Raw genomic sequence first — 144,179 nt, forward strand, 5'->3', positions numbered from 1 at the left:
GCTTCTACGTAAAGACTCTCGACTGGCGAGGTCCGGAATGCTCCAAGTACCAGGCGCAGTCCCAGGTGATGTACAGGGTCCAACATTTTCAGAGTAGAAGGCCGTGCTGACCCATACACCACACAACCGTAATCAAGTTTTGAAAGGACAGTGGAGACATAGATCCGGTGTAATGTATCGCGATCTGCGCCCCATGATCGGTGTGAGAGTACCTTTAAAATGTTCAAAGACTTCATGCATTTTTTCTTGAGAGTTTTCAGGTGAGCCGAGAAAGACAGTTTTTCGTCGAAAATAAGACCGAGGAATTTGTGTTCAGGTTTCACGCTTATACTTATACTTTGGTTGCACATAGAAAGGGTGGGCTCTGGGAACATTCCCCGAACCTTCGAGAAACGAACACAAACTGTCTTGTCGGGAGAGAATTTGAAGCCATTTTCCTGAGACTATCTAACCAGCTTATTTATTGTTAGCTGTAGCTCACGTTCGCACACCGATAGGTTAGAGGAGCAATAAGAAATCTGAACATCGTCGACGTACAATGAATACTTGATTGTTGTAGGGATAACACTTGCTATAGAGTTCACTTTTACGATGAAAAGGGTCACGCTAAGTACGGACCCCTGCGGAACACCATTCTCCTGGATGAATGGACGAGATAGTGTTGTCCCAACTTGTACCCTGAAAGTTCTCCCCTGTAGGAAATTGGTAATACATTTGAACATTCTGCCACGTATACCAAGTGCATGCAAGTCTCGAAGGATACCATATCGCCATGCTGTATCGTATGCCTTCTCTAGATCGAAGAAAACAGACATACAGTGCTGTTTCCTGACGAAGGCTTCTCTAATGGTAGTCTCCAAACGCAAAAGTTGGTCGACTGTTGAGCACGCAGCTCTAAGGTCACACTGATATTTATCTAAACAATTATTTTCTTCTAGAAAATACATAAGACGGTTATTGACCATGCGCTCAAAGGTCTTCCCCAGACAACTTGTCAGCGCTATGGGTCGGTAACCGCATGGGTGCGAGGGATCTTTCCCTGGCTTCAGCAGTGGAACTATGGTTGCCTCCTTCCAGCCAGAAGGGAGAACACCTTCTCGCCAGATAAAATTAAAGAAATCCAGGAGAGACTTTAATGAAGTTAAAGACAGATGTTTAAGCATGGAGTACACTATGCGATCAGGTCCAGGTGCCGAGTTTTTAGGGGATGACAGAGCCCTTTGTAGCTCCGCCATTGAAAAAGGTGAGTTGTAACCACACTTCTCATCTGACCCACTGTCAATTGCTTGCCTTTCAGCAGATGATTTAATTTTTAGGAAATCTCTGCTGTAATGCGATGAACTTGACACTTGTTGGAAATGTTCCCCGAGGGCATTGGCCTGCTCCTCTATACTTTGACACACTGTACCATTTATTTCTAACAATGGTACACAGAAGCTTGTATAGTCGCCCTTTATTTTCTTTAGTCTGTCCCATATTATTTTTGATGGAGTTGTAGCATTTAAGGATGATACGAAGTTTCTCCAAGATTCTTTCTTTGCTTGCTTTCGCGTCCAACGTGCTTTTGCTCTAGCTCTCCTGAAAGCAATTAGGTTTGTTGTAGTGGGGTGCCGTCGAAAGTCACCCCACGCCCGGTTTTGTTCTTTGCGTGTGCTTCCACAATCGCTCGTCCACCAAGGCTTGGAGCGCTTGGGAAGTCGGCCAGATGTTTGTGGAATGGACTGTTCAGCGGCATTTATAATTGTATGAGTGATCAACTTATTTGCCTCCTCAACATTTAAACCCTGAAAAGCAGAAGATGGGAAACTGGCTTCTCTTTCAAATATTTCCCAATTTGCCTCTTGTAATTTCTACCGTGGTGGACGTGTTCTTATGTTGTTAGTGTGACCACGAAATTTAATAATGAGCGGAAAATGGTCGCTACCTCGGGGATTCTGTTCGACTGTCCAGTCAAGAAACTGGAAAATAGATGGGCTGCATAGTGAAATGTCTATGCAAGAAAAATTTTGTGTTGAAGAGTTCACATATGTAGGTAGCCCAGTATTCAGAAGACAGAGTGACCCCGAAAGGAGGACCCTCTCCAACATTTTCCCCCGTGCATCTAGTTTTGAACTTCCCCACAAAGGATTGTGGGCATTCAGGTCGCCTAAAATCATAAACGGCTGGGGGAGTTGATTGCATAAGTCTTCGAAATCTCTTTGCTCTATTACCACTGATGGGGGCAGGTACAGTGAACAAACCGTGAAAGTCCTGTCGAGGCATACTTCGACTGCTACTGCCTCCAAGTCTGTAACGAGTGGAAAATGTTTTGCAGGTATGCACTGTGGAAGGACTACAGCCACACCACCAGATGCACGTGCGCTGTCTGTGCGGTCCTTCCTGAAAATATTATGTCAGCGGAAAGGGTTTAGGTTTTCTTCGTGTAGGTATGTCTCTTGTAGGCAGAAACAGACGGCTGTGTACTTTTCAAAAAGATCGTGTACATCATCAATGTTGCTGTAGAGGCCTCGACAGTTCCACTGAAGGAAAACCTGTCCCATAATTAGAATGGAAATAAGGAAGAGCAAAGGGACTCTGCACATTGTGTGTTAAGGGGGTATGACCCTTGGCGGGGGAAGCCTCTGTTTCTCCTTCGACTTGCCTCTACCGCGACCTCCGTGCTTTTCTCTTTGCTCCTTCCCTTGAGAAGGAGCTCTCTGGTCTAGAGTACTTGGAAAACTTAACGACGATTTCTGCGACATGCAGTCATCGTCGTCAAGCTCCATTGAGTGTGTGGCAGTCTGGGATGAGCTCCCAGTGAGCCCATCCCAAACTGAAAACGCACCATCAACCTCCGTAGAGATTGTGGCGGGAGCCGGCGGAGGCGAACTCTCCGCAGACTTTTCTTGTGTTTGGGGAGTGTGGAGTGGAGGCCCACAAGTTTGGGTCCCCACGGATACTCTGAGCGATGCCACTCCCCGGCGCACCGCTTCAGAGAAAGATCCTTTTTTCTGAAACTCCAGTTGCGGTTTCGCTGCTTTGTAGGTGAGCTGCTGTACAGTCTTAATTTTCAAGATTTCTTTTTCATCGCTAAAACGTGGGCAGCTTCTTGAATAGGATGGGTGGTTGCCTTCGCAGTTGACACAACGAAAAGTGTTCTTACATGACTCTGGAGTATGGTCATTGCCGTCACCTGCGCACTTGGGGCATATCAGGCGTCCACGGCACACTTGGGAATGGTGGCCAAATCTCTGGCACTTGAAACATCGACGTGGGTTGGGTATGTAAGGTCGGACGTGACAGTTTACATACCCAGCCTTTATTTCTGTGGGGAGTGTGTGCAACTGGAAAGATAATATGACGTGCCTGGTAGGTATTTCCTTGTTGTCCCTGCGGTGCGCAGTCACTAAGACTGGAATATCACCAATTTGCTTTAGCGACAACAGTGCTGAGCTCTGTTGCCGGTTCTGTACCTCAATGTGGATGTCACCAGTTCTCAATTTTTTTGCATGCTTTACCAATGACTTGTTCAAGAGTTTTAGCAACGAGGAACGGAGATATACTAGCTAGTGCTTTTGACTGATCCTCAGCCTGAAGGATGAGAATCTTCGGGAACCATGGTTCTGCAGTGGAGTTGAAGAACTGCAACGTTTGAACTTCGGTGCGGTGCCTTTTGTGGCGCCGATCAGGGTTTTTTGAGTGAGTGCTATCCATAAAGTGGAGGAAGTGATTCGGTGCAGAAGTGTGTCACCCACCATGGAGCCCAACGAGGGAACGTGTCCCACACGTTAACACTGCCTCTGCACTATACCCGAGGAAAGTAAGGAAAGTAAGGAAGGACTAAAGGAAGAAGTACTGCCCAAGGTTGACCCTTGCCGCCAAAGAAGGTGAAAAAGGAAAGAGAGGGGTTGAAGAAGTAGAGAAAGAGAAAGCAATGAAAAGGGGGATGGCGATTAGCTGAATAGTCCTGGCCGGGCCTTCCAGGATCACCCGTCTATGGGAAGCAGGGGCCAAAGCGGTGTGTTGCTTTCCCGGAGGGGCCCCGAAGGGTCCTAAACAACCTCCGGGTCCACTCAACCGCCAGGATCCTCCTTTCCCCAGACACGGGAAAGCCATAAGTGCCACAGCTATACGTGGGGGTCTCCCTCCTGCGGCGACCCAACCGTGAGTGCAGGAGGGGGCTACTGCGGCTGCTGCCGGGCGATGGGGGCGCCAAGTTCCCGACGCCGGGCCATTATTTTTCCTTTCTCATTCCTATTAGTTACAAAATACAAATTTAATCTAATGACATATAGTTTAATGAGTGAGTGAGTGAGTGATTAAGGTTTTTCTGGCGCATGAGCAACTACGGCTATTATGCGCCAAGACAATGATAAAACGTTATCTATTTAAAAAGGGAAATAATTCAATTAAAATGTAGTTTAAAGGTATTTGATGCAACCGACATCGTTTAAAAAATTGTATACACAATTAAAAGTAACCAGGGGCTCATCACCCAGCAAAAGTGCGGGATGGAAGGGAATGTTATATTTATAAAAGACGGGAAAGTGGCGGCGACGGTGAGCTTCGTGCAGTGGGCATATTACCAGAATATGCAGAACAAAAAGCGGTTCCCTGCAAGGCACACACTGGGGTGGATCCTCCTCCCGTAAAAGGAATCCGTGTGTCAGGTAGGTGTGGCCAATACGCAACCGAGCTGACAGAATTTCGTGAAGCCGGTTACTGAAAGCATGTGTGGGCTTGCCTATGTCATGTTTGATTAGATGGAGTTTATTAGTGTTCTGTGTGTTCCATTGTTTTTGCCATTTCTCATTAATCGTCTTTTGTATGACTGAGCGCAAGTCTTCAGCTGCCACTTCTGTAAATGCGAGGTCGCCGGACAGTGCCTCGACAGCGGCCTTGTCGGCTTGCTCGTTGCCACGTATACCTACGTGACTTGGCACCCAGCAGAATGTTAGAGAGAAACCTTTGTTTGTAATTCGGCTGAATAAATGCTGGGCCTGTTGCACAAACGGGTTCTTTTGTTTCCGTAAGCTACATATAGCTTGTAGACAGCTCAGGGAATCAATGTACACAACTGACGTATCAATGTGAGAGTGTAACACATGATTAAAAGCAAGGATCACAGCATATACCTCTGCACTGAAAATGGAAAAAGTGTTTGGCAGACGGCGAGACACAACAGACGTGCCTGTGACCATTGCACAGGAAACCTTTGAGCCCGCTTTAGAGCCATCCGTGTAAAGGGCGACATGGTCTCCAAAACTGTCCTTTAATGATAAGAACTCCTGCTGGAGCACAACTGTAGAAGTTTCTTGCTTTTTATATTTTAATAACGATGTGTTGTGTGTTGGTGGTGGTTGCCATGGGGGAAGCCTCCCACCACTTGCTACTAGAGTCACCCTGCCCTGGTCAGGGAAGCCGTAAGCTTCCATTTCCAGGGACAGTCGCATATTAAAAGGAGGAATGACAGAAGGTCTGTTCAAAAACAGCTGCTGGAAACGGGTTTCTGTGGCACAGGCTAGGCCAGGGTGCTGCGGGTAAGATCTCACCTTCATTGCATATGTAAAGGCAAGATAAAATCTCCGTTTTTCCAGCGACCATTCATTGCACTCTGCATACAAGCTTTCAACTGGTGATGTTCGAAAAGCTCCTAACACCAGACGGAGACCCTGGTGGTGAACTGGGTCTAAAATCGCCAGGGCAGACCTCCGTGCAGAGCCATAAACCAAAGACCCGTAGTCAAGCTTTGAGCGAATGACGGAAATATAAATATGACGCAGGACTTCGCGGTCTGCACCCCAAGACCTGTGCGACAAGATCTTGAGTATATTTAAGGCCTTCATTGACTTGACTCTGAGATTTTTTATGTGAGACACGAAATTGAGCTTTTGGTCAAAGATGACACCAAGGAATTTGTGTTCATGCATGACAGTAATATCCTGGCCATTCATTTTGAGTGTGGGCTCAGGAAACACACCCCTCACTCTTGAGAATGGGACACAAACAGTTTTCTCAGGAGAAAACTTGAAACCGTTTTTGGTGGACCAGTCTGAAAGTTTGTTTATGGTGAGCTGGAGCTGTCTCTCACACCTAGAAACGCTTGTGGAAGAACAGGATATTTGAATGTCATCCACATATAAGGAGTACGTTACAGACGGTGGAATTGCATGGACGGCAGAGTTCATCTTTACAATAAAGAGTGTTACGCTTAGAACAGACCCCTGCGGGACTCCATTCTCTTGTGTGAACAGGCGGGACTGTACAGTTCCCAGCTGCACCCTAAATGTTCTCCCCTGAAGAAAGTTTGCAATGCAACGGAAGAGCCGACCACGTATCCCAAAAGAGTGTAGGTCACGAAGGATGCCATACCGCCAGGCGGTATCGTACGCCTTTTCGAGGTCGAAAAAGATGGATACACAATGCTGCCGTCTGACAAAGGCCTCCCTAATAACAGTCTCCAAACGTAATAGCTGGTCTGTTGTTGAGCATGCAGTTCTAAAGCCACACTGATATCGGTCTAGGCATTCATTTTCTTCAAGGTAGTACATAAGCCTGCAGTTCACCATACGTTCAAAAGTTTTTCCTAAGCAACTGGTAAGGGCAATAGGCCTGTAACTGCTTGGATTGGAAGGACTTTTCCCTGGTTTTAGCAGTGGAATGATGATCGCCTCCTTCCAGCGGGACGGGAGGCAGCCCTCATTCCAGAGAGAGTTAAAGAATCATAGAAGGGTTTCTAGCGATGAAGGTGTTAAATGCTGCAGCATAGAGTACGTGATGCGATCTGGCCCTGGAGCTGTCTGTTTTGAAACGCTCAGTGCTCTTAAAAGTTCTGTTATGGTAAAAGGCCTATTGTAAGAGTAGTTGTCGCCAGTACCACATGACAGGGTGCACTTCTCGGCAGAATCCTTGATCTTCAAGAACTCCCGTGTGTAATGAGTAGAAGAGGAAATGTTTTGGAAATGTTCACCTAAGGCGTCAGCCTGGTCTTCGATGCTCTGACACGTGCTTCCATTTATTTGCAGAAGTGGAACAGAGAAGCTCCTGTAGTCGCCTCTGATTTTTTTCAGTCTGTCCCATACAAACTTGGATGGAGTGCTACTATTTAGGGTGGATACGAAATTTTCCCAAGATTGCCGTTTCGCTTGTTGCCGTGTCCACCTTGCTTTCGCACGGGCTCTTTTAAAAGCGAGTAAGTTTGCTGGGGTTGGGTATCGTCCAAACTTACCCCATGCACGGTTCTGCTCCCGTCTGGTGTTCGCACAATCACTCGTCCACCAGGGCTTGCAGCGTCTAGGAAGACGACCTGAAGATTGCGGAATGGATTTAGTGGCTGCGTCAATAATAATGTCTGTAATAATGTCATTTGCTTCATTAATGCCGAGTCCATGAAGTGATTCTGCTGACAGAATGGCTTCTTGTTTAAAGGAGCCCCAATCGGCAAATTGTGTTTTCCAACGGGGTGGTCGGGTAGTGAGGGTAGCTGCCAGTTGATTGAGTTTTAATACAAGAGGGAAGTGGTCGCTACTGTAAGGACTGTCGGCAACTGTCCATGAAATGTCTTGGAATAGAGATGGACTACATAGTGAAATGTCAATAGCTTAGAAAGTCTGTGAAGCCGAATTGACATGTGTTGCACTCCCTGTGTTGAGAAGGCAGATTGGCAAAGATGTTAGCATTTTCTCTAACATCCTACCTCGTGTGTCAACTTTTGAGCAACCCCACAGAGGATGGTGTGCATTAAAATCTCCAAGCAGAAGAAAAGGCTGTGGCAGCTGTCTGAGAAGGTCTTGAAGTTGCTTTTCTTCAACCTTAGCTGATGGCGGCAGGTACAGAGAACACACCGTCATCACACGGTCAGTGCAAATCTGCACTGCAACAGCCTCAAGATTTGTAGAAAGTTGGACATCTCTCGTGGGAAGTGTTCTGGCCGTGAGAATGGCCACACCTCCGGAAGCACGTGCCGTGTCTGTTCGGTCCTTACGGTAAACGTTCCACCGTCGTAGGTGGAAAGGGATGTCTGGAACCAAATTTGTTTCTTGGAGACAGAAACAGACAGCATGATGTTTGTCTGCCAAATCATGGACATCATCAAGATTTTTCAGCAAACCCCGGCAGTTCCACTGAATAATGCTCTGAGAACCCATAAGAAATGCACAGAAGAGGAAAAAGAATATGGACTGAACGACTACTCTAAGGCGTAAAGACCTTGTGGAACAACTGTCCATGAATGCGGAGGGATTAAGGAGCTTGTATTCTCGGTGGAGGAACCCTTTGTTGTTGTTCCTTGGCTTTTCCTCCTCGTCCTCGGCCAGCTTTTTTCCCTCTCTGTTCCTTGCCCATGGAAAGACTTGGTAGACTCGAAGACGACTTCTGAGAGCAGCAGTCGTCGTCATCGAGATCCATGCTCTGACTCGTGTTTTGGGACAGGCCCATGGCAATCCCGTCCCAAACGGAAGGGGATGCAACAACCTCCTCTGAGGTTAACATTGCATCTCCCTGGCTGTTCGTCTGAGAGGCCACTGGAGCAGAACCCTCAGTGTCCCTCTCTTTGTGTTGGGGAGTGTGGAGGGGAGCCCCAGAGGTCTGGGTCTCCACCGATACTCTGAGTGGTGCCACTCCCCTGCGTACCACATCAGAGAAGGTTCCTTTCTTCTGGAACGCCAATTGTGCCTTTGCTGCACTGTATGTAATATTTTGCTCAGTTTTCAGCTTGAGGATCTGTTTCTCCTCCTTCCAACAAGGACATGATCTGGAGTAAACAGGGTGGTTACCCTTGCAATTGGCACACTGAAAATCATTGCTGCACGACTCTGACGAATGGTCTTTGCCGGAGCACTTAGCACAGACGGGCTGCCCACGGCATACCTGAGAACCGTGGCCAAACCGCTGGCACTTGTAACAGCGACTCGGATTGGGGATGTAAGCCCTAACATTGCAACTGAGGTAACCGGCCTTGATTGTGTCTGGCAGCTTGTGGAGCTTGAAAGAAAGGATTATGTGCTTTGTTGGGATTTCTTTCCCATCCCTACGCATGACTATTCGCTTTACAGCTACCACACCGTGCTGTTGTAAGCCTTCTTGAAGTTCCAATTCCGAACAGTCAAGAAGGTCGCTCTCAGAAATTACTCCTTTAACAATGTTGAGACTCCGGTGTGAACTTACTGTGACAGATATCCCATTGACGCTTGTCAGTGAAAGAAGTGCACTGCTTTGCTCTCGCTTTTCAACGTGGACTTGGATATCTCCAGAGCCGAGTTTCTTGGCATTGTATTCTTTACCTATCAGCTGTTCAAGTGCTTTCGCTATTACAAAAGGAGATACCTTTTTTTGGTTTTGTGTCGTCATTCGAATGGACAACCAGAAACTTTGCAAACCATGGTTCGGGTGTTGACGTATTTAGATCAATTTGCTGGTACTCGGTGCGGAACCGTTTCCGATTCCGATCTCGGGGTTTTAAGGAAGAGGAAGCCATAAAGGTGACAATACAATTCGATGCAAGGGTCCTGCCGCCCACCACGGAGCCCAACCAGGGGACCGCGTTTGACGCAGTAGCAGGTACGCCTACACTATACCCAAGTGCAGCTTCTGGAGAGTGAAAGACTGCCCAAGGTTGACCCTTGCCGCCAAAGAAGGTGAAAAGAGGAAAAGGAGAGAAAGAAGGAGACCAAGGAAGAGAAAGTGATGAAAAGGGAGATGGCGACTAGCTGAATAATCCTGGCCGGGCCTTCCAGGACCACCCGACTATGGGAAGCAGGGGCCAAAGCGGTGTGTTGTTTTCCCGGAGGAGCCCCGAAGGGTCCAAACCAACCTCCGAGTCCACTCAACCGCCAGGATCCCCGTTTCCCCAGACACGGGAAAGCCACGCACAGCTATACGTGGGGGTCTCCCTCCTGCGGCGACCCAACCGTCAGTGCAGGAGGGGGCTACTGCGGCTGCTGCCGGGCGGTGGGGGCGCCATGTTCCCGACGCCGGGATATAGTTGATGATGATGATGATTGGGAGTTTAATGGCGCATTGACAACAAAGATCATAATGCGCCATAAACTGAGGTATGATTGAGACAGTGGTGATGTTATGATTATTTAAGAGTAAACACGATGACTAATAAAAGATGAGTGTATACGTGTAAGACTACAGAAGGCTAATAACGCCAACGTCTCTCAGGAAATCAAAGACGCTTCTAAAAGGGACGAGAGCCTCGTCACCAAGCAATAGGGCTGGGTGAAGAGGTAAGAAGTATTTATAAAATTCTCTGAAGTGATATTTGCGATGGATTTCATGATGTGTGCATGTGATGAGTATGTGCACAACAGACAGGAGCTGACCACAGTGCGCACATTCAGGTGGCTCCTCTCCCCGAAGTAAGAACCCGTGTGTAAGGTAAGTGTGACCTATACGCAACCTCGCTCGTAAAGTGCACAACAGGCGGTTTTCCAGCCGGTCTCCTGTATCCTGAATTTGAGGTTTAATTAAGTGGAGCTTGTTATTTGTTTGTGTGTTCCAAAATGCTTGCCACATTCTGTGCAGTGATTTCTTGAGTGTCAATCTCATATCTTGCACGGACATATCAAAAGGTGTGATGTCATTTTGGAGAGCAGCTGCAGCTGCTTGATCTGCCAACTCATTTTCTTTGATGCCTACATGGCTGGGCACCCAGCATAGGATGAGAGAGTAGCCCTTTGTTCTTATCGAACTGGCTAAGGATCTTGCTCGCTGCACAAGAAAGTTTTTTGTTATGTGCTGATTACAGATTGCATTAATGGAGCTCAAGGAGTCTGTATATACAACCGAAGACTTTATGGAATCTTGAAAGATGTAGTTGAGCGCGAAGATGATGGCGTAAACCTCGGCAGTGAAAATCGATGCAGAGGTTTTTATACGATGAGACCTTGTGTGCGTGCCACAAATCATGGCACAACTCACACCTGCACTAGACTTGGACCCGTCTGTGTAAATCTCAGTATGGTTATCAAAACTGTCTTTCAAGTGTGCAAACTCTTCTTGAAGTACTGATGAAGCAGTGTCTTGTTTCTTGTATTTTGCCAAGGAAGTGTCATATCTTGGAGGTGGTTCCCAGGGTGGGATCTTCCTGCTACACTCTACAACTTGTAGGTCACAGGATGAGAAACCATGACAATCAAACTCTGATGCAATTCGTAAAGAGAATGGAGGGACAACAGAGGGCTTGTTAATAAACAGCTGTTTAAAACGTGTGTGCTTGACGCAAGTTGAGGCAGGATTTTGGGGTAGGCTACATATTCTAAGTGCGTACGACGTACCGAGGTAAGAACGCCGTCTTTGCAAGGAGCATTCATTCGATTCAACATACAGACTCTGTACTGGGGACGTTCGGAAGGCGCCAAGCACAAGCCTGAGCCCCTGGTGATGGACAGGGTCCAGGGCTTTCAACACCGACTCGCGAGCAGAGCCGTAGACAAATGACCCATAATCAAGTTTTGAGCGAATACATGCAGTATACACTTTGTGCAGTGTTTCCTGGTCTGCACCCCAAGATCTGTGAGAAATGATTTTTAGAATGTTTAGTGACTTGACACACTTTATCTTTAGGTTTTGGACATGAGCCTTGAAGGTCAGCTTTGAGTCAAAAGTGATGCCAAGAAATTTGGCTTCTGGTTGAACAAGGATATCTTGTCGGTTAAGCTGGAGTGTAGGTTGTGAAAACAGTCCTCTAATCCTAGAGAAATGGACACACACAGTTTTCTCAGCTGAAAATTTAAATCCATTTGATGAAGACCACTTGGCCATATTGTTGATGGCCACCTGCATCTGTCGTTCGCATATTGACAGGTTCGTGGAGCAACAAGATATTTGAATGTCATCCACGTACAAGGAGAAAGATATGGAGGGTGGGATGACATTGGTCACTGAGTTAATTTTCACAATAAATAAGACAACACTGAGAACGGATCCCTGCGGGACACCATTCTCTTGTACGAAGGGGCGGGATAGAGTGGTTCCCAGTCGCACTCTGAACGATCTGTGCTGGAGGAAGTTTGAAATGCATTTAAGGAGTCTGCCCTTCACGCCAAAAGAGTAAAGATCCTGCAGAATACCGTGTCGCCACGCGGTGTCATACGCTTTCTCTAAATCAAAGAAAACGGATAAGCAATGTTGTCTTCTGACGAAGGCTTCACGGATAGTGGTTTCTAGCCGAACAAGGTGATCCATAGTGGAGCACCCCGTTCGAAAACCACATTGAAATTCAGAAAGGCAATTATTTTCTTCCAGATGATGAACCAGCCGGTTATTGACCATTCGTTCAAACGTCTTCCCAATACAACTCGTAAGGGCGATAGGTCTGTAACTGGCTGGATTGGATGCTTCCTTTTTTGGCTTGAGAAGGGGAATGACAGTCGCAGTCTTCCATAATAATGGTAGTGTTCCCTCTGCCCAAATGCGGTTAAAGAAAAGGAGCAACATTTTTTTAGAGTCATCAGACAGGTGGCACAGCATGGAGTAGGTTACTCTGTCTGGGCCCGGGGCAGTGGCTTTAGCAGCGAATAGAGATCGCTGAAGCTCCACCATCGTGAACGGCTGATTGTATACGTACTCATCGCCACCACTCATTGGAATTTTTGGTTTCTCAGCGTTTGTTTTTACTCTAAGAAATTCGGGACTGTAATGGGATGAATCAGACATGCGTTCAAAATGTTGTCCGAGCGCATCCGCCTGTTCTTGTAGGCTTCCGCACACCTGCCCATTGACTTCTAAAAGAGGGATTGTATAACTGCGGTGTTCTCCTCTGATTTTGCCAAGTCTGTCCCACACCACTTTGGATGGGGTACTGTGAGATAGGGAAGACACGAAGTTGTGCCAAGATGACCGCTTTGCTTGTTTCCGCGTCCATCTGGCCTTGGCTCTCGCCTTTTTAAACAAAAGAAGATTTTGTGATGTGGGGTACCTCCGAAATGTACCCCACGCACGATTTTGAAGTTTACGAGTTTCCTTGCACTCGCTGTTCCACCATGGCTTCGGTCGTTTCGGTTGACGACCGGAAGTCTGGGGGATGGATTGTGTTGCTGCATCGAGGATGACGTTGGTAATTACATTGTTGGCCTCTTCAATCGTCATCCTCTCCACAGGGATTAACGACAGGTCACATTTTTTGGAGAAAGCATTCCAGTCGGCATGTTGGAACTTCCATCTAGGGGGGCATGCTGTTAGACTATTGACTGCACACATATATTTCAGAACCACTGGAAAGTGATCACTACCAAGTGGGTTTTCTTCCACGCTCCATTCTAAATCTTGATATAGAGATGGACTGCAAAGAGATAAATCTAAGACCGAGAAAGACTGACTTGAACAGTGGACGTACGTCGGTGCTCCTGTATTTAAAAGACAGATGGAGGTTGATAACAAGACCCTTTCCAACATTTTCCCTCGGCTGTCGCTTCTTGCACTGCCCCAAAGCAGATTGTGGGCATTAAAGTCGCCTAGGAGTATGAATGGAGTTGGAAGTTGGCTGATTAAGTGTTCTATATCCCTCTGTGCAAAACTTCCTGATGGTGGCAAATAGACCGAGCAGATGGTGACAATTCTGTCCAGACACATCTGCACAGCTACGGCTTCCAAATCTGTAACCAAGTGGACCTCTTTGGACGGAACAGTTCCTCGTGTGACGATAGCCACACCGCCAGATGCGCGAGTGGCGTCTCTTCGATCTCTTCGAAATAGATTGTGTCTACGAATTGGATTTGGTGTGTGTGTGTTTAAACATGTTTCTTGGAGGCAGAAACATGCTGCATTGTACTTGTCGAAGAGATCGTTAATGTCGTCTAAGTTAGAAAGTAAACCACGGCAGTTCCACTGGAGAAAGTGGTTCATAACGGTCACACTAAAAAGGAGGAAAAGAAAGCGCAGCACTTGGTGAAACCGACTAGAAAAGACTTGTACCATTTAGGGGGGTTGGACCCTTCGCGGGGGTTGTTTCTGTTGTTCATTCCCTTTGAAACCCCTTCCTCGTCCTTTTTCTCGTTTTTCCTTCCCTTGTGAAGGAATGCTGGGAAGGCTCGACGATGACTTCTGCGACATGCAGTCGTCATCGTCGACCTCCATACTTTGGGTGCCTTTTTGGGAAGGGGCTTTTACGACCCCGTCCCAAACTGACGGTGTGCCATCGACCTTAGAGGAGGCCGTGGACACCTCTTCCTGACCAGTTGGCACATTGGTCAGGGAGGAGGAACGCGACACTTGCGCATCCTCATGTTTTTTTTGGGGAGTGTGGGGTGGAGGCCCCAGAGTCTGGGTCCCCACGGATACACTGAGCGGTGCCACTCCCCTTTGCACCGACTCAGCGAAACTTTTTCCTTTTTTTCGGAAGTCCAACTGTGCTCTAGCTGCCTTGTAGCTCACATTTTGTTCTGTTTTTATTTGCAAGATTTCCTTTTCGTCCTGGAATTTTGGGCAACTTCTTGAGTAGGCCGGGTGATTGCCGTGGCAGTTAGAACAACAAAAACTGTTTTTGCAAGATTCTGGTGTGTGTTCCTTCCCGTCGCCAGCACACTTTGGGCAGACTAGGTGCCCACGACACACTTGCGAATGGTGCCCAAAACGCTGGCACTTGAAACATCTGCGTGGGTTGGGTATGTAGTGGCGCACAGGGCAGTTTACATAGCCTGCTTTCAACTCGGAGGGAAGACTGTGAAGTTGGAATGAAAGAACAAGATGTCTGGTGGGGATCTCTTTGTTGTCCCTACGAATAACAATCCGCTTTGCGCTCACGACACCCTGATCTCTCAAACCCTCTTCGATCTCCGATTCGGAGCACAAAAGTAGCTCATCACAGGAGATTACCCCCTTTACTGTATTCAAAGTGCGGTGTGCTGTCACTGAGATCGGGATCTCACCAACCAGCCTCATCGACAACAAACCCGAACTCTGCTGACTGGTCTCAACCTCGATCTGGATCTCTCCACTTCTCAACTTTTTGGCCTTGTATGTTTTTCCAATCACGTGTTCAAGAGATTTAGCGACGATGAAGGGAGATAGCTTATCAAGTGACTTTGTTTCATCATCAGACTTCATTATCAGGATTTTCGGGTACCATGGTTCTCTGTTTTTCTCAAAGAGATGCATGGCTCGAACGTCCTTGCGGCCCCTCTTTCGAGGCCGATTATGTCTTAAGGGGGGAACTGATTAGAATCCATGAAGGTTGTTGTACATTCAGTGCAGATGGTGTGCCAGCCACCATCGACCCCAACAAGGGAACATGCTACGCATGCTAGCACTTGCCACTGCACGATACCCAAGTGCAGTTTCTAGGAAATAGAAAGAACTGCCCAAGGTTGACCCTAGCCGCCAAAGAAGGTGAAGGGAGGAAATGGAGAGCGAGAAGGAGAGAAAGGGAAGGTGATGAAAAGAGAGATGGCGACTAGCTGAATAATCCTGGCCGGGCCTTCCAGGACCACACGAGTATGGGAAGCAGGGGCCAAAGCGGTGTGTTGCTTTCCCGGAGGGGCCCGAAGGGTCCTAAACAACCTCTGGGTCCACTCAACCGCCAGGATACCCCTTTCCCCAGACACGGGAAAGCCACGCACAGCTATACATGGGGGTCTCCCTCCTGCGGCGACCCAACCGTGAGTGCAGGAGGGGGCTACTGCGGCTGCTGCCGGGCGATGGGGGCGCCAAGTTCCCGACGCCGGGACTCGGATCTGGTAGGCGCACTCATGAAAAGGAGGCACAAGTCATGCAGTAGTGTCAAGCTCTCTGCAGATTGTGGAGCTTAGAATGAATGTGTTTTATTGGCTCTTTTAAAATGCTTGCAGAACTGATATTGATGACTCCTAATGCACCTTGCAGGTCGCTGCATTCTCGTTTCTTGGAGGCAACCAACTGAGGCAAAAGGTAACAGTCATGATGAGGCGCCTTCTATCAGACAGTCTAGGCCAGCAGTACAGTTGCTTTGGTGCGAAAGGCAAAAGACCCTTCTGTAGTCTCAACATCTGTGGTGTTCTCAAAGGTTAGTCTCAGATCGTTACAATAGTATTTCTTGTATGATGAAATTAGTTGTGCCGCTGTATCTTCGTAGTATCTGAATCTTGACATGGTTTACTATTCAACTGTTTATTATGTGGTGTTATGGGTATGTATCTGACGGCATGTGTGCTGCAGAATGTATTTTTTAAAAACACTGCTGCTGTCTTGCTGGTTCATGTTTATAAAAAATCAGTGAAAACGGAGCAAGTAACCTACTGGGCCCGTTCTGTTAATGCTGTCTTCTATGATGCCTGCTAAATTCTTGTTACGTGTAAAAATGATGCTGTGGCTCCTTTCAAATTTTGTTGAGCTAGTTGAAAGAGCTTTGGAAAGAGCAAGATGGAATGAGGTCAGGTATGTTAAGATGTCCGTCCATGCCACGACCTGGGCCAGAGGTGAAATGGGTTGAATCTTGGCACTGGCTGCGCTGTCAGGCTTTCCTAGGGTTTTCCTCCTGTTCCTTGCTTCTTCATGCTGTTCCCTCTCTACATCTCTAAATGAAATGTTCATGTTGCTGTATTGCCACTTGGAGTCTGAGTTTCATGAGCAAAAGGAATTACTGGTACCTCTTTGCTGACAAATATTGGAAAGGAGCAGTAAACTACCATACAGACCCCCAAAATATGTTCTTGCAAAAAGTCCAATATAACTGGGTTTCTTTTGCCAGGTAGGCCCTCAGAGATGGGAATCTTTGTACCTTTCTTCAGCTCTACAGCTGTCACAGCTTCCTTGTAGCCGTTAACTACAGATTTTAATCAGCGACTAAGTACTGATAACAATCAAGACATGATGAGTGGACGTAACCTCTTCCAGATGCCATTCGACGGAACAGGGGCACTGCACATGCCACCGACAGAGAAATTGAGTCTTGTATCCGAACCTGGCTCAAGAACTGCGTAACACGTATCAGCCTGAGACAGAAAGAGTAAGTATGTTTACCCTGTTCTCATCCTTTGGCAATCTTCATGATACTACTGTCAAGCCTTGTTACAGTAAAGCTACCACCAAAATCCCTGTGACATGCATGTGTGGTAACTGTATGGTCAGCAGTATTATTTGCTATGCCATTCTTGTTACATTTCAGCTACAGGTCATGCAGTCCATCAGCTCTGCATTTTCTCGTGTATTTATAGTCACTGTACGCCTTACATAGCTGTAAATGTTCTGACGTGTTGACACAGGTTCATTTTGAAATGCCACAATGGAAATTTTCCACAAGTGAACTATGGTGTAATGTGCTTGCATGGTGGTTTCAAGCATATAAAAAAACTTTGTTGTGCTCTTTTGAGGGCCTCTCATATTCCTATTTCATGTCATCGTATGCTAATCAAGTGATATACTGTTTACAGTGGTTCTGAAAACCATGCGCCTTCTACACTGAACAGCACCACAGACCACCGACTTGGAACACACCAGCAGCAGAGGAGCTAGACTCTTCAGTCAAGAAACCAAGGAAACAGTCAAGAAACCAATTAAAACAGTGTGTATAACTTACGTATACGAGAGATGTATTTTCTTTGATGATCAAGCACGCAGTGTTCAACAGGACAGTAGGCAGATCATGGTCATCTGCACGCATGTAATATGGGAACTGCAGAGGGAAAGAGGGGCAAAAAACACGAATGATGCCTCCTGCATGGGTATTTAGAGAAGACAGAAGTGAAGAATCAATACGGCATGCAGGAGGCATCATTCCTGTTTTTTGCCCCTCTTTCCCTCTGCAGTTCCCATATTACATGGGTGCAGGTGACCATGATCTGCCTACTGTCCTGTTGAACACTGCGTGCTTGATCATCAAAGAAAATACATCTCTCGTATACGTAAGCTATACACACTGTTTTCCTTGGTGGTTGAAGTTGTGATATCCTGAAATGGTAGAGGCTCCGACAAAACGATCTTTGTGTTGGCGGCAGTAGGTGTTATGCATTAACATTTTTTAAGAGTGTAGCTTAGTGGCATATAAAGGCTATTAACGTTGCCGCTACAACACTTTGCAGCATTTTTAATACAGCTTTTTTTAAAGGATTTATACTGTGGATGTTAGGGTTTTCGGGAGCCTTGTGTGTGTTGGCAGCAGTGTTATATAGATACTTTTCTTTTTTTCTCTGCAGACTGCAGTGTTGTGGTATAAAGTTGAGCTAAAACTTTTGAATACTGCATTTCCCAACAGATTTTTGTAGTGAAATCTTTCAACATTTTTAAAAGGTCTTTTAATAATGGAGACATTAGATTCGGGGGGAACCTTGTGTACACTGACAGCAGTTTGTGCTATGTGTAAGCTGGTTGTTCCACTGCAGGTTTGGCAGCTTAGGGTGTACCATTTAGCCATTACCTTTTGAATATAACACCCCAGTTTTTGTACTCACATGTTTGCAAGCATTTTGAGATTTAGTACTGTGGAAGTTGGGTTTGGGGGAGCCTTTCTGTGCTGACAGCAGTATGAGCTGTGTAAAAACCAGCTTTTTTTTTAATTCCACATTTTACTTTTGAATACAATGCTTCCCAGCATATTTTTGTAGCACCATAACATTTGTATATATTGTTTGTTTTTAACAGTGAACAATACAGGTATTGACAAATTTTCAGAACTTGCGAGCAGTGTTTTCTCTGTCCGACGCCTTAGCAGCAAGCATAAGTGGGCTTGTTCACTCATTATAGAGGTGGAGGAGTGTGCTGGCAGGGAGACCAATTCCGACCACCTTTCGAGAAAATGCAAGCACACCGAAATTGCAGCGTGTTGCAATCAGCTCACACTCACCTCCCTCTGAACGAGTAAATGAGCCCATTTCCGCTCGCCGGTAGGGCGTCGTACCAGGGACGAGTGAGTGAGTGATTAAGGTTTTTCTGGCGCATGAGCGACTACGGCTATTATGCGCCAAGACAAATACCAGGGACGAAGTACACCGCTGGCATGCTCTGTAAATATTTGTTTGGACCTGCCAAGTGTTGCTTGACATATTTGTGCATATGTATGAAAAAGCAAGGAGGACTACATGTCATCCTGGTGTGATCTCAGTGACTACATAAATCCTACTCTGTGAAGCCACAGACAGTGCATATACTATTTTTGTTTTTGTAGAGCTATGCACAGGTGCATCACTTCCTGAGAACTAACTTCAGAAACAATGTTCATGTCAAGTTCGTGTTTGGCGCAGATACAGAAGACTGCATATGTGTGATTTGGAAATATCAATCCCGAAAAATAAAGCACCTTGTGCAACAGAAAGAGCCAACGCTTCCGCGTTTTATTTACTTCACTGGATGCGAACGAAAATCCAGAACCGCCAAAGCGGGGAGAGAACAGAGGGGAAAGGGAATGAGACCCCTCGGCAGCGTCGCTTTACGTCACGCGTCACCCATGGAGACAAAATAAAACAAAGCAGAAAACTACTCTACCGAGGCCCAACGATTGGCCCGACGTCTGAGGTCACGTGAGTTTTTCCCGACAATAGAAATATACTACACGTTCATTCCCCTGATACATACTTTAAATTCAATTTCTGCGATAATTGTGACTCTGTGGTGTGAATTACTTCTCATGGTGCATCTTACTGGCCTACTTAACAGTTTTATAGGAAGAAAACAGGGTGTTAAGAAATGACTTCTGTGCTACTTGAAGGGAATTGCATCGGGACGAGAGCTGCCGGTATTTTGAACAGAGATTGTTCTTCTTCTGAGATTGTTCTGCTTCTGCCCAGAAGAAGAACAGCCCCTGTTCGAAATATCAGCGGCTCTCGTCCTGAGGCAATTCCCCTTGTACTTCCTTACTGGTTCACTGGATTTCTTCCAATCGTTTTGGTTTGTTCTTTGAAGTGACAATGGCAACGAGCGACTCCATTCGTGTCAAGCAGGAACTCGTTGATAGCAGCTTCTGTGCGCCAGTGGGAAAACGTGGAGAACCCGACGAGTGGATAACTAGTGACTGTCCAGGTGAGACACCTATGGGCTTTATACACCAGAGCAACTCTACCCAGAAATTGAGGCACTAGAAACGACGGAAATGGGTAGATAATCAGGGCCCTCAAAAATAGCAAAGTAGGCAGTAAAATACAAAAATAGCCCCAAACAGCCGAGTAGCAGACGACAGTTAAGAAGCAGACGACATTTCTCTGAACCAATCAGCGAGTGCGGACTCTGTCGCGGGCAGATCACAGGCTGGTATTGCTCTCCACAACCGTTGCACACGGTCGCTTTTTGCAGCTTTTTAAATTCAATTTGTGCGACAATTATAACTGTGGTGTGAATTACTTCTTATGGTGCATTTTACTGCCCTATTTAACGGTTTTACAGGAAGAAGACAGGGTGTTAAAAATGAATTCTGCGCTCCTTTAAGGCTGTGCTCTGATCGGTGTAAAACCTTGCTGTAGAGAATGATGCTTTTGCCTTTCTCCAGAGAGGGAATTTCAGCATACTCTCAACATCTGACGTATAACCCTGCCCGGCTGGATGAAGCCTTCTTTTTGTGGGCTTGGACTTAACTCTGGTTTGACATTATGTTCCTGGGCCCGTACATTGCCGGGACTTAGTCAGGATCGAGCTTGTGTTACCCCACCGTTGGTTAACCACGGCCAACTTTTAGAGCCCCATGAAATCACAAGCACTAATAGAACTTAATAGTTAGAACCTAACACTATAATAGTTAGAAATACTTAGGCTATGTTATCGATACATGAGGAGGGGGATCCAGGCTGGACTTACTCCGGGGGCCTGTAATTTCTCTCGACACCCCTGCTTACCAGGTTACCTCTCCCCTTTATCTGAAAAGGTGCCTTGGGCACACAACTGGGAAGGCAAATATTGGTCCAATGCTATATCTGCACACAGGTCGTGGTTGTAAGATGTGCTGCGTCATGAAATACGCTCCAAGGCACTGTCGTCTGCGTTCATACAGTGCCTGAGTAAAGCAGCATAGTATTTTCCATCTTCTCCTTAGAAGAAGAAGAAACAATGGCAGCAAGGAGTGTTTCCATCAGTATCAAGGAAGAACCTCGGGACACCACATTTAGCATTCTACCAGGAAGCCAGGACAGCAACAACGGCTCAGGTAGAGCATTCTCACCTTGTTCTGCGTCATCAACCCACCGTACGAGCCTTTTATTACGCACAACACACCAGAGGCAGTGACGGGCTGCACGAGCATCCTTCCCTCTTTCTACCTCACAGGGGTGATAGGGTGTGGCTCGAAACCCTCGCTCAGAGCAGCTCCTGCGGTGTCATTGATTACGCAACGCCACCGCACAAAGCATGCTGATGGGCACTATCAGCTTCATCAGCCTATCAGTCGACGTGTTTTCCCCGCTTCTCGCCCACCACAGCAAAATATAACCTAGAACCGGTCTTCTCGAGACAAACGTTAGCCAGTTCCACTTGAAGTTGGCCCAGGAGGCATACTAACCCCCCCCTCCCTCCCCCCACGTCCGAACGCTGCTCACAGCTACAGTTGGTTCGCGGTGATAACTACATAAACATTCTGGGCATCCGGAAGTGGGAGACCCAGAGTGCACCGAGAAGCTGGTAATGGCGTTTATGAGCGGGGGAATTATGCCTCACAAGTTTGCCTCACAGGTAGGCGTCTACAGATGCTGAATGCCTACATTATAATTTTGTACACATGATGATGACGGACAGTTTTTTACTTCATTTCATTTATTTCACCCTAAATGCCCTTGCGGGCTTTACATAAGGGAGTGGAGTAAACTGACAAAATACATAATATGAACATTTACAAACGTGAAGCAAAACCTGAGGTTACGAGAAAAAGAAAAATAATAATTGAAAATAAAGGAGACCCACAAAAAAGTTAGACACTGTACATAATAAGTTATTAATGCAAAAAAATATGAATACAGAAGTGAACCTTGTAGTAAAAACACATTAGCAAAGGAGATACGTTGACAAACGGGAACAAAATGAAGCACTGTCCGGTATATTTATTAGCCTGCCTTATGCCTGCAAAATAAATGTAGCCCTTGTTGACCACTGACGACTCATCCCGTCTCGAGTTTCATATATCTAGATCTCCCGCTACCCAGACTTTTTTGCTGGGAATGGCAACTGACGGACTAACGGGGATTCAACTCTATTCGGGATCACAACCTACTAGATTACGTATAGCGACCATGTCATAATCGGCAGCCCCCATGGAGAGCCCGTCCGCACGATCCGCTAGGGGCGCTACTCATCGGCCCACGAGATCTGCATCATGATTGGACAATGAAAATTTGAATTTTGAACGTGCAGAAGCAGACATACAACTATCGTATGGTAACTACCGCAGCAGACGACAGCAACAGCTCTTACGAAAATGCGTAGAATGATGATGATGATAATAAACTTTAAAAAGAAGCTTCTCCCGTGGGAAATTCACTGCTTGTACAAGAATACTAAGGTAAGCTGAAGTACAAACTGACAAGATGGCGTGTATGCTGGCAAGCTGGTGGAAGAACTCCATTATGTAAAAAGCCTGAGTCTGGGCACACAGTACAAAGTACAGTAGAAGTTGAGGAAGCAATAATCGGGGCGATGAGTAGCGCCACCGCTAGCTTCCAAATGCGGCACTGGGAAGGGGTGACTATGACATGGCTGCTGTAATCTGATACGTTGTGTTCGGGATACAACTAGCAACTAGAGGGCATATGTTCGATATCTTTCTTGACTTTTTTTTTTTTCTGAGAATGACTGTAATTTGTGGGAAAATAGCCCCCTGGTGCTTTATTTTCTTTCTTTTTTCGAAATGTTTTCGGGATACGCCAAAGACGGAAACCCCATCCACGAACCGTTCTTTCAGATGGCAAGATGTCTGCCACAAGTGCTCAGTCATGCGACTCACCCTCGGCGGCGCAGACGTCGCAGCGTAAGGTTCGAAAGTGTTTTCGTATCAACGAAGACGTGCGCCTGCTTCAAGAAGTCGTGTCGTCACGTCCGTTTGAGCGCCCGGACAAGTGGGACGTCGTTTTGAGGAACGTTGAACGTGCCGTAAAGCGCAAGTTGACGATGAGGGGGATCAAGGATCGCGTTGACCTCCTCATCGGTTACTTTCGACAGCAGGACGGGGTGACCCTAAGGAAGTAAGTCGTGTTGCTTACGTTTATGTGATGCATCGTGTCAAAAATCGTGTACGGTCAACCCCCGATTTGAGAATATCTCAGGTTTCTCGAGAAACTCTTCAGAAAGATAAATAAGATAAGATTAATTTAATTTATAATATATATATATATATATACTTGGTGAATGGGGTTCGGACGACCGCGAATATATGTAGCTGAAATGAAAATTGAAACACAGACTACGAAGGTACGGGAAGTAAGAAAAAAGGGATAATTTATTTACATTTAAGATACTTGGAATGCTAAAAGGGTTGTCGACGTTTCGACAGTGCCACTGTCGAAACGTCGACAACCCTTTTAGCATTCCAAGTATCTTAAATGTAAATAAATTATCCCTTTTTTCTTACTTCCCGTACCTTCGTAGTCTGTGTTTCAATTTTCATTTCAGCTATATATATACATATATATATATACATTTTTTTTAAAAGTGACATTGGGACTGAAAGGGCAAACCTTGCAACACAGTCCTGCAAATAAATACACACGTGAAAAAAAAAATGAAAAAAAAAATATATATACAGGTCGAGGGAAGTACAGAAGTCAAACGGCCACGAAGTTTTACAGTTGTGGAAGGTAAAAAACGCGGACAACAGATTTTAGGGAAGTTAGAAACACTAGTTCACTTCTTCAGTCTTTGTCAGGACAAAAAAAGTCCTGACGAAGTCCCAGTTTTTGTCCTGACGAAGACAGTGCCACTGTCGAAACGTCGACCCCGTTTCTCATTCAACTTTTAATTTCTGCCCATTAAATTAACTAGTGTTTATAATTTCTGCGTATATATACATATATAGATAGATAGATAGATAGATAATAAGAAATCGAGGGATTTATAGGAAATCCGTTGCCACATGGGATTATGTATATTTATGATCTGACTTTTTTTGGTTAAATGCCTTTACCGGATTTGGGATGGAAAGATCCGGTGCTGTTTTTAAATACTATGTAATTCGGGGTGAAATGGGGTGTTGCTGATACGCTGGGGTGTTATCGGGTTGTAATATTTTGCTTTCTGTCCAGCAAGCTGCCTGCAGTTGAACTGCATATGTTGGTCAAACATAGCTACCTCATGAGGGACCAACACCACAGCGTATATTATTATTCTTATTGGCGCACTCAAACGAAACTGACATCACACATTCGTATAATGTACTTGTAAATGGTTACAGCCTGACTCTTTAAGGTTATGCCCCATTATGTCCAATATTTACCTTGCAATTCAAATCTGAAAAAAATATATAACCCAAACCACTGAAGCAAACTATAACCCAATATTTACCCCCGATTTTGTTGGAATTCAAAACTTTGGTTTCGTTTTGAAGCTACAATCAGAATTATAATGGACTCTTTGTTGTTTCGGCGCCAAGCAGTGAACGATGCTTTAGCTCATGCATCGGTGTGTTTAGTCGAAGATGCGCGTGCACACGCATGCCATGGAGCAGTCCCAGTTAAAAACATAGTGCGTGTTGCAAAGCGGAGTGGCGTCACTGTCCGAAGCACGTAAAGATAAACGTTGTCAGTGGAATGTGCGTGATAACTTTTGTGGGCTACAGTTCAGTGAATCAGTATTGAAAAATGCAGCAGTGTGCATCATGCTGCCTGTCTCAACCATACCTCAGTTTATGGCGCATTATGATCTTTGTTGTCAATGCGCCATTAAACTCCCAATCATCATCATCAGCAGCAGCATCATGATGATGATGATGATTCGTGTTTTAATGGCGCAGCGGTAACTACGACCATAATGCGCCAAGACCATGATAAAAAGCATTAACAGTTTAAGAGATAATGTTCTACTGATTAACTAAAAGGTATAAGGATTTGGTTAAAACTAACGGATTACCAATCAAATGGTATAAGAGAAAGCTGTAAAACTAGAGAGCATTTAAAAGACCAATATTTTGGAAGAATTTAAGAACCTGTTCAAATGGCACGAAAGCTTCATCCCCTAGTAAAAGGGAAGGATGGAGAGGTAAATTGTATATGTAAAAGTCGTGGAAATGACGATGTCGGTGGGTTTCATACAATGGACATGTGATGAGAAAGTGAAGGACGGAACTGTATACGCCACACCGTGTGCAGAACGGGGGATCCTCCCTACGGAGGAGGTGACCGTGCGTCAAATGGGTGTGGCCAATCCGGAGCCTGGTGGAAACAACTTCATGGAGGCGATTGCTCAAAACAGGGGTTGGTTTCCCTACGGCTGGTTTAACTAGATGGAGTTTGTTGTCATGTTGTGTATCCCAATGCTGCTGCCACTTGCTGTTTATGCTTCTGAGAAGTGCTGGGCGGAGGTCTTGGGAGGGTACATCAAAATGGCTGATTTCTAACGAAAGGGCAGCTGTGGCAGCAGTGTCAGCGAGTTCGTTCCCGGGTATACCAACATGACTGGGTACCCAGCAGAAGGTTAAAGAAAGGCCCTTTTTCGTTACTCTACTGGCAAGGCACTGTGCCCTGCGCACAAGCTGATTTTTTGACATCCCCATGTTGCCTATTGCTTTCAGACAACTTAGAGAATCCGTGTAGATGACTGATGACTTGATATGATATTGTACGATGTAGTTCAATGCAGTTATGATACCATATACCTCAGCACTAAAAATGGAGAGTACGTGAGGTAGACGATTTGAAAGTGTACATCCGTCGGTTATCATTGCACATGATACGGCGGTGTCTGTTTTTGAGCCATCTGTATAAAAAGCACGGTGTTTGCCAAGACTTTCCTTTAGGGACTCGAACTCCTGCTGGAGTACGACGGGTGGGGTGTCCTGCTTCTTCCACTTCGTCAAGGTATAATTAAAACACGGAGGAGACTGCCATGGTGGAATACGCGAGGTAGCCCGTACTACCGTGGAATCACAATGGGGGAAGTTATAACCCTCACACCCTTGAAGGACCCTCATGCTGAATGGAGGGACAACGGTGTGCTTATTAAGAAACAGCTGTTTATAGCATGTGTCTTCAACACAGGCAATGGCTGGGTTATAGGCATATCCTTTTACCCTAAAAAAGTATTGAACGGACAGGTAAAACCGCCTCCTTTCTAGCGACCATTCGTTGCTCTCAACATAAAGGCTTTCCACTGGTGATGTGCGGAAAGCTCCAAGTGTCAGACGCAAGCCTAAATGATGCACTGGATCTAGGACCTTAAGCACGGATTGCCGGGCTGAACCATAAACCACACACCCGTAATCAAGTTTGGACCGTATTGTTGAGGTATAAACTCTGTAAAGGGTCTGACGGTCCGCACCCCATGATCTATGGGACAAAATTTTTAAGAGGTTCATAGATTTTGTGCATTTGACTTTTAAGTGTTTGATGTGGGTAAGAAATGTAAGCTTCGTGTCAAAGATGACTCCCAGGAACTTGTGCTGGTCTTTTACCTGGAGGTCACACCCATTTAACTTAAGTGAGAGTGAGGGAAATAATCCTCGAACCCTTGAAAAAAGAACGGAGATAGTTTTCTCGGTTGAGAAGCTGAACCCATTTTGAGTTGCCCATCTACTCAGCTTGTTTATAGCGACCTGCAGCTGCCTCTCACACACTGTTAAATTCGTCGAGGAGCAACACATTTGAATGTCGTCTACGTATAAAGAGTATGTTATGGAAGGTGGGATAACTTGTGCGACAGAATTGATTTTTGCAAGGAACAGGGTGACACTCAGAACGGAGCCCTGTGGGACTCCATTTTCTTGCATAAATGGACGAGAGAGAAGTTCGCCAAGGCGGACTCTAAACGATCTATCCTGCAGAAAGTTAGCGATACATCTCAGAAGGCGCCCACGTATTCCAAGGGAATAGAGATCTTGCAGGATACCATACCGCCACGTGGTATCATAAGCTTTTTCAAGATCAAAGAAAACTGATGCGCAGTGGCGCCTTCTGACAAAAGCTTCCCGAATGGTTGTTTCCAAACGAATGAGATGATCGGTTGTTGAGCATCCCATTCGAAACCCACACTGAAATTGCGACAAGCAGTTATTCTCCTCCAGATAGTGCACAAGACGGTTGTTAACAATTCGTTCAAATGTCTTTCCAATGCAGCTCGTGAGGGCGATCGGCCTGTAACTACTTGGCGTTGAGGAATCCTTTCCAGGTTTCAGGATTGGGATGATGGTAGCAGTCTTCCAAGCAGATGGCATTGTGCTCTTGGACCAAACTTTGTTAAAGAACTCTAGTAGAGAAATTTTAGACTGTTCTGATAAGTGTTGTAGCATTGAGTAGGTGACCCTGTCTGGTCCTGGGGATGTGACGTTTCGAAATGATAAAGATCTTAGAAGCTCCATCATTGTAAAGGGCTGGTTATACAAAAGCTCTTCACCACCATTCATTGGAATTACTCGTTTTTCTGCGTTGGATTTTATTGTTCTGAATTCCCTGGAATAATGTGATGAGCTTGAGACATTTTCAAAGTGTTCTCCGAGAGCATTGGCCTGTTCTTCTAGGTTGTTGTTTGATTGGCCATTAATACATAAAAGAGGGATGCTGTAACCGATATGCTGTCCCTTGATCTTTCGGATCCTATCCCAAACAATTTTGGATGGGGTATGACCGGCTAAAGATGACACGAAACCGCGCCAAGATGACCGTTTTGCTTGTTTGCGTGTCCATCTTGCTTTGGCCCTCGCTTTTTTAAAAAGCAAGAGGTTATTTGCGGTTGGATATCTTCGGAATACCCCCCAAGCACGGTTTTGAAGTTTGCGTGTCTCCTCACATTCGGCCGTCCACCAAGGCTTTGGGCGCTTGGGCAGGCGGCCAGAAGACTGTGGAATACTTTCAGTTGCTGCTTGTATGATAACATTTGTGATGAGGTCGTTAGCATTATCAATTGCTACATGATTCAATGGGATCAGACTGAGGTCGCACTTCTCACTAAAACAACTCCAGTCAGCGTCCTGGAGTCTCCATCTCGGAGGACGTGTTGTGAGTGTATTAGCTACTGGAAGATATTTCAAGATCACTGGGAAGTGGTCGCTTCCAAAGGGGTTTGCCTCAACTGTCCATTCTACATCCTGGAAAAGTGATGGGCTGCAGAAGGACAGGTCTAAAACAGAGAAAGTCTGAGTTGGAGTATGTAAATAAGTTGGTGATCCTGTGTTTAAGAGGCAGATCATAGATGATGAGAGGACTGCTTCCAGCATCTGTCCCCTGCAGTCAACCCTTATGCTACCCCAAAGAGGATTATGGGCATTAAAATCACCCAAAAGTAGAAAAGGCTGTGGCAACTGACTATATAAACTTTCTATGTCTGTTTGTGTGACAGTTGCTGCTGGTGGCAAGTAAACTGAGCAGACTGTCACAACTTTATCGAGACAGATCTGCACAGCCACAGCCTCCAACTGTGTCACTAATTGTACTTGCTTAGTTGGAAAGGATCCTCGTGTGACAATCGCTACGCCGCCAGATGCACGTGCTGCGTCTGTTCGATCTTTTCTGAAGACGTTATGTCTGCGAAGTGGATTCAAAGTGTTCGTGTTTAGATAAGTCTCCTGTAGACAGAAACATGCCGCATTGTATCGGTCGAAAAGATCATTGACGTCATCCAGATTTGACAGCATTCCACGGCAGTTCCATTGAATGAAACTTCCCATCATAATAAATGAAATAAAGATGGCGAGCGCAGTACAAAGAAAGATAAAGACATTAAAACCTCTACTGTGCAGCTTGGGAACCAAGAATTGCATTTAGGGGGCTTGAACTCTCCGCAGTTGTTGTTTCTGCTGTTCGTTTGCTTTTGCGCCCCTGCCTCTACCGGTTGTCCTCTCGCGTTTCTCTTTCGCTTGGGAGAAGGTGCTTGGAAGACTCGATGACGACTTCTGCGATGCGCGGTCGTCATCATCGACCTCCATGTTTAGTGTGCTTGTCTGGGAGGAATCCTTGGTAACCCCATCCCAAACTGAAAGGGAGCCACCAGCCTCTGAAGAGGTTGTGGCTGCATCATGAGGGCTGGCTTTTAGGCCAACCGAAGCAATCAGAGAGGACACTTGTGTCTCTCTCTGTTCTGGTTGGGGAGTGTGGAGTGGAGGCCCAGGAGTCTGGGTCTCCACGGATACTCTGAGTGGTGCCACTCCCCTACGCACCACCTCAGAAAACATTCCTTTCTTTTGAAAGTCCAGCTGTGCTTTCGCTGCCTTATATGTCAGTTTTTGTTCGGTCCTGATTCTGAGTATGTCTTTTTCGTCTTTCCAGCGTGGGCATGACCTCGAATATGTTGGATGGCCTCCTTGACAATTTACGCAGTGAAATTCTTTGCTACATGACTCCGGTGGGTGGTCGTTACCGGCACACTTTGGGCAAACTTGTTGTCCACGACACATCTGGGAGCTATGGCCGAAACGTTGGCATTTAAAGCATCGTCTGGGGTTTGGAATGAATGGTCGTATGTGACAGTTAATGTAGCCAGCCTTGATCTCTGACGGGAGTGTGTGTAACTGAAAGGAGAGTATTACATGCTTTGTTTGGACTTCCTTACCATCCCTTCTCATCACAATACGCTTTGCACATACGACCCCTTGATCCTTCAATCCTTCCTCGATCTCTGCTTCCGAACAAGAAAGGAGTTCATCCTCGGAGATCACGCCTTTCACTATGTTTAAGGTGCGGTGTGTTGTGACCGTAACTTTGATGTCACCAACCTGTTTCACTGCTTGGAGTGCGGTACTCTGTTGTTTTGTGTGGACTTCAACCTGAAGATCCCCAGTGTTTAGCTTTTTAGCATTGTAAGACTTGCCTAGAAGTTTCTCTAGTTCCTTTGCTACTAGAAATGGTGATACTTTAGCGAGGGGTTTGGATTCATTGTCAGATTTTATCACAAGTACTTTGGGGAACCAGGGTTCCGGGTTTAAACCTACGACATCTAGTCTAACTCTATCGGTGCGACCCCTTTTCAAGGGTCGATCATGATTTTTTTTGCTAGCTGAATCCATAAAGATATGCTTGTAATTCAGTGCAGTGGGGTGCCGCCCACCACCGAGCCCAACCAGGGGAACGTACGGTCTGCACGTTAACACTTCCCCTGCACTATACCCTAGTGCAGCTTCTGGAGAGTGAAAGACTGCCCAAGGTTGACCCTTGCCGCCAAAGAAGGTGAAAAGAGGAAAAGGAGAGAGAGGGAAGGAGACCAAGGAAGAGAAAGTAATGAAAAGGGAGATGGCGACTAGCTGAATAATCCTGGCCGGGCCTTCCAGGACCACCCGACTATGGGAAGCAGGGGCCAAAGCGGTGTATTGCTTTCCCGGAGGGGCCCCGAAGGGTCCGAAACAACCTCCGGGTCCACTCAACCGCCAGGATCCCCTTTTCCCCAGACACGGGGAATCCACGCACAGCTATACGTGGGGGTCTCCCTCCTGCGGCGACCCAACCGTTGGTGCAGGAGGGGGCTACTGCGGCTGCTGCCGGGCGATGGGGGCGCCAAGTTCCCGACGCCGGGAGTAAAATATTAGGTAAATAATAAATGTGTTTACTACTCGTCTTGTGGTTTCACCTGCTTTCCTGAAAGGTTTTTCGCCTGAAACGGTTATCTCACACCGTTCTTTAACAACCGTGTACAGTGAGCGTAAGCTCGCTTTCATGTAGCAAAATTACTGCCCATGAACGGGTTAAACCGGGACCGAAAAAAATAACGGTTCCAATCCCTGTAAATGTTCCGACCGCTGACCGATTTTGTGGGGCCACGGACACCGTCTGTAAACTGCTCACTCGATGAACTGGAAGATGAAGTCGGGGAGTCAAAGGCATCTTCCGGTTCCTTTTTTATGTGAAGCACGCCTGGAGCTCGCATCACATCTGGAACGAAACAAGAAGTGGGTGGTACACACTGACACTTCACTGGCGCAGATGGATAACAAGCAACGTGTCGATGACGGCACCATCATGGTTAAGAGTTCTCTGATTCATCAAAAGGAGCATGGGGAAGTGCACAATAGCATACAGCAGGTGCAGCCCTTGCGCAAAATACACAATACCTCAATCGAATGGAAAAGTTTAAGCCCTAGTTCGGTTGTCACAGATGTCTGCTTTGAAGTGACTGTTGTCTTACTGACTCGAGGAGTAAGAACTGTCCCGTCTATGCGGCAGGTCGATGATAAACCAATGCAGACAAGTACTGTATTCGCAAGCTACCTTATTTACGTTGTCTGCTCAAAAGTGCAGGGAGCAGTGCTGGAGGAGGTGCAGCGTTCCTTGGAACTTCCACTGCACTCCATGGTGTCTTTTCAATCTAATGGCTTATGTGCCAAAGGCTGCATCTTGGGAACTTGCACAGCGTGCGTCAGTTTACAAAGTGCAGCTCAGCTCAAGTGAAGTCAGCTAATGTGTCACGATGAGTCTGCTGTGTCTCATCATGCTCTTAATTTAGTTCAGTAGAAGTGTGCACATTGCAGAGCCTGGTGCGCATTTTTGGCCTGGCGTAGAAAAAAGGTAACAGACAGTTCTTGGCAGTTCATATTGTACAAGGACGAAATTAAAATGGGTAATCTTCTCTTCATGAAACTCCCAATAAATATGGCATGTTTCGTCAGTTTTCATATTGAGCAAAAATTGGCTGTAACCTGTTTCGATCACCTACATATGATGTCTTTTTCTGTCTGTTCTTTCCCTAGTGCCCCGAGCTGCATCTCTCCACCTCCACAGCAAAACATGTACCATGCAGATTTTTTGTTCCACTGTGGCTAAACATGGGAAACAGGGCAGAAAACACGGCCTAGATCCCTCACCTGAGCAGTCATCTGTGATAACCTCCTCGATTCCGGGTACATCCGAGAGCAGATAAGAACATGTGCCTTCAGGTTCTTCTTTGACGGAGACAGAAGCACTTCCAGCTATAGTTGCTGCTGTGACACATGATGAAGACAACACTCGTTAACGCTAGTGATAATTTTTAAGAAATAGCATCAACTACAATGTCTTCTTGGACGGGATTGGGGTGGTCCAGGGCATGGCATCCACGCCAAAAGAGTCGACTGCATTAAAGCACAAATCAACATAACAACAGAAAACTGTGGCCTTCAAATTCCCTGACTTTTCCGCATTTTCACTGACTATTTCGAGCAAATTCCCTGACGAAAACAAAAGGAATCTCCTACGTTTTGGTGCCAAACACTCATAGAAGAGATCATTTGTGTAATAATCGAATATACGGATGGTTTATTGAACTCAAATTCAAACAAACAGAATACAAAGAGAGGATAGAGAGGTAGCAACCAAGCTGGTGGTATAGATCCATAATTTCAAAACCGGAGAGTGGGGGTGAAGAAATGACGACATAGACAAGGTCTATGTAGTCGTTTTTTCTCCCCGCTCTCGGGTTTTAAAGTTATGGGTGTGAGAATACCAAGACATGTTTCTGCTTACTGTTTCGGATTTGACCCGTTGTTTTGTTGCTGCAGGAAAGAGACCTCGTACTGTGCCTCATTTTGTGACACTTGTCCTTTTTTTTTGTTGAAGGTCAATTATTATAGTGTGTTCTTAAAAAAATTTGGGAATTCATTACCTTTATGGCCCCTGAAATGACAATGATGTCTACGTATCTTTACACGGCCTGTGGCAGGATATTGATCTCCTCAAGTCTCCCTTCCAGCCACTTATCTACTTGAGTCACGTAAATGTCGCTTAGTGTCGGTGAGAGCCGATAACCTGTTCAGACTGCTACATTTTTCCAAAATACTTTCCCTTCATGTCATGGGCGTTCACAGCATTTTTCCAAGGGAGAGCAACGTGCACCCAGGAGGGCAAGCGCCTCTCTCCTTATGATTTCTATGCTCCAACCTCGATGAGGTCCAGCCCCTTACTGATCATGACTAAGGCTGGGTACTGCCATGCTTCCCAAGTTTAACCCGCAAAAACGTCCCGCGAGTTTGTCAGCTTTTGTACGCAGTGTTGTTCGGCTCATTCTATGATTGGAGCTCCGTAGCATGTTCTTGCCACAACTGCGGTTCATATTCGAGGTGCGGATATGCCGTTTCTCTCAGTCTCTTCGGATTCGGTGCGAATCTACTCGCCTTCTTCTGGACCGTCTCTTTGGCTCCTACGGTTGTTATTTGAGATTCCGTGTGTGATTGCTACCGCACTTTTTTTCTTCGCGCCTGCTTCCTCTTCAATGAGATCAAGATTTTCCCTCAGTAACGGGGATTTATATTTGCTGCACGATGACACGTTGCAGTACCTGTGGATGCTGTCAGCTTCTGCATGTAAACTTCGTCGAGCTACACATCCCTCGGTAATGTACATATACACCACACACACATCAAAGTGATGTGTCAGTCATGAATGATCCGTTCAGTGTGACTGAACGAGTCACACATGTGAACTGGATGTAGGAATTCAGCAACGACCAAAGGCAACACGCTCCACGATGACGGTTCGTCCCTATTCGTTACCTTTTTGCACCATTTCTCCAATCCACCGTCCTGTGCTGTATATAACAAAAGGGGAGTTCGTCCATAGTGGGACATGCCCATACCTTGTGCTCCAACCACTTTTCGACCACGAGCCAAAATACAGTTTATTAATCCCAGGGTATCCACGCTATATTTCACCTGTATTCACTGGGTTCCATAATTTTTGGTAAACTGGATTCGATTGGATTGGATTGAATAGTATATGAACTAGCGACCTACCCACGACCTACTACTATACTAGAGACCTGGCCATCCGCAAAGCTCCCAGCACCGCGGTAGCAGTTCTGACAATCGCCGCTTGGCTATGGGATTTGGCGCTAGCTCGCACTATTCGTTACCACGTGACTAGCCGAAACCGCGGCAATACATGGTAGGCTGTGTTGACGACGACGAAGCAATAAGTGCAGCGCGTGCTTAGCAACAGCCTGTGTAGCATGAAAGACGGTGGCAAGAGTGACAGCGTCATTTCCTCTCCCCAATAGTGCTATGTGGCGCTTGCAGTGGCCACTTCCGTAACTATCCCATGACTCGGCTCTCCCATAGGCGATCTCCAGTTGTCCAAGTCCAGTAGGTCGTGGACCTACCAATGTAATTGTTTCTGTGACCACACTGCCAGCCTTTTCCCCTAATCACCGCGATGGTTATAGACTGAATCCACCCATGTGACTGTGATCCGCCACATACCTTATATTTATTTATTTGGTTACCTCTTGTACAGGTCATTGTCCATGTCCATTTATCTGTACACACAGTATAGTTTCTGTACTGTCCAGGATCGTCTGCACAGGTAACCTCACGCGAGTTTACATAAAACAGACCTCTACCTGTTTGTAAACAAATGACGTCATACTGTTCAAGAGCGCCACGAGTTTGGTAGAGTCGAACAACGTTCGATGCTAGTGGCGAACAAGGTCGCGCCCGAAAGCCACGGTCTTGAGGGGATTACGATGGTCTCTGAAGAGGACGCTACCTTTGGTCCTACTTTTCTTTCAATAGGAGGCAGGGAATAATTGCCCATTCGTGGAACCCAGCTCTCCCCTTCCGATCTGTTTTGGTTTCGGTGTGTCTACCAACGTCATGATGACGTTTCTCGGGTAGAGGTTTATTGCATTTGTCGCACAGCGTTAACACAGCGGGCCAGTTTGGTGTGGAAGGGAAACGGCGGCGGTGTCTGGTTACGTGAGGCGAAGCCAGGTCAAAATAAAGCAGTTGGCAGTCCTCTGAAACTTGTTTTTCTACTGCTCTATGCGGCCACATTTATTGGCGCCATCTGGAGGGAGGGGGGCTTCCATTTCCCTTCATTTTCTTGCGATCACTGTCTTTACTAGGCCTAATGAAACATTCTCTTCGCGTAAACATTGATACTGGAGCGCAATTTAAAGGTGATTCCTCAGATAATTATGAAAGAATGTATAGTTGCAAAATAATTTTGTAGCATTCACGTGGACTAACACATTTTGGGACATTTTGATGTCATGGCGTCCCATAGAAAAACAGCAGCCACTGAAAAACACTCAAGTTTGATTGACAGGTTGAGCGTCTTTTTCAGTCTCCTCCTAATCGTCAGACGCCCTTGTAACAAGACCAAAGAACTCACGAAAAATGGTGCTTACGCCAGGATTCGAAACTGGGCCTTCTGACTGATATACGGCATTGTCTCTCTGAGCACATGCGCAGGAGAGCCAGCCGATGTGGTGTCACCAATACCGAGAAGAAGCGAGGAGGAGGAGGAGGAGGAGAACAGTGTGAATTGAATGACAGACTGAATGATCTGATTCTGGGACGTCATTCACGTGATCGGTGAATGAGAGGTTCCAAACCGTTTGCAGCGAGCGAAACCGTTCACTTCGAACGACTCTCTTGCAGTGCTGATCTAAATGAAGGTGTCAGCATCACGAACAAATCATGGCTGGCCCTCGTGTTGCCCAACCGCCCGTATTCACGTCTGCTCGTATTTGCGTCTGGCGGATGTCGGCCAACTCTCGCATAAGGTGGTCTTTCAGTCTGTCGATTCTCCAATTTGTGATTTTGTAGCTGCCTCGCAAATGTTTGTCTGGAGTACCAGTGCAGCCATGACCATGTAAAAAGATGCTGAACTGAAAATGTCACATGACTTGCACAGCTAACATATGTCGGAAATAGCTGATGCAACAGTGTCAGTTGGGCAATAGAAGGGCCACCCTTTCACACCCGTGTTGGGTTCTGCTCCGTTCAGTGGCGCAGCCAGGGGATGGGGGTCCTAGGGGTTTCAACCCCCTCTGACACTCTACCTTTGGTAGTGCATTTCAGAGAGAGTATCGAGGATGAAGCCCTCCTCCCACATGTAAAGTTCCCGTAGCACTTCTGCCAAAGTATTTTTCCGCTGCTTCCGTCGATTATTACGAGACTATACACTAAAATGTATTAAGGAACAAGGAGAAAGCAGAACTAGCGAACAACACAATGCTTTCCCCATTTAAGCATCTTCATTAACGTAATTTTATATGCTTAATACAGCTACCGTTTGATGTGAACTATGTACTATATGAGTCTGTGTCTAAATGTCTATCATGTATAATGTAACCTAAGTCAGGCACCCCATGCCTCTAATGACGTCTTAAAGGAAACAAACAAAATAGCGTGCAACGTGCATGAAAGCCACAGACTATAATCCTGTAGTCGATTTTACTCGGACAAATAGATACACTATAATTTATCGCGCCATAATCATTGAAATGTAGATTTCTGAACTGTGACAATACAGATATAATGATGTGATGATGGACACATACATGAAATACATGTACAATACAATATATTAAATGCAGAAAAATGCAATACTGATGTGGCAAAATAAACTGAGAAGTGATAACAAAATGTTCACTGCAACGAGAATGGCAATAATGATACACGTAATGCTATGAAATACGCACACAAGGAGACACTGATGTGATGGGAAAAGTCAGAAATTGAAATGTTTGCTGAAAAATTAACAATATTAAATAGGCGAAGGGGAAAATAGAACAGCAAATTTATGACTGAAGCACTGAACGCTCTGTATTGTATGGATCAATCCAATAAGCTTTTCCGATCCTAGAAATTTACATCAAAAACACAATTTAAAGGAACTGTAAAGTGAAATATCCCCACAATGTTTCAGGACACCATCACATGGAACTTCGTTGTGTGATCACACATACGGGGCGCCACCTTTCATTTCTTCATACTTTTTGAACTAAATTAATTTTGAACACTTCTAGAAACTGAAAGGTGGTGACTCATGATGTTCAGCGAAGAGAAAGTGCGAACCAGCCCCGGATTGGTGGACAGATATCACATGATATTGAGGCACTACATAACGCATTGGTTACTAATTATTAGACCTGTTTTGAAGGACAGCAACTCTTGAGATGTTCAGATGTTAACTAACGGTTGTAACCTGTGAGCTCTGTGCCTGTGAGAAATATCTTTATGATCTGCGCCATCTGTTGGTCTTCCTCACAAACTGTGTCTCTCTGTCGTCTGCTCGCAGTAGACCTTGCATCCAGGCAATTTATACGGATGTCTGATTTACATTATTGCGTTCCAGGGTATACAAACGCACACCTTTGGTGATGAAATGAGCACCCATTTGCTTGCATTTTCATTAGATGGCCCTCGAGTCATGCTCAGGGGTCGTGCGTCTCAGAGCTCGCTAGCGTTGCGCAAACTTAAAATTTGATTGCTTAAAAAAATGCACTGTCCACAGCAGAGGTATTATGACAGACTGAAGTATTTGGAAACCTTTTTTTTTTTTTTCAAAATTCAGGGGTAAAGATCAGTGAAACGAGCTTGTGTTCTAAATTACGTGAATTTGGGTGAAAAAATCTAATCTGCTAAGTTTGGGAAGAATCCGGGCCCTATTACTTTAACGAACTGTACGGTGATACAAATGTGTTCGCTGCCAAACAGGCTAGTGTGCATTGCTACAGACGTTTCAGTGAGGGCAATTTGCTGGGTAAAAATTCGGTTTCACCCTAAAGAGGCCACCTTCAATTCGGGGTGCAAATTTGGGGAAGCATTGGGTTAAACCCCCAAAACTTCAGGCTCTAGCGCTTACGTATCCGAAGAGTCCAAGTTACAAGCTTTCAGAAAACCACAGAGTTTATACAGGTTTGCCATTCACTTTACGGTTCCTTTAAAAACGTGCGAAAACGGCGTCAACTTTTGCAACTGAAAACTGTGTCGCGATCACATGTTTGCGTTCAGAAACATCAGGGTTCGCACATTCTTCCCCGACAGTCTGTTCCGTGCTTCGGTGGCCACCTGGCCGGCTTTGGAGAACATACGTTCGCACGGCACAGATGTGGCAGGTATGCACATCCTACTCTTCATTGTTTCGTGTACGCGTGGATAGAGTTGCTTTCGATCCCTCCACCAACTCAGGGGGTCCTGTGTCCTGGGGAGCAGCGGCTCCTTCAGGTACCTCTCCAGCTCCACCATTCCCGCTGCTGTTGGGCTTTGATTCCTCAGGTGGGAGACCCGGAGCTCAAAGGTCTCCCAGAGCGACGACCCTGGCGTTGGTTCCTCCGGCGCCGGTTCTTGCTGCTCGGAGTCGGGGCACTGCGGCACGTGCACCTTGGTGACGTGCTGGCACAGGGAGCGGTACGCTGCATCGTAGGAAGCGTGCTTCGTAAACCCGTACTGCTTAAATCGAGGGTCCAACACCGTAGATTCGGCAAGGATGTCATTGTCTTCGACGTCAACGTATCTTCGCTTGAGCTGGCTCATCATCGCACCTGCCATCAGTCTGCACGCCTCGGGGAGGTCTTCGTTTTCGGTACATTCAACGTGCTGCATCAGCGCGTTCGACAACAAGATAACTTTCGACAGAGTAACGTGCTTTTCGCTGCCCATCTCCTCCGTGACCTCCTTGAAGGGCTTTAATATTTTACAGGCGTTTTCTAAGACGGTCCATTCCAGGGGTGTCAAGGGCTGCAGATCCGCTTTCAGAACCGCAACTGCGGACGGGACCGCATCCTTTAAATATACCATTCTAGAAAACATCTCGTACGTGGAGTGCCACCTGGTGGCTACGTCCTGCTTAAGTTTCACGGGATCCAGACCCATCTGCTGCTGTATCGCCTGCAGCTTCGCCGTCCCCTGTGAGCTGTGCTTGAAAGATGTGACGATGGCCTTTACTTTACTGCGTACGTCACTTAGCTCGCGCATTCCCGCCTGAACCGCAAGGTTGAGCACGTGAGCGAAGCACGGGATGTGCCTCCACCCAAGCGAGCCGACTGAGGCCTTGATATCTTCAGCATCGTCGCTCACGACAGCACAGATCTTGTCTTCGAGCCCCCACTTGGCCACGATACGACTGAGCTCTGCGGAGATGTTATCGGCTCTGTGGGGATCCTGCCACACGAAACAGTCAAGCAGACGTGATGTCAGCACGTGGTTCTCATCGATGAAGTGAGCCGTCACGCCAACGTAGCTCTCATTCGACGATGGCGACGTCCAAGTTTCGGTTGTTAGGCAGACGGAAGAGCAGCCCTGAAGTTCACTTCTGACTTGCTGAGATATCTTCGCATACATCTGAGGCATGTACACAGTCGACAGAGTCTTCCTACTGGGCAGCTGGTAGGAGGGATTGAGCATGGACACAAACTGCTTGAACTCCTTATCCTCTAGAAAGGACAGCGGGTGATAGTCTTTCGCTACCATCCTCAATAGCTGCTTGTTCTGGCGTATGACTTTTGCCAGTGTCAGTGGTCTGCCCATGTATGAGGTTATTTGGCTCTGGCCCGTTCGACACGGTTGGGCCGATGTCGATGTCGTCGGGTGGTCGTGGGATGCCAGAGGATTGGCGCTGCGAATCATAAATGGTACCCATAAGAGACATGCAGGGGGTGTTAATGAGGTGTTAAACGGGCACTGAAATGCAAAAACGACTTGCTCTCAAATGAAAGTCTGCGTTTCGATTGGTAGAATGCAACAAAATTAGTTCACACAGTGGTACAGTATAGGAGAAAACGCAATGAAAACAGAGCCGTCTCTGTCGGCAACGAATGGGGTCCCTAGGAGGCAAAGAGTGGCGGCATCCAATCAGACAGCAGAGAAGTGCACACATACCTACTGTGGGCATGTGGATTTGGAGCAGGTGCGATCGAAGTGTTCCGTAAATGCGCAGCATGATGGCTGACTGCTCCATTTTTCAATACCGATTCCCTGAACTGTACCCCATAACAGTTCTCCCGAATGTTCCACTGACGACATTTACCTTCACCTCCTTCAGACAGCGCCACCAGTCTGCTTTGCAACGCGCACTATGTTTTTCACCAGGACCGCTCCATGACGTGGCTCGCGCGTGCACGTGCAGCATGGACTAAAAACACCGATGCACAAGCTGGAACTATGTTCAGTGCTTAGCGCCGAAGCAAGAAAGAGTCCGGAATAATTTAGATTGTAGCTCCGTAATGAAACCAAAGTTTTGAGAAATGATAAGTACGAAATCAACATGGCGTCTAACGTAATTTCAGGTGAACTTGTTTTTTTGCATTTTAGTGCCCCTTTAAGATGATAATTTTAGCCACAAGTGCACGTACAGCATATTTCTGTTATGTACTGTCTGTATTTATGTATAAAGTAGCCGACCAACTTTACGGATCGACGGCGACCTTAAAAAAGTCAGAATAACGCATCAGTCCAAAAAACCCAACAATCACTAAATTCCACATTATTTCACCACAGCTGCACCAAAGAAGTATATAACTGTTTCCTGTCGTGTCAGGCACCTGCGTTATCGCGATGGCCGCTTGCATTTGCGCAGGCGTCATAGGTTCGTCGCACAACACGTTAATAATGCCTGCGGTCGACAGTTGTGGACGGTCGGGCGATCGTCTGCAGAGTCTGACTCACTTTCCGGCTGCACAATTTACGAAACAGATGTGTCCCCTGCATCGAAAGTTGGTGAACAGTGACAGTGTGCACAAACAGGAACTCGGGAGAGCGTCCCCGATTCCCGAAGGTGCCAGCGTCACCTAGAGGTATGGTTCAGAAGTTTTAGAGAGGTCTCGCCTAGGATTCCAATTACCAATTCAATTCAAGTGCACAATGCAAAATGACTATTTCGAAGTTGCCACCGCAGTGCCGCAATTAGTGGTGTTGGTGCGTCTCCGCAAGCGTTTTAGTCCAGAAAATCGAGCATTCGGACTTCGCTCTGTCCGGAAAAACAGTCGCAAAATGCATTAATACTATGGCAAAGGTCACCGTTCCCCGTGGGAGTCAGAATAATCAGGATCTGAAAAAAATCGGTTGGCTACTGTACAAGGTGTTTTTTTTTTTTTTTTCATATTGATTTGTTACACCTTTTTTTATTTTTAAGTAAAAGAAAAGCTATGACAGCTGCAGAGATGCCATTTTTGCAGCTGCGTTATACGGCATATGTTATATCGCATTTTGGCGCTCAAACTAGAGGCAACAAAACCAACAAAACAAGAGGCACAGCCAGTGGCATAGCCACGGGGGGCTAGGGGGGGCTCGAGCCCCCCCTACCTGCCACGGACCGACCCGACCGGAAATCGTGCAAATTCGAGGAGAAAATAATATATGGGGGGGATACGTCCAAATCAATTATTTTCGTTCTGTTTTTTTAACCCCATTTTGCGGTGTGCACGAGTATGCGTATGTTGTTGCGCCCCGGATCAGCGGCGGGGGGGGGGGGGGGGAGAGTAGGGCGAGTTTTCGTATAGAGCCCCCCCTACCTTGGAGGTCTGGCTACGCCACTGGGCACAGCCAAGGACTCATTCTCATAGATTTTCGGTAAATTTATTTCAACAACTGTCGTTGTGTTACAGGTGCTAAACTGAGTGAAATGACCACGAGGAACCCCTTTCCACAAAGAAAACGTTAGGTTGACTTGGAAAATTTCAGAGTTCTATTCAAGAAATTAATGTCCATGAAATGAAACGAAATAAAATTGTTACCATATGTGGCAAATGTTCCTGGCAGAATAAAAAATCCCTTGACTGCGTGTCTCTCCGTTGCCTACGTTATTTACTATGAATATCTATCATGGGTGGTGGACCACCCTGTATATATACTACATCACTTAATTTTGCAACAAAAATAAGCCGAAACCAAAACTGTGCTTGTGAAAAAAAAAAAAAACAAGGAAAAGACACCCTGTGTACCGGATGATTTGCTAAATGCTATTTACATTACAATCCGCATTTTGCTGTTGGCAGATCTCTATTTATGCATACTCTCTATCCACTCCCCAAACCTTACGTCCTGAATCCGCCCATGGAGATCTTTCCAGACAGCACACATAGGAAACAAAGCAAAAGAGAAAAAGAAAGCAGTACACCATTTAAAGGGGCACAGAAATGCCCACACTAGTTCATTCCATATTACATTACACGCTATGTTAATGTCTCACTTGTTTGTCTTAATTCAAAGCTTGAGTTCCATTATGAAGCTACAAGCAGAATTATACCGGACTCTTTCCTGCCTCGGCACTGAGCATTGAGCGTCGCTTCGGCTCGTGCATAGGTGCTTTTAGTCCATGCTCCGCGTGCATGCACATGCACATGCCATGGAGCAGTTCCGGCAAAACAGGTAGTGCGACTTACAAAGCAGACTGCTGTCCAAAGGACGTGAATATAACTGTTGTCACAAGAAAATCTGCCATTACTGTTGTGGGCTACAATTCAATAAACTGGTACTGAAAAATGCAGCAATGAGTGCCATACTGTGCAACTGCTGCTCACGGGCATCATAAAAATACCAATAAAATAAATAAATACCGCTCATGTGCAGAGTATTACAACAGGACCCGTTCTAAATCCACACACACACACGATAGGCATGCGCACACTTCTCCCGCTGTCTGATTGGACGCCGCCAATTTTTGCTTCCTGAGGATTCCAGTGGTTGCCGCCAAAGTGGCTCTGTTTTCATTGCGTGTTTTCTTCTAAACATTAGTGCCTGTGTGAACTAATTTTAATGAAGAAAGAAGGAAGTCAATGAAAAGGTTAGCCAGCTGTAGAACTCGAACCCACATCTTCTGGATTGCTGGTCCAGGGCTCCAGCAATAGAAGAGTTCAGTAAATCCCAAAATGCTTAGCGCCGCTTTGAACTGTGGGAGTTTGGTAATACGAAAGAGACAGGTGGTCTCCAAACTGTTCAGATTTCTCCCCTACCGGTCCATCGTCCACGACACGTCAAAGTCAGCGAAAGCGAAATGTGAAGGATCATTCTTCGTTCCCCCACTCAACAAGCGCGCAGAATGCTATGTGTGCGCAAAGAGCACTGGAATTTTCTGAAGTTGTCCATTGAGCTAAGCTAACAAGACTCTCCAATGACTTCCAAGGTTGCGTCATCTGAAAGAACAAACTACGCCCACTCACTCCTTGTGTGTTTGTTCTTTCTTCTGTGTTCCAGCCTCAGAACATCAATTTCCATCGTGTTCAGCAGACGCCACTTGTATCGCCCCATCGTATGAATGTGTGTGTGAGTGAGAAAACTTTTAAGAGTGAAAGTGGAATGAGAGCGTGAGTGGGTGTCGTTTGTCCCTACAAAGGACGCAACCTTGGAAGGTACTGGGGAGGTGTGTTAGCTTAGCTCGATTGGTAGAGCCCTGGACAGGCAGTCCAGAAGATATGGGTTCGAGTCCTACAGCTGGCTAACCTTTTCAGTAACTTTCTTCATTCATTGTTCTTAGGCACTCGATGCTTGTGTGTTGTTCGTCCTTTCTTCTGTGTTCCAGCCTCAGAACATCAATTTCCACCGTGAACTAATTTTGTTTGCATTGTGATGATTGAAACACAGACTTTCATTTGAGAACAAGTTGTTTTTGCATTTTAGTGCCTCTCTAAATGAAAGTATAGCTCGGCTTACATTGTGCTTCCAGAAGCTCCAACAGGATCATCAGCAGCTCCTGGAGCCGCATCAGGAAGCTGGAGTTGCACCAGTTGCTCATTCTGTGGTGGGAGTGATTGGGGCTCGTCGAAATCCACACTTGCGATGGCTCCTTTATGGAACATGTAAGTGCTGTCGATGTCAACACCGACGTGCTTTCCTCTGACGTGGCGCCGAAGGTTTCCCGTGGTGCCGTTCTTGTAAGAGATGACGACGTGACAAAGGTTGCACCTCGCTTTCGCATCCGTACTTGGCGTAAAGAGAGTCCATATTGCGCTTCTTTTTCCCAGGAGGGAGCCTTGTGCAGATATTCGAGTGCTGTCCTCACTTTCTAGCGGGGATACAAAGCGGGGCGGCAAAGATTAACGTGAGCGAGACTAGCTGTAAGTTGAAAACAAGATTCCATGGTTCCCACTGAATTTTGAAACAAAAATTCCAGGGTCTTTCAACGACCTTTTGTGGCTCAGCTGTCGTTTCACCTGGGACATAAAACGCAGTTTTATGACCAGCGCTTCAACGTATATAAAAAAATAAAAATAAAAACTTTATCGGCTACAGGTACCACACGAGAAAATATGTGGGGACTGCACAGTAGTGATCCGTCCACAAACGTGACTAAAAACTCCTGAATGTTAAATATAAGAGAAAGGAAAGAAAGGAAGGTTGATCAATACAATGCAGGACGCCATGCACTTCTTGCACTTCTGGTTTGCACTGCTGATTCCTACTGCAATTAGTGCAAACACCTGTGACTTCAAAATTGCAGTTCTGGCTCCGGATAAGCAGATTTTGCACTCGCAGCTCCACGGGAATAAGGAAATGATGCAAAATCGAGGGTTTTTAAGGACTGTGGGGAAATTTCATGTTTTTCCAGACCTTGAAAATGGCATTTTGAAATTCCAGGGTATTCGAGGGTTTCAAGGACCAGTGGGAACCATGAGATTCATGGCATCACAACTCAGCTTAAAGTGCCACTACAGACCCGGAAAACAGCGTTTATTTTATTTAGTCCATGAAAAGAGGTGCCTCAAGGATTCTATATCAATCCTGTTTACAAACGCTGTGCATTTCTGTCAATTTTTGAAGATCTGCTGAGCCTCCACAAGTTTCGATGACGCACTGAGCGAGTGACGTAATCGCAAGCCCACAAATTGCAATGATGTCGTGTTCTGGAGAGGGCACCCGTCTCCTAGCAACGACGCGGGCATCCAGGGAGGGTCACGAGGTGGAGAAGTCAATTGAGGCTGATCGAAAGAGGGGAAAATGGGAGAGATGTCTCCTCCCTCCTTTGTGTATTCTCCAAGGTTGGAGCGGTCTGATGGTATGTCATGATGGTATGGGGCTCCGCTAACGGAGTGCAAAAAGTGAGCCCCCGGGAAGACGCAAAGGGCAACGATGTTGCCAGATGAGAGGCGGGCGCTCCGCCGGATCATAATATGATGTCGCAGTTCCCAAAAATAAAAGTTAATTTTCTCTATCTTTCCCGACACGTAGAGCCAAAATATTCAGCAGGAATGTAAAATGAGACAAGATTATTTCAGTAACAAAACCTTGGTAGGATTCTGAAAGCACGAGATTTAGTCTGTAGTGGCACTTTAAGCTGAAAAATGAAATTGCGCACAATAGGTAAGGAGGGAAAAAGGGTGAAAAGGGTGGATACAGAAGTGGAAGGCGACTAACAAGCCACCCAACCAGTGAGTTGTCCTTGGAGAGTCCGGCAAAGGGGACGGTTAAGGTAACGTCGGTGCACTGGGTCACATGGTTCCCACTGAATCTTTGAACAAAAATTCAATGGTCTCTTAAGGACCTTTTCAGGCTCAGCCGTCATTTTGTCTGGGACATAAAACACATTAACGAATTCAAACAGTTCAGGGAAAAGACGTGCTGACTCCAGGAATTGAACCTGGACCTTCTGATCTCTGAACCGGAAGACACCTGACTTCCGGAAGGAACTGGAGGAAGTGAACACAGGAACAGGAACTGAACACAGGTTCAGTTCCTGGCGTCGGCACCTTTTCCCCCAAGCTGTTTCAATTCGTTAATTTCTGGGCGTTTGAGGCTTACATGTCTGTGTCGTCCCTAATTGTGGTCTGCATCGGACAATTCGTGTTGTTTAAGTAAAACACAGTTGATGACCACGGCCTCAATGTAGCATAAAAATATTTATCATGTACAGGTATCACATGAGAGAATGAGTGAGGACTGCGTAACAGTGATCCGTTTGCAAATGTGACTGACAACTCCTGAGTGTTAACGATCATAGGTTAGAAACGAAAACCGATGGATACGACAGGGTGCCGTTTATGTCTCTCACTCCTCATTTCCCCTGCTAACTCACATGGATTCAAAACTGTAGTCCTTACCCTGGAAGGGCAGAATTTGCACTAGCAGCTCCACGAGAAACCGGAAATTATGCAAAATGAAGGGTCCTCAAGGACAGTGGAAAATTCCAGGGTTTTCCAGACCTTGAAAATGGCATTTTGAAATTCCAGGGTATTCAAGGGTTTAGAGCACCAATGGGAACCATGGGTCTCTCGATTTCCCTGGCACGATGTTCCTTGCGTCGGGCTACTCTACTGACATTTATTACAAGATAAATGAAAAACTGCTTTCACACTCCTCAACACAGAACTCCAAATGCAGCTGCACTGAGCTGTTTAGCGACCTGGAGCAGTCATGGAGGCAATCATCAGCCAGTCTGGCCAAGAAAAGTTGGCACCATAGAACAAGAATGTATACAACAATTTAGCTGTGCAGGATATGGTGATGCGTTAGACGATGTTTTCTGCTCTCATAATAAAACCCTGTATGTCTCAGTTCTTCCACACACTTTTCTTTCCTTTGGCCCGCATGGCCAATGGTATGCCGCACTGTTCCTTTTTTTTCCTTCACCTGTTGCATGGAGTAAAATCCAAATTTGTTGCCGGATTCAAACTGGCAGTCGTCGAAAAAGCCTGACAGCGACGAGAATCAAACCACGCACTTTACATCATGTTGCAGTCTGAAACGCGCCCTCATTCTGTGTATTTCGTCTCCAGGTGCACTGAGTATGACTACAAAGGGCTTCCTTCAGGGGAAAAGAAATTCAGTACGCACTCACTTAATGCCAAACGTAAGTAAAAAGTTTAGCTACAACACGCTGCCTGCCTGTCTCACTGTTTTGTTTTTAAGCAGCTCCACTCCAGGTGATAAAACTGAAAACAGTACTAAGTAACTCGGGGATGAGGTGCTGACACCATGAATCGAACCTAAGGCTTTTGATTTCCGGTCAGGTATGCATATTCCTGGCGTCAGCACCTTTGCCCCGAGCTTCTTTGAATTTGTCAACTTCTGGGTGTTCTGATGCTCTGTGTCATCCATGGTTGTGGCCTGACTCAGCTAATAGACCTCTACCCGAGAAACGTCATTGTGACGTTGGTATGTATGTATGTAGTTAGAGGTTTTCTGGCGCAAGGGCTACTTAGGCCAAGTGACGATGGTAGATAGACTGAAACCGAAACAAATCCAAAGGGGAGGGCTTGGTTTCACTAATGGGCACTTTTTTCGCTGCCCCCTATTGAAAGAAAAGTAGGACTGAAAACGGCATCCTTTCCAGGAACCATCGTAATCCCCTCAGGACCGTGGCTTTCGAGTGCAACCTTGTTCGCCCCAATAGCTTCGAGCGTAGTTCAACTCTACCAAATTAGTGGCACTGTCGAACACTATGACGTCATTTGTTTACAAACAGGGAGAGATCTATTCCTGTTGTTCACGCTGAAAACAGTCGTTCGCTGGGTTTCAAAAATTGAATGAGGTCATTACAGAACAAGATCGTAATGTGAGTGTTCACCCAGACATCAAAAAGGTCAGGCCATAAATCACAGAAGCACAAGCATCTTGCAGGCACCAGACCGTATCATTCCACATGGAACTGGAATGATAGGAACTCCCTCCAAGCACAATGCGTCCACCCGTCTGCAAAGCTCTGCAGGAGCGAGGAGGAGAACAAACGGAATGGAGTGACTGACCGAATGGCCTGCCTCTGCGAGATCATTCACAAGTACCATAGTACGGTATGTAGATGCGCTAGCTTGTCCCCTCTGCTCTGTTGTCTGTGTCGTTTTGTGTTGATGATGATTAGGGTTCTTGTGGCGCATCGACAACTATGGCCATGTGTGTCGGTTTGTGTGTTTCCCCTCTTCTACGTAGAGATCATTCGTTCGTTTATGAACGAGATGCTCCAAACCGCCCGCTCTCAACGGTCTGTTAGCCTGTTAAACGACTCTTTCAAAAAGCAGTACTGAATGCAACGTCGGCTCCGCCATTCCAGCGGAAGATTTGTGTACTTCTAGCAAGTCCCAGGAAGCAGTCATGGAGGAACGACTCGGTCTCATCTTTCTGGTAGCACCAAATTCTAGGGTTGGAGGCGTCGATGTGAATAGCTATCACACCGTTCACACGGCTCTTCGCATTTCCATTTTTCTCACGTTTTATTCTTCAACTTTATTATTAACTTAGCCTTCAACGGGTCTGAGAAATTCACCAAACGTAGCAAAGGCAGCCGTTTGATGAGGTAACATATCACACATGGATATTCGTGTTGACAATCACAACAGTGTCAGTAACAAGGATTACGTGCAAACTAACAGCCCCCGAAGCAAGTGGTGCCCGCAAATCATGCATCATTTGCCTGCAACCAATCAACCACGGTATTTCTGTCACTTACGTAGCCACCATTTAAACTTTTTTGCGCTTAAAAAATTGGGGGGGGGGGGGGAACTTGAAAGGAAAACTGGTTAGAAACACATAAGAATTTATTACAAAAAAGACTTTTGTAATAAATCCACCGGATATATGGGTAAACGTTTAAATAATTGAGATTTATTATTAAAAGCAAAATTCTTTGAACAAAACTCTTGACAACATATTCCACCAATGAGAAGCCGGATCGACTTAACACACACATCAGTGTGTTAAGTCGATCCCAGTGAACAACAGTTCACTAAGGTGAACTGAGATCATTCTTCTGATGACAACCTTCATGGCTCATTCTTCCCGCATCAATTGAAAAAATTGAAGATTTGACATTCTACTTGCAACAACCACATTATTTTATGATTGCTGTTCTTCGCAGTGTCCACTAAAGTTACATCCAAAAGTAAGAACGTAAAATTACGTGAATGCTACACAGCTCAGGGTACTACTCGTGATGTCATGAAATGAACGACTCACTAAGGTGAACGGAACTGAACGAATCAGTTCACCAAAGTGAACTGTTTCGCCCATAGCTACTTCAACACATGCCGCCACACGAAAGTTGCATTTTGTGAGAGTGAATGTGACGTAGTAGTCACACACAGAGCCGTGCGCGGCCATTCATTCACATGGCGTGTAATTTACAGGAGCGTCAAAAGGTGGCGCGATCAATAAATGCTACTCTGGTAGCGCCGAGGCTGCTTTCTGCCGGAATGAAAAATTTTAATCAACAGGCTTTCCCAATGCACTGAAAATATAGCGGGTCAGCCAAAATTTTGAAATTAGTTTCAATTAAGCAAAAATATTAATTATAGGGGTCTGAATTAACGCGAGTCTACCGTATTTGCAAGATACCAAGTTACTCGCAAAACTATTTAATAGAAATGGGACAGATCCAAAATTTTTTGAAGCAGAATCAGAGTCAGAATCCAGGGAAGGTTCTACGAATCCACGAATCTTACGAATTTCGAATCATTTCTTTAAAAAGAGTTTATAAAGCCAAGAAAAAAAAAGCACTTCTAGTAAAAACTGTTTCGAAGCAGAATATGATGCCTTTGTTTAACGAAAAACAAATTAAATAATGCTTCAGTTTCAGGAGAAAATATACCCGTATAGTTCCTCCTAAACATAATTTATTGAACAAGTTATTAATCGACCGCAAGAAATGCATAAATTCTCGAATTTTCTGAATTAATTCCATAAAACTAAGCAACAATCACGAGCAGAATCAGGTTACTTTTTTAAACTTGTAATGTAACTGTTCTTGCCTGAACTCTTTCAGTCCAGAGCAATGTAAACATAGAAACCAGAAAAAACATGTCGGTCAATGAGGCTTTCGACGGACCCCGGAGGCGCCAATTTGAAAAAGGAAGGAACAAACGTGGTTGGCGGATTCGAAAGAAGAAATTCGCCGTTTTGGGCACTAGGGTTTGGATTCCCGAATCTCGAATCCCTTTATAGGATTCGAGGATTCGTGGATTCGCGGAATTGGTTGGCTCATCCCTACTATTTAAGGTACTGCATTTTCTCTAACCTTAGACGACCCCTTCCCCCCGAGCTGAGGGTATACGAATTCGGAAGAAAAAAAAAGTAAACAGGGGGATATGCTTCCTACTGAGAGAAAAAAAAAAAGGGGAAAGGTTAGCCACGATGTAGGCTTGCTATTCCCAAAAAACTAGGGGTGCGCGAATCCGAATATTTTATATCCGAATCGAATATCGAATCGAATATCAAATGGAATGGGGGAAAAAATTCCGAATACCAAACCGAATATCGAATATTCGTGCAACAGTTTCAGCCTGAAGCAGATGAAGCGCACGACAAAAATCCCGGTGTTTAGCTGGGTGAATTCCTAAAGCAAAAGTGTGCTTCCTTTGTTGCCTTTCCCGCGCTTAAAATTAACAAAAGGCGTTTGTCGTATTTTCTCACCATAACTTTGTGAGCGCAACAAGCAAGCTTTTAGTAATTGCACTTGTGGAATGGTCAGCTTGCCGTTAATAATTTCAGCAGGCTAATTCAGACTTACTTTAGAATCTGTTAAAATCTCATCTACGGTCCCTGGAAAAAAGTCAACGAGAGAGAGAGAGAGAGAGAGAGAGGGGGGGGTGAAATATGGCCCTTGGAACTGTAAAGGTTCCCGACCTGTGGTCTAGGCAGTACATTAATGCAAACAACACGCGTTAAACATTCAGCATCGATAATACTACGCACACACTTATAAAGAAATATTAGATCGCGTTTTCTAAGTCTAGCATCCCATAATTCCATTTGACAGCGTTCAATAATTCTTTCATATTCACAATAAAAACGTCTACCTAATTACGTGTCGCAATAAAAATTTGTACAAATCCACGTTGTACATCCATCCCCAATTTATGAAGCGAGCGTCACACCAGTATTACACCATTTATTATACCAGTATTATACCATTTATTCATCACCGCATTCTTTGCAGTTACCTGCCCACAGCTGATTGTGCTCCATTCCGTATGGAACGTTCGACAGACCTTACTTCTTTAAAAGCGTGCACGACAATGTAGTCAGGCACATCGCACCAGGCATCCAAAATCTACTGCGCTGCCGCAATTCTTGATCTCTCCTCTTGCTTCAGTCATCTTCTAACATACATTTGCTTCGGATATAGTAAAACCTCCAAAGTCGGACACCTCCCTACCTCGCACAACTCCCCATGTCGGACAAGATTTCATTGCACGGGCAGGCTCCCATTGAAACTACATGGGGATGAAATTCTCTATGTCGGACACCTCCCTATCCCGGAAGAAGAACAGGGTTTTCCCCGCTAAGTCGGGAAAAAACCCTGGCCAAATTACCTCAATCTCGGCCCATCTTTGCACCAAAAAGACCCAAAGTGAGCCAGTGTCCTTGACTTCCACCCTTTTTTTCCCTGTATACTGCTCTCAGTATTTTGTTGTTCTCGTTGTTCAAGTCCAAAAACGGGCGTTGTCAGTCTACATTGTAACTATTCTTTGTGTGAGCACTTGTCTTCGGTTTGTCTAGAGCATTCGAACGTGCACAGCACCCAGGCAATGAAAAGTGGGCTGATGCTTCAGAGACAAGTCGCTGAGCTTAATTCCGAGTCTGTTTAAATTATCGAGCAAGCAGCACGCTGCTCGAAAAGCTCCAAACGTAATGCCATCGAGTGGAGCCTACCAAAATCAGTAATGATTATCAGTGAAGGGTTGGTTAGGGGTACCACTAATGAACATGAATTGAAGAAGAGGGACATCTCTGGCAACACAGCTGTGATCTTTTTAAATTTTTTGTTTCCTTCGTATTCTGTAACCTCCCTAGGTAGGACATACTTTGGCTGCACCGCGGGTGTCCAAGATAGCGAGGTTTCACTGTACTTGAAACCACCTTTCCTGCTGTCTTCTCCCTTGCTCCTCCACCTCAGAGGGGAACGATCTCATTGGGTCCCTCTCCCATTCTACACCTTTAACATTCTCCTCTCTCACCGATGAGCGAGGAACCATGTGGGGACGGTATTTCGTGGAGATTTCGAGATAACCGAACGTCCTCCACAAAACCCTTTGAGACAAGCGGTGAAAAATACATGGCGTTCGTTTCGCAATGCCAGAAACTTTCGATAAATACAGAGTTTTCAAGATATGCAAGTTCGTGTTAATGAGGTATTACTGTACTGAATTTTGAAGATCATAGCATAGAAAGAAAAAAAAGTATTAATAGAACAGAGTGTGCAGTTCATTTCTTGCTGGTTCATTTCTTACTACTTGCTGGTGATTCCTATTGCAAGAAACAGTGCTAAGTACTCCAAGCTACAGTTCTGACTCCGGGAAAGTGTAATTTGCATAAGCAGCCCCACGAGAACAAGAAAAAGATGCAAAAGCAAGGGTTTTCAAGGAGTGCAATAAAAAATCCTGGTTTTCCCGACCTTGCAAACAGCATTTTCAAATTCCGGGGTATTTGAGGGTCTCAAGGCTCAGCGGGAACCACATCCAGTTGTTCACATTTTTGCGGTGCCAGATAAGTCATTTTCAAAGAACAATGCAAATATTTGGGTGCTGCAAAAAGCTGTCCTTCTGCAGGACTTTTTAAAAATATGGCACTTGCATCTTTTTCTGTCATGAGCACATTACAAACCTACTGATTCTACTCAACAGTTTCTCACCTGGACAACAGACAGCCATAAATTCTTCTGTGCTTTCTGGTGCTTGCGAGAAACTGGCGCTGTCAGGTTCCTCCTTGATGTGAACAGGTTCAGTTGCAGCTGTTGTTGTTTCTAGCAGGCAGAGGCAAGACAATATTGCTTTTGAATATTATTAACATCATACAGACATGAACTGTGGAAATGGTTAATTCAGTGATTCATGCTTCCTGCTGCTGTAGCACAAAAGACATCGGTGTCAGAGTCAGTGCAGATTTACATTGGTGGGGACCCTCCTGCCTAGTCAGTATGTACCTTTCATGGTGCTGCATGAGGATAAATTATGGCCAAGTCCACAGAGATTATTGACCATGATGTAACTATTTTGTGTGATATATACATGAAAAAGTTCAATGTACAGCAGTTGGTTCGTTTATTAGCACCCACTTTTCAAAAAGAGTACCTCACCTTAGCCTTTCCAACTAACTTCTTCTAACACCTTGCATCAACTACCTTGTGAGGTAGGTATACAAGACTAGATTATACTCCTAGCATAAACTGAAACCTTCCTCAACTTTTCTGGAATATCAGTATTGAGCTCTGTAAAATCAAGCTTATTAAGAATGTTCCTTTCTATGTATAACAGGGACAAGGTGTTAACCCTGCCGTGCGCCATGGTTGCCCGATGACTGTTCTTTACGAGCTCCAGTTTCGAAAACGAATGCTCACAGGAACTGTTGCTAACCATCATAATGAGATATAGAAGTGAAGAGCAATCTCAACATCAAGGAAAACTTCCTTCACACAATAATCTGCATGTCGAAGAACTGTTCTCATCTTGCAAAAACGCCACGGCGAAGTGGCTTGATGTCTTCGGTGTCTCCGAGGATGCAGATTTCTCCGTAGAGACCTGTCCCGGAAGAGGGTTCTTGATGCACGTCCAACTGTTGATCAAGATAAGCTAGATAAGATTAGAAGCTGCCCTATTTCCGAGAGAATGTTCTTTATGCGGAACTCCTCTGAAGGGCAACTCAACCGTGCTTCCGGAGCAGTTCGGAAGATTCAGAAGTGGTTAGGGCGCCAGAAACGTCGAGATCGCAAACTTCTGAAGAAACATACGCAAGTTAATGGCCGACAGTTGATGATGATGATTCCACCTCACAGAGTGTGGTTGTCAAATCCAGTTCAAATGCGGTTTGAGGCATTTTCACGAGGCTGCCTTGACAAAACAAAAGATTCTTTCCCACCAACCACTCGCAAGGTGCCCGTTCCACAATGAACCTCTACCATCAAACACTATCCTGATCTTAGTGATGACAGCCTCCTGGCAGACGACGGCGTGGTGTGGTACGTAATACACGTTTCTTGCGGGATTCAGACCTGTCACTGGCTCGGCATGGCCTTCTGTGAAGTACTCCAGTAATGCCCAGTCATTCGAGTCTCCACATTTCCATAGGGTCACCTGTGTCTTCACAGCAGAGAATGAGAGAGGTGGCCGAGGATTCGCGGCAAGAATCTCCAGCAGCTGAATAACCCGAGTGAACCTTGAATAACCCAGTCCAATATTGTGTCAACGGCAGTTAGGCTGTCTGTAAGATGCAGGATGTCTCCTGAAACAAGCGTAATAGTCTTGTCCTGCTACATAATATGTCGTCAACATCTTGTGAGAAACATGATGTCAGTGCAGGACGCGTTCTTCGAAAAGGCACCTTGTACCCTCCTCGGTGACAGGTGGACTGAGTGACTTTCTGATTTCGGGATGGTGAGGACCTCCAACTCGAGTGATAGAGTTTGTGCAGCGATACACATTGAAGCTCTATTGCACTTGCAATGTGCGAAACCGTGGAGTTGATCCGAAGGAGAATACGGCGAAGTCTTCCAGATTAAAGGACTGGGCAGCTGAGCTTGTCGGAAAAGCTGTCCTCTGACTCCCACAGTCGAGCAAGAGACAAACGACCTTTGGCCCAACCTGCACAGCTGCTGTTCTATGTTCCAGTTCTGGACATCGGCACAATGTTGCCCTTTGCGTGGGCTGGGCGGATACACTTGGACCAGGTTTGGGATAGATTTTGCATAGCACTGTCAAGCAGGGTTGCGGAGTTGCCGCTCCAGAGTTGGAATGATCCCGGAATCACTGCAGATTTATCAGAGCCTGGAGTGTAATTGGAATGGAATAGTGGAAACTGTCCTAGGAATGGAATGGGAATGGAATTGGGCCTTTTTTTTTGTGGGAATGGAATTGGGCTGGAATGGTCTGGTTGCTCTGGTGGTAGTTTTGATTTCAACCCACTGGTTTCTGCCTTTGTGCACCCTTTGTGCACATGCATCTCATCTGCACACGGTCAAAAGCAAAATAATATTGTTTAATATTCGGCATTAATAAACGGGGTTCCCTTTGTCCTTCATTTCCAAAATAATAATATTAATGCTAATACAGTAAAGCTATCCGCGGTCACCCAGAACTATGCCCAGCTTTGGCAGGTGTGGAACGAGTATTCTCCGCGGCTTCGTATATTATGACAACGCAGCCAAGTTGGCTATTAGACATCCATTTCCAGCACCTGATGTTTGTGAACTGGGACACACAATCTCCCTGATCAGCAAGATTTCTCACATGTCTGAGGTAATAAAAAACAAAAAAGTTTATCGTCACAATTACTAGAGTATCGATGTTGTTGTGATGTTCAGAACCTCTCCGCGCCTCGTCTTTGTGCTTTTTCACTGCTGGGTCATGGTAACCTCCTCTAAACGCTACCATGCTAGCCAGTACAGTTATCGGTCCTCCTCTCTTTTCTCTTAGTGCTGGAGTTAAAGGAATGGAATGAGGTTGCCAAGGCATTCCAGGAGTAGGAATTGACCACACCTTTCCATTCCGAGGAACTCAAAGGAATGGAATTATCACATTTCTCCATTCCTCGGAATGGAATTGGAATGGAATGGAACGGGTCACCCCATTCCACAACCCTGCAGTGTCAAGTGATGACCTCTTTTTGCAGATTAGGTCAAATTAAATTTTTTGATAAAAATTATGCGTTAGTACCGCGCAGCAACTGTGGCTACGAGCAGCGTACAGATGTGGACAGATGGAGAGAGGACAGCAGGAAGGAGTGGGGGACAGCGGGGTTAGTATGCGTCCTGGGCAGACTTCAAGGGGAACTGTGCCGACATTTGACAGGAAAGTGCAGATCTGGAAGTGTTAAATTGGTGCAGGGAAGGAATGACACCGACATGCCTGATGAGAACGTTCTGCAGACAGAGAGTAGCTCCATGTCATGCCGACACAACACCATTTTTCTTCTGGCAGTACTACACGCCGGGCTCAGTTCTCCATTCCATGATCATTTTTGCGGGTACAGGGGTATTAGCATCAGAACATGGACTGGATACTCACCTGCCATATCTTCCTCACTGCCCCCATGGTTCTCAGGAGAGCCCATGTCTTCATGTTTTTCACAGATAAGATTACTTGCTGGACCTGTTCCCTCCGCTGTGGATTAAAAAAAAAGTTATTGCTTCAGCTTTGAGTACTGCTCATACCAACAAGATTGCACCTCCATGTGCATCATTTGGTGAACCAACCGCCAAGAGGCAGGCAAGCAAAAAACAGTAGCATCTCATCAATTCCAAGTCGCCGAAAAAATTACAGATTAAACGGGCATTCGAATTAATCGAACCTGGGCACATGGTGAAGGAAAATGCGTAAAGATGCGATAGCGTGTGTGCACAAACTAAGGAACTTCTGGACCCAGAATGAGCTGAGCGAAGAGGCATTCAGTTGCTGTGCCGTTCTTGGGGACGCACGCGCAAGACATGGTCAGGAAACTACAAACTACAACTACGAACTACAAACTAAAAATAACAGCTTTTTCCAGGCTCCGTGAGAACGTTTAATAAATTGTTTTCTCTGCGAGGAACCCCGGTGCTGTTCTGTCCGGTGCACAACATCCGGTGCACTCAATCTCGGGCATGTATCGGCCATGGGCGTACCGAGAGGGGAACTCTAAGGGTGCTTTTGAAAATGGTGCACTCTTTAGTCATAGGTCGTAATGATTATTCTCAGATGTCATGATAGGGACCAGGGTTGCGGAATGGGGTCTCCCATTCTGTTCCAATTCCATTCCGAGGAATGGAGATTTGCGATAATTCCATTCCTTTCAATTGCTCGGAGTGAAAAGGTATGGTCAGTTCCTACTCCTGGAATGGCTTGGCAACCCAATTCCATTCCGTTAATTCCCTCAATAAAAGAAAAGGACCGGTAACCATACTGGTAAGTCCAGCAATGCTACAGGAGATTGACATTACCAAGCACGGAAAAAGCACAAAGACAAGGTTATTTCACTCTTTTACCGTGTGCAGGTGCGGTGCAAAGGGTGCGAGGGCAGAAACCAGCACGATGAAACCAAAACTGCCACAGGGGCACCCAGACCATTCCATTCCCATTCCTAGGACAGTTTCCGTCATTCCATTTCAATTCCATTCCAGGCTCTGCTAAATCTGGAATGATTCCGGAATCATTCCAACTCTGGAGTGGCAACCCCTGATAGGGACCTCCGAACACCCACACGGTGCACAACGTCCTCCTCCAGAAAAAGATGTGGTGGGGGGTGGGGGTTGGCACTCTTGCCCCTCACCCCCACCCTGGAAGTGCCCCCCCTCCCTTGGAAAAAATCCTGGGAACGTTCATAGTATTGGCCTAAAAATGTGATATTTGGTTATAGTGCAGTACCGCTTATAGTGCAGATTTTCGGCGGTCCAGTCACTCTGTTCATTTGTGCAAGCCGTGTTCAGAACTATGTCCCCCATGAGAGTTGAGGCACAGGTCTGTTCCGTGTCTCCTATCCTGGCGCACTCTTCGAAAGACACGAAGCCCTCCTCGGGGCTTGCATCTCCAGCAGGAGGTTGCAGCACCTTGCAGATCTCGCGGCTGCAATGATCACCACCTTTTCTTTCATCATCAGCACGTTGTACTTCACCCGCTGGCTGTCTGCACAGCCCAGACGCAAGAAGTGGACTTTGAAGCGGATCTCAACGAAAGCACGAAACGAGAGCAAGCCAAAACGCAGTTCGCATAATCCGTAATGCCAGCACAGCATACCAATGAAATTCGGTAAGAAAATTATGAATTAAGCAGGATACGGGCCAGTTTTCTCCAAAATAATGCAGCAAGATTGCAACACGGTTGCCAATTAACCGGAATTTGGAGATTGAATTAGCGAGGTTCTACTGGTACCACACCATTTTTTTTTTTAAGGATGAGCTTGTGCATCGTGAATGTATTACGGCAACATGCAGAATGCAGGAGGTGATGACTTTTATTGTAGGGACAGTCTTGTACAGCCTCGTTGATTCTGCGACTAAATCAAAATTAATCTGCGACACTTACGCGCAGCAGCGAAAGTTGGCATTCAGAACAGCAGGGTAGCCTTGGAGAAGTTCAAAGCAATGTGCCATAACGCAATGCACCAACGGTGTCATCAGATGATAGCCAAATTGGCAGACCGGTGTGTGTAGTACCACGCAGCAGTTGGTTGAGCTGTGCGTCAGAAGTGGCAGAAGCACGATAACATTGCAAACATTTCTGTCAACCATGGCAATCACTGCCGTTGCAATAGCGCTTATCACTACAGTAAACCCTCGTTATATCGAAGTCGCTTTATTCGAATTATCGCTTTATTCGAAGTACGGCGAAGTCCGCGTGCATTTCCATGTATATTCAACCAGATTATTCGAAGCACGAGGGCAGCGAACTCCGCATATTTCGAAGGGCGTGCCTGCCATCGGCTGCTGGTTACCACGCAGAACATTCCCGAAGGCCGCGTTTCCTTCTTTTCTTTGTTTTTCCCCTTGCACAACGTTGCACAATCACGCTGCAACCTCTTTTCCTTCTGTACAATGAGGGAGGAGCGGGAAAGTAGGACGCAGGAAGATGGTTCATTGACATGGTAGAGGGAAAGGGAAAGACCAGTCATGTGACCGCCTTAACACGTGGGCACTTCTCATGTGGTTTTGTTTTGCGCGGTTCATTGTCCATTTGGCAAGTGCTGGTGTAGTCTTTTGTCTCTTTTGCACCATGGCTCCGCGGAAGTGCTTAACCCTCAAGCCTCACCCTCAACCAACACCACGTCCGTTTTGCAGCCTATGGACCAGGGCATCATTGAAATGACGAGGAGGCTGTACCGGAAAAGCCTTCTTCAGCGCATGTTGCTTGCGTACGACTGTAACAAGGGCTACAGCATTGATCTCCTTGGTGCAATTCATCTGATTTGCCGTTCGTGGAGGGACCTGGAAGGAGCAAAGATTGCGAATTGCTTCGCGCATGCGGGTTTTTGCCGCGTACGTGCCGCTGCTCAGCCAGTCGAACTGGATGACAGGGAGGAATCTGAGAGCCTCTACAGAAGAGTTCATGATCTTGTGGGGCAAGAAGTGGATGATGATTTCGACTCCTTTGCGCGAGTGGATACGAACGTTCCGGTCATCAGTCCTGTGACGGATGCCGAAATTGTGGACATCATCGTCGGTCACATGGACGTCGACGAAGGAGCCTCGGACGACGAGTCTGAGGGACCGCGTGAAATCCCTACGGCAGCGGAGACATGCAATATGTTGCGGTTGATTCGCAACAAAGTAGAGTGCAGTGGCGGTGACTATGAATTGATGACGTGCCTGAGGAAACTCGAGGAACGACTCCTTGCCGGGAGCGAGGCCACGCGACAAACCCAACTAACAGCGTTTTTTTAACGACAATAAAATATTGTCGCGATTCGACGGCGTTTTCGCTATTCCCTGTGTCTGAGTTTACCGTTTTTGAAGCGTCTCCGCTTTTATCGAAATACTGCTTATATCGAATTTTTTTGCGGTCCTGCCGACTTCGATATAACGAGGCTTTACTGTATGTACCTCAATGAAGCGATACTTGCCACAATTTGCCATTTTTTATCGTTTCTTTGTTTTGGAGTACAAGGACATTGAAAGCTTTTTTTAAAGCCTGCGTGGCTGCTTTGAATAAAGACTTTGAAAAAAAAAAAAAGCAGAGCTTTTTACTTGAGTGACAGTTCGGGCTGCCCAGTCATCCGGACTGACTTTGTCGCTTCTGGAAACCCTAAAATTCCAATGCCATCTGTACTTGGCATTATCTCGCAGAGAAAATCGTTGATCGTTAGCATTGCGCTTCAGGGTTAAACCCAGTAAAATCCATTTTTGTCCCCCTTTCTCCCTTTCTCCTTGCGCGGTAATGCTTCGGCCGCTCCCCCTATCCTCAATTATCCGGGAGAACTGGCAAAACAGGTTTACGGCGGGAAAGGAACAAGGCGCTGACCCCCACTGACCAGCGAACCAGAACGAGTCTCCTTATACCGTCATCGGTGACGTGCCATCATACCTCCTCATCCTCGTTATAGCTGGAGTGGCGAGTTAAGGGTAAATGCACGGAGCTATGTTTATTTGAGTTTTTTTCTGGGAAACAAAATGCACACATCAAAACCTTTCGTGCTATTCGGTATAATGACACACACACTTTCATCGGATGTCTTAATCTGAAATTTTTTTGGATGGCCCTCTGTACACCTTTAAGGATGAACCCCCAATTTTTACCTGTCAAATTGCCCTCACTGAGAGGTCTGTAGGAATGCATACTAGCTTGCTTGGCAGCAAGTGCAGTTGAATTACCATCTGTACCAAACCAGTACAGTTGGTTCCACTAACTGGGCATGATTGCTCCACGAATTTAGCATACTGAAAATTTTTTCACCAGAATTTGCGCAAATTTAGAGCACACGCTCATTTACCCAATTTTTACCCCCCAAATTTAGAAAAAAAATATTTTGCGCAAATTTCGGGCTCTATACAGTGCAACCCGCGTATAACGATATTGACGGTAATCGCGAATTCCATCGTTATACGGGGTACATCGTTAAACGAGGGTTGACCTAAATAGCGCGTCCCTGAAAAGTCGCGCGCCACCCCGCGTGTAGCAAAAGAAAAAGAAACAGATGCTAAAAAAACAGCGACCAGAACTCGTGGAGGGAACGGACAACTTCTGGCAACACTACACGTCACCGTTCCGCAAGTCGGCTTCACCTAAAGCCTGCATGCTTTAGGAGAAGCTCGCTTTAGAACACTATCGCGCGACTCGCGGGTGGAAAGCAAGTGCTGGGCCTTTTGAATCATCTCGCGAATTTGAGCAGCATTGGCCAAATACGGAGACACAAAACCGTTACCACCGGCCTCTTTCACTGACAGTATTGAAAAATGAACAGTCGCTGTCTATTTTCTTGCCTCAATTTTTATTTTGGTTTAATTCTTTTGATACGAATTTCGGGTGATACGAATTTTTTCCGCTACCCCGTGAGATGCGTATCATCAAGATTGTACTGTATCTTATCGCGGCGATTTTCGCCGCGAGCTTACGCGCACGGGACAGCGTCCAACATCGTTACACAAGTACTCAAACCACGGTCTCCATCGCGGTACACGGGTCGTTTCCCCATAGAAACAATGTATATTTTGACGGTAAAATCATAAACCATCGTTGTACGAGGGATATCGTTATACGCGATATCGCTATCCGCGGGTTTTACTGTAACTCAATTACACTAAATTTACTCCCCCCTCCCCACAAAACCAGATTCAAATCAGCAACAACATGGAATCCAATGTAATCACAGCTAACACAGAGCTTTGGAAACTATGTTGTAAATGCATAAATATGTTCATACAAACAGTCGACACAGAGACCCTGCTGCCTCTTAGATGCATGGACTAAAGAGTATTGATACTCAGCGTCAACCAGAACTGGGTTGAATCAGGGTCAGTTCAACCCCATTACACCCAAATTATTGAAGCAAAATATAACCCGATAAATTCCCCCTCCCCACAAAAGTTGTCAAAAAATATAACCCGAAAAAGTCAGGCCCTAATTACTACTTAACGAATGGCATGTTGCTTGCCATTTTTTAGTTCACCAAATCATGACACATAAGCTCTTTGTACGTGGGTTTAGAATTGCCCACCTGAAGAGCCTTCTGTCAGAAGTTCACCAGGGCTTCCGTGGCTTTCTTCAGAAGATGAGTTGGTGGCATCAGGTTCTTCCTTGATGCAGATGGAATAATTTGAAGCCATTGTGGATCCTAAGACAAAAAAATGAACTCCCACTGTAACATGTACAACGTCTTCAAAGGACACGCACTGTGAACCAGGAACATCAAAAGTACTATCCCAGATCATTGCACCAGGGCACCATCAAGGCCTACACGTTCAGTCCACACGGGCCTGCCCATCTAACATGCGACATGACCAACACCACTCTACCGCATTCAACAGTACAGCCACACACACACAAAACAACCATGCCCAAAACAGTTGCAGGCGTGTTTGAAAGTCGTCTGAGGCATCAGTGTACATGTCCATACAGTAAACATGTGTTTCTGTTTGAATCCTACCACAAGCTGTGCTTGTCTGAGGACTCATCTGTTTTTTTTTGTTTTTTTTTGCAGACAAATGTCTGCACAGATCCCTCTGAAGTCAGCCCAGGACGCACACTAACCCCTCTGTTCCCCCTCTCCTTCATGGGGCACGTTAAGCAGGCTCCCGAGCGCTATAACCCGGGTTTTCGGGGAACGTACCCTTGGTGTCTCTACTTAATAGTGTTTGTGAGCCTATCCGGAAGCCGAGCGCCAGAGCCGCTGAGCGCGCGCCGCCTATCGAGCTTTCTTTTGTCGTCTGCTTTTAAGTAAACATAGCAGTAGATCACAGCAGTCCTCTATAATTGTATAACTATTTAGCGCCGACATCTGATGATTCTGGAAACACAAAGAGCATGGGCGGTTGCAACGTGTTCCAACGGTTGCGCCATTTCGAAAGGCAGTACACCGGAACATGCGTCACACTTCGGAACTGGCCTCGCTCTTCCCCAGCGTTCTCCGAAGAAGGGGTGCGCAGGGTGCACACGGGAACGTGCACCGGAAGTCACTGTGGAGGTCTTAAGTGATCCCCTGAAAGAGGGAATGTTCCCGGAGCACGAACCTAACGCGCCCACGCTGTACGCCCACGCTGTACCCTCTCCATCTGTCAACGCTTGTGTGTCACTCGCAGTCACAGTTGCTTTGTGGCGCATACACAGAATTTTAAAAAATTCAGGAGGTGTCGGTCTCTTATTGAAAGGCATTCTGTCGCACAACCGAAAAGACGATTCTGAACAGGACACCACCTGTTTCCTTCCTCACGAATATAAATGCAGACGACACGGGCCTTGTTGGAGAGCTGACATGATGACTGACTTTTCTAACCCTTTCCTGTTTGTGCATCTCTGTAAAAAAATTTTGGGCAAGGGCACTACGTATGTGTATTTTGCTCCTTCACCACTGTGATGCCCTGTCCATGGATGGATCTGTTTTCTGAAGGAGCCTCATTACTAGGGACGTGCCAACGGAATCCTCGAATCCTAGGCAGGGATCCCATTGCTCAAAACAGCGAATCGAATCTTTCGAACCCACCAACCACGTTTGTTTGTTTCTTTTTAAAATCGGCACCTCCAAGCCTGCTTGCCGGCGGCCTCCAGGGCACGCCAAAGCCATAACATAAAGCTCCGATATTACAAGTTTAAAGGTAACACGCTTCTGCTTTGATTGTTTCTAAGTTTTATGGAGGGAATTCAGACTCCTGAGTTTATGTATATTTCCTGTAGTCGATGAACACCATGTTAAATAAGTTGCACTTAGGGAGAAGAATATGATGGGTAAGTCTTCTCCCGAAATTTGTTTTTCATTAAACAAATATATGTCAAATTCTGCTTCAAAACACTTTTTAGTAGAAGAGTTTTTTTTTCCGGGTGTTTTAAACTCTTTTCGAAGAAAGGATTTGAAAGATTCAAAATTCGTAAAATTCGTGGATTCGCAGAACCTTCCTTAGCTTTGGATACGGATTCGTAAAATTCGTGGATTCACGGAACCTTCCTTGGATTCGGATTTGGATTCGAGAAATCCTGGATTCGTCCCATCTCTACTCATTACACACTGACAATTTCGACACATGGAAAAACGGTGAACAGTGTAGCCAGTGCAGACGGACTGCTTGCCATTAGTGCAGTGTATGCAGGTCTTTACAGCATACGCATCACATTTTGAGCACATAACTAGTACAACTATCCCTTCTGAATACTATAGAATCTCTATACAGGGCTTTTTTTTTAATCCTTTAGAGAGTTTTCATAAAAAAAAAGCTATGACAACAGTTATAGATGTCATTTTTTTTCTTTCTCGTACACTCCATTAAGGCACTGCTAGCAATATGATAAGAATGAAGGAACCAAAAGACCTTCCTTAGCGAAAAGAAGAAATTCCTTACCTGGATAATTGTCAGTTATATATTCTGTGTTTTCTAGTGGAGAAGAAATCCTGCTTTCGACCAGTTCTTCTTTGGCTTTAGTGCAGCCATTTGGAGCCCTTTCTGCGGATGGAAAGAAAAGATATATATTTCTACCATTTCAACACACTGTCAATTTCGAGAAAGACAACCTTTAGAAGGGCTGTATGTAATTTTTACCCCACTTGCCTAGGCATACATAGGGTTCTTCATTTTCGGATTAAAGCGGACTTCTCACAATAATTTCCCCCGAACAAGTTTTCAAGAATTCGTGTAAAACCCGATACAGTCAACCCTCGATTTATGAACACCCTCGGCTCCCCGAAAAATCGTTCATAAATCAAGGGATTCATAAATCGAAAATTCCGTGAGTACTATCGAGCGAATGGAACAGTATTTCCGAGTTGATATTGTGTTTATAATGCAATATATTGTGTAAGTTTGCTTTGGACCATGCCTTCTGCTGTATCAGTCTCACAAAACACAGATGTTAGTGCATTCACACTCTGTTTATTATGCAATACTAAATAGTTCAATTTTGCTTTGGACCATGCCTTCCGCTGTGTCAATTGAGGTCGGGAACATTTCTGCAAAAACCCGTTTGTTGTTCGGATTTCGAGGGGTTAAGAACTGAGGGTGGAATACCTCGAAAACGTTTTGTCTGTTCAGGCGTCATTCATAAGACCACAAATAATCCCTTTGAAGGTTTCTGTTGACCTCGGAACGATCCGTTCATAAACTGAAGGCAAAAACGCTTGGCAACTCCTAGTTGGTTCCCAGAAATTCCATTTATTATTCGAATATCGAGGTTCATAAAACGAGGGAAAAATGCGTGTAAAAAGTTTGGTTCCCCGTGCTAGTGTTCATAAAACGAGGGGATTCATAAATTGAAGGTTCATAAACCGAGGGTTGACTGTATATACTCAAAATCTTTGTGGTCATTCCACTTGTCATTCTAAGTACTCTGTCGGAAAAGTGAATTACAATATCAGCAAAGAGAGCTATTTGTGACAACCTATTTGTCCTCCTTTTATGATCCCCTCCTGCGGGAGTCAAAGACAAGCTTTTGTGAAACCCTGGCAAGTGTTTGAATACCGCTGTCATTCACTGCCCCAGTTCCGAGCGGAAATATATAAAGATACTTGTTTCTCGTCCCAGTGTCACAACAGCAGCTTGTTTCGTATGCCTTTCATTTCACCCGAAGATTCCCCGATGACATATCAAACAGAGATTGTAGAGCCACATTTCTCCCCAAATTCTTGCACGTAAATAGCACCAGATTTTTCCCACTCGAGTTTGAAAAATCATAAGACCTGAAAACGACGAACCCTAGGCATGCACAACATTACCTTTTTATAATTTTTTTTTCTCTCTCTCTCTCTCTTCCGTTATGTACAGTACGGCTAGTGAAATGAGTGAACTGCCACAAAACACCCATAAGATACAGAATGAAGGGATAATCTACAGACATAGGTGTGCTGGATGAAAAGACGAATACTAAAACAAGACGAGGCACACAAAGGGCATTTACGCTGAGAGAAACAGGGTTTCTTTGAAAGATGAAAGTCACGGAAAAGGTTAGGTTAGGTTAGATTAGGTTAGGTTAGGTTAGGTTAGGTTCTTAGGCAACTTGAGGCCTTGTATGTGTTTGTCCCTTCTATGTTGTTCCAGCCTCAGAACGTGAGTTCTCTCAGGATTTCTTTGTTTGTCAAAATTAATGATGGCGTGCTAACACATAAGCTGGCCACCCCCTGATGTATCAAGTAAGCTTCACGAATTTATTTTTCTTGCCTTCTTCCTGAACGCATTCCTATCTTAGTTCCGTGGAACTCAGCGATGCACTCACAGTCTTTCATGTGCGGTCCAAAGTTGCCTGCATGAAGCCCCTTAAATTTTTTTTTTTAAATTCCATGTTAGCACCTCGAAGCAACTCTGGCTATGAGCGGCGTACAGACGTGAACACATGAAGAGAGGACAACTGGAAAGAGTGGGGGAGAGGGGGGAGTAACCACTATGCCACGGGAGCTCGTTTCAAAATTTTGTTTGCGTCGTTTTAGGTGTATGTTGACACATCCCCCCAGATTGTCCTATTATATGAATTCCCGCAGCTTAGCAGGAGCACATTCAAGAAATTTGTCAACGTGTTTCATGCTACACTGGTTTGTTTAGTATTGGGGGCAGGCCTGAAAACTTATTCCTAACACCACACACATCTGTAATACCAAATTTGCTGGCCATTTTCCAGCACACCCATGACTTGGATCATTATCAACGTGATCAAAGCTGAGAGTTGAAGCGATAATTCGGAAGCGTGTTCAGACAAAGAGCGCCCAGGATTCTGCCAGCAGTACGCGTCACTGCTGTTGTATCTTTGGCATGGTGTCAGCACAGGATCGTTTATCTTATTCACAGCAAAGATATGCATGGTTCAAGTCCTGCCGCTGCCCGGCTTTTTCTACAACTGCAATATTTCAATTGTTCATGTTCTTAGACACCCTCGGGCTCGTGTTGTGTTCGGATTGCCGAAAAAGCACTGTTTCCGCCGGCGGCACGGCAGAGGTGAGAATGTCAACGCCACGACCTACTAGAATATAACAACCATGTCATAATCGGCAACCCCTATGAGGAGCCCGTCCGCACAATCCGCTAGGGGCGCTACACATCGGCCCACGAGATCTGCATCATGATTGGACAACGGAGATTTGAATTTTGAACGCGCAGAAGCGGACGTACAACTATCGTAGCAGACGACAGCAACGGCTGCTATGAAAACACGTAGAATTATGATGATGATCAACTTTAGAAAGAAGCACCTCCTGTGGGACATCCACCGCTTGTACAAAAATACTAAACTAAGCTGAAGTACAAAGTATTGCAGAAATTGAGTAAGCAATTGCCGAGCTGATGAGTAGCGCCACCACTAGCTTCCAAATGCGGCGCTGGGAAGGGGTGCATATGACATGGTCATTATAATCTAGGATGTCATGGTCAACACAACCTTTCGGCGGCGTGAACGGGTCATGTCGCATTTCACGACTTCACTGACAATTAAAGTTGTAATTATTTAAATTGTTACTGCTGCACTTTATATTTCAGACGATGCGTCACGGTCCCCGTTGTCTTCCGTCCTGCAGTATGTTCCAATCCCGTACATAGCGCTGCCAGAGCCCAGGTCATGGCCCAGATGCTGCTAGGGAAAACTAGGTACGAATTTCCCTAGAAACGGGCAGGATTTAAGGGCAGAGTATTTTGTCGCAGCCCCACCCTACAGCTCATGACGTAAACTAATCGAGGTCCATTAGTTTTGACGACAACAGAGCCCTTTGCTATGCACGAGATCACAGCACCTCATACACCAGAAAATATGGTAATAGCAGAAGTACCATTCAACGTGTAACAAAAGATAAATGGTAGATACACTACTGAAATGTCAGATATACTGTTACAATGGCACTGAATGCAACATATAAAACATCTACATACTGCCAAACGAGTCAGTTTACATAAAATGCTTTACGTATACTGACACAAAAAAGCCTCATCAAGGTGCTTTGACAGCTTCTTGCTTATCTCCCTTTCAACATGTTTATCCACATTTTTGAATAAACAATTACTGTTATTACATTATTATAAAAAAAAGGCAGCCACAAGAGGAGAAAAAAAATCATAATCAAGACAACACAGTGATGCACAGAGGTGGGTTTAATTTGTTTCACCTTCAGTGACTTACGGCGGAACAGAGTAGGAACTGCGTCAGGCCGTAGCTTTTTCCAGTTGTCAGCTCTGTGTTGTTCATAGGCAGATTCTTCAAAGTGGGCCTGCAGACGTTAAAACAATTATTATGTGTGTGATCTGCCTAAAGGGACAGACTAGAGATGTCAACCATTTTTTCAGGTTAGAATTGTGTTTTCCTACGAGTTATGCATACGTGAAACGCGCAAGATCTCATTTAACTGCGCTGTTACCATGGGGCGCATTCATCACCCAGGTTGTGTTGTACATTCATTCCGCATCGACTGGGTTTCCCCAAGACTTTCCAGACGAATGTCAGCACAGTTCCCTCTGAAGTCGGCCCAGGACGCATACTAACCCCCCCTGCCCCCACTCCTTCCTGCTGTCCTCTCTCCATCTGTCCACGTCTGTGCACCGCTCATAGCCACATTTGCTTTGCGGCACTAACACGGAATTAATTTTTTTTTAAAATTCGGCATCGAATCTAAAATGCTTTATATGCAATGCTTTATTGTTTTTGTGTGTGTGTTTCTGATGCATAACTTACATCTTTCCGATCATTTTTGTGTCGTACCAAATTAATTAATGTTATTTATTTTAAACCGTCAATAATTTTATAATTTAATAGTAAATTTTTACTTTTGTAAAATTCCATTCATTAATCTAATTAAATGAAAAGCACCAAAGCAAATTCTACACCAAAAATGCTGTGGACCTCCCCAAAAGCAAAGAGCTCCCCTGCATCTTTCCAAACCAAAGATGGCAATTTTTTTATTTTTATTTTATCTTAGAGGTTGTAAACAAGGTAACATGGGGTGATATCATGTGAAAAGGCAGATTTTCAGGTGAAAAAGAAAACAGAAAAAGAACACAAGATGGCAAGAGGTAATGCTTCAGGTGAAGTATAGAGCATTGAACTGTGCTTGCATACGTGGTTGTGTCTGCACCCTGGAGAGTTCAGTTCTCCGGGTTCATTTATTTATTGATACCTCAAGGCATGTATTACAGATGGGAGCAGTGATAGTGTTCCGAAAATGACCAAGATTGCTTTTGATCAAATATACATGAACCCCTTCTAGCAAACCAAGGCACTGAGGGGCATCGCCGCCTCCCCGCTACTGCTGCTGGTAGAAGCGTCCTTGCCGTAGTTTAGCTCTATAATTTACCCTAGAGCGATGTGAACAAATCTACCCTGCAAAAACAACTGTTCGCAAACAGGGTTTTCGGACCGTATGTGGAAGCCCTGCTCTTCTCTTCTGACTGCAGTGCCTTAAACCCCGAACGCCGTCGTACGCGACACTGTGCATCATAGCGGCAAACCTGAGTGCGACATAAACACATAGACAACACAACGCAGCAGCTCAACAATTTTTGCCCCGCTCAAGTTTACCGTTATGGAGTTCATCCACCAACTTGCCTGTGCCTACGTAATTTTATCTGTCAGATATTATGCGCTACGTACGCTGCAAACGTAGGACGATCTCGTGGGCTGCCACTGGTCACGTTTAATTTGAGCGCACCACTTGTTCCGTCTTTCCGTCTCTCTGGGAACGCGAAATAGACGCCAGCCCTTTTTTGTGTTGTTGCTGCATTGTGGCACACAGCAACAGGGCATCCTAGTTTTGTTTTGTCATGGTCGCAGAGGAGAGTCAAAATGGCTGCTTCGACGCTCCGGACGAAACTTGCCTCTTCAAAACGATGTATTGCCTTGCATTGCCTTCATTCTTCGCGGAGGCCATCGACACAGAGCGGGCCCTCTTAGGGACAGATTTATTAGGATGTTAGTCCTCTAAGCGCTGGAGAATGCGGATTTTACAAGAGCTTTCAAACTCGCCGTACAATCGCTCTTCGCTGCCTCAAAACAGACGTGTTCGCTTATCCTTTTGCTGCGGACTGACAGGGCGTGGCGCTACTGGTTGACACAATACGCACAAAACCGCGCACATCCTCCACACTCATAACAGTACAGTACACACAGTAGGAGAACGATAACTATGTTTATTACCATGTATGCACTACCTGCACTACCTTGCAAGCACTCTTTGTTAGTGGACCATGGGCTCTTCTGCTGGGATAATCCGATAATCCTAAACGATTCACAGTTTGACTAGTAATTTCCCAGGTGTCCAGGCGGCGAACAGAAGGTTGCGTAGTTGCGTTGCGTAGCCAAGTCTAGACTAGTGAAGTCGAAGTGTCACATGCATGTGTTGTTTGTTTGTGTTTCTCATTCATGCAGAGCAAGAGGTGCAACAAATAGAACAGAATCTCCCCAAATATCGCGTAAAGGGCTTTTCGCCAGCAGTGATGCCGTGGGCAGTTCGAGGGTGTGTAAACCGTAAAACCAAGAGCAACGGCCCGGGCTGTCGCATGCACAAAATCCCGTCGAGCGAACCAGCCCGAAGCCGGTGGCTCGCATTAATTTACCGTCCGAATATTATTATACCGAACACCGACGTTCGAACATGCGGTCTACACTTCAAACCGACAGCTTACGAATCCCCCGCAAACGTCGTGAAATCTGTGGGTGCGGACTTCCGAATCTATTTGAAGCGCGGCGTTGCTCCCTCCCAAGATCTACCGGGCCAACCTGTGCAGAACGAGCGGGAGCAAATGAACACTGCAGCTGTAACAGTTGTTGGAGAGGAGACTGAGATCAAGGTATTTCTCTTGCGCAGGCGCAGTCTCCGAGATTCTTTCATTTTATTGAAGAGTCAGTTGTTTGCTGTGTGGACGGAACAAATCATACCCAGGGCCGGCGAGAGAAATTCTGGGCCCCGGGATCAGTCCTGCCTGGGCCCCATTTTTACCATCATGTTACAGTAAACGACATGTATTGTCCGAGTCCTACAGCTTGGCACAAAAGTTTACAGAACACCGGGGCGTCGCATTTCTCCGTAGGAGCGACTGCTTGCAACAAGCAGGAGCGGGCATACTTACCAACTCTCCTGGATTATCCGGGAGACTCCCGAATTTCGTTCAGTCTCCCCATTGTAAGGACGCGCCCTCCAATCTCCCTGAAAATTGGGGCCTTGGGTGTTTCTTCCCTCATTTTCCTTTAACAGCAGCGCAAACACATCCCTGAAGAATTAGACAGCCCGTAACACTTGTTATGCGGCATGACCATCCATGGCTGGAGGTCACAGCAGATCGCGTGTTTCATTATGTCCGTGTTTTTCGAGAAGATGTGCTATCGTCCCACTGTTAGTCCAGCCTCGAACAGTAGTTTCGTCTCCTCTGACGGCGCTCTCCAAACAGGTGAAGTACCTGCACGTGTTCCTCATACGTGCCTTTTCACTGGTGTTCTTGTTGAGCACGAACAGCCGCGGAGCGTAAGCAACCACGTGTGACTGCTGTTCCGGAAGATGTTGTCAAAATGTGATTAAGTGAAGCGCCACCGCTGTGGACAGACAAAGACCACCTGGTGAAAGTGGTGTTCGTGCTGTCATCATCGGTGAAATGGGTGGCACCGCACAAAATGCAACGTTGGAGAGCATGAGACGATGCGTATTACTTCCTTAGAACGCACGAGAAAAGCAAAGCGAAGAAAACAACTTTGAGACGGTGCAGCCAACCCTCTTCTGAAGTGAATATTAACTAGATTGCATGAGTCCGCCTTAGTAGGGCACTACTGTACTGAGAGATGGATAGAGCATTTGGTCACTTGTTTCTTATTTGATCTCTTCTGACGAAGAAATACTTGCTCCGTAAGCTGAAGTCCCAAGCTCTACTAGCACCTGTCCGGCATTGGGTCAGGTGGGTCCCTGAAGATGTCCGGGGCTCCATCCCCGGCTGACCCCCTCTCTCTCTCACCGGCCCTGATCATACTGGGGACTGGGCATACGGGTACCGCAGCAACTGATACTGATTCTACAGCAGTAGCATCTCCAGAAAAATGTTTCAGGTGGTGTTCTGCGTCTTTTTGGTTCTGTGGTAACTTTACGTGGGGATAGGATTTCGCTCTCAATTTCCCTCTCCCACATGCACTACTAAAGGAACTATTTCGAGAGGGGGTGGTGCATTGAACCCCCAAAAAACTCCTCTCTTTCTATGTGTTCCAGCCTCAGAACATCAGTTCCTCTCTCGTTGTACTACTGTTCTATAGGAATGGTAATGTTTAAAATTCAGCATTCCAAACGGTACGGTGGTACGGTAACTCTGGTAGAGTTAAACCGAGAATTTTGTGGAGGGCTGTAGGGCTGGTATTTTTGCTTTTTCCTGTCCTTCTCGCTGCTTTTGTTTGTCCGTGATGTGTATTCTTGTTTTAAGTAAGTAAATAAAATTTGGAATTCATTGATTCATCCATTCAGACATCAGGAACATGCCGTCTTTTCGTTCTTTCATATGTTCGACTACATTTTCTTACAACTTAGTATTTATGCTCCACAACTACATGTTACTTGTAGAAGACATGACCGTGAATTTGGGGTAAAGACGCAGACGACACACAAAGTAGACAGGATGAGATTTTGTGTGTGTCCTCTGCATCTTTACCCCAACAACAAAAACAACTTCATTCTGAGATGATGAATGTTCTATGTTGTAACTATACAGGGTGGTCGACCAACCATGACAGAAATTCATAGTAAAAAACGTAGGCCCCGGAGAGACATGCAGTCAAGGGACTTTTTCTGCCAATAACTTTTGCCACGTATTGGTAACATTTTTATTTCATTTCAGTTGATGGAAAGTTTATCTCTTGAATTGAACTCTGAAATTTCCCAAGGCAGGTTTTCTTTGCAGAACTGGGTAACCCGTGGTCATTTTACTCAGTGTAGCACACAATCCCACCCATAATGCAATGGCAATTGCTGAAATAAATTCACTGAAAATCTGTGGAAATGAGCCCTTGGCTCCGCCTCTTTTTTGACAGCTCGTAGTTTGAGCGCAAAGCTGCGAAGAAAGGAGGTTACATTGACATGCCACACGAGGGGGGAAGTGGGATTATGTGCTATACTGAGTAAAACCATACTGAGTACCATGAGGAACCCATTTCCGCAAAGAAAACGTTAGGTTGCCTTAGGAAATTTCGACGTTCAATTCAAGAAATAACTTTCTGTCAATAGACGATTTCAGAAATTGCATGGATGGCCCACCAGAGAGAGCTGTGTTGCGAAAGCCCAGCTGCATCTTGGGATTTAGTTTTCATGAGTCAGAGAGAAGAAGAAGAGCGCAAACGGTTTCGGTTTTCTCTCTCCTTCACCTCCCGCACCTTCAAGCAACAGGCGGACGAGCACGAATGCAAACCATTTCCCACAACGCATTGCGCGATGCGCGTGACTTGGGCGAAGGAGGGCCCCCGTGCGGAGCACAAGGGCAATATCTGAAATCGCCTATTGAAATGAAATAAAAATGTTACCAATATGTGGCAAAAGTTATTGGCAGAAAAAAATCCTGTTTGTGCAAAATGTTTTTTACTATGAATTTCTATCATGGTTGGTGGACCACCCTGTATGTTCTAAACTATATGTCGTGCAAGCAGTGTCTTTTTAGGTTTCTTTAGGTTTCACCCTGATTGTGATGCTATTTGTGTAGGGTGGTTGGTCAAAGTGTCCAACACTGAAGGTTGACACGAGGTACTAGCATGGCACCATCATGAACTACGACACATGAACAAACATGAGTGGTTTCAGTGCCAGTTACTAGTGAACGAAGAGTGCCGACGTGGATGGACTCGGGTTGTAAGCAACTTGCAGTCATGCAGAATCCGAGCATCATGGACGTTCATGATGCTCGCATTCGGAGACAGGTATTGTCTCGAGGCAATGACAGGCTTGGAACGGTCACGCAGTCCTTGAAGTACTAATACTTGAGACGGGCGGTCACCAGTTGGGAAGAGGCCTGGAAAATATGTCGAAGTTGCCAACAACGTCTGAAGCGGGTGACGCCGAGGACGCCCGGTGTTCGCAGTCTGTCCTTTTGAAGGTTGCTGTCGTCTGTCGCAGAATATCTTGCACGTTCTCCCTTGCCTTGATGCACAAAGCGCCGCTGCCGCCCCATATACCCACACTCCCTCTTGGCAGCTAGCTCGTGACACTGATATGTATCTTATTTAACCAAGGAGTTTCTTATAATCGGTTCTTGTCAATAACATGGGATCCTGAAAGTGGGTTTCAACTCTGAGACCCCTTTCTGTACATGTTTTTTTAATGGTAATTATCTTACGAATAAGATTTTGTGTATTCAGCTAGTATGTTTTCTTGGATATTATGAGGTAGGGTGAAGGTAGATGAAAAAGTAAAGTTAGTCCCGTTGTATTATTATGCTATAAGCCGGTTCAGACTTGAAATGAGAAACCGTTCTCATGGAGTGTACTAATAAATGACTATAGAAAAAGTTCCTAATTCATTTTGCAGGTTGAAACAACTGTGCAGAGCACTGCGCGGAGTGATACCGCAGAAACTAAAACATAGTCCTCGTGGAAAGGTAGGTGCACGTTTCGACTGGCTTTAGAACCAGAATTCTAACCTGCGGTAATTTACCCTACAGATTGTGCCTATTGTGCAGAGTACCGAGTCGCAGCGCACAGTCCTTCAAACAGAAATGGCGGCAGCGCCGGAACCTGGACACGGGCTTTTTCCAGATGTCCTTAAATCTGGGTGCGTCATGCAGAATGACCCATTTCAACAGCATCTTGTACTTATGGGCAAGGCAGCGGTTTGTCATTTTACGGTGGGGGGAATGATGGAACCTTGAGTCATGGTTTATAGAAACAACAACAGGCTGCATGAATAAACACCCAGGGCTGCTTTCAGAGAGATATAGCCCCCTGTTTAAAAAGAGTTAACGGAGGTCGACAGTCTCCTGTTCTGAAGATGGAGCCTGCATGGGCTTCGAAACGTTACAAGGTCTACTTTCTAAGTTGCTGTTTTTTTATTGTGTTGTGCTACTGGTGCAGAAAGTTCAAATATAAACTAATGTAACTTATTAGTATTTAATTTACTTATCCTTAGTATGTCCCACGAGAGATTCTTCTTTCTAAAGTTGGGTGTCACCATCATCATTCTACACTTTTTCATAGGAGCTGTTGCTGTCGTCTGCTACGGTAGTTGTACGTCCACTTCTGCACGTTCAAAATCCAAACTTCCATCGTCCATGATGCAGATCTCGCGGGCCGATTAGTAGAGCCCCTAGCAGATCGTGCGGACAGGCTTCTCATAAGGGTTGCCGATTACGGCAGGGTCGTTATAATCTAGTCGGTCATGGTACGTACACGGAACTCATCACAATGAGATGAACCTACATAGGCACTAATTCTAACAGGAGCAGACATACCCATCTCGGTCCCTTCCTGCACTGTGCAAAGATGCCTCGATGCAAGTCTGTGGCCTGCTGAAGAAAACCGTGGCAGTGCAGACATGTAAACCGAGGCGCGTTCCAAAAGGCATGTTGTCGACAGTGCATAGGAGAAGGATGGAATAAATATGGTTTCCATCTTAGGCACCCAAGCGCACCTCCACGCCAAACTCATGCGAGCCATCGGTGTACAAGAGGGCAACACTGGTAGCTCTTCTTGGGAGCAAGCACATAGCAGATCTCCCTCTCCGGATCACTGTCCTCAGCTAATGCTGGATGTGAGTTGAGGCTAGTGTGAACGCTTCCTCAGGAGAAGGCCCTACAGTAATGGCAACAATGCCTGGCTGACCCTCTGAAGCACAGTAAGTTGTGCTATGTCCACTATGTCCATGCTATGGGGGGGATTGTGGCCTATGGGTGAACAAATGTGGTATTCATCCGTCAGCGTCGTCCGTGAGCAAACTGTATTGTCGGCACAGAGCTGTATTGCACAGAGCAAACTGTATTGTCTGCACACAATCATTTTTGGGCAGTGCCAATGTATTGAAATGAAAGTAATGTTGATTTTTTTCTTGTGCACAGAAATAGCAACGGCTGCCTGAAGTTTTCGAAGGACGAAAGAACATACACCATAAAGGTGAGAAGCGTTTTTGCCTCGTTACAATATTCATACTTATTTGACAATAAGAGTTCCCAAGGCCTCACTTTTCATGCTATTCATGCCTTCAGTTTTATGCTGTAGAATAACATGAACAATCTTAAAACATATCTTTAGCTGCATGCTTTTAATACACTGTTTATAATATTGTGATCTACATATTCAATATGCAGAGCCTTGTCTCTGGATGATTGTAGATGATTACTGAGTTTTTTTGTTTTTTTTTGCAATACTAACTGTCATTATGATGCACCAAACAGCAATGCATGGAACAAACTAGGTAGTTTATGCTTTTGTAATAATATTTGTAAAAAAAAAAAAAAAAAAAAGCTTTCCAAACCGTAGCAGGGAGCACAATGCTAGCTGAGGGATTTGGCTGCAGAGGAGTGGACAGTCTCTGTAATAAACCTTTTGGTGAGTCTGAGAATTTGTCGTCTGTCCTTGTTCCGTGTCTCTCGGTCCCCTACCATGAGTGGACAGTTTGTGTCCACTCATGCGCAGATGCGTCCAAGGGACTTAGACCATTACATTCAAGACCTCACCAACACCCACACAAAAAAATTTCAGTTCTCTTGTACGTGTGTCATCTCATGTGCTCTGAAGTCCTCAGACAGAGCAAACGTGAGCGAACAGTGTCTGCACTTGAATGGCATAGCACTTGCGTGTGTGAGCTTGTGACCCTTCAGGTGTGTGAGCTGAGAAAACGAAGCGGGACAGAGGCCACATCGGAATGGCCTGACACACGCGTGCATTGACACGTGGCCTTTAAGTTGCCTGGGCTGCGCAAACGTAGCAGAACAGAGCCTGCACTTGAATGGTTTCACTGCAGCGTGCGTGCGCATGTGGCACTTTAGACTCCAAGACCGAACGTATGAGGCGCAACAGATTTGGCACCTGAATGGCCTCTCACCGTGTTGCTCCTGCATGTGGACCTCAAGTGCGTCCCTGCAAAATAATGTAGCAGAACAGAGGTTGCACTTGAATGTCCTTTCGGTATAGTGAACGACCGTGTGACGTTCCAGGGACGTCTTATTGACGAATATGCACGAGCACTGCTCACACCTGTGCAAGATCTCCCCTGCACGTTGCATCGGGCGTGACTCGGAGAACGATGCTCGAGGTCGGCAAGCGTCACACGCGTGCACCTCGCCCACGTAGGACTTGGGGTGAGCATCCCGATCGAAGTCGCTGAAGAATGTCGTCGAACACGCGTGGCACTTGAGTTTTCTGCCTCGTTCTGGGCTGTCACCTTCTTGCGCTTGTTCCTGCAGAAGTTCGCTTTCAGCAGACTCACACTTTGTTTGTCCAAGGTTATCGTTCACAGAGGGAGGGGCAGGATTGTTGCTGGCAGTTAGGCCTGCATTTGATGAGCTGGGGCTTGAAGGTTCGACGTCGAGGGAGTCTCGAGGCTCTTCTTTAATCGGAAGGACGTTCATGTCTGTAGCTGCCGCTACTTCTGAAATGAGAAAAAATGGAATTAACTAATTCGTATAAGAGTAGTGGCAACGCAACTTTTTCTGGACGGAAGCTTCCAAGAGTGAATCAACGGAACCATTGTTTCCATCAAACTACCTCCTGCAGCTCCTGCACAGCACCTGCAAGTTGAAGCCCCATAGGGGGTGCTTTTGATATCCCGAAATCCCGGGATTTTCTTACCGAAAAACCCCGGGATTTTGGGATCCCAAAACTCGTGCGGGATCCCGGGATCCCAACTCTACACAGGACCTCATGTATGGTGTGTTTTCACTGCACCATGAAATTTCCACTATCCTTGTGCAATGCCTTACAGTCACGTGCCAGGGGAATGCACTATGTCGTGACGTTCCCTCACTCTCCGACACGCGCTTTCCATGATTGGAGGAGTTTTGGAAAATGTGCAGGAGGTGTTTTGAAAAATGTGCAGGAGGAGTTTTGAAAAACACACACACACACACACACACAGGAGGCCCTGCCAACTCCACCTCGATACAAAAGGCCTGCTTATTGCCTCCTCTCCCTCCTTCGCTACGTTGACATACATAGTCAGAATTCGTCTGCTACTGTGTGTCGCCGTTCTGCGAAATCTCAATAACTCGTAAATGATTGCAGCTAACTTGGAACCTGGAGACCCGTACATGTAGGCAAAAAGTGCAACACGTTTTCCAGAAAATCAGTTTTGAGAAAGATTGGGGCTGTTTTGCACTTAATTTGCAAGTTTCGCCATTTAGTACGCGGGGACGTTCAATCGCCGCTCGCAGACGACGGCGGTTCACCTCCATGGTTGTGGCCGCTGAAAGCACGTTTGTGATTGGCTACCGCCATTGAACGCACGATCCCGATTGGCTGACTCTTAGTTTTTACGTCGCGTCGACTAGTAAGCAGGCTTTCTTTCGTTGAAGATAAGTACAGGAGACAAGCGAGCTGGTGTATACGACTGAACGGAAACATCTCCTTGAGTCTGAGGAGCAACGTAGGTGGGGAACTAGACAGGACGGACACGGGATCTTTATCTAGGTGATGTTGGGGTCCCTGCACACGTGCTGCAGGTCACCTGTCCCTGCGGTTCTTTTGCAGGAGCTGATTCTATTTGTTGCAAAACATGCCGCATCCAAATAGAGAAAAGGAAAGGGGACACACCTCAGTGCTCGAGATGAGCTTGCTGGGGGTGTTTCGACACGGAGGGAAGTTCGGCTGGTTTCTGGCATTTGAATGTTGGGAAATATCTGCCATTGTGCTTCCGTCGCAATATTTCACGTGCTGTTCCTGTTCTTGTTACTTTCCGCAGTGGACGTCGAGTACAGGAATGGTTCAATTGCTGTGAGGCGATCGTTGAAGACTTCCTGTCGCCGCTTCTATTGAACCCCTGGTGAGGAAGCCATAAGCCTAATGTTGCGCCATCTCGCCAAGAACAGCTACACTCAGCGTCTGGAACCTGTTGCATTGGCAGCCTTCCAGGCAAAATGACCACCCTTCTACACCACGTGATCCACAGCGACGAATTGTGCCACATTGGTGTACCTTCAATGCCATGCCACGTCTTGAATCAGTGGTACATGTGCGGAACTGCTGAATGAAACTGCTTTATGAATAAAATAAAGAAAAAAATGGCGTTCCTTCACGAATTTTTTGCGGACGATCTATCGAACAGATTTTTGTTCTGAAAACGGCTTTGGTATCTGGTGACCGAAGAGATCAGATGTTCTTATTGGAGCAACTTCGTAGCTTTTATAATTAAAAAGTTACTTATTGAAAGTTAATTAAGACATTGCCTTAGGAATCTGTTAATGCCCCCCTAGGGAGTGCCCTTCAGCATATGCTATATTGCAATTGATTTCATCTCGGAAAAAGTGATTGATGTATTTTTAAAAAATCTGTTCACACTTAGCGTGGACACCCTGTATTTGCTTCCATTACATAATACATCACATTACAATACATAATATATATATTTTTTTAGATTATACTATCAACACTACCCTAGCGCTTCAGAAACAGAGGTTGCTTCCGAAATATATATAAATATTATATAATATATAGTATAATATATAAATATATAAAAAATAATATATAAGTATAGAGTTATGTGAACTACACAATTTCATACATGTAACAGGTGCAAATTCCCTTCAGGCAAACACATAACATTTTGTTTTACGTTTAATTTTCCTGCTTGTTGCTCACAGCCTTTCAATCGTGAAAACAGTTCACCAGCATGGCGAACGACTTGTCCAAAATAGTGACAAGGAAGTAATTGTGAAAGTACAACTATAAAACAAATTCTGAAAATACACCTATAGCTTTGCTTGTCACGGGCTAATTAGCTCTCCGACTGAACAGAATTCCGTGCAAACGCTCCTTATTATTTTGGTAGTCATCTGCACACTATTAGATCTGCATTTCGCAAAAGCATATACCTTGCTTAGACAGTGGAGGAATCTTCTGCCTCATTCAAAAGGTAGGTTCATAAACCGAATCCTGGATCAAAATGTCAAGCAACAGACCCTCTGGGAACGTCTGGTGATCAATGATCCATGACGCTTTCAGGTGCACGGGATAGTGCATCAGCAATATTTGTCAATACCCATGCAAGTTCAAGTGCTTATATTATCATTATTTTTTTATTGATTACCTATTATTTAGTTCACTTTTTATCCTGGGGAAATCGGAGGAAGGAATGGTGACCTTTGCAAAGTACATGCAACACAGAATTAAACAAGAAGGAAAGAACTAGATATAATAATTAGTTAATAATTACTAATATAATAACTAGTTTGTACTGTGTACCCGTTCCGCTATCATGCTGCTATCTGCTATGTCATGTTTCATTGGTTTTGCTGTTGTTTTGGTTTCGGTTTTGTTAGCGGCCCTTCTTCCCGGCATGCTATTCGCGCATTCTCCCTCGACAGGTGCTAGCAGACGACAGCCGTGCTGCGTTTGGCTGTCTACTGTGTAGGAAAGCGCACTTGACGTCTAATATACAGTCGCAATAAAAATAAATATCGAGGTTCTATATTGGGGAATTAAAGAGTTTGAGGGTCGGAGGCTGAGTGCCTTCATGGCCATCAAGACCCGAGCGGAACGGTGCGCGGACTTTTAGCGAAAAATGTTCCCCTTTCCGCTCCAGCGGAGCCCGGAGACGACGCCACCTACATGCGTGAGCCTAAACTAAACGGTAAACAGACACAATCAAATCCTGTTGTCAGCGCGTTGTAAACAAGGCGTTCGTCGTTGTCACGGCGTGTTGTGCACCATGCCAAAGAGGCGCAGGCGAAGTATACTCGAAGACCCCATCCTGCTCTCTGAATTGACACTGTCAGAAATCGAAGATCTATTGCTTCTGGAGATCCTCGATGATGTGCCGCGGCCGCGGCGAGATCCGCTTTCAGCGTGCGGGCTGTTGAGCATAGATCAGATGGATTCCGGACTGTTTCACACATACTTTCGCTTCGAGAAAGACCACATACGCAGACTCCAGAGCGCGTTACACATACCCGCAACAGTGCTCACTGCCCAGAAGGTTGTCATACCTGGAGACGAAGCGCTGTGCATAACGTTGCGTCGCTTGGCCTACCCAAACAGGCTGCGCGAGTTGGAGAAACTTTTCGGGCGCCACTACTCCACCATTTCGTCCGTAACGAACACAGTTTTGTCGCACATAGACGAAAAATTCTTTCATCTTCTGCAGGACGCTAATAACCACGCCTGGCTTAACCTAGATGCGCTGAAGCGTTTCTCGCAGGTAAGCCGGAAAATATATGTGGCCGATTCTTAATTTGTCACGTGTAATGCGCTGTTTTGCTTGTCCAGGCCGTGCATTGCAAGGGAGCACCTCTGGAGAATTGTTGGGGTTTTATTGACTCCACAGCGCGAGCCATCTGCAGGCCGTCGAAAGACCAGAAGCTATATTTCTCCAAGCAGAAGCGCTTTCACGCCCTTAAATACCAGGCTATCGTGTGTCCAAACGGAATCATCTGCCAACTGGATGGACCGTATGCGGGCAGCAAACATGACAGTGGTCAGTACGCAATAATGCCACGTTCCTCTTTTAATTGTTTTCATAAAGTGTCTATAAATCGCAGGTTCTTTACCATTCTTGCCCCATTCACCCATTTTGCCACCTGTCAAAGCATTATTGTACCCCCCCCCCCCCCTACACACGTATATAATGACTGAAAAGTAATACGGAATGACATATAAAAATTGAAAGTACTCGATGGTTTCTTGCAAGTTTCTTGAAAGCATTATTTGTTGCACTGGATATTTCCTCCAGATAGCCACTTGAGTACCACGTCTACGTGTAGGAACCGTGGTGACATACCGTCGAGGCGTACCTGGAGAGGGAGACCCTAGAGCACTGAACGGGCCGAATTCTTAGACCCGGGCCCGGCCCGACGACTCCATATCTGGCCCGGCCGAGGCCCAAAGAATTTTTAGGTTTCCCGGCCCAGGGCCCAAGCTAGAGAAATGTATAGGCTACTCGGCCCTGCTCAGCCCTGCCTAGTGTAGCGGGTTCTAAAAGTTCATGGTGGCTAACTAATAGTGGGGTAACACGGGCTTCGGCGCGACCCAGGCCCAGCAGTGTACGGGCCTGACTCGAGCCCATAACGGTCAAGCCAGCCAAGGCCGGCAAAAAAGGCTTCACCCGGCCCGGACCGCAGGCCGGGTAAGCCCCAGCTCGTACGGTGCACTGTGAGAGGCTTCTCTCCTATGAATTAGACTCTAGTATGAATGATGTATTATGCGTAGGGTTCTTCGTTTTCGGGTTTTATGATTTTTTTAATTCGGGGGGGGGGGGGGAGCGAGTGCCATTTACACACGAGAATTCAGGGAGATATCGGGCACTGCTATCGCCGTTTGATATATCATCGGGGAATTTTCAGGCGAAACGAAAGGCATACGAAACAAGCCACTGCTGTGACACTGGGACAAGAAACAAAAACCTTTATATTTCCGCTCGGAACCGAGGCAGTTAATGGCAGCGGTGTTCAAACACTTGCTCGAGCTCCACAAAAGCTTGTCTTTGGCCTCTATAGGAGGGAATTATAAAAGGAGAACAAATAGGTTGTCACGAATAGCTCTCTTTGCTGATATTATGATCCACTTTTCCGATGATTTACCTAGAACGACAAGTTGAAGGACCGCAAGGACTTCGGGTAGGTATCGGGTTTTACCCGAATTCTGGAAAACTTGTTCAGGGGGAACTATCGCGAAAAATCGGATTTAACTCAAAAACGAAAACCCTAATTATGCAGAGTGCCTGCAAGGGTCACTCAAAGACTTTACACGGTGGCATCCCGCCCCCACATCGGGAAGTATCACCTATATACACCTTCCCGCACTTGAATCAAATCCCGTTAAAGTGCGGGAAGGTGTATATAGGCGGGACTTCCCGACGTGTTAATACAAGATTAAAAGCACGTCATTTGAACGTATCTAACAAGCATACAGTACCTTGGGGGAACATTTTGCCACGTGTGTTGTGTGCGAAGCATTATTTACTCACGCCAAGATTATTTTTAAGAGCAGTTAATCAGGTTGTCTGTTGTAGAGCAAGGCGGTAGAGATAAGAAAAGCGGGTTCAAGTTGTATCAGCAACCCCTCTGTGTTCTTTTCCGATAAGGCGATGAACTTTCTGGTGACCAAAGTGCTGCCCGGCAGTTCTGGAATGCTCCACAGAAGGAGGAGGAGAAGGGAATGAGGGTATTTTTGTATTATAAGCGGGGATGCTTCACAAATCTTTGGTTGGCAGTAGAGTCAACACTACCTAGAAAGTTTAGAGGAATATCCTAAGAATCACGTGTTGTTTCATGCGAGTGATCATGAAAATCCTGTAAAAATTTGCCTCACAACGTCGCAACACGGAATTCCCGACACCCTGCCATGAAACTCTCTGTGCATGAATGGGGGTGGGGGGGACGTTGTGCCCCAGCCCCCTCCGGCAGATTGAAAACTCTCCGCCTATGGTTGGTACAGTGCTGTGTTTGTTTCATCCTTTGTCTCTTTCACTGTCCCCTCGCACTGGGGGTTTCTATCCCTTTTTTAAAGTACTTTTTGCTCGTGCACTCCTTCCAGGTTTTCTCGGGGAAGCATACCCCAAGCTTGAGCAACTTGTCCAGGGACATGGCTACTGCGTTTACGGAGGCCCCACTTATCCTCCGAGGCCCCTCCTGCAGAAACCTTACGTGGGCTCTTCCCTGAGTGAGCAGCAGAGTGCCTTCAACGAAGCCATGAGCTCCGTAAGACAGGCCGTGGAGTGGGGTTTCGGAAAAATCGCCGGACTCTTCGCGTTCGTGGACTTCAGGGAGAATCAGAAGCTTCACAGACAGAAAGTGGCACGGATGTACAAAGCGGGTGCCCTCCTTGCAAACTGTCACACCTGCCTGTACGGCTCTCAGGTGTCGAGGTACTTCGGCGTCGACCCTCCGAGCCTTGAGGATTACCTGACCCCCGGAGTAAAGTGACAGCTATCAACGGACATCAGTGCATTCAGTTTATTGCAGTGAAGGAATTCAATAAAACTCTTAGTAAGAGGCAACATACACAATGTCACAATTAAAGACTATCCTTGCATTTGCTGACCAAGAACAAGGGAGGCTCCGCCTCCTGGATGCGGCCAATAGGAGGACGCGGAGGGGAGGCACTTTCAAAGCCTCTGCTCTCGCTTAAGAGATGGCGCGGCATCACTGTTGTTTAGCGTATCGTGAGGCTTCAGCAATGGCGCACCTATCTAACCAGCGGCTGAACGACGCTTGGGCAAGAGTGTAGCTACCGTTATTTCGCCTGCAACGAGGCTCCTGCCATGGCGCACCAATCTAGCCAACGGCCTCGCAGTCTGTCAACATGGGAACGAGGCCAAACGGGAGTCGAGCATACGCCGGTTAACAGACTGCAAATCCGTTAGTAATACATCTGTCTGACGGGCACATATACGGCCCTTAAAGTTACGGCATTAAGGAACGGCCGTAACTTGCATACGGCCCTAAGCTCCGGTGTGTTGCCAGACGGTACCCGTGAAGGCATTTTGTCGATGATGTCCACGTCGATAAACGAGTCTGTGAACGTTGAATGTAATGTAGCGAAATCACACTTTTTCTTACTGAAAGTACACGAAAACAACATTTTGTTGGTATTTTCAAAATACAACAGCAAACTATATTTGCTTTCAAGTGCTTCGGATATTTTTTTTGAGTGGCGTCTGACTTTTTGGATGCAGACGACACGGCGCAATGCCGCGTGCAGTGGTTCGAGGGTGTAACTACAAACGTAGCACTTGTACAGATGGGATAAAAAGCAAAGCAAAATGCAAAGACGCCAGAAAAACACGAAAAAAAAAAAAAAGATGACAATATTACGTCGGGTAAAAAGCGTTTTATTTCGAATTGAATTAAATGTGCTAAATCCTGTTTACAGCATGCTTGGTAACGAGGCTTAGGCAGTCTCGATGGAATGCCGTAGACTGTCTCTCTGGGAACGCCATTGCCCTTCTACCTCAGTTTTGTCGCAAAGGCCTTCTGGCAGGAAGTTAGTGACAGTATACATTTACGGCCATGACCGTTAAGGCTGTATATGTGCCCGTCTGACAGGGGTATTAGATTGGTGCGCCACGGCAGAAGCCTCGTGACACATGAAACAATGGTAATGCTGCGCCATCTCTTAGGCGAGAGCAGAGGCTTGGGATGTGCCTGCCCTCCGCGTCCTCCTATTGGACCGCATCCAGAAGGCGGAGCCTCCCTCGCTCTTGGTAAACAAACGCGAGGATGGTCCAATTAAATCCCCTAGCTTTCCACATTGGAAAATTTACTCTTCCGCGAAGTGGGCTTTACAAATCTGCGGGCAAGAGACAACGAGGAAAAAAAGTGCAGCATTCACTGAAGATCGCACACAAACCTATCCGGTTTTCCAGCCTTTTGTAACTTTTCAGTGTTCAAAGAAAACCAGACCCAGTTCTGTCAATCTCCCTCCAAGCACTGCTGCTGTTAAATTTCCTGTCGTCACGGCACATTCAGTTGTGTAAGTGCCAGCATTGTCAGGCGTTGCAGCCACGACTGATCGGGTTTGACGCACAAAAATGTTGCGGATCAGTTCAAATCCTTACATACTGTAATTTGACACGTATAAGGAGGGAGAGGAGGCAATAAGCAGGCCTTCTGTACCTAGCTGGCGTTGCCACGGAGCAGAATCCAATGGATTCTGCTCTGAGCAGAGCCAATGGATGAGCAGAATCCAATGGATTTGGAGTAGAATCCAATGGATTCTGCTCCAAATCCAAATTGGAATCCAAATCCAATTGGAATCCAAATCCAAATGGAATCCACATCCACAACTGGAATTCACCGTAAGATACAAGCTACGTCCTTTTCACTTGCACTCCTTTGCACCCAGTGCGAGAGAGCTGCAGCTTTGCATTCTTTTCTCAGAATGCAACCGGCGCCCCTGCTACCTTTGCATTCTTTACAAAGTGCCACTTGCTCCATTTCTCCAACAAAAAGTGTGCTAGAAACTGAAATGCAACAGGGTGAGGTTCTGCATTCACCATTCTTTTCATGTCAAGGAATGGCCGCACCGGTCGGGCAACCGTTTCCACTTCAGTTGTACCCTCGGTAGAAAACGTGAAACAAGGCAGCACCCTCTGTGTTGAAAAGAACGCAGCTACAGAATATTATGCGAAAAACGGACAACTCTGAAGGCAACCTGCTGCCTCTTAGACATTGTCTATTGTCAATGTCTGTTGTCAGAGACATTGTCTATTTTGCGGGTTTGCGGAAAGCTAGGGACCCTAGTCACGTTGTGTCTTTTCCCTTCAACAGGTCCGCAATTTTTCTCTGCTGCTCTTGAAAGAGCCTCTCCATCTGCTCCAGGATCCTCTGGCGGTCTTCCGCGCGGCAGGAGACTTCGAAGCGGTGCTTCCGTTCCTCTAACTCCAGCTTTCTCTCTTCGAGGGCGAGACGCTTCTCGTCGTATTCTATCCTCCTCCTTTCAAGATCTAGCTCTCTCTTCCTTATCTCGAATTCGTGCATTTCGCGTCTCGTGAGCAGCTCCAACCCCACTGTCTGCAGACGTCGATGAGCTGTAATGTAATAAAATGAGTCAACATGTTGCCATTGAGACTTCAGGTCATGACCTACTACATTATAACGACCATGTCATAATCTGCAACCCCTGTGAGGAGCTCGTCCGCACGATCTACTAGGGGCGCTACTCATCGGCCCACGATATCTACATCATGATTGGATGGTGGGACATTAAATTTTGAACGCGCAGAAGCAGATGTACGACTAATGTAGCAGACGACAGCAACAGCTCCTATGAAAATGCGTAGAATGATGATGATAATTCTTTTGTAATGAAAATAAAATGTAACGAAGAGAGAGTTTGGCAGCTAAACTTTGATATGTTAAAAAGTCATAAAAATTGTCACTTGGCTTTGTTCTCTGTCGATAAATTTGTTAAAATGGAGAAAAAAGCTGTCCGTACCGCCTTCGTAGCAACATGTCTATGCAAGTTTGTCTAGCCTTGTAACAGCAGGAACTTTGTTGCAATATTTATTTCGCTGTGTTTTACAATTTACGAGCATAGCATAGCCTACTGACAAAGCCTTCCAGCGTCTGCTGTTCCTGAGATATTTTTTACGTAGTAACACGCCATTCCCTGGTGACGCCTACCGTATATTTTTCTGCCTGGTATCTGCTGTCGGCTTGAAGCCTGGACACATTCTTTGTACACCGTGGGCAGGTCTGCCTTCAAAGGCTTGTTAAAGGTCAGATATGCCGATTTTGAAGTGCCGCAGAACTGAGCGATACTCGCGCTGTGTGTTCATTACCGAACACTGAATATGTGTGCGAAATATCTTGCTCTGACTGTTCGTAGTTTTTTAGAAAACTGTTTTTTTAGTTCCCACGCCCGGCCGTCAGACCGTCGGCAAACCCTGCGCACGGGCGCACCGACGTCACTACTCTCGGTTTATCTGTCTTTGGCTTGGCATGGACTCTTGGCTTGGCCGCTTGGCTTCTTTCATTTCATCCTCTGTGCATCGTACATAAGCGAACAGCTGTTATGTTGTTGCTAAGCCGGAAACAAAGCATGTGAATATTTTTTTTGGCACGACGTCGTTTGGAAAGTGCACTTCCTTGTACTGACCTTGCCTTTTATGGGCTGGAGCGATATGATTCGTGAATATGCCACGGCGAAGTTGTCGAAGATGCGACGGTGCTACGCTGTTAGAACAATTCATCGGAGCATTCAAGTGTTACCTATTATAAGCTGCCAAAAGACCAAGCAGTACGAAGCTCTTGGCTGACAGTGGTGCCTGCTAATTTCCGCTGCAAGGATTTCGTTCACGAATGTTATCATAGGTTACGCGCGACTCCAGAGGCAATTTGGAATCTCGGCACGAAATCGTCTAATGAAAATCTGAGGTGCCCGACGCACAACATTTTGAACGTGTCACGGAGGATCCAGGCAAAAAACGAGAGCAAAAAAGGTAAGTCGAGGTTCAATATAAAAAGTAGCAAGCTTAATGAATCGATTGCGCAGCTGTCCTACTGCGCTTACTCTGATATGACCACGATTAGCAACACAATAGTATTGATAATCTAACTTCTGAATTATCACAGCTGCACGCTGAAGGCGGAAATGAAGCATGATCTGGCTTTCATCTGGTGCATGAAGAAATTGATGACACATTAGTTGCAGTCTACCTCCACCAACAGGTATGACAATGTGATGTTATAATTTGAGTATTCACCTATGCTCAACTTTTCATGTGCACTCACATGCAGACATCTTGACACCACTTTTAAATCTGCCTTCAAAGTTACAACTTGTGCTTTCAGGGTGGAAAACAAAGGTCGCCATTCCGATTAGCTGCTATCTCCCAGTTCAAGCACTTTTGCTGTCTGGACACTGGTTCCTGTGGATGGGGTGTTACAAGCTTCACTGTCTGATATAGAAGGTACGTTACATTAGTTCAGTTAATTTGTCTTTTGCATATTTTTGTTGCTGTTAGCTGGATTACTGTTGGACATACAATCCTTTGACACACAGAAGCTGATGTCGCCTCTGATAACGTTTTAGAATTTTCAGTGTCATCAACGTCCGTTGAGGAAGGTGCCTTTACTATCTGTGAATCTTTAATTAAGAATAGCCCAGAATTCATGTTAACATTGTCTACTCTTATTAATTCACTGTCTGTGTTCTGAGAGCTAAGAAAAATGGAAACTATTTATTTGTCACAGCTTCATACTGGATGTGGTACTTGCTTGACATGTAAGCTAAAATACCTGGATTCTACAATAATTGTGTTTAACTTGGTGCATTACCGTGGGCAATGCCACATTCACTACATTTTTAGTGGGTCCGGTGCACAAATACTGTGTGTATACTGCATACATACAGACATACTGTTCGATAGGCAAAAATACCTGAGCAGTGCTGTGTAGTCTTTTTACCCAAAGTCCATACTCTTACTGCAAAGTCACAGTACGTAGAACAGCAATGTGCAGGTATGCTGCGATAGAGATTCACAACAGAAAGAAGACTGTTGAGAGCATCTAAATTTTAATGAGACGAGACTTTCGTGCACAAGGCTGCTCTTGTTAATGTCTAACATGAAGTTACAAAATCCCAGCATATATAAAACATGTTGTAATGTAGAGAGTGAGGATTGGTACAGATACAAAAATAATTATACAATCATATATAATAAAATAAAAAGGGGGTACAACTCCCCCCTCAACTCAACTCGACAACTCAACAACTCTACTTATGCTCTACCTTACAGCATGTCTTATATATTCTGGAATTTTGTAACTTGATGTTAGACATCAAGAAGTACAGCCTTCTGTGCAAAAGTCTTCTTTCTGTTGTGCACAATCATTATACAGTAAATACGACTATCCATTTCTAGTCATTAAATGCTTTTTTTTTTTTTCTGCAGTGATGAGCATCTATAAGGACACATGCCAGAAAGGGAGTCTCTTTGGAATGACAAACCCTCATCACCTCATGAGGATACAATGGTTGACGAATGGTTCTCAAGCACATCGAAACTTCAACAAATAATTCATGAAAAAGCCAGTCAGTACTAGCTACTACAGGAATTGAACGTGGACCCTCCTGCTACCAGTCAGAGATGTTACATTTCAGACGCTCATTGACTTTTGGTGAATTACTTGTTGACTTTCTCCCAAGATTGAGCTTGCCACAGCTCACTTGCCTATCTGTTAATGTTGTGGCGTGTGTTGCATTTTTCTCTTTGTGTGTTCCAGACTCAGAACGGTTAATTTGGATCAGGTCAGGTACATTTCATTTAGACATGGCAAACATAAAGTGGTGTATCTCAACACAACTTAGCAGTGGCCTTCATGCATTACTGCACACAAACACAGGACACACACACACAGGACAGACACAAACACGTCCCTTTGTGTTCCCTAGTCTCGGGGTTTTACATATGCATCATCTTCACCAGCTCGCTTGCTTCCTAGCCATTTTTTCTGCACATTGTTCACTCTACTTTTATCGTGTGCTATATAATCTTGTTCAAGTTCTGTCAAACGACGTGTAATGCTATAAAAAAATTCAGGACACTGTGGGTTGAATGGTAGCGCATGAATGCAGGAAGGAAACTGTCATGTTATGGCAAGTGTTTACATATTGTACATTTAACTACTAATTTTATTGGTTAGCTTTCGCCGGCGTATCATGTCAAGCCATGTTATATTAATTTGGAACACGTTCTTCTTAGTAGCCAGAGCAGCTGATAGACAGTGAGAACATAGCACTGTGTGTTTGTCTTTTCCACCGCAGCCCTTGGGTTTCCTCCCTGATGGCTACACATGTCAGGGATAGGTTTCAGAACCAGTAGTTCCCGCCAAGTGTGAATTGCTTTTCAGGGGATCATCACGCTGGCAGATGAAGCGTATGGTTTAAATTATTTGCAGGACAGGAATTGCGTAGCTTCACACAAATACTATATCTACGACGTAAAAGTGTTTTCAAATCTAGCTTTTTTGTGTTCCTGACATTATCGCACAAGATGTAGTATCCACTATGATCCTTTATATGGGGGGTATGTACAGTGCAATCAACAGATGCTATTTACAAATCTGTGTTTTCTACTGTGTTGAAATGGGGTAGTTTGTATCTGAGAGCCATAGTGAAACACAGGCAGCCAAGGACAGAGTTTTGATGCCCTCGAGAAACATGGCAACACATTGCAGGGACTCTGGATGCTGCCTAAATTTCCAGAACACACAGCTCAAGGCAGCGGTTAAATAACAAGACAGTTGCAAGCAGTGTAAGACAAGTGTAAGCAGTCCGCTGTTGGATTTGCTTCTGTCCCAGATATGTTATCTCAAAGGGAACGCACGGACACACTCAGAATGATACTAGGACTGCCTGTGAAATAGAATGAGGAGAGGGGCCCTTTTTCTTGTCTGTTATTCTATTGGTTAAATTGTCATCTGCTTAGCAGCACATATGTGTATATTCCAGAGTCTGCTAATAAATATATCAGTTGAGAGCTAGCAGTCGCATTGTAGATGTCTCAACCTGTCCTTGGCTGCTTGTGTTTCACGATGGCCATGCTTGCTATTGCAAAAACAGAAAACAAAAACGACGATAGAAAAACACGAAAAGAGCGACCTAAAAAGCTGCCTGTTCTAGTGCTCACATGGAGGCAATGCAATGAGGTAACATGTTCCATTCATGAACTGTGGATAGTAGTACATAGCACAACGACAATCGATTATTCAGATTTTACTTGAAGTACTTTGTTTTTTTTTTTTAGCTTTGTTTGCACAGTCTATTATTGGAGCTTTATATGATTCCCCTCTTGAGATACTGATGCTGTGCAGTTTGCAGTTTGTTAATTTTGAAACTGTACTATGCTGAGGTACAAAAACCAGAATTGTCATATCTGCATTTGAGCACATAGGAATAATTTGAAGTACTTTCCTTCTTGACATTAATATTTGCACCAGGTCACAACATTGTTGATTGATGGAAAATGTCAATAAATATATTTATTTGCTTGCCAAACAATGCACAAATGTCTTCTTTTCTAGTGAGATACTCCCTGTTCACCAGACATAAATGTGGAAAAGTTAAAGGGGCACAATGATGGTAGAGTCTAGCATTGCTTTTTGCCACTTCACATATATTCACTGTTACTCGTGTGCACATGTAGGAATAGGAAGGCAGAGCATCCGCATAAAAAATTTCGCATGCAGCCACACATATAGTTCAGAAGATTAATTGGATGATGTCCAAGCATATATAATTGTGCTTCATGTGCAATGAGTATGCTAACGGATTGCTTCCATGAAGCCTTTTTATTTATTTTTTATAAATTATTTTTATAAATGTTATTTTTTATTTTATATAAATTTCATATTATATATTGTATACTTATATTTTTATAAATTAAAAACCCAAGTTACACGGCCCCTGTAAGAGTGTCCTTTGCAAATGGTTTGGTAACGTGTCTCTAACTGTAGAAGTAAGAGGCAATCGAGAATGCTGCAGACAAGGTTGCAACTTACATATTGCTTATCATGTCCTACATACAAAGTGATTTGTACAATAATTCCTGAGCACGTAATTAATTCCGAGGCTGGCCAGTGATGTCACCCGACGACAAGTCACATAATTGCCTCTAACACTTTTACACCCCATGGGCTGAGTTATGAATTGAAGGAGCACTCTACAGAAGGATAAGGTGCACCTGATTTCTAGGATCTATGCCATCCCCTAACTCTTCAGACACCACATTTCTAAAAGCACCATTTCTAAGTGGCAATTTGTGCTCTGGTACTTCTTTTGTGTCAGCATAATGTGCAACCACATGGCTACTGGACCTTTCGTGTGCATGTTTTTGTGCGACGGTGCTCATTACAAACAATATCCAGATGTTAGACATAAAATGCAGTAGTTTGTAGCGTGCCACACAACGCAGCGTGACATGGGAGTGTGTGATTCAAAGAAAGCTTCTGGAAAATCCACAGAATCCCACAAAAAGTTTAAAATGTGATTGTATTTCGTTTTACGTCTCTCGTCGTTACATACCATCGTCGACGCTGTTGCACATTGATAAATCGTACGTAAAACTTGTCCCATAGCAGTACGCGGTTTCTCAAATACATAACACAATTTTTTCCTGCAGGAATAAAACGCTGTCGGCATTTTCATGCTAACACGGCTGTCTAAACGTCAGTCTCTACAATGGGCAAGTGCTGTAAAGGGGCTAATGCAGAAGCGAATTGATACAAATTGTACATGCTCACAAAACACAAACGACGAATTCCAGTCACAACATTGCAGAGAGGTTGGTTCGCGAATGAGTTCGCAGCCGCTGCACTGTTTACTTATCGCGGAACGGTGGAATCCGGCTGTCCGCCATCTTCAAGCACAGATACGTGAAGCCGCGAGAAGACGTAGCTGAAATCCACTGACAAGTACGAAGGCGCGTACACGTCACAATGCCCGTTCGGGTGCATTTACGTCATAAAAATGGCTGCGCCCATGTGTGTTTCGGAATGAATTATCTATTTTTTTGACATGGTACTGTACCGAACTGAGAGAATGAAGGTGCATTTTGGGGAGAGTTGGATGTGGGCTTTCAGAATATCACAACCGTTTCGACTATTTGGGATATCGGCATAGCTGACCTTTAATGGAAATGTGAGGTCAGTCAGTCGGCTGTAGAACATGTCCCGCATCAATATTGAAGGCATGTCGTCAATTGCGGTTCAGTGCACGGTATGACCTTTTGCTTAAAGTGAGCAGAATATCGCACCCTCTTGGTAGCAACTCCATTTTTGCTTCCTTTTTGGTTGAGCAGCAAATGAGGGGATGTTAAGTCGCTACTCACAATCGACTCGAGCTCTGTTCTGGTTAACACAGTGGGAAAGGAGGCCGACTCACTCTGGCTCATTGGACTTGTGTAAAAAATGTGTAAAAAAAAACTTGTGTAAAACCCTGACGTGGCCGCGTGAGTGGAGTGCGAGTATAGATTGATATGCAAACTTTCAAAGAAGATTGTGCAAAGTTGGGAGGGTCCTTTGGGTCCTTTTTGGGGGGGGGATAATGGTCCTGTAATGCAGGATAGAGCCCTGTACAGGCCGAACTCGACCCGGGCGCACAGAAAAATGGCCCGATGACCCAGTGAATAGAGCCTGGCCCAGTGAATCAGCGCGTAGATCCCGGCCTAGTATTTCCAGCTGCGACGTATACGTTTCTAGCGCTTGTCCCACAAATTTATAAGCAAATTTATGAAAAGACCTGGCCACAAGCATACAAGAACACCACAACAGCGCGAGACCAAATTAAATGCGGGACGCACGTGGGCAATCGCGTTATTGTTACACTACCAAGTTTTTTGTGGGTGTAGAGGATGCTGTCGACAAACTCCTCCCAATCCCTACCTCACTCAACAAGCTTTGCGGACGTATTTGTGGAATACATGAGGAGTCAGGAGCAATGTAAAGTGACTGAGAATGTTATAGAGGACATAGGTGCCGACTGCAGGGGGGGGGGGGCGCTTCTATATTTAAAATAAATCATTGGTGGTTCTGAGTTTATAGGGTGTGGTTGCTGGTGTGTACACTTTCCTTAGACTAAATGGTATGAATCTGTAGCTGCCTTCGAGTGGGCTGCACTTTGAGAACTAGTGCAGATGGTGCAAGTTCCCACATTCCACTCAGCGGAGGTGCAGCCCTTGCACTACACCGAACCATTTGATTGAAAAAAGTGCAGCACTCCTACGGCATCCATGCAACGTTTTGTTCACCGCAGAGCAGATGACTAGAATAGGCTAAGCCGTCATCCTTTGCGATGTCTTACAATTGATCTGGAGCATACTGGCAATCGATCTTGTTAAGATGAGCCTGATTTTGCTCCTCGAGTCAATTAATACGACAAACAATCACTAAAAATGTTGAGATACAGTGCAGATGACAGTGAAAAAAAAAACAAAAAAACAGCCAATGTAATGTTGCTTTCACTAAGCAGCACTGCGTTGGCACTAACTCGCGAACAGTTTAGGAAACGATACAGGAAACTTTAAAATGTTGAAAAGGCACTCGTTCTGTGGCTACAGCACTACAGAGAGTTCAAATCATCCATTAAGTGGGTCAGTCTTGCAAGGAAAGTCAAAACGAGCTTCACTGTTTAGGGTAAAAAGTATTCACTCACGGTGATAGCCCGATTATCTGGTGTGAGGAATAGTATAGTCTAGTATTAAAGGTGATCCGCAGCACCCATAAGCAATGTACACTATCCTTAGAGCCTCGAGTTTTGGGGTTTAACACGATTCTTCCCCAAATTTGCATCCCGAATTGAAGGTTGCCTCTTTAGGGTGATACCCGATTTTTACACGGCAAATTGCCCTCACTGAGACGTCTGTAGGAATGCACACTGCCTTGTTTGGCAGCAAACACAGTTACGTCACCATTTGTACCGAACCAGTTCAGTTAGTTCCAGTAATTCAAACCAGATTTATCTCCGAATTTCGCGTACCTGAAGTTTTTCCTTCCGAATTTGCACGAATTTAGAGCAGGTGCTTATTTATCAAATTTTTACTCCCCGAATTTAGAAAAAAATATTTCCCGAAAACTTCAGGCTCTAACTATCCTGCAGCGGTAGAAGACTGCAGTCACTATCACAAAATTATGCCACCACAACACAAAATTCTCTGCATACATTTAGATGCATGACCAATAATTCAAACAAAAATTACTGGTCCCCTAGAGTTTGAATTAATGAGACCAATTAATGAGTTTGAATTAATGTAGTTTGCGTGAGGGCAGCACGTGTCCTTTGTACCTTTTCACAAATCAAAGGCAGCCTTTATCAGCTCTTACCTCTTGGACTGGCCTGCACACACCTCCGTCTTACGGGGGGCGGCACAAGATTTCTTGAGCAGAGGTCGTCCTCTTGGGTGTCCTCTCCCGCTTCTTCCTCTACAGACACCTCCTGCTCAGCAGGGATGTGCTGGCAGCTCGGAGCTGCGGGCCTCTGCAGCTGCGGTTCATGCACGCCATGGAGCGGATGGGACGCGTTGGTCTGCAGTTCTATTGCGTGAGAGAGAACAGAAGGTGCAGGGAAAAGAGTTAAAGACAGGTTTCTGTTCACTGCGTCTTCCTCTGTGTCTAAAGATTACATGCATGCGAGTGATTAAGCGAATTCGAGTGTTTTTGATAAATGCGACTTTGAGCGGTCGCTATTAGTTAGTGATAAAACATATTTCTGATACGTGCCAGGCAATAGAAAATATCATGTATGGTTTATAAATTTCCTGTAGTCCATGAACAACACGTTAAATAACTTCAATGTAAGAAGAAGTATACGAGTATCTTTTCTCCTGAAAGTGAACTATTATTTCATTTGTTTTTTCATTAAACAAAGATATCAAATTCTGTTTCAAAACACTTTTCAGTAGAAGTGTTTTTTTTCCTGGATTTTTAAACTCTTTTTTTTTTAAAGAAAGGATTCGGATTCGGAAAATTTTGGATTAGTCCCGTCTCTGGATATCGTAACAATTTTTGAAGTGAAATGTCTAACAGGACAGCTTCTTGGAATCAAACACTCCTGCTAAATATATTTTTTTTTTATTAGTGTAGGGAGTGAACTATCCCCTTAGCATATGGCACAAGAACTTGGAAATATTGAATTAGCTGTGAATGGGGTCAGGAAAAGGACCTACGTTATGGTGACTGTGGCACTCCCCCGTAAATGACATCATGTGAACAACCCCATGGTTCCCCTTGTATTTTAGAAAAAAAATTCAAGAGTCTTTCGAGGACCTTTCAAGGCTCAGACACCATTATTATGTCCGGGATGTAAAACACACTTTATGACCAGGGCTTCAACATATCACAAAAATATTTATAAGTGACAGGTGTTGTACGAGAAAATACATGTTGACTGCCCAATTGTGATCCGTTTGCGAATGTGACTGATGTTAAAGATCATAGGACAGAAAAAACAATTAAAAAAAAACAACCAACAACAACAACAAAAAACAAAAACAAATGGCGGATGCCTTTAATTCCTTGCTGCTGATTCCTACAGCAAAGAGTGTAGACTCCTGTGGTTTTCACACTATGGTTGAAAAATTCCAATGTTTCCTGACATTGAAAATGGCATTTTAAAATTCGATGGTGATAGGGATTCAAGGAGCAGCGGCAACCATGAAATTCTATAGGGAATATCAGTTTCTTACTTCAGTGAAGCAAATTCCGAAGGTAAAATTTTAGACACAGCTTTATAGCATTCTACACGTAACTGTCGAAAGTTTCAACATCTGCTGTACCTGTGATACTTTTCAACTGAAGAAATACAGCACTACTTCGTCTTGGGGAAACTCTTCATTTATGTAGACACGAACAAAGGGATATCAACAAAAGTAAGCCAAAGTTTGTTTGCTGAGCAAGCTTTCAATCAGTCTTTATCAGTCAGTGGTCGATTTCAATCAGTATGGTAGCAACATTTTTCAATACTCTTACCTCACTGCTTCTTTTCTAGTTTTAGGAGGAGGCATCACTGATAGAGCTACCCTAGTTTTTCATTTTACATAACCTACTGAAACTAATCTGGAAGCTGAACATATATGATACAGTCTTTAAGCGCTCCATACACCGTTGATGAAAGATGACACGTGCGCTGTTCCTGCAGTATTTTCTACAAAGCGGAAGAAACACCGTACTTCTTGGGCAACTCTGCACCAGAGCGTCGAACTGGAATTAACCGTTATTTTTAGCTGGAACTGAATCAGAACTGAACCATAACTACTAGCGCCATCTATGAGCTGAACCGGAACCGAACCAACCTAAAAACTTTGGTTATTGGTTAGGGATACCGGTTCGGTTCGTGTTGGTGTGTGGTGGGAGTGATGTGGGGATTCAAGCGGTCTTCCTGCCTAGATTGGGGAAAATTTGGGGATCAAATGGGGTCCTGTTGGTCGAAAAAAGAGAAATAAATGTGTAAAAAAAGAACGTAACTATGAGATCTCGTATTATTTTAAGTGGCTACCTATAGTTTTGTAGCATATTAGAACCTCGAACCGGTTTACAGCCTCTGAACCGGTTAATCGAACCGACATATGTGAACTCCGGAGCTCAACTGGAACTGAACCTTTATGGCTGAACCCGAACCCGAAACAAACCGAAAGATATTTCGGTTCGATGCTCTGCACGTTTACAGCTCACTGAGGAAAACTGAGTACTACTAGGAATACGCACGACTACGACATTTACCGCTCGTCCGTCCAGGCGGCTCGTTGAAGCGCAAGTCTGCTGGCAATGACTCAACAGTGGCAGCGTCGCTTGCTTTCTGCTCCAAGTGCAGCTGCGTTGAAGATGGAAGGGGTCTCTTAGTTGGTGCCGTGCTGCTGCCCTTTCTGGGCAATGTTCTCGGAAGATAGTTGAACGCTCGTGCCAGGTCAGACACTTCTTCGAGTAGTTGCTTCCTTTCTGCGTACTGCTCTTCTGTGCCAGATCTAAAGAGGTCATACCGAGAGAGTGGTCGGCATATGTTTGGGCACAACGGATGTATGCAGTGTAGGGACGGAGACAGATTTGTTAGAACGTGAAGAAGACAGCACTGCCTGCAGACTCTCAACCTGTGAATTTTTATTTATTTATTTATGATTTATTTACGATTGATGATGATTTGTATTTTATTTATTTGTTTATTTTATTTATGAAAAAAAAAATATATTTATACACTTCGTAAGATAATAGGCATGAGCAGGATGTGACAACAAAAGCAATGCGAGCCAGATAAATGGCAGGTAAATGCATTAGTTCTCAGTCGGTAGCTCTATCAGAATTGGAAAAAAATTACATTAACAAAAATGACAAAAATTAATTAATTATCTTGGTTTGTAACTACAATGATTTTTCTTTTCACCCACGAGTCGCGTGGTTGTTCACATCATGGCCTGCTCTAACCCCCACGAAGAATTCCCCACACGTTCTCCTATGCTTATAGGAGAACGTATAGGTTCTCCAATGCTATGAAGTAAATAAATATGTTTTTCCTCATAAAATTTCACCAGTTGAGAGTCTGCAGGTGCACTGTCTTCGTTACGTTCTGACATTTCTGTCTTCGTCCCTATGCTGCATGCATCCATGACGAATATGTACCAACTTCCCCGCTATAGCCCACTAGTTCTCACTTTGGTATGCAGTCAACCCTCGATTTAAGAATTTCCTTGCTTTATGAACGGTCCCTCATGGTGTACCCCTTGTACCCCCCCTGCACCAGTATATGAAACTTCAATTTCTGAACAGTGAACACGTTTCAGGAACAAACTCGGAAGACCCCACCCTTGGTTTTTTACTTCGATTTGTAAACGCTGTAAAGTACAGTCCTGCAGGTCAATAACGGGTCGAGAGAGGCGAACAAAGCAAAAACATCATATCAATAAAAATTTTCTAGAATAATTTGGGAGGCCTTTCCGATTAACAACAGCGACGGTTGGGTTAGTGTTTCAGTTATCATGACGAAATTGAAGATGAGATTAATTATCTAAACTGCTTGGTCTGCTTAACTGCACATGAATACAGGCACGTGTGGCTTGTTTGTATCAGAGTGATAATGATTTTGTTCATTGCGTATAATCTGAACCCGCGTTAATATGACCACTGCTTTTCCCGCAGGTTTTGGTCATAAAGCGAACTGTCATTTTGACAAGAAACGCACGGTCACAGACCGGACAGCCTGCTACGCAAAACGAAGGCCTACGTAATTCCGATTTCTTTACTGAAAAATCGGTTTACAACGATTGCTTCCAACAATTTTCAGTAATTAATTTTTCTAAATGGTGTTTTCGTCTCCATTTTGGGAGGCAGTGAGGTGTCCACGACCTACTAGATTATAACGACCGTGTCATGATCAGCATTCCCTATGAGGAGCCCGTCCGCATGATCCGCTAGGGGCTCTACTCATCGGCATGCGAGATTTGCATCATGATTGGACGATGGAAATTTGAATTCTGAACGCGCAGAAGCGTATGTACGACTACCGTAGCAGACGACAGCAATAGCTCCTCTGAAAACGCGTAGAATGATGACGATAATCAACCTCAGAATGAAACATCTGTGGAATATCCACCGCTTGTACAGAAATACTAAGGTAAGCTGAAGTACAAAGCATTGTAGAAGTTGAGGAAGCAATAACTGGGACGATGAGTAGCGCCACCGCTACCTTCCAAAAATGCGGCGCTGGGAAGGGGTGCCTACGACATGGTCGTTATTATCTAGTAGGTCGTGGAGGTGTCATGGCTAGGCCTCCATGGTATTACACCAGGCCTGAAAGCTTCGCGATTTCCCCATTGAAAGCGTGTTCCAAACTTAGTTCACTTATCTGCCATATATGGCGCTTGCTACATGGCCCAAGATGGCGATGCTATTGGGACTTTGCCAGGTTTCTGAATTTTGGCACAGTTCTGTGCTCTGGGAAATGTGTAGTGTGGAAACTTCTCAACGACGATGATTTGGTACTGTGAGTACGTCTATGTTGTGTGCCTGCTCGGAAGAAAGAGAGAGCTATAACTCGCATGCGTGAGGATTTTTGAACAATGCGAATCGATTTCGCTTGTGGATCTTGTCATCATAATGAACGAAAGGGAAATGGCACAAGCAAGACTCTTCTCCTTCTTATTCTTTCTTTTCATACCTCAAACTCGACTTTTTCTCTCTCTCTCTCTCGAGTGAGGAGGCGGCAGGGTAGCTTATATATGACCAGTGATCTTCTGCGGAAAATACATTTTCAACTCCGAGAGCATTTTGTCAGAAGACTACGCACGTGATTTCGCAGGCTAGGTCTCGAAAAAAATCAATTACAGCAATTACAGAAATTTAACAGCTTTTATAACCGAGGAACTTGTGTGATAATGATGGTTGTCGTCTGCTAGCATCGTCTGCTAGTCCCGAATGCGCCGGGCACACGGTGGTCCACACCGAAATCAATGGTCTTGGTCAAAAGTTTTCTGGACAAAGTCGACTTGAACGCACGGGGACAGTAATTCATTCGTGAGTAGAGCGCACAACCGCCACAATCCGCGGAGGAAGCTGCTGCACGCTGTACCATGAGCGAAGGTGGTGGTGTAGTATAGTCTTTCCCTCATTGCGGATTGCGGTCTGCTTAGCAGCCTTTTGGGACGTGCAGGAAGCCTCAATGTGGCAAGTAAACAAACTAAGTGCGGCACAGCTTCTTCTTGGGAGCTTTCGGGCCTGGTGTAATACATGGAGGCCTAGGTCATGGTGGCCCCCGTGGTAAAAGGCAAACCAATGAGAGGTGCGCAACTGTGATTGACAGGTCGAGCCTCTTTTCGAGGCTCCTCCCAATGGCCAAACTCCCTTTTAATACATGGCTCTGCCCTACTTTAACACTTGTCGCCCTCTGGGTGACGTACGTGGTAATCTATCCCTGGGGCAAGAGTCACTAAATGGGGGTGCAGAGTATCGCATTCTTTTTCCATGTCAGAGTCGCTGTTCGGTGTCCGCGATTGGGTCCGATCGTGTCACGTGGTTTCTCCTTCCAAGAACCCCGCCGTCCAAGACTGGTTTCGAGGGATGCGAGCTGGCTTGACTGCACGCTGTTCTCCGGCGGAGAAGGGGGAGGTTAGAGTCCCGCTGCTAGGCAACGCAGCCGTGCCGGATCCAAGATGGCTGGCTCACCCGCCGGCGTGGCTCAGTGTCGCTACTCTGCCCCCTATTTAGTGACCCTATCGGGGGCTTCTGTGAGGGTGGTGTGGTGCAGTCATAATAACGAGAAGATAATGCCTGTGTCTGACCCTATTTGTGACAAAAATCTTGGTCGTTGTATGACAAACGGGTTGTCATACTAACGAGGGGGATTTACATGCTGGCGGAATAGTTCCAAAGAAAAACGGCCATAAGTTGAGTACGTCATATTAATGGGGGCCTTATTAATGAGGGTTCATAGGGTTAGCTTGTACTGTATCGGAAAAATTTCAACAGCTGACAGTGACCTGCCTGTCCGTGTTCATGCATTTGGTGGCTTATGCCTATTTATTTATTCATTTATTTATTTATTTAATTCCGCGTTAGCGCCACGAAGCAACTGTGGCTATGAGGGCGTACAGGTGTGGACAGGTGGAGAGAGGACAGCAGGCAGGAGTGGGGGACAGGGGTAGGGGTTAGTATACGCGTCCTTGGCCGACTTCGGGGAAACTATGCCAACATTTGTCTGGAAAGTTTTCGGAAAAACCCAGAGAAAACCTCGGACAGCACAGCCCGTGGTAGGATTCGAACCCACGACCTCCCAGTCTTCAGCCACCAACAGGCTTATATTTAGTGTGATCACGTACAAGAGTTGTGGTGCGCATATGTTCCACTGTCAAAGTGTAAAATGGGAAAGGTGAAGAGGTCAAAGGGGCACTGAAATGCAAAAAACAACTTGCTATCAAACGAAAATCTGTATTTCAACTATAGTACAATTCAAACAAAATTAGTTCACACAACGCCATTGTTTAGAAGAAAAACGAAATGAAAACAGAGTCGTCTTTGGCGGCAACGAATGGTATTCCCAGGAGGCAAAGATTGGTGGCAACCAATGAGACAGCGGGAGAAGCGTGCACATACCTATCGTGGATTTGGAACACGTCTGACCGTAGTGTTCCGTATATGTGCGGCATGATGCACACTGCTGCATTTTTCAATACTGATTCACTGAACTGTAGCCCACAAAAGTTCTCATGAATGTTCCACTGACAACGTTTATCTTTACGTGCTTCCGACAGTGACGCTAGCCCGCTTTGCAACACGCACTATGCTTTTCACTGGGACTGCTCCATGGCACGCGTGTGCACGCGCATCTTCGACTAAAGACACCGATGCCTGAGCTGAAGCATCATTCACTGCTTAGCGCCGAAACAAGAAAGAGTCCATTATAATTCTGATTGTAGCTTCAAAACGAAACCAAAGTTTTCAATTCCAACAAAATTGGTTGTAAATAGTGGGTTATAGTTTGCTTCAATAGTTTGGGTTATATATTTTTTCAGATTTGAATTGGGAGGTAAATATTGGACATAATGGGGCATTAACTTTAAAGAGTCAGGCCGTAACCATTTACGAGCACATTATACGAATGTGTGATGTCGGTTTTGTTTGAGTGTGCCAATAAGGATAATATTATACGATGTGGTGTTGGTCCCTCATGAGGTAGCTATGTTTGACCAACATATGCAGTTCAACTGCGGGCAGCTTGCTGGACAGAAAGCAAAATATTACAACACGATAACACCCCAGCGTATCAGCAACACCTCGTTTCACCCCGAATTACATAGTATTTAAAAATAGCACCGGATCTTTCCATCCCAAATCCGGTAAAGGCATTTAACAAAAAAAAAAAGTCAGACAATAAATATACATAATCCCATGCGGCAACGGATTTCCTATAAATTCCTCGATTTCTTATTATCTATCTATATATATATATATATATATACAGTGAACCCTCGTTAATATGACCCCCGATAATCTGACATACGCACTTTACGACCATACTCCTGGGGAACAATTTAGTGAAACCTCTGCAAATGCCCCCCGTTAATATGACAATTCCGCATTATGACCAAAATTTTCGGGAACGACCATGGTCATAATAACGAGGGTTTACTGTATATATATATATATATAAGGGAAAAGAAAATTAGCAAGAGCTCTTTGGCTGCACGTATAACATATGTTTGTAAGTCAAACGTCGCCATGCCAGTACTGGCATGGCGACGTTTGACTTACAAATATATATATATATATAGATAATAAGAATTCGAGGAATTTAGAGGAAATCCGTTGCCACATGGGATTATGTATATTTATGGTCTGACTTTTTTTATATATATATATATATATTTTTTTTCTTCTCACGGGTGTATTTATTTGCAGGACTGTGTTGAAGGTTTGCCCTTTCAGTCCCGATGTAACCTCAGAAAAAGAAAGAAGAAAAAAAAAAAAGTATTATAAATTAAATTTATCTTATCTTATTTATCTTTCTGAACAGTTTCTCGAGAAAAATGAGCCACTCTCAAATCGGGGGTTGACTGTACACGATTTTTGACACGATGCATCAAATAAACGTAAGCAACACGACTTACTTCCTCAGGTTCACCCCGTCCTGCTGTCGAAAGTAGCCGATGAGGAGGTCAACGCGGTCCTTGATCCCCCTCATCGTCAACTTGCGCTTTACGGCATGTTCGACGTTCCTTAAAACGACGTCCCACTTGTCTGGCCGCTCAAACGGACGTGACGACACGACTTCCTGAAGCAGGCGCACATCTTCGTTGATACGGAAACACTTTCGAACCTTACGCTGCGACGTCTGCACCGCCGAGGGCGAGTCACACGACTGAGCACTCGTGGCAGACATCTTGCCGTCTGAAAGAATGGTTTGTGGATGGCGTTTCCGCCTTTGGCGTATCCCAGAAAACATTTTGAAAAGAGAAAGAAAATAAAGCACCAGGGGGGCTATTTTCCCCCAAATTACGATCATTCTCGAAAAAAAAAAAGAAAAGAAAAAGAAAAGAAAAAGATATCGAACACATGCCCTCTAGTTGCTAGTTGTATCCCAAACATGACCTATTGGATTATAGCAACCATGTCATAGTCACCCCTTCCCAGGGCCACATTTGGAAGCCAGCGGTGACGCTACTCATCGGCTCGATTATTGCTTCCTCAATTTCTGCAATACTTTGTACTGTGTGTTCATGTCGTCCCTCTGTGTGCCCAGACTCAGGATAACGATATTAATTATTATCAGGATAATAACTCTTTACATAATGGAGTTCTTCCACCAGCTTGCCTGCATGTACGCCATCTTGTCATTTTGTACTTCAGCTTACCTCAGTTTTTTTGTACAAGCGGTGAATTTCCAACGGGAGACGCTTCATTTAAAATTTTATTATCATCATCGTCATTCTATGCATTTCCGTAAGAGCTGTTGCTGTCGTTTGCTGTGGTAGTTACCATACGATTGTCGTACGTCCGCTTCTGCACATTCAAAATTCAGATTTCCGTCGTCCAATCATGCTGCAGATCTCGTGGGGCGATGAGTAGCGCCCCTAGTGGATCGTGCGGACGGGCTCCCCATGGGGGCTGCCGATTATGGCATGGACGTTATAACCTACTAGGTTGTGATTCAGAATAGAGTTGGATCCCCGTTAGTCTGTCAGTTGCCATTCCCAGCAGAAAGTCTGAGTAGCGGGAGATCTCGATATATGAAACTCCAGACGGGATGAGTCGTCAGTTGTCAACAAGGGCTACATTTATTTTGCAGGCATAAGGCAGGCTAATAAATATACCGGACAGTGCTTCATTTCGTTCCCGTTTGTCAACATATCTCCTTTGCTAATGTGTTTTTACTACAAGATTCACTTCTGTATTCATATTTTTTGCATTAATAACTTATTACGTACAGTGTCTAACTTTTTTTCTGGGTCTCCTTTATTTTCGATTATTATTTTTCTTTTTCTCGTAACCTCAGGTTTTGCTTCACGTTTGTAAATGTTCATATTATGTATTTTGTCAATTTACTCCACTCCCTTACGTAAAGCCCGCAAGGGCATTTAGGGTGAAATAAATGAAATGAAGTAAAAAACTGTCCGTCATCATCATGTGTACAAAATTATAATGTAGGCATTCAGCATCTGTAGACGCCTACCTGTGAGGCAAACTTGTGAGGCATAATTCCCCCGCTCATAAACGCCATTACCAGCTTCTCGGTGCACTCTGGGTCTCCCACTTCCGGATGCCCAGAATGTTTATGTAGTTATCACCGCGAACCAACTGTAGCTGTGAGCAGCGTACAGACGTGGGGGGAGGGAGGGGGGGGGTTAGTATGCCTCCTGGGCCAACTTCAAGTGGAACTGGCTAACGTTTGTCTCGAGAAGACCGGTTCTAGATTATACTTTGCTGTGGTGGGCGAGAAGCGGGGAAAACACGTCGGCTGATAGGCTGATGAAGCTGCTTTGTGCCCATCAGCATGCTTTGTGCGGTGGCGTTGCGTAATCAATGGCACCGCAGGAGCTGCTCTGAGAGAGGGTTTCGAGCCACACCCTATCACCCCTGCGAGGTAGAAAGGGGGAAGGATGCTCGTGCAGCCCGTCACTGCCTCTGGTGTGTTGTGCGTAATAAAAAGGCTCGTACGGTGGGTTGGTGACACAGAACAAGGTGAGAATGCTCTACCTGAGCTGTTGTTGCTGTCCTGGCTTCCTGGTAGAATGCTAAATGTGGTGTCCCGAGGTTCTTCCTTGATACTGATGGAAACACTCCTTGCTGCCATTGTTTCTTCTTCTTCTAAGGAGAAGATGGAAAATACTATGCTGCTTTACTCAGGCACTGTATGAACGCAGACAACAGTGCCTTGGAGCGTATTTCATGACGCAGCACATCTTACAACCACAACCTGTGTGCAGATATAGCATTGGCCCAATATTTGGTCATGCCAGTTCTGTGCCCAAAGCACCCTCTCAAAAAACTTATCAGATAAAGGGGAGACTCCAAGAAGGTAGGGAGACATAATCTCGTAACCAGGGCCACCGAGAGAAATATCAGGCCCCAGAGTAAGTCCCCCGTGGATCCCCCTCCTCATGTATCGATAACATAGCCTAAGTATTTCTAACTATTATAGTGTTAGGTTCTAACTATTAGGTTCTATTAGTGCTTGTGATTTCATGGCGCTCTAAAAGTTGACCGTGGTTAACCAACAGCGGGGTAACAAAGGCTCGATCCTGACTAAGTCCGGGCAATGTACGGGCCCAGGAACATAATGTCAAACCAGAGTTAAGTCCAAGCCCACAAAAAGAAGGCTTCATCCGGCCGGGCAGGGTTATACATCGGATGTTGAGAGTATGCTGAAATTCCCTCTCTGGAGAAAGGCAAAAGCATCATTCTCTACAGCAAGGTTTTACACCAATCAGAGCACAGCCTTAAAGGAGCGCAGAATTCATTTTTAGCACCCTGTCTTCTTCCTGTAAAACTGTTAAATCGGGCAGTAAGATGCACCATGAGAAGTAATTTACACCACAGAGTCATAACTGTCACAGACACTGAATTTAAATTTAAATTTAAATTTAAAATTAGCTGCAAAAAGACGCCGTGTGTAAGGGTGGTGGAGAGCAGTACCAGTCCGTGATCTGCCCGCAACCTCGCGCCGATGCTACAGAGTCTGCGCTCGCCGATTGGTTCAGAGAAATGTCGTCTGCTACTCAGCTGTTTGGGGCTATTTTTGTATTTTGCTGCCTATTTTGCTATTTTTGAGAGCCCTAGTTGCCTGCCCATTTTCGTCGTTTCTAGTTCCTCAATTTCTGGGTAGAGTTGCTCTGGTGTATAAGGCGCATAGGTGTCTCACCTGGACAGTCACTAGTTATCCACTCATCGGGTTCTCCACGTTTTCCCATTGGCGCACAGAAGCTGCTATCAACGAGTTCCTGCTTGACACGAACGGAGTCAGTCGCAGCCATTGTCGCTTCAAAGAAAAAAACGAAACGATTGGAAGAAATCCAGTGAACCAGTAAGGAAGTACAAGGAGACTTGCCTCAGGACGAGAGCCACTGATATTTCGAACAGGGGCTGTTCTTTCTTCTGGGCAGAAGCAGAACAATCTATGTTCGAAATATCGGCAGCTCTCGTCCCGATGCAATTCCCTTCAAGTAGCACACAAGTCTTTTTTAACACCCTGTTTTCTTCGTATAAAACTGTTAAGTAGGCCAGTAAGATGCACCATGCGAAGTACTTCACACCACACAGTTATTATTATCACAGAAATGGAATTTAAAGTATGCCCCAAAAAAAGCGACCGTGCATAACAGCTGTGGAGAACAGTATCAGCTTGTTATCTGCCTGGGACCTCACGCTGACTCTACAGGGGGCCATGCTCGCTGATTGGTCCAGAGGAATACTGTCTGCTACTCAGCTGTCGTCTGCTACTTGGCTGTTCCTGCTCTTTCTATCCCCAATTCTCCGGGGGAACAAGAAAAAACTGGTTTACGGCGGCAAAGGGACAGGGCGCTTTTCCCCCACTGACCAGCGAATCAGAACGAGCTCCCCCTGTAACGTCGTCGGTGATGTGGCATCATACCTTCTCCTCCTCGTTACACCCGGAGTGGCGAGTTATGGGTGAACGCACTGAGCCATGTTTACGTGAGTTTTTTGCTGGGAAACAAATTGCACACATCAAAACCTTTCATGCTACTCAGTAAAATGACACGCACATTTTCATCGGATGTCTTAATCTGAAAATTTTTTGGATGGCCCTCTGTACTCCTTGGGCCCTGGCCAAGCCAGTACATTGCCGGACCTACTTTCCAGGAGTGCAGAAGCAGTCTTCATGCACATTACTTGGATCAAAGACACCGAATACACACCCAATTTTAAACTTCATTCTAATCCTCATTGAGGTGTTCACGTGCACAATTGGCCCATTCATTGGGATATTCTGACTTTGGGCACACTTTAGCCACAGTGGCAAGCATTTTTCAAGCTTTTCGTAATTGCCTAGTCCAAGTCTTTTCTTTGCAGTTCAAATCATGAAGCATTAAAAGCATCACGCAGCTTGTCCTTTTCGCTAAGACTTCCTGTTGGCGTACTTTTCGGCATCCCTTATTTCATCGCAAGCACCCTTTTTTTGTGTAGCAACCAGTCTCAAAATCGTTGATAACTTTGATCTTGCTTTGAACATCAAGAGCATGGTGTGTGTGCTTCTGCGATGCCATTCAAAACGGCATTTACTACTGTTAACGTACTAATCCTAATCACTGCCGTATACCAGAAGTGGAGAGCTCAAGCCACGATGATGCTTTGAAATGTTCCGTCCATTTCCTTTTCTATTTACCCAGTGGTGTAAAAACTTTTGTTCCGTTTAATGGGAAACTTTTTACGCTGCACAAATACGAATCCAAACAACCTTGTGGCTGTTGTTCCGTTAAAGTAGTAATTCCGTTTTAAGAGATTTTCGTTTAGTGAGATTCCACTGTATGTTTACCATTGGTTACTGCGTTTGGTGCTCCATGTGAATCAAGAGCATAAAAGGGGAACAACAAACACACAAATCAGGAACAGAAAGGAAAATCAAATGGAGGGTGGTTCCTACTTCGAAGAGGGGTGCTAACCCCTGTGGTTTTGAATCGCGAGTATTTTAAGTACAGTCAACGCTCGTTAATATGACCAAGGCCGTTCCCTCGGATATTGGTCATAAAGCGAATTGTACATGGGCGTACTGAGAGGGGGGGGGGGGGGGGGGGGGAAGGGACGGGGCCATGTCCCCCCTCCCCCTGGACCTCTATGGTCGCTCGTGAAAACAGTGCACTCTTTACTCATTCATATTCTGATATATCATAATAGGAACACCTGAACACCCATACAGAGTGCAACGTCTGGTTCCAAAAAAGGTGTGTGTTGGGGAGGGGTCATTTCCCTACATTTTTTGGTGCAGAAACGCAGGAAGCGTAGCCTCACTCATTGACAGAAGTATTCCAGGAAAGGGAAAGTCGTATATGTAATAGGTGTTAGTGTAGTAATGGTTCCGGCTGCGTTTCAGCCAGATCGAGAGCCGTGCATGCGCTGTGCAAATGGTCCACTGTTTTAATCTTGCAGTTTCTACCTCCAGACTAACCTCCTTTCCCTCGTGGCTCTGAGCGCTGCTCCTTTGGCACACGCACACACACACTAAGGGAAACTGGATTGGTGTGCAGGATGGATGGCTTGCCTCACCCCATCACCACTTCTTAGCTCCAAAGCGTGCGCTGCACCTGGTGGTGTCCTCGGTCCACTTCCAAGGAGTGCTGCCTTCTCTGGAACATCAGAAAATACCCAGTGCTGCATGGTTCAGGCTCTCACACACTCATTACTGATACTGAGGGTGCAATGCGTGTAAAGAAGCTGTAACACATACAGTCGTGCCTCATATGGAACCCGTTAATATGTACAATTTTTGTGAGCACCAAACTTTTTCTATGCATTTTCGTCTCGTTAATGTGGAAAGTCACTTCTCGGACAATGGACGGTCCAGCAGGGCACAAACCATACGTAGTCCATATTTTCGTCTCGTTATTATCATGCTATTGGTATGGACAGCAAGCCTCTCCCCATACTTTATAGGAGAACTTTTGAAAGCACGACGTTCCATTGCACAAAGGGAACAATGGACTACGATAATATGGAGAATTTGCTTTACGGACGATTTTGGTCGGGGACGAAGGTTAGGTCTGCGATGGACGTTGTTTACTGTGTGCTGATATTATGGCACATGTTACAGGGATCACGAAGGGATCCTCGCCATTTCAGACTCGTGTCAGCGTCCTCAAAACGCATATGTAACGCATTCCTGGCCGCCGATACATATTCATCGTGCATGCATCATGCTTCACAATTCTTACACCTCGACTGGTGTTCAATTAGGGAACTACTGTCATTGCAACCAATCAACAACGGGGAGGCTTCATTTAAAAACATGTTTTTGCTCGCAATAAAATTGTGTTGGAAAATGCAGTGCGTCAGTGTGTCTCGCTGTTTATACTATTATTGCACTGTTTCACCGATTTTAATGATGAATACCCAACAGGCCTGAGTTGCTGCAGCAGTCCCACTTCGTTCCGTTAGAAAAGCATCGCTGCCCAAAGAACGATTTGATGCACCTGTCTGCAATCTCCAGCTGCTAATGCGACAATCTCTTGTGTGTCGGAAACTGTCAGATTATCGGAGAGGGTCAATATATTAGCGGAGCGAACTTCGCAAAGACGCAGTCACGACCGGGGTGTTCTGTTTTGCGTTGATGACTGCAACATGCAGTGTTTCTACTAGAAATGAAATCGGGAGCCTTGGTAACGATTCGTTCAGCAAAAGTTTTCACTGTTCTACAACAAACTAAATGCTTCAGATGCAATTAAAGACGATAAGATGAAACGTCAACTTTCTATGAAACGGAGCTCCATGACATGAAAATACTGGTATCATTCCCACTTTAATCGCTGCTTGACAAAATCACAAAGTATTATGTGCGGTGCGGGCATTCACGGCGATCACTCGAAGTGTTGAATAAGTGCGGCAGATTGATGTATAAACTTACAAGCTCCTTGAACTCTTCCGTTTTATTTCTTTGTTTGGATGTAATGGCAATGAAAACCACAGAGGCAAACACTTTTTCTCATGACAGTAGTTGTTGAGTAGGAGGAAAAAGAGTTACCATCTCGCCGACTTGAAAAACCAAAACAACCAAGGTAAACACAACTACGGCCGCTAACCGCAGCTCCGCTTTCTGGCTGGAGTATTTTTCTTTTTTTCCAAACGCAAAGTCAAGAAATATAAAAATATCACAGTGGCTAATGTTTTTTTTAAATATTTGTGGCGAATACATCCAACGAATAATATTTACGACGTTGCTTTTTCAAAAAGGTACGAAAGTCGCAAAGTCACAAAGAATAGGACGTCTACTAAAAACCATACCCATCCTATCTAAACCTGAGCGCCACTGCGACAAATCATCGAGTACCGTACGTGAAAAACCAGAAAAACCTATAGTCATGCTTCATAAATTATCATCTCATACTTAAAGCCTAGGTGAAATGTATATAAAAAGAATAATTTAAAATAATGCATAAAACATTTATTTTAGGCAATATCCGTATTACCTAGAGAGGATGGAGAGAGGTGTCCGTAATGCTTGAACATGCAACACCGACTTCTCCCTTCTCTCTCTTCCCGTATTATTCTTACATTTCCCGCGCTTTTTGTCTGGGGGAAGTAGATGACACAGGACGGGGGCCAAGGACGGTGACACAGGAAACACGTGACACCAGAAGTTGATTGCTGTTCCCGTGTCCTTTTCTTCCCAAAGCTTTCCCTTCAGTTTCTTCTGGTGCACATGTGTTCCGTTCGTGTCGTCTAGCGTGTCAGCTGATTTGTGGATGTGCAATTTTTTTATTTGTTTTGCTTCAAGGACACAGACATGCCAAAGACCCCTTTGTGTGCTTTCACGGGAAGTGGACAACAGCATGTGTGCATTGGCATTATGAAACCACCGCCTCCGAAATACAAACGAGTGTGAAGTGGAAGTTGCAAAACTGTATTTTGACAAGTGAGAATGACCCCGACTTTTGAGGGACATTTCACAGACGCCCACCAAAGTAAGTGAAAAACGTTGTGTCTTTAACGTCGTCAGTCCTGAGAGCAAAATACTAAAAGAAAAACAGCACTCCATGTATTTTTAGCAGCATCCAGACATCCAATTTCCAAGAAAAAATATTTATTGGTCAACATTTTACCTCTTGGGTCACAGAGCATGTGCAGTATTGTGTACATTAGGCCTTAAAAGTAACAACGCAAAGTTAAGCTTGATATGCTGTGATGGCACCTGGATGCACTTTTTGGCTACACAGTTCAGGAATGTGCCTTGCCCCTTTCGTTCTGGAAGAAGGAGCCAAAATGGCGGCGAGGTAAGCGATGAGACGCTGACACGGTGCCGGCGAAACAAGCCACATAGGCGATAAAAACAGGGATGACAACGTCACAGGAAACGAATTCATAACAGTAAAAACGCCGACCGGCACAACGTGGTTGTTTAAGCAGGACAAACGCCGCGCTCTTGACGATAGGGCCAGCTCTCACCAACTCCCCATAGAGCCCATAGTATAGGTAAATTCACACAACACTGGGCACATGACCAATGAGAATGCAACGATTGCTCCCTCAATCCTCCAATCAGAAGTCTTTCCATCCGGCTCGCAGCCCGACCGGTTCTGGCTGTTGCAGACTTCTGCTTGTACTGGCTACCCCTGACCTCTTGGTCTACTAGCTTTCATGCATGCCGTAAAGTTATTCCATGATCCCAAACAACTGTGAAAGGTGTCGTAATGAACAGAAATTTAGTTGTCATTATACTGACACAGTCGGCAGGTTGACGCATTTACGTGCACGGAGCGTAGAGTCCATTGCTAGGCGCTTCCTAGCACACTGGAACAAAGTTCTAACTTGCAAAACACGCATATCGACACAGCTTATTCCCAGCAACGAACAACTGTCACATACTTGCGCACAATCTCTTGATCATCATGTCCTTGCCTGCTGCACGTCAAACATAAAATGTTCGAAAGAAGTGAGAGGGCGCTGACAAGCTGGTGCATGATGAGAGAGGCGGAACCTGAGACGAGGAGGGAAGAAGGACGACACAACAAGAATTCTCGAACACAGCAAAGATCTTCATTTTCCAAAGCTCTATATCTTCAAAAACCTCCGGAGAGGAGGAAGGAGTGAAGGCTTGCTTACACAGTTGCCACGTGTACTAATCTCACAGGTCTCACTGAGCAACCTACGCCAAGTGTTCTTTTCTTTGCACAAAACTTGGGTCTCTGGGAAAGCCGGCTTACAGCCTCTGCATTCACGGAGATGCTGCACGAGTTCGCTCAACACAAAACTCTGTTCATTGTTGCGCCGGTGTTCCCGTAAACGGTCATCGAGGCAGCGTCCCGTTTGCCCTACATAACAAAAGCTGCATTCAAGGGGGATAGAATAGACAACAGAGCGGTTACAGGGCACTAGCGGGTCACGGTGCTTGACATTGCAACCCTTAGAAACAGAAGAAAATAGTGTTAACTTGCTTAGCTTCAAAGCATTTGAAAAAACGATCTTTATGCCGAAATCCTTGGCGACTGCATAAATGTTGTGCGACACAGAGTGATGGTACGGGATGACAGCAATTTGACTAGAGTTAAAAAAGAACAATGATGTCATCTACGTATCTTCGGACAAATAACACACCATCATCAAAACGAGAGATGAAACACCGAATCGTATTGTTGAGAACGTTCAAATAGATTTCAGCCAAACAAAGCAAGGCCTTTACCTCGATGCTTTCCTCCACCAACGATATGTTATTTATGGGCAGTCTTTCCAAAAAGCCGTGTACGGTATTTGCCTGAAATACGGCCAGGCAATTGCCGCCGAGCCCGTCCCACATCGCGTTAGGGCCCTGCAATTACCAAACAAGTTTTGCACTTCACGAACCCTACAGAGACAGTTAATGGAAGGAAATCATACTACGGCATTCAGATAAGAGAAAACCACACAGGGTGTTTCTTACCTGTATTTCTTGGTCAGTTTTCGATTTTCAGTCTAACCTGTCTTCTAGCGAAAACAGCCCCATGGCCGCCTTCTGTCAATGCCGTTGCAATGCGATCGTACAGCGGGGCGTTCCGCTTTTGACTGCGCAAGTCGGAAATGCAGTCCTCCCACAGGTTGATCAAATGTCTCGTCATAGCCTCCGACCAAACAAATCGTTTTTTTTTTACCTTGCTCGGCAAGTGGTGTTTGCAGAGATTCCATGGAGGCGGCCATCTTGCTTCTCGGTTGACTCAACCGTGGTTGTGGGGCTCAGTCGAAACTCAACCATGGTTGGCGCTGCCGTGTAACACTCTCGACCACGGTTAAACTCAACGGTGGTCGACTCAACCGTGTTTGAGAGCGCTAGTGTTACTACGGTATAAGCCGGATCTCCATCTTCGTCGCCTGGATCATCTTCAACATCACCCATCTTGATATCCGACCAATTGGAAGTCATATCCATTATTTCTTCGTCGGTCAGGTATTTCTGTTGTGATGTCCGTCTTCCTGTACGTTCCAACAGAACATTTGTATGCATTGCCGTATCTCTAAAACATGCGGCAAAAATTTATAGCAACCACTGCCACCCATTCAATACTGCAACTTCACCCCGCAAGCAGCAACATCTGAAGAGCCAAGGCCGCACGTGCAGCCGGCTGTACACCGAATTCTTTTTGTCCGCATGAACTAAATTATTTGTTGTTTGGGCTAAATTTGGTATCAAGCTGATTGTTGAACACTTATCTATCTGTGCATATCTGAAATTTGTGTACGCATGCTAACTAAAAAGAATAAAGTCCACTTCTTACCTGGCTGGTGGTCTTGCTGCGACAGCCCACTGGTTGCGACAACCCATTGTGGACAGCTTCTGTGTGGTGCAGTAATGCCATCTAGGTTTCGTTTTGAAAACTAGCATATACAACAGCCTGTACAGTCGGGACAAAGTGATTGGAGCAGCCACAAAACTGTGGGAAAGGGGAAGGGGCTGTACGTGTGATCCCAGGAGGCTAAAGGCACGGTGCACTTGTACACCCGAAACAGGGAAAAAACGCGGGTAAAGTATGGTGTGACGTCACGTGCAAGCATTGTATACATCGCAAATGAAAATATGTTTACTGTATTCCCTATGGGGCCGGCGCGTAGGCAAAAAAATGACGGCTCGCTCTCCAATATTGCGATAGTTAATTGAATCAGAATAAAAGTAAAGTTCAGGGAATAAAATAAAAATTAAAAAAGCATATTTGTTCTTAGGGAAGGACGTCAAATTATGAGGGAGCCGTGAAAGGAGTCTTCCAGTGTTTGGCCTCTGAGACTGCAGAGATCCCTGGATTGGGTGGCCATAAAAATGTCTTTTTTTTTTTTTTTTCACTTTTGCTGATTGGGTGGTCCTTAGGTGGCTGATTGGGTGGCCCTGTTTTATTGCTGTTGTTGAGATATTGGGTGCCCCAAAAAAGGGCCATTTTGTTGCTGGTTGACATATTGGGTGTCCATAAAACTATCAGTTTCTTTGCCATTTTTTACTGATTGTGTGACCCAATAAAGGGCCGTTTTGCTGCCATTGTTGACTGGCCCTAAAGAGAGCCTTTTAGATGATGCAGGTTCTAGTCCTCGTCTGAACTGCCGGAGGTGACATCGGAGTCAACTCCCACCGTTGGTAGAGGCAACCCAGGGTTGTTTTCATCATGTGGGTTGCACAAGGACCTTACAGCTTTGAGAAAACTCTCAAAAACTGGGGTTCCTGTGGCCTGTGCCAAGCGTTCAAGCATGAACCTGGTGAGGCACCCCGTGAAATGGGATTTCACTCTTCGGCCACAGCCAAGGGACCGTCTCTGGTGCCACCACGTGCTTTCAGTGGTGTTCGTGTGGGCACCCGTCTCCTCATCGACAAAGTTGTGACAATGAAAAAAAAAAATGGCTAGGTAGCAAGCGAGCTAGTAAAGATGATGCATAATGAAAAACCCTGAGACTAGAGAACACGGAGGGACAAACACAACACGAAGTCTCAAACACGGCTGAAAATTTTACTTCACATACAAGAAATATATACACAAACAGATGGAAGAGAAACAACCACTAGAGGACAAAATACGAGGTCAGTTCGGGAGAACGAGCAGTCTGTTCAAGGCCAGACTGAGGATTACGGATGGGTTGGTGACACAGTTCCCACTAGAGGTTGTGGAAACGGTGTCTTTCAAAAGCCTTCTGTGGGGGTCCACTTCAGCAGCCTTTACAATTGTTTCATCCCATAGAGGGAAACAGTCTGAGCATTCCTCCAAATGCTCGGCAATTTCGGAGTTTGAAGCTTTATTTTTTACTTTTAATGAATGCTCTCTGAAGCGATCATTTAAGCAACGTTTTGTCCGGCCCATACAACAGAAACCACAAGCTAGGATGAACTGATAAACAACATTTGAAGAACAGGGGACAAATTTGTTCCGGTGATTCTTGCAAGTAACTTCAGGTTTGGCGTGAGGCAGTCAAGACTGAAGTTCTTGAAAACAAGGTTGACTCGAAATTTCTTCGCAACGACCAACAAGTTGTGAGACACTTTGTGGAAGTAAGGTAATACCACACGTTTGGTTTCAGGCGAACAATGAAGCAAGGTGTTTAACAAAACATTTAAAGCACGAAGCAACATGTGATGGGGGTAACCAGTATCGTTCAAACGGAGAAGCTGACTTTCCGCAGAGGGAGGGATACGATGACAACAAGGTTTTTTGAAGGCATTTGATAGGATACCTGTGATCAAACCCCGTTTCACAGTTTTAGAGTGGCACCTTGAAGCGGGCAAAATGGGTTTAGCTTGATTTGCCGTGAGACCAACAAAGAGCGGGTTGTAACAAAAGCCTGATATCAAGAAACTGAAGCATGTCAATAGTGAGGAACTCAATAGTGAACACAAGCTCCAGGGCCGCTGACACAATTTCATTCTTACATTGAGCAATAACATTCTCATTGGTGTAAACGAAAACCAGATCATCTACAAACTTTCTTACGACATTCCATGATAGGCAAGCCTGAGCGATGGGCAAGACACGTAAACAAACGCAAACACGAAGGCTCAAAACCAGCAAGACGTTTCATTGATAACAACGAACTTCATGTAGACGGTGCGAGGGAAGACAGAGAGAGGGGAATAGGGAATTGAAGACAAAATGAGTTGAAGGAGGTCAAAGGAGACGCTTGAAGGCCGGGTGGATACATACAGACGGCACACTAATACAATTGCCCACACTCTGTATGGCCAACGCTTCTCTCAAGAGGTTTTCGCCTGTCTGGTTCCCACGCCAACACCACCGTCTGGGACCATAGGGGTTGACAATTATTACAGATTCTTAGATGGTCCTAGGCACCCCGAGCGGAACGAATCAAGGATGGGCTGCACACGGAACATTTTGTTCTTCTTTTCCTTATCGGAAGCACGTTTCTCACTTAAAAAAAAACGATTCCTCGACATGTTGTTTGTTATCAGTGGGACGGAGAGGGATTGGGACCAATACATTCATCCTCTTGGGAGCCCTAACGTGCTCATGAGGAGGTGTATCCCAGCCATCTTGCACATCTCACGTTCATCCGTCTTGACTGATTTATGATTCCGTGTCTGCACAGAGTACAGGTTGGTTTGGCCTGATCAAAGCGTCCAGAAATCCTGAGGGAAGTCTAGTCATCGACGTATCTAGCCACCAAAACAGTGTCAGGCGAGCACGAATTTACAAAAGCACTTAAATGAGAGTCGAGGCAACCTAAATAGACTTCAGAGAAGAACGGTGCAGCTGACGAACTTACGAAAACACCATCCTTTTGGGTGTTTAAATGCCATCTATGCAAGTTACATTAGAATTCAAATACAAATTCAGCAATTACAAAAAATCACTTCCAACTTCCACTGCAATTCCAATGTGAGACAGGAAACATACCAGATTTGTGTTCAAAAGGTCCGAAACCCATTTCTACAGCAAAGGTTTCCTAAGAGAATAGTACAGATCTTTGACATCCAATGACATCGTGAACATTTCAGAACCATGAAATGGCAAAAGCATTTTGACAAAATCTTTAGAGTTCCTCAGAGATAAGGAGTTGGGTACATCTAAAACTGACAATGATTTCTGGATGAAGGTTGAAACCAACTTCTGCCGTGTGCTATTTTCATTGAGTACAATTCGAAGGGGTAGCTTGGATTTATGATCCTTCAATAAAAATTTTGAAGAGAAAGTGCAAGAAGCAGTTCCTTTGATACTCTTTACCAAGGCTGACATTTCGTTTTCATTCAAAATATTCAAAACATCCCTTTTCAAAGTTTGAAGGTTCCCAATGAAAGGCACGAACAGCTTGTCAATCGCATCCGACCACTCTTTTAGGAACTCTTCTCTCGGCAGAACACCAAAATGGCCAGATTTGTCAGTTTGAAGCAAGACCAGATTTTTAGCCTGCAACTCCTCCTGTGCCGCAACAACAGAACAGGGTTTAACACTGTAGCAGGGACCCGGGCCATGGGAAAGCTTGGCAATCGAATTTTCAATGAAAGCATGTTTCTGGGAACCACATTGCAGCTTAGAAGCTATGAGGTCCACGTCAGAGACGAAGTCGAACTTTGAAGGTTTCACATTAAGGCAGAACTTTGGCATTTTGGAGAGAAGGTCTGTGAGGTGCAACGACAGCAATGAGAGCCTTTTGTTGCTTCTGGTCTTCGGGTTTGCTTTGTGTGCCAGCGTTGTTTGCTGGTGGGTTCGAGTGCTGAGCGCCCGTAGAGGAGGTCCCGGGAGGGCTCTTTTTTCGTTTTTGTAGGAGCTTCCTAGCCTTGTTCGTGGAAATTTCCTTCTTGAGGCTAAGACGATGAGCAGCCGTTTCGAGCTGCTTCACAGAGCATTGCTTATGTAGGGCTTCGTGTATACAGGGTGTCCCAGAAAACGTGTCATTGAATTATAATGAAAAAACTACACCACCTAGAGTCATGCGGTCAATGGCATTTGTTCTTACTGGGTTTTCGTCACCTCCTCATGTGAATGTCGTGCAACGTAAGTTTAATTATGTAAATTTTTGCGAGCTTAAGTCCGAAATTTGCCTAGTAAAGGTCACTTTTTTACCCCACCAATGTGTAGAGCGTGTCTAATTTAGTCAAATTAATGATAATTGACAGGGATATTCAGGAGCTATCCCACCGGAAAAAATAGCCGAACATCATGCTCTACGAAGGTCGCACAGAATAGCGCACGATGAATTTTTCAGCGCAATCTTTGTCAGTCCGATGAAAGGAGGTTGGAAACCCAGCCCTCCCCGACATCGCAGAAAGAGATAAAACAGGCACGGCTTATCACGTCCGACTTTAGCTGGAATAATGCTTTCCCTCTCCCAATTTGAGGAACTGTTACTTTTTCTACTATCACTCTGTGGGCTGGCTTCGGAACCTCCTTTCGTCGCACTGAGAGCGATTGCGCTCAGAAAGTCATCGCGCGCTATGGTCGGTGCTCCGAAAAGCATGATATTCGGCTATTTTTTCCGATGGGATAGCTCATGAATATCACTGTGAATTATCATGAATTTGAGTGAATTCGCCACGCTCTTCATATTGGTGGGGTAAAAAAGTGACCTTTACTTGGCAAATTTCCGAGTTCAGTTCGCAAATATTTACACAATTAAACTTAGAGTACATGACATTCACATTAGGAGGTGGCAAAAACCTAATAAGAACAAATGCTGTTGACTGCATGATTCTAGGTGGCGTAGTTTTTTTATTATAATTCAATGACACGTTTTCTGGGACACCCTGTATAGCAACTTCCGGTTTTGGCGCACAACGTCGTGCATATAGCATCACTCGTTGTGTCTGTCCCTTCGTGTTCCCTAGTCTCGGGGTTTTATATTATGCAACAAAGTTGTGCTTGTAGTTACTCTGAAATGCTGAAAGGATGTGGCTGATTTGAACCTCTCGTATCCTCTCCAACCGTCAGTGACGACCGTGGACCCCTCTTCCCCCAGTCAACAATGAGCTGGTAGAGTGTCTCTTTGTCGCGGCTGGGGGGGGTCCACTGAAACAAGGAAGCACTTGCTGCTTCTGCCTTCCATGCTGCCAAAGATCCATTGGCCCTGCACCCGCTTGCCTCAGTTGTACTTTCGCTTCCCAGATTTGCTTCCGTCAAGCTTAACGATCTTTCCTGGTCCTCCAATCCTTGTACTGTTGGAGAGTGTTGTATTATCTTTGACATTTTATTTCTTTATAAACACGTTAATGTAACATCTCATTACAACATGGTTCCACCATCTTTTCTCCCGCTCTCCTACTCTCACAGTCCTGCTCTCAAATCCGCTATGCTCGGTGGTGGCGCTACTAACAAACCACTACAGAGAGAACGTCGTTAGTAACGAGCTCCAGGCAGAAAGCTGCACCAGTCGGTCACTATAGTGTGCACTACCTTGAGTTCTTGCTCGATCTGTGCTGGAGGCTAGTGAAGCGCCCACATATACGCGAAGAGCACCACCTGCTTTAGGGTCAGGTTCGACTTCTCGAAAAGCGAACCTTTTTGCAGCGAGACTGAGGCCCTGTATTGTAGAGTCTTCGATTTTGACTTCTCCACCTTTTCTGCCTTTTGCACCTCCATTGGTAGCTGCTGTCTCTTTTGTTGCAGCAGCGCTGCAAGACCATTGATTCACCACACTTCGGACACGGCTTTGCGGATGCCAACAGTCCCAGACGCTGAAGAATGTCAATAGTCTGGATGGTGTCACCCAGATGATCAGAGACATGGATTGTCGAGGCGCAGTTCTATGATAGCTTGAAATAGCAATCTAAAGCAGAGTGAACATCCTTTCCAACTTCGCTTGTACTTATAGGTCCCTGGTTCATATTGTGTTGCCACGTGTGGTGTACTTCATTTCGTTTCAAACAATTTTTCTTTTTTTCTTGGAAAGGGGTCCGTAGGAGAGAAGGGATAATACCTCGGAATGACATCTTTTTACAGAGCTGTGGAATAATTTTGCCCAACTGAGGGTCTTACGTGCGGTGATTACATTTTCTACTAGATTTCATACTTTGTGGTGGTTACAATTTCTGTGTCTTATAAAAACTTCAAATAAAAAAATTGAGATGCCATTTCATTGAAGAAAGGTTTCTACGTCTACCTTGTGACATCCTCATGCGCAGAAAAAATTAAAGTGCACGAGAGAGCTAGTGTATGATAGATGGAGGCTTCATTTCTTTTTGCCCTACGAATAAATATACAAACCATATAGGAAAGCACAAGGGCGGTTGTCCTCTTCATCTGTATCTGCCTTCATATGGCTTAAGGAGATGCTGCTTCTAAGTATCGTACACCAGTTCGCTTGTGTCACCCATTTTGACATTCACACGAGGAAGTCACAACATCCCCCTTTGACACGACCTTTTGCACCGCACATGTCACAGGCTTTCGCTCTCCTCATTTCGGTAATAGGGCTCGAGTGCTTGAACTTTATCCATCCTCCATATTGCTTTGTGAGCGCTACGGTGATGATTCCTGCGATACAGGACAGTCCACGCCTTTGGGATATGTGGCAGCTGTCTCTTTCCAGCATTCCATCCTTCGGCTTCATTAGCTTTTGTCGAAACCTTCTGCAATAAGGAAGGATGATGGGCAGTAGGATTGGTTATCAATAGAGTTCCAGGTTTTCGGATTTATCAGAAAAAAGTACTCCGGTAAAATTTAAAGCAATACGTATTGATCCGAAAAGCTCTGCTTGGCAGACGTTTTCCCTGCTAACCGCGTTATTGTTCTTGGCGTCCTTTTGTGTACTGGGTTTCTCTTGACCTCGGATACTGGCGCCACTGCAGGTCAGTTCACGTCGTGTCGCAATGCAGAGGTTGCCGTATGTAAGTACCGCCGCGTAACAGTGAGGGAGAGGGTCCATTTGGAATTGTGGAGCACTTCAGTGTGCGTCGCGCAACATGTATTGTTAAGCTCGTCTCTGTAGTATTGAAGCAACAAGTGCTACCGCTGCATTTTCGTTGCACAACTGTGAGTGCGTCTTGAGGTTCTCTCCAAATTTTGGATTTTAACTCTGTTGTAAATCGTACTCTCCAAAAAAATGTTTTTTGAAATTACGATACATTAAAAAAAATCATCCCCCGGTAACGGCCAGAAATCGACTCCGAAAACCAGGAACCGTAGTTATAAATGTGTATCGAAAAGAAAGCGTTCACGAAACCAGGCATTCATCACCTGTATTGCTGAATGTCGTGCCCGTTCCGTTGTCCCTGCTATCATCAAAGGCACTAATAGAGCATCAGTGCAGCACATGTGTGGAACACCTTACAGGTAAAATTCGAAGCACACGTTCATGCTGACACGATGATATTTGAAGCTACGTTCGAGTGATCCACCTGTATACGTACGCCCACGTTCAGCAAGGTGACATGTCCCGATGCCACCTGGCAAAGTCGAGCCAACTGCTTATTGTAGCGTCTAATCTCGGGAGACACCGTGGGATTCCTCAGCCGCGGCATCAGTCGGAACAAGATGATGTGGTGAGTAACATGTCTCACCACCTCCACGCATTCCTGTAAACTTCCACGTATATCATGCACCATCCATTGCATGTGGAATCATTGATTCGGGAGAAACGTGAGTGATTGCGTCTTACAGCTCACAGTCCCATAAAAGATCGTCCGCGGGCTTTGCAATTTGCAGGTCGTTCCTGCCGATATATAGCACAATGAAATCCAGGTGCTGTGGCAGAAGTCCGTGGATCTTTTGCATCAGACAAGCCACAGTCGCCCCAGGGTAGCTAAAGGTCAGGCTGTTTACAGAAACATCTTCCGCATCTAGTTCGCGCTCTAAAACATCATTTACAGCAAAAACACCTTCAGAGGGTAAACGTATATCGTGCTGGCTGGGAACACCGAAGCGCCGACCAACAGTTTCATACTCAAAAACATAAAATAATCTAAACGCATATGCAATCTCTCGAATCGCTTCGCGGACGTCATCAGAGTAGGCAATCCGAGTCCGTTCCCATTCCAAGCGTTGCACAGTGTCTTCAAAAAGTTCCCTCGGAACCAGGCTGTACTCTTGATCAGGATCTCCGCGAAGCTCGTTGAAGAAATTTTCAACAGCCAGAGTAATGGGCACATGGCAACCAACAACTGGCAAGTCGGGTTCCTAGAAGACCATTGACGCCAAGATATAGACGACCACCCCTTAAATTTAATAAAAGATATATATATATATTCTTTAAAGCTCTGGAAATCAACACCAGCAATTCAGCTTTCCTCCCAATAAAATCTTTGCCAGCTGAGTACTTGCCCATTTTTCGTTTCGAAAAATCATCACCACCACCAAGACTCCACAGCAACTTGGTTGGTTGGTTAGGGTTGGTTAGGTTAGGTTAGGTTAGGTTAGGTAAGTTTGTTTCAAACAAAGTAATGACAGGGTAACATTTCTGGGGTTAACAATGTTGCAATGTGAATCATGATTAGGTTTGGGTCTCATGGGGCAGGGAAGCATGGAGATCCGCAAAACAGAGAATCTAGAAGAAAAAGCTGCATTCTTCAAGGAGAGCCAATGCTTATAGTGAGAGTTCTGGTGGAAGCTTGGACCGAACAACAAAGTCCAAAGAATGTTCGCTTGCTACCTCTCTATCTTCTCGTTACCAGCCCTAAGTTGAGCAACGTTCTTACCCAGGAGGTTCTTCATGGTAGATGGGACACCTGCTGTTCTTTTTAGTGAACACAATATCCCTGAGTCGGCTGCTATAATTACGCAGAATATGGGTTCGACATTCGATCTTGGATGGACTTGAATCACCGTCAGCAATCAACTGCATATGTATTTTACCCCGTGGACGTTTATACTGCGTTGAAAGCCTTCCACGATTTCATCTTTCTGCATGCTGCTTGAGCTGCCATCCTAGTTCTTGTAGCAGAAGTGCTGTCTCTGAGCATCACTGGGTTTTGTCCGTGCACACATGGTACAGAACTTGTTGCAGACACCAAGGAAAATTACCTTTTGCCTTCTGTAACCAACAATGGCACCCTGAAAGTGAACCAGAATAAATATTTGCAGATTGCGGTGGCCAAAATTACGTGCCTTCGGAACAAGGTTAAAAAAAACTGGAATAAATCACCAGTAACACTTCGAACGATTATAAATATAAATGTACTTAAAAATGACAATAATTTTTGCGTTCTAAGGGCAGCACCATTCAACGTTATTTTCCAACTCCATTTGGACAAATCTGTATAGTGCCGTGCATGCTTATTTGCATGGATTTTTACTCAGATAATGCATTTGAAAGACCAAAAGAGTCTATACGATCCACTTACCATTCCTGAAAGAAAATCTTACTTCTTTTTATACGACCGCTTTGCCCATGCGCCGTCAGCGATCAGTGGATATCCTTCATTGTCCATGTCACCAGCTTCTCTTGCTAACTCTTGGCAGCCTTTTCTATCCCTTCAGCAACGGCATCTCTCGCCATGCTCGGGATATCGAGGGAGTCGAGCAAGCTCCTGGAAGCCAGATAAGCCAGAGCCGATAGAGATTATGCCGGAAACTGCAGCTGTGTTGACGTCAATGCGGCACGGGTTCTCTCTCAGAAATCTTTCGTCAGAGTGAACTATGTCCGCCCAGGTAGCAAAAAAAGTTGCAGCAACGTTGTCTAAATGTCAGCTTGTAACACTGCTCATATGTTGCTAATGTCCGCAACCTCAACGTTATCTGCAACATTTATTTGCAACATTACCGCAACATCCATAGTAAACGTATCATCAACGTATGCATCTGTGACGTCCTCTCAACGTAAATTTTGCAACGTTTCAGTAATGTACGCGTGCAATATTACAACAATGTATGAATTTATAGCATTTCCTCAATATGGTATTTGTCCAAGATCGTCGATTGGAAATGGGAAATTTTGATTACTTTCAATGAGAATTGTGAATGAGACATCCACTATAACCGAATGAGATTTCTTGGCTACTTTGAACATTCACAATTCTCATTGAAAGTAATCAAAATTCCCCATTCCCAATCGATGATCTTGGAGAAATACCTATTCAAAGAAACAGGAATTTAGTGGGTTTCGATGAGAAATCACTGAAATGTCAATGGAAACAAATTGGAGCAGAAAGCATGTTTTAGTTGTAAAAAGAAATTACACTTGGTGCCGTTTCTGTGTGAACATTTATTCTTACACATACAGCAATACAGTAGATGTGAAAATACTACAAGTGGCAGATATAACAGTGAAAGCTATTTCAGATGATTTTATATGTAAAAAAATTTAATATGTGGGAATATTCACAAGCAGTTGAAAATCACTAGCAAGACATGGAAACAACAAGAGTTGAAACCTGATTCACCACTTACATGTTCTGAAAGCATACTGTCCATCACCAACACGCACAACGTCGATCAACGATGAGTAAATTCATAGGGATGTGTCCCCAATGTCTGAACAGTCCTGACGAAAAAAATAAAAAAAAAACTTGAAGACTTGAAGCACTGAGTTCTGTCGTGTTCTTGTGTTTCGTGTTCTTGTGGTTCGCCCAGGAAGCGGGACCTCCTTTCTGTTGCGAGTTTCGCCGCTGCTTGTCCCGTACGGTCCAGAATGGCACCTACGTGCCGCGCAATCTCCTCAAAGGAGAGATACCCCTTGTCTGCCGCTGATGTAAATAAGGCCGCTAGGGGGTTTAGGGCCGCCATGATGGAGCCCTCCACGTTTCGTAGCCCCCAGTCAGTGGCGATGAGGCCTGTCGCATTCCGCCTTCTGGCATAGGTGGCCACGTCAGGGTCCACCTGGAGAGGCGAGGCAAAGGACCACGGCACACAGGGGAATGACCTCTTGTTGAGTTGGCATCGCTCCTCCTGGCCGTCGAGTCCCCAGTGCCAGGCGAAAAAGTTATCGGTCCCGTCTGGAAGCCCAGTTGGTACATCCACCTGTCTCACGTTATTCTGCGTGACAAAAGAATAATGGGAGCGTGAATGACGCGAAGAAGTACAGTAAAAAGAACTGTTACCCCTTCTGCTATGTTTCAATCGAAAACACAATTGTACACAGAAAGAATTGTACTATAGGGAGCTCAGCTTACTATTTCACAAAGAAAAAATGAATGAAAGAACAAAATAAATGGAAAGAAAAGAACTAGGAAATAAGGGATAAACTAACAAAAGGTGAAAGAAGGATGAGATAGGCATAATAACAATAATAATAACAACGAAGGTGCAACATACCGTGATCGAATCCTGGCGCGGCTACGGCGTTAGGCGGTAGTGCTGGAAAGTCAGGTCTGATGCTGGAAACCGTGATGTCTGACATGTCAAGCCTCTGTTTTCCCGCATTTTATATTGCTGCCTTGCCCTCTCCTCTGTTGTGTATATTCTTCTTCCTGTTCCGTGGTGAACACACAACTACCCGTTTCGGGTTCTGTGACCCCAGCACATATTATGCAAAGAACTAAGCCTAAGTAACAGTGTGAAATCAACAAAGTCTAACGTCTAGGCAAGGAGCTCTTGTTCCTCTTCAACACTTGTCCTGCACTGTGTTCCAATCCTCGCTGCTTTGTGCACGATATACTTCATTTTAGCTTCACAAAGGGCTTTATGTATGCTTGTATGTATGCTTTATGTACTATGGCCAAGTAAAGGGTAAACGGACTTTAGGGAACCCGAAGACTGAGTTTTCTAGGGCACGAATGCGACAATCACGAAGCATCTAAGCAGACACGCCTTAGGGACACGTTGACTTCGTGTGGTTCCTTTGTTCATATTTCTCGCATGTTGAAGTCGGGTTGAGGGTAGCGTTGCCACCAGGCCGGTATTATACCGGCACGGCCGGTTATTTGCTTCCTCTGCCAGTTGCCGGTAGGAGGATGATACCGGCAGCCTTTTGCCGGTATTTGTGGCTCAAGACCTTTCATAAGGGCTTTTACAGGGTTTTTCCCTTCAATATTCTACTACAGCTTGAATAAATGTGGAGCACAGGCCAAACTCCGCAGTCACCAGTAGTTTTCTTAGTTATTCATTATTATTATTATTATTCATTGTTAATCATTACGTCTTGTGTTCGGAGGGTACAAGCGCAGTGGTTGTGCAAAGCTGTTGGTGGTTGTGTGTAGCCAGCTAGAACGTTCCTCACCCAGTTTCTCTTTCCCACGAGCCTTTCTGTGACGCCTCCCGGCTTTGGAGAAGACGAAGCACAAAGGGATGGGAAACGCTAATGTGGGCACCCGCAGAGGCAGAGAGACTCAGCACAAAAGAAACAACAAACATTTAATGTGGCAAATGCGATACACGATGTAGACGATAAAAATGCTCGTACAGATCTACTATGGCGTTCCCTAACCTAAAGAGGACCTCGGCACGGTGACAAAGTCAGTGCTCTCACCGAGTGCGTCGTCTCTCGTCACACAGCGATGAATCCTGGATTCGGGGCGAGATTCACGTCCGAAGCGTAGGGGCCGATGACTGGCTGAAGCGAGGATCCCGGCGTCGACAAAAGATGAGATGCTTCTCCAAGAATTCTCAGTCCTGGGTTATGACGTCCTTCGAATTACGGGGCGGTGGCCGATTCAGGAGAAAACTACAGCAACTTACTGGCCGCTGAACCTCGGTTCTGGCGATCAGTCGCAGCGTTCTCTATGCTTCCTTTCCGTGTCCGAACCAACCGCCCCCTGCTACTTCCTTCGTTTTCGCGGGCTTTTTTTTTTGCTCTTTATTTTTAGACACTCTTCGCAGACGCTGTGTTGACACCGGACACCGGGAGCACCCGAAAACATGTGGCCGAACGTTTGCCGGACGAGTCCTCATGGCCCCCTTGGCACTGCAACTTCGCGCAAGGCGGGTCGTATCGTGTTATACCCCTGTCAGACGTACTAATTTAGTGTCACTTATTTGAAGTGCACTCCGTCCCGTAATGTCACTTTCACTAGGCTGCTGCTACACGGCACAAGTAAGTGTCACTAAGCAGTCATGGTGATGACGATGGGCGAGCTTGAACTCCCACCTAACATCGGGGAGTGCGCCATGCTTTCTTGGTAAAATCATTTTTCTTACGTCCAGAAACATTTCATAAAGATTTTCTTCACAGTTGAAGTCGATTGAACGTCATAAATATAACTGGTGTGAACCAACACAAGTATATTTATTTGACAAATTTTCAATCTTCTTCTTCACCTCTTTGGTGGTGTTTACTATGTCTTGCGCGTGCTACTGGCCCGCGATGTCAGCATACACTTTCGCGTTTCGCTTGGTCCTCCCATGTTCTGATAGCATAGGTTTCTATCTCAGACCACGATGCCCTGTCTTTTTTGTCTTCCATTATTGAGTGCTTCACTGCGAGTTTTTCGCGATTTCGCCGGTAACACTTAACCACCGTGCAATGTCAACAAATATGGCTGCCGCGAAGTGGATTACGAACTGTACTGGGCAGTCTGTGAACGAGAGTACCGGTAAATCACGCCAAAAATCCTTACGTCTTTCTTATACAAATCAGCGCTGTCTTAACAAATTTGTCCAAAAATAAATTCCGATTGGGTTGTTTCTTTCCTTTTCCAAAAATAAGCTTTTTGTTATGCAATAATGGCAAAAGGGCAAGGGTGCAGGCCAGCTGGTACATGGTGAAAAAAATTTGGAACCCAAGAAAAGGACAGAGGAGGGACGACACGACACGTTCTCGAACACAGCACACAGCACGAGGGGAAATTGTGTAAGTGTGGCGTCGGTTGCTCCCTCGCCACCAATTCGGAAGTTGTTGGGTACGTAGGTGTTGCTGTTATTAAAGGGATTGTTATGCAATCCCTGCCCTGGAGGCTACGTACTTGATTGTCGCAGGCAAAGTGAAGTGAGTTTGGCGAACTCACTTCATCGTAAGTGTACTTTGCATTTAGTGTCACTAAAAGATGCCGTGTGACTCCGAAAGAATGACACTTACTGCAAGTGTACTCGCTGAAAGTGACACTAAATTAGTACGTCTGACAGGGGTATTACAGTTGCCTCCCTCGGGAAAGCCATTTCACTTCTCCCAGAAGCAAATCCTCAAACCGTCACATTTCCTCCTTTCCCTCTATTCCACCTCCTCTCCCTTAGTCGGTATTTTTCACTCCGAAACGTGGCAACCCTAGTTGAGGAGGTCAGCGGTCTTAGATCTGCGACGTGATCAAGAGCGGGAGCTTCGGGAGTCCACCCCCCATACCAACTGTGCTCTCGTGGCAATTTCCGGCCTTTCCTGCAGACTCTTTGTCCATGTCCTCCGGATGGAACAAAGGGATTACGGAAAGGCTGCACGCCAAACAACTTCTCTTTCTTCTTCTTTTTTTTTTTGAATACGTCGTCAAGGGTCGAGTAGTTGTGTCGTGCAGTGTAACGTCGAGTTCTTCAAAACGTCGATGACCCATGTTCCAGGGCTTTTCTTGTGTCTTCTCCCACAAGTCTTCCAACACTTGAAATACGTTATGCGAGCAGGAAATAGACCACCTTGCACGCGATTTCCGACCACTGTCCTGCTGCAGTCGCTTCAGCATGGCACACGGCCACAGGACAGATGACTGAGGCAAATAACGGGAAAGCGCGCGCACTTGTACCACATGTACCACACTTTTTTCGCTTGTTGTACCACATGTCTCATTGTGAGAGCAAATCTGGGAGGGGAAGAGGGGAAAATGGTTAAAAATTGGGCTGTTCGGTGCAGCATACCTTAAAAGCGATAAAACCCCCGTGCCGGGGAACAAGTCAAAAGACGACACAACACACAGGCACAGGTCACAGGGGAAAGAGGGGAACGCACAATAAGTCTGTTATTCGAAACGTGCTTCCTTGTTTGTCTTTCTCGCAATCTTGCAACGTGTCCCAGGCGTGACATATTGGAAATCGTAGAACCCTCTTTTTGTGCCTAATGAGCAATACGTGCGTGTAGTGTAGCTGTGGACCAAACCTAGCGGTACAATGAACGACTGTACCATTTCATGCAGCACTATCTTCCGTACGCAAGCAGCCCTCCGGTTACTGCAAGTGTCACTGACAACTTGCGTGTTAGGTAAAGCCGTTGGGGGCTAATTCTCCGTTTCCAAAGCACACGCTTCTTCGTCTTGTTCCTTTATCTTTTCTCTTTGTTCGCTTCATTGTTTAATGAGAAGGCCGAAAATAAAAAGGCCGAACCGAACCGAACACCGAAATAAAACGGCCAAAGAAATAGAAGACCTAGAGTAACCATCCCTGTGAATGACCAGTGAAAGGGAATTGCTCTTTTCATTAAAAAAAGCAATAAACTATAACCTCATATTGCCAACGTAATCTAGCAATAATCTATAACATGTTTACTACAAAAAGAATGTGTGGTAGGTGAATGCCAGTGAATGACTTGTATCACCCACTGAATGAATTGTAGAGGAGATGGTGTTTCTCTACATTTGGTAACCCGAACCTGATTGCCACCGTGTATAATAAACACGCAATAACACAGTGGTTCATATCTCTACTTTTCCTTTTCCCCTAAGTTATCGAAAGCACTTTATTAATGAGATGTTCGGTGAAACGATTTATTTGCTGTATTTATTTGCTTGTGATTTTCCGGTGTTTTGATTTTTTGGCCTTCTGGTTTTCGGTCTTTTGATAATTCGGTCTTGTGAGTTTCGGCCTTATGATTGCCACACTTGTCTGCGGCCTGTTGCTTCAGTCGGCAGTGTTGTGCCCGCTACGCTTAGGTAGCTGAGTATCGCTATTTGCTACTCCTCTAAAACGAAGGGCAATTACTAGCACCGCTACTCATTCCGAAATGTAGCGCGGTACCGCTACCGGAAGGAAATATATAGCGGCGCTACTGCCAAGCTGCCTCGTATGAGTAGAGCCAATGAGCAGAGCCCACATAACGCTTAGGCAATAAAATATTGTTTTATGCAGGAGCAATAAGCACGAGAACTGTCGAAACCAGCTCTGAAAACTTCATTCTAGGCAGGATAAGTTGGCACAGAAATTAGAAAATGTCACTTTGATCATGCCGGATTCTGAGACTTCAGACACGGATACCGCCTTGTCCAAGTGAAATGGCATGGAATACGAGTTACGTCTTTTGTTTTGCCCACTAAAGTAGCTTTGTACTAACATACCTGAAATTTGACCCGTACATTCCTTTAGTCTCACTATATGTTCTTGTCTTTTCTTTTTTTTTACGTTCTCCAACGTCCTGCGGTCTCTCGAAAAGTTATCGGATAGATTCTTCTCCCACAAGTCTTCTAACACTTGGAATACGTTATGCAAGAGCAGGAAATAGACCAACTTGCACAAGATTTCCGACCACTGACCTGCTGCAATCTGGTTAGCATGGCACACGGCCAGAGGAGGACAGATGACACAACAGACAAATAATGTGAAAGCATGCCCGTTCACATTCCTTCGGTTGTTGTACCACCTGTCTAATTGTAAAAGAAAATCGTGGGGGAATGCATAAGGCTGTTATTCGTGTCTCTTGTGTGGTTCCTTGTTTGTCTTTCTCGCATTCTCGCAATGTGTCCTCGGCCTAACATTTTGGCCTTGGCTCATAATCGTTGTTGTGAACGAACTAAAAATCGTAGAACCCAATGTTTGCGACTAGAGAGCAATACCTGTAGTCTGCCTGTGGACCAAATCTAGCGGTACAATGAACGACTGTAGCATTTCGTGCAGCACTATCTTCGGTACGCAAGCAGCCATGGTCTCAAGGGAATATAAAACTGTAATCGGTATCATCAACATAATTATCGTAATGAATCTAATTATCGCAGTACGTTTGAATAATAGCAATTGCACACCTCGCCGTGCATGCTGAATGATATGCGGTTGCTACAAGTGTCACTTGACATCCTGTGTGTTAGATAAAGCTGTCAGGGGCAACAAGCAGGCTCCTACAAAAGAATTGTCACTGGTAGGCAATGAATGTGAGCACAGAAAAGGGTACGAGCTAATTCTCTTCCGTCTCCCAAACACACGCTTCTTCTTCTTCTTCCTTTATTTTTTTCTATTTTTTGCTTCGTTGTTTCGAATCGAACGGAAGGAACCGGGTTATGCATCAGCTTGTCTGCGTCCTGTCGCTTCGGTCAGCAGTTAGGTAGTGGAGTACTGCGATTTGCTACTCCTCTGAAACGTACTGCGGTATGGCTACCGGAATGAAATATGTACCGGCGCTACTGCCAAGCTGCCTCGTAAGATATTTGTTTTTTTATGATGAACATGTAACCATGATGAGTAGAGCCCACACAACGCTTAGGCAATAAAATATTGTTTTATGCAGGAACTGTTGTTAGCTTAGCTCTTGAGTGTCTCTTCACTTGTATTTCTGACGTTCTTGCAAGGTTTCCACAGAGTAACATATTGGCTTTGGATCGAAACAACTGTTGTGCACAGAACTGAAAATCGTAGCATCCTATTTTTGCCCCTAGTAAGCAATGCGTGCGTTTACAATGAACGCTTGCGGCATTTCGTACAACAGCTGTCTCGTTGCAATCTTTTCGCTACGCGACGGACAAGCAGCCCTGCTGTCAAATGTCATAGAACTGTATTCGTTATTATTATAATACTTATCACAATGAAACTACAATTATCACAATAGGCTCGAATCATAACAATTGCGCCCTTCGCTGCGCATGACGAATCAACTTCGGTCTCCCAGTGCCACTGACAACTTCTATGACAGCGAAGCCTGTTAGGGGCGGAAAGCAGGCTGTTAGAAAACAATTGTCAGTGCTAGGCGTGAATACTATTGCCCAGAGAGAAAAGAATATAAGCCAATCCCCTTCCCCAGAGCACAGGTCCAGGAAGAAATGTTCCCTGGAAGAAACGTCCCTGGAAAAAATGTCCCCTGAGGAAAATTCACTTTTGGTACGCATGGACTGGTTGACTTTGGACGTTGACTTTTTACTATATAGGACGGTGTGAATGTTTGGATTTTTGAGCACCGAAGCGAGTAATCGTATATCCTATTCCATTTCCTAATCAAATATGGAATTCAGTGTTAGAATTCCAAATCGAATTGATGCTTCTACTAAACTGAATATATTTGAAGAGACCTGGCACATGGAGAACAAAAAAAGAGTAAGCGCTATACTTATGCATACATATACGTATTGTACATGTTTGTATTCCAATATATGTCGTATATGTATCCAATTACGGTTATTCAACGAGTCGCTTAATTTATTCGTATTCAATTCCATTTTAAAATGACTATTCACACAAAGCATTTCTTTGCCTAGGTAGTCGTTGTGGGTCAGTTTTGGTGAATTTACTTCCTTGTGTCTTGCAACAATGCGGCCTGTACAGCCATGGGGCTCCCGAGATGTGATACCGCTAGACATATTGAAATAAATTGTCTGCCAATTTTGTTGCCCCCCCCCCCCCCCCCCCGCATTTTATTTCCCTCTTTACACATCACCGTGCACGTCGATCTGCGCACTTCTAAAGAAAGAATTTGACATGCTCCTAGTCATTCCGAATGACGTCTTCTCTCCTGATTTGTTTAAACTGGACATTGTACTACTTTCTGTGACACTTCACATTTGTGCTAATTAGCAGAGAAAATGTTTTTCCGTGTTAGCGCTGCGAAGCAACTATAGCTGTACGCGGTGTACAGGCGTGGACAGAGGACAGCAGGAGGGAAGGTGACAGAGGTCTAGTATGCGTCCTGGGTTGACTTCAGGGCTAAGTGAGCCGACATTCGTCAGGTAAGTCCGACGGAAAACCTCAGACAGCACACCTGGTGACAGGATTCGAACCTGTGTCACGTTGTATCAGCGAATGTGAAATTGATTGCAGTGTATTCCCTAAGAGAAATCGTAAATGAAAGTAGGTCGAGCTTTCCAAGTAAAAACCGTTAGTAAGTGGTTAGGAATTTTAGTATTTATTTTGAGCCGGAGGACTTCAAGACCTGCAATATCGCAACCAGGATTTCGCAAAAATTCCACGCGTATCAAAAGTGGATGTTTCTCAATGGGACACTTTTTCCGGGGTACACTTTTTCCGGGGTACACTTTTTCCGGGGTACACTTTTTCCGGGGTACACTTTTTCCGGGGGACACTTTTTCCGGGGGACACTTTTTCCGGGGGACACTTTTTCCGGGGGACACTTTTTCCGGGGGACACTTTTTCCGGGGGACATTTCTTCCGGGGGACATTTCTTCCGGGAACATTTTTTTCCGGTTCCCCTGATATTGTTACACAAGCAGTGGCATCCACTAGGGTTCAGCTTGTCTGCCTGGCTCTCATGACAGGGCCACTGCACTTATCCATACACATATAATCCTCCTTCAAGGTTGCATTGAGAGATGCCTGGATGATGATCTGGCCCCTGGCTCGATTCACAAAATTCGTGGAAATTAGGGATTGGTGAAAATAAACAGTCTTGCAGAGTTCGAGACACAGGTAGATGATATTCCGAAGCACGCAAGTAAACCGCACGACCGGCCAACGGACACTTTCGGGATCATGGTGTAGCTGCTGGTGAGCGCACCAGTAATTGAGCTGTCTTCACGAGGGTTATTTGTCTCATCGTGTCGTACGTATGTGCAGAGCTCCTGTTTTATCATACATGGCTAATCTATTTTGCTAATAAGCATGATAACTTTACATGAGAGTGGAGGACATTGGAGAAGGTAAAAAAAGAAAACAAGAACATATGGTGAGACTAAAGGAATGTATGGGTCAAATATCAGGTACTTTAGCACGAGCATTGTGTTATTGCTATGAGCATGCCCTGCTGAGTTCATCATAGTATGGAAGTGGCCGTTCACTCGGTGAAGGTAAAACAACAGGATGAGGTAGTGAGGCAACTGTAGCAAAGGTATACAAAAAGAGGAGATAGAACACAGCCATTCGAATTTGTAAATGCATATATTGTTCATGATAACATCCAGGTTGAGCGGAACCGCATCACATCATAGGCATGTCTGTTGCATCGCTGCAAGTGATAGTTGGCTTCACTGTGGTAATCTGAAGAAGGTAAAATCCACAAAAACTTGACAGTGCTCTCACGGGCAAATAAAAATATCGAAGTGAGATACACAGCAGATGATAGTTCCAAAGCTATAAAATACTGTACACTCTCACCCTTTTACTCCTGTGATGTACCTCAGACTACGAAAACATTTTCATGGGGGGAGTGTCGTAATACAGGTGAGTCTCAGTCTTGCCCCCCAGAATCTCGGCAATGACACCAAGTTTCTGTATTCCACTGATGCCTAAGACGATACAAGGGGGGCAAAGACCACAGCTTGGATTGCCTACGTGGCAGCCATTGGCATCCTGCACACAGGCTTACGAAGCCGCAGGGAAAGGGAGTACCAACAGCTTGGATTGCCTACGAGGCAGCCATTGGCATCCTGCACACAAGCTTACGAAGCCGCAGGGAAAGGGAGTCTCAACAGCTTGGATTGCCTACGAGGCAGCCATTGGCATCCTGCACACAGGCTTACGAAGCCGCAGGGAAAGGGAGTATCAACAGCTTGGATTGCCTACGAGGCAGCCATTGGCATCCTGCACACAGGCTTACGAATCCGCAGGGAAAGGGAGTCTCAATAGCTTGGATTGCCTACGAGGCAACCATTGGCATCCTGCACACAGGCTTACGAAGCCGCAGGGAAAGGGAACAGCTTGGATTGCCTACGAGGCAGCCATTTGCATCCTGCACACAGGCTTACCAAGCCGCAGGGAAAGGGAGTATCAACAGCTTGGATTGCCTACGAGGCAGCCATTGGCATCCTGCACACAGGCTTACGAAGCCGCAGGGAAAGGGAGTATCAACAGCTTGGATTGCCTATGAGGCAGCCATTGGCATCCTGCACACAGGCTTATGAAGCCGCAGGGAAAGGGAGTATCAAAAGCTTGGAATGCCTACGAGGCAACAGTTGACATCCTGCATGTAGGTTTATGAATCCACAGGGGAAGGGAGTGGATGGCAGCTTTTGCCCATCTGCCTCAGTTTACCGCGCTCAGGGGATCGGCAAGTTTCCTTGGGAGCTTCCTCTTGAGACTTCTGTTAAAATTCTCCTTCTGATTCTGAATAGCAGTCATGATGCGCTCAGGCTCCCTCAGTGGCATGCTCCTTGACTCCCGAGGGTCCACAATTTCTGGCAGCATGCATTCCTTGTAGAATGGTAGTAGAAAAGGTTCCATCTTTTTTGCCCAGAAGCTGTCATCCCTCATTATCTATTCAACATGAATGCCTTGGTGCGTATACACAATAAAGTCGCAGAAGATACGGTTTGTGATGTGCAACTGGCCTTGTATCTAGTAATAGTAGTCGTGCCCCTGATGCAATGCCGCCTGGTCCTGGAACTTTCTGGGGTTGAGTTCTTTTGCTGCTTCTTCGGGAGCAAGGTCCTTTTTCGATGCAGGGCATTTCACTTCCACAATCACGTTACCTTCAACTATGCCGTCCGGAGATGCAGCCAGGAACCCGTACTGTAGATCAACAAATAGGCCACATTTCTGAACATGGTAGTTTTGCTCTGCTTCATACAATCTGATGGCAACATCCTCATTCTGCTTCCCATACTCTGTAGCACTTGTAGAGAACGGCCTTGGGTACACAAGCTGCTTCACAAGGTTGCTGCTAAGCGTGGTGCTCCTCCTCTTACAAACTTTACAGAAGTTCGAAGATGATAGTCTATTCCTGCGCTCTATCATCCATGCCGAGTTTGCCGTCTGCCCTCTGGTGCGAACTTCAATTTCATCCCTCTCCCGGGATCCTACCTGCAATCCTGGCAGTCGCCGTTTTCTTCGCTTGCTCTCTCCTTGCAATGAATTTCTTCACTGACGCAGAAGGGCTCCTATATGTAAGGCCTCTGACTGCAATGCCTTGCCTCGACGGCCCATACTGGAAACTGAGTGCTGCACCATAGCATCTGTGTTGGTATGAACCTTTCTGACTCCTGTTTACCTGCTTACCACCAGAAAATTTTGCCACCAATGACATCACATTCTCAGCAAGGTTGCTTGTGTCATTCGTAGTCAGACGGCCTGCCTTGTCAGCAATTATATTTGCGGCAGAGAGTAGCTTCGTCTGAAAGACGTACGGCAGCGTGCTGAACATCTCGATGCCTTTCGTTCCATCACAGAAGTAATCCTTGCAATCGTCATGGAAGCCATACACCTGTTTCGGGCCATTGATGAGGTCTGCATGAAGTTGTCTAGTGAGCTGTCGTTGAAGTACTTCCCTCTCATTGCTTGTGCCATGGAACTTAGAAAGCTGCTGCGCATAGTGCGATACTGCTTTTCGGGCACCATTAGAAATGCGTTTCAAACAAGGGACAGTCAGGAGCTTCTGGTTTTCCGAGTTTTCTCCACGGAGCTTGTATAGCCTGCTTGTATAATTTCTCACAACATGGTTTGCATACTCGTTCTTCTGCACTAGGTACCCATACTGTACGTGTGTCATCACTTTATGGTATACCGAAGAATCTCCGTCCCCGACTAGTGTTCCGTACTGGAGCCCATGAACTTGCTCACTCACCTGGAAGCCTTGAACAATGATGTCTGCTTCCATAGCAGTCGAAGCCTTCTCCCAGTTCTTGTAGCACCTGTGTGATGGGATGACTGTTCCCCTTACCTTGTGGTATTCGCTGTAGCTGCAGAACTTGTTGCGCACACCTAAGTGCAGGATTTTCTTGGTTCTTGCTCCAATGATGACAGCAGCACCTGAAGAAGCTGAGTATCTGTGGCTGTGGCTTCTGTGTGACCAACCTCCGTCAACGATCACCTTAATGTGAGCTGTGGTACCATCTTCACAAACGTCCCCAGCTGCCAGTGCAAGCTCCTTTTCCTCCTTTCCAGCCAGGATGATGGACTTCATGAAAACTGCCTCCCAGTGCTGAATGAGATATAAACAGAGAAAACAAAGAATGAGCAACCCAAAATGGTAAACAGTTCTCTCGTGGAACCATACATCCTTCTCACATTACGTTTGGCAGAGTGCCGATGAAAATTAGACGTCAACAATGTGTTACCTACCTCCCCCAGTGCCTCCTCTCTTCTCAGGAAGGCTCCCTTGCTCATTGTGGGCACCCCTAGCACTGAAAAAGACTCCTCAAAGCTGCAGAACCCAGATCCAATGGTCATGAAGGCCCAGACAGCGGCATCGTTGATTCCCATCATCTTTTTGTCAGCCACCAGAGATGTGGGTTCCGGGACAGGGTCAGTAGTTATCCTCCTGACTTCACTGCAACCATGGCATTTGTAAATGAATTCGGACCACAAACCAACCTTCCTTTCCTTTTCAAATGTGAAACTCTCTCCAAAACGGCCCGGGCACGCGTGCGTATCCATTTCGCGAAGACTTGTGATGAAGTGACCAGAGGAAAATATCCTCTGCCCGAGAATTGCAGATTCTTCGGACGCCGTTTGGACGCCAATGTTATTGGAACGCCCTATATATATGCAGAAGACAGGACAGAGAGCAAAGCATCTCTTCGTCTTCTGGGTGCAAAAGGTTTTAACAATATACCGCGTGTCCGACGAAAATCTCCGCAGCCCATTGTACGAATAGACGATTTCAGAAAATGCCAGTGGGCTCCGCACGGTGGCGCAGCGTCGCCACAATCGTATTGCATCATGGGAGTTTATTTTCTTCGCTGTTAGCTGTCTTCGAACGTCGGCGGTTTCCATTCCTTGAACGCGTGGAATGTCAGTGTTCAATTGATGCGACTGTTATTTGATGCCCGTGTCTCCTAGAAACTCTATGTGGGAAGAGTGACAGAGGTAACCAGGTAAGTCCATCTTCTTATAACCGTATTCATGAGTGCCAACACGGTGCTCGTCATGGGCACATGAACCCATACGCCGAGTTTTGTTTTATGAAACTAATCACTCACGAAATATGTACGATGGGTGCGTGCATCGTACTTGTGGTCTCGACCGGCCACACTCAAGTGTAAAATGACAGAAGCGTAATTATGGGCAAGAACGGTGATGTTCGAACCACAAGCAGTACGTACGGTTAACAGTCTGCTGTACATCGGGGGTTCAGGTTGAGGTTCAGGTACGCCTCCGAAGGGGCAGAGACAGGATTTTAAAAGGTGCTTTTCTATATCCGGCCCAGTGAGTTTTTACTTTAGCTTTATCGGAGAAAGCTTTTCAGTATGTCATGTATATTCGTTCAATTTTTGTTCAGTTATTGATTCATTAGCTTTAAGTGGTTCAGTTAGTGAACAAAAACAAACAACAACATTATTTTGAGATGGAAAGTGGGGAGGTTCATCGCAGTTAGTGAACAGTTACACTCATAAATAGAGCAAAACTGGGTACGAAGTCGACTGTTCGCAGTATTTCTTGCATGTACTGCAAAATAAGTTTTTTCAGCTTTTTAGTAGTGTAATCAGAGGAAAAAGACCAAAATCTAGAATACTGTCTGATATCATCATCATTTATATGTTTACACGTTTTCCATTTGTGTCAGGGAAGCATTTGAGCACGTATAACTGTGGATTTATATAAGCCCTCCCAACAATTTCTCTGAGTTCTTTCTCGTCTCCTAGCGATGTCAGCGAGGCCTGCCAGAGGTGGAAACACTTGTATTGTGCCACAATGCAACCACCATACCCTCCGCAACAGAGAAGTGTCATGGCATTGCTTTCCTAAAGAGGATGCTGCCCAAGAACTCTGGATAGGAGCTCCGGTTCGTGACACTGGGCTGCTGAGGTCATGGAAGCCCAAGCCGAGCCACAAGCTCTGTGGAGCACATTTCAACCCATGTGGGAAAAGGCAGTACATGGATAAACTGACACGCTTCTTGAAACCAGGCACATCCATGCAATCATCCACGGGAGGAAGTAAGCCTCTACATTTCATACGTGAGAGTGGTAACGACATAGATAATGAACCATGTTCAAAATAAACATCAAAGTACTGCAAAGTCATATGGAAACTCAACACAGTAAAGACCAAATTTGTACGTCAGTTCTGTACTCCCATATATGCTTTTGTCCCTTTTTAGTGACATGCTTGACATGCATGTAAGCAGATTAAACATTGTCACACTGCTGTTGCTATCGCAATAGTTGCTAAAATGTATACGCCTTACAATACATGCATACATTGAGGGGCTTCATTCAGGGACCCAAGTTGTCAGGGCTAGCACAAATGCCAGCGTAGCAATGTCTGAGCTTGAAAATGAGCCACATTGTGCTTTTTTAGCACACCATCAGATGATGATTTGATGTTTCAGTGACAAAATGCCATCAGATTTACATCTTTTTGTTGTTCCTTGGTGTATTAGCAGAACAGTGGCCATGTTCAGGTCAACATCCAATGAGAAAGGTCTACGGAACACTAGGGAGTCTCATTCCTCCATTAGGAGGACACCAAACAGGAGAGCATAAACATACAGGGAGATAGATAGAACAACCTGACACCGTTTCTTATTCGGTATCTTCCTGATAGGTAGCAGGGTCCGCTCTGTTGTACAGCGTAAATTGTAGATGTAGTGAAGAATCAAGAGTGCTTATTTATTTTGTGAATGTTCAAATTATGCACTGATATCAGCAACAGACTTTTGTTTTGTTACCTTGTTGGGTTACTAATGTAATTTTTTTGACAGTGTAGTAAAGAGTAAAGTGTAGTCAGTGTGGTTTTGGTTTAACGTTTTATAGCCCTACAAGTGTCTTTTCTTAGTGTTTCTTTTCCATTTAGTGTTCCACATAATTAACTGTAGCCACAGCAGGAGTGCTGTGGCACATTCCCACATGTTGACATGCAAAAATAAGAACAAAAGGATAGTAAATAAATTCCTGCAGTGATTGCAAAGTCACATGCCTTTTATTAGCACCATATTTTGAAATGAGTCTGTTACTGCCAAAGAGGTTATGCTCAGCATGTTGAGCATAAGAACAGTTTCCCATTTTTTTCTTCTATCACATCACATCACAAAACAGTTTCCTCTCTCCATCTGTTCACATATGTACACTACTCATAGCCACAGTTGCTTTGCAGCACTAACATGGCATAAAAAAAATTAACTGCTTTTAAAGGTTGTGCAAATCTCTGTTGATTAAACTTTTGTTGAAAGAACACCATGTCCTTCTGCTCTGTGTCTCGCCCACCTCTGTTTTTAACGCTTTTAAATATGTTCAATATGTAGGATAGGTAAATTGCACAATCTAGGCGTGCAGCACATTCTGAACGGTGGTAGCAATTTCATAAAAGCTGAGCAAGGCTGGTAGCATGGTAGTCTTCCACAAACACTCATCGAATGTAACCCTTTGTACAAGGGGTACACCTGCACCACTGTCTACGACGAGGTCACACAAAGACAGCCCTGTCAATGCCATCTGTCCTTGTATCTGGTAGTAGTGCTTGTGAGTCACCTTTAATTTTTCGTTCTTTAGGAATGGTGCCATTTTGTCTCAGATCGCAACTGCTGTGTCTAGGTTAAGTTCTTTGGCTTTTGCCAGAGTCTTCACTTCCACCAACCCGTACTCCATGACAGACTGGTCATACACGAGACCATCACGTGATGCGCCAAGGTCTGGGACACCAGGGTTGACACACAGCCCCACGGGGAAAACCTGCATATTTTTTAAACGTTCGTATCTTTCCAGTGCCGACATTTCGTTTTCCTGCCTGATTTTCATGTACTTGGTTGGGCGACATCGTTTGGAAAGTATCGACTCTGTGAAAGCTTCGGTGATTGGAGCTTTTCTTCTAATGATGTCGCCAAAGTGAGATGCTGTGATTCTCGTGGCCCTCTCACTCGCCCACAGTTTCACTGAACTTTGCCCCTGTGTCTGTTTTTCAAGTTCTTGAGCCTCTCTCAGACTCAGATGGTGATGCTGCGGAAAACTCTTGCTCTTTTCATGCCAGAGAACTTTCAGTGGGAGACTTATCGGATTTGGCTTCACTAACGGTGTACGACTGGCACTAGCACAGACCTTCTTTCGTACTGGTTGAAAGTTATATTCTTTTAATATTGCGGCATGCATTTGGGATTCACCGCTCTCTGTCATACCGTCACTAAGTCGTCTGAGAGCACTTTCTGTTGGTCGTACCCTGGCTTTTAGTTTGGACTTGGTCGTTGATCGTGCTGGACTCTTTCCTGGGACATGCTTTCTGAATTGCAGCTGGTTAAACTCCTGAGTTTTGCTGCGTTTTGCATATTTCACAAATATGTTCCCATTGCCTTGTACATCAAGACGACACCAATAACTTGGTGCACATTTTGTTGCAAACTCCCACTTTAAGGCAATATAGCAAAAAGACCATTACTTTTCTTCTATTAATCATTTCCTCGCTACTCATAGAGTACTCACCTTCAATAGAAGTTCCAGGGTGGAAGCACGATGGGCATGAAAAATAGCCGTTATGCTGAACCATGTTCAGCATCGCTGCTCTAGCTGGTGCATCGGCAACACACGTAATGCAATACACCTGAAACAACAGTGCATAAGTATATAGGTTATTTCAAGCCTAAACCACAAAACTTTTCTCTTATTGTGCTGCAGGCTGTACATACCTTTGACCTAACTTCCCGCATGCCAATGGTCCACTGAATTCCAGTTTCTGCGAGGCTTTCCATTTGTCTGGCGTAGACATCCAGCAGAAGTACCATACTTAAGTGCTTACTGCCGTACCACAAAAGTGGCACTGATGGACTTGTCCAGCGATAGTAGGGAGGAAGCTCGTTTATGAGAACTTGAAGGGGCCAGATGGAATATGAAGAGCTTTTAAATGTGGTGCTACCATCTGTATTGACAGTAAGGGTCGGATCATACTTTCCACAGTTCAGGTTCGACCGCTGCTGCTTATAGAAAAACACCATCAATGATGTCGCACATTGGTTCGCTTGCGTTGCCGTGGTGGGCTTTGTCTTCTATCTTGTCAAGTGACGAGTTCAGCTGCGTTGATGTATCGACATCAGCCAAAAGAGATTCGATCTGCTCTTTCAGCGGGAGACTCACAAAAAAATGCCCCCTTGTCATTGGGCTTCTTCCGGAATACTGTACCCCACAGGTTGAAGGAGTGACTACTACTATGTGGTGTCTCTTGCATCACTGGCGTTGTGGTGAATGAGTGACTACTACTATGTGGTGTCTCTTGCTTCACCGGCGGTGTGGTGAATGAGTGACTACTACTATGTGGTGTCTCTTGCTTCACCGGCGGTGTGGTGAATGAGTGACTACTACTATGTGGTGTCTCTTGCTTCACCGGCGGTGTGGTGAATGAGTGACTACTACTATGTGGTGTCTCTTGCATCACTGGCGTTGTGGTGAATGAGTGACTACTACTATGTGGTGTCTCTTGCATCACTGGCGTTGTGGTGAATGAGTGACTACTACTATGTGGTGTCTCTTGCTTCACCGGCGGTGTGGTGAATGAGTGACTACTACTATGTGGTGTCTCTTGCTTCACCGGCGGTATGGTGAATGAGTGACTACTACTATGTGGTGTCTCTTGCTTCACCGGCAGTGTGGTGAATGAGTGACTACTACTATGTAGTGTCTCTTGCGTCACCGGCGGTGTGGTGAATGAGTGACTACTACTATGTGGTGTCTCCTCCGTCGCCGGGGGTGTGGTGAATGAGTGACTACTACTATGTGGTGTCTCTTGCATCACCGGCGTTGTGGTGAATGAGTGACTACTACTATGTGGTGTCTCTTGCTTCACCGGTGGTGTGGTGAATGAGTGACTACTACTATGTGGTGTCTCTTGCTTCACCGGCGGTATGGTGAATGAGTGACTACTACTATGTAGTGTCTCTTGCGTCACCGGCGGTGTGGTGAATGAGTGACTACTACTATGTGGTGTCTCTTGCTTCACCGGCAGTGTGGTGAATGAGTGACTACTACTATGTAGTGTCTCTTGCGTCACCGGCGGTGTGGTGAATGAGTGACTACTACTATGTGGTGTCTCCTCCGTCGCCGGGGGTGTGGTGAATGAGTGACTACTACTATGGTGGTGTCTCTTGCATCACTGCCGGTGTGGTGAGTGGGTGACTACTACTCTGTGGTGTATCCTGCGTCACCGGGTGTGCGTCGTGTTCGCGGTCAAGTTCTGGAGCACGATTTTCGGGAGTAGTATCAGGTGAATGTTCCTGCAGCGACTCTGGTCCACATTGGGCAGTCAGTAGGCTGTGTCTAGTCGACTTTGGCAGTTGTGCAGCAGAACCCGGTTCAGGGTACTGCTTCCATAGCAGTTTACTTGGTGCGGACATTTCTGCAGGGGCTTTGTTTGCTTTTCAGAGGGCAGATGAAATTGTTGCGCACCAACGTATTCCGCTACGCAGGAGCATGTCACCTCTGCCTACCACACGGTGCAAGCTCAGTGGTCAAGGGACGGCGCATCCCAGACAAACATGGTGGCGATTTGAAGAAGAATCGTGTAACGAAAGTCAAAATTACCGAGGATTAACATTTTAATTTGTACCTTACTCGAAATACACAAAATGTGCTGCCGTGCATATGATACGATGATACTGCTTAAATGTACTCTGAAAGCATTGGAGTAATAACACAAACACCTCATGCATACTTGCTGTAAGCTAGCGTGCAACAGCAAGGGTGTAGGAACACAAGAAGTCGAGCACAAGTGATGCAATGCATCATCAGAAAATTATGTCTCAGTACCAGGTGTCACTGTTCCATCAACAAAAACAGATGAACTTTGAAGGGGCGCATGGTTGGCACTGGTGACAGCCTTCAGGTTGAAACCCGGACAGTGATAGTTGAGACGTGGAGTGCAACCTTTTCGGGGGTGCCAGAATGCCTGTGAAATCATTTAACAAATAAGGCAATTCCAAATCTGTACTCTGCTGGGGCCTAGTCTCTAAAGGATAAAGCAGTAACTGACAGATAGCGTTTTTTTTTTAGATGTGATTGCATTTGCACCGCATGACTCACTTGTCTAACATTACGCGTCTTACCTTTATCCGATGCCTAGTCCTGCCCCTGCAATCTCCTGCTGCAGATAAGGTTGGCACGGCATCCCGGACGAGACATCTTCGACTTCGTGCGAAACAAGTTGCGCATTGCTTCTGTAACATTCGTATGAGCGAAATGAACAGATCAAATCGCTGCTTTCGAAGGTGGTCCCCAGTCGAAGTTGTAACCGATTGTTGCAGTCAATAGATTTTTCTTTCGCCTTTCGGAAAGTTGTGGTTTGAAACGTTGGAACTGCACGCTGTGAAGTGTTCTTGCAGACTGGAGCAAAACGTTCACGCATTCTCGGCACGCAGCACTGAACACGAAGCACACCAGGAAGTCTGTACTGGCCTAGCAAATGCTTTGCAGTCGAAGGAAGCAAAACTCACGTTCCTCGAGGGTTCAGTGAATCCAGAAATATACTGGCTCCCTAATAACGAACTATTTATCACTTCCCCAATGTCAATCTGCGCAGC

The 144,179-nt window shown here is 45.4% G+C and overlaps 4 protein-coding genes and 1 long non-coding RNA gene across 15 annotated transcripts; 3 read left to right on the forward strand and 2 right to left on the reverse strand.

The window, feature by feature from the left end:
• The first annotated feature begins 19,716 nt into the window (after positions 1–19,716).
• LOC135372598 (uncharacterized) lies at positions 19,717–23,056 on the forward strand. Of its 2 annotated transcripts, none has more exons than XM_064606124.1 (3): positions 19,717–19,911; positions 20,915–21,025; positions 22,769–23,056. In XM_064606124.1, the coding sequence occupies exons 1-3, from the start codon at positions 19,800–19,802 to the stop codon at positions 23,050–23,052; spliced, it is 507 nt and encodes a 168-aa protein (XP_064462194.1). In that variant the 5' UTR covers positions 19,717–19,799; the 3' UTR covers positions 23,053–23,056. The 2 variants fall into 2 exon arrangements, with proteins under 2 accessions (XP_064462194.1, XP_064462198.1); XM_064606128.1 differs by having other exon boundaries at positions 20,918–21,025.
• A 13,053-nt stretch (positions 23,057–36,109) lies between these two features.
• On the reverse strand, positions 36,110–69,158 carry LOC135378747 (E3 SUMO-protein ligase ZBED1-like). 4 transcript variants are annotated; one of them, XM_064611836.1, is made up of 8 exons: positions 69,000–69,158; positions 67,298–67,399; positions 63,564–63,665; positions 61,232–61,348; positions 55,615–55,710; positions 52,248–52,358; positions 43,343–43,694; positions 36,110–39,311 (listed from the first exon to the last, which is right to left on the reverse strand). In XM_064611836.1, the coding sequence occupies exons 4-8, from the start codon at positions 61,338–61,340 to the stop codon at positions 37,691–37,693; spliced, it is 2,289 nt and encodes a 762-aa protein (XP_064467906.1). In that variant the 5' UTR covers positions 61,341–61,348; positions 63,564–63,665; positions 67,298–67,399; positions 69,000–69,158; the 3' UTR covers positions 36,110–37,690. The 4 variants fall into 4 exon arrangements, with proteins under 4 accessions (XP_064467906.1, XP_064467907.1, XP_064467904.1 ...); XM_064611837.1 differs by lacking the exon at positions 69,000–69,158 and adding an exon at positions 68,776–68,799; XM_064611833.1 differs by having other exon boundaries at positions 36,111–39,311; positions 67,312–67,399; positions 68,776–69,158.
• A 370-nt stretch (positions 69,159–69,528) lies between these two features.
• On the forward strand, positions 69,529–78,355 carry LOC135378749 (uncharacterized). Its single transcript, XR_010418565.1, has 9 exons — positions 69,529–69,971; positions 73,667–73,736; positions 73,800–73,909; positions 74,332–74,515; positions 74,574–74,694; positions 74,751–74,884; positions 74,917–74,968; positions 75,189–75,243; positions 78,029–78,355. It is a non-coding gene; the product is annotated as an uncharacterized LOC135378749 (long non-coding RNA).
• On the reverse strand, positions 75,396–110,013 carry LOC135378748 (zinc finger protein 510-like). 7 transcript variants are annotated; one of them, XM_064611839.1, is made up of 8 exons: positions 109,951–110,013; positions 108,382–108,559; positions 106,120–106,236; positions 104,955–105,065; positions 102,869–103,148; positions 96,984–97,240; positions 94,605–94,814; positions 83,422–85,810 (listed from the first exon to the last, which is right to left on the reverse strand). In XM_064611839.1, exons 3-8 carry the CDS (start codon positions 106,229–106,231, stop codon positions 85,524–85,526), a joined length of 1,257 nt encoding a protein of 418 aa, XP_064467909.1. In that variant the 5' UTR covers positions 106,232–106,236; positions 108,382–108,559; positions 109,951–110,013; the 3' UTR covers positions 83,422–85,523. The 7 variants fall into 7 exon arrangements, with proteins under 7 accessions (XP_064467914.1, XP_064467913.1, XP_064467909.1 ...); XM_064611840.1 differs by having other exon boundaries at positions 108,480–108,559; positions 109,834–109,994; XM_064611841.1 differs by having other exon boundaries at positions 104,955–105,062; positions 109,834–109,994.
• On the forward strand, positions 79,912–83,294 carry LOC135372615 (uncharacterized). Its single transcript, XM_064606135.1, has 3 exons — positions 79,912–80,482; positions 80,551–80,758; positions 82,816–83,294. The coding sequence occupies exons 1-3, from the start codon at positions 79,994–79,996 to the stop codon at positions 83,202–83,204; spliced, it is 1,086 nt and encodes a 361-aa protein (XP_064462205.1). The 5' UTR covers positions 79,912–79,993; the 3' UTR covers positions 83,205–83,294.
• Positions 110,014–144,179: the final 34,166 nt, after the last annotated feature.

This window comes from Ornithodoros turicata, chromosome 1 (genome assembly GCF_037126465.1).
Source record: "Ornithodoros turicata isolate Travis chromosome 1, ASM3712646v1, whole genome shotgun sequence".
Taxonomy (NCBI): domain Eukaryota; kingdom Metazoa; phylum Arthropoda; class Arachnida; order Ixodida; family Argasidae; genus Ornithodoros; species Ornithodoros turicata.

Bases quoted from the DNA above. Each gene is read 5' to 3' on its own strand.
- LOC135372598 (XM_064606124.1), top strand. From the start codon at position 19,800: ATGGCAACGAGCGACTCCATTCGTGTCAAGCAGGAACTCGTTGATAGC. The intron at 19,912-20,914 runs GTGAGACACCTA...TCTTCTCCTTAG, and splicing joins GATAACTAGTGACTGTCCAG to AAGAAGAAGAAACAATGGCA. The intron at 21,026-22,768 runs GTAGAGCATTCT...CCGTTCTTTCAG, and splicing joins GGACAGCAACAACGGCTCAG to ATGGCAAGATGTCTGCCACA.
- LOC135378748 (XM_064611839.1), bottom strand. From the start codon at position 106,231: ATGGCTGCGACTGACTCCGTTCGTGTCAAGCAGGAACTCGTTGATAGC. The intron at 97,241-102,868 runs GTAAGTCGTGTT...TGACCTCTTTAG, and splicing joins GACGGGGTGAACCTGAGGAA to ATCTGGCACAGAAGAGCAGT. The intron at 85,811-94,604 runs GTAAGAGCTGAT...ATTACATTACAG, and splicing joins TGTGCAGGCCAGTCCAAGAG to CTCATCGACGTCTGCAGACA.
- LOC135378747 (XM_064611833.1), bottom strand. From the start codon at position 68,928: ATGCCCTGTTGCTGTGTGCCACAATGCAGCAACAACACAAAAAAGGGC. The intron at 63,666-67,311 runs GTAAGTCACTGA...TTCCATCCGCAG, and splicing joins AGTTCCTACTCTGTTCCGCC to AAAGGGCTCCAAATGGCTGC. The intron at 61,349-63,563 runs GTAAGGAATTTC...TTTTTGTCTTAG, and splicing joins TATAACTGACAATTATCCAG to GATCCACAATGGCTTCAAAT.
- LOC135372615 (XM_064606135.1), top strand. From the start codon at position 79,994: ATGCCAAAGAGGCGCAGGCGAAGTATACTCGAAGACCCCATCCTGCTC. The intron at 80,483-80,550 runs GTAAGCCGGAAA...TTGCTTGTCCAG, and splicing joins CGCTGAAGCGTTTCTCGCAG to GCCGTGCATTGCAAGGGAGC. The intron at 80,759-82,815 runs GTCAGTACGCAA...CACTCCTTCCAG, and splicing joins GGGCAGCAAACATGACAGTG to GTTTTCTCGGGGAAGCATAC.